At 38.5% G+C, this 123,881-nt stretch overlaps 3 protein-coding genes across 5 annotated transcripts in view; 1 reads left to right on the plus strand and 2 right to left on the minus strand.

Annotated features, from left to right (window-relative positions):
• LOC131929757 (acetyl-coenzyme A transporter 1) overlaps window positions 1–1,494 on the minus strand; it is a 42,104-nt gene extending 40,610 nt beyond the window's left edge. Inside the window, exon 1 of the mRNA XM_059286110.1 lies at window positions 1,258–1,494. The gene's annotated coding sequence lies outside the window, so the exon portion shown is untranslated. The remainder of the gene's footprint in view (window positions 1–1,257) is intronic.
• Window positions 1,495–17,809: 16,315 nt separating this feature from the next.
• Window positions 17,810–63,090, plus strand: LOC131929754 (sialin). Of its 3 annotated transcripts, none has more exons than XR_009383995.1 (13): window positions 17,810–18,099; window positions 27,045–27,268; window positions 27,793–27,896; window positions 40,114–40,243; window positions 42,305–42,392; window positions 43,089–43,184; window positions 43,876–44,018; window positions 45,717–45,863; window positions 49,661–49,793; window positions 50,750–50,931; window positions 51,057–51,116; window positions 62,435–62,973; window positions 63,038–63,090. XR_009383995.1 is itself a non-coding variant. In XM_059286101.1 (12 exons), the coding sequence occupies exons 1-12, from the start codon at window positions 17,997–17,999 to the stop codon at window positions 62,852–62,854; spliced, it is 1,830 nt and encodes a 609-aa protein (XP_059142084.1). In that variant the 5' UTR covers window positions 17,810–17,996; the 3' UTR covers window positions 62,855–63,030. The 3 variants fall into 3 exon arrangements, 1 of the variants encoding a protein (XP_059142084.1); XR_009383994.1 differs by having other exon boundaries at window positions 62,435–63,021; window positions 63,054–63,085; XM_059286101.1 differs by lacking the exon at window positions 63,038–63,090 and having other exon boundaries at window positions 62,435–63,030.
• Window positions 63,091–63,202: 112 nt separating this feature from the next.
• LOC131929755 (uncharacterized) lies at window positions 63,203–112,140 on the minus strand. The gene is made up of 9 exons (XM_059286103.1): window positions 112,133–112,140; window positions 97,635–97,769; window positions 96,270–96,375; window positions 95,793–95,930; window positions 90,151–90,312; window positions 89,825–89,910; window positions 87,505–87,625; window positions 86,849–86,998; window positions 63,203–63,311 (listed from the first exon to the last, which is right to left on the minus strand). The coding sequence occupies exons 2-9, from the start codon at window positions 97,727–97,729 to the stop codon at window positions 63,210–63,212; spliced, it is 960 nt and encodes a 319-aa protein (XP_059142086.1). The 5' UTR covers window positions 97,730–97,769; window positions 112,133–112,140; the 3' UTR covers window positions 63,203–63,209.
• Between the last annotated feature and the right edge of the window lie 11,741 nt (window positions 112,141–123,881).

The raw sequence follows: 123,881 nt of genomic DNA on the forward strand, positions 1-123,881 counted from the left end.
GACACCCCCCCCCCCCCCTCAGAGGCGTAGCGACCCTTCCCGGGAAAAAACTTTCAAATTTTCAATTTGCACCCCCCCTCCTCAAACTTTCGATTTCCACCTCCCCTCGTGATTTGCACCCCCCCCCCCCCCCACCTCAAACTTTCGATTTGCACCCCTGTCAAGTTTTTCTCTATATATTTTGCTATTTTTTTGCCTTGGTGTCACCCCCCTTAATGGTGTCACCCGGTGCGATCCGCACCCCCCTCGCTACGCCTCTGTTTAGGGATATTCAGTATAATAGTTAAGGCCATAGTGATTCTTGTTTTAAAATAGTGTAGGCACACTAAACAAATTATAAAGTCTATACTGTTTGATACATCGGGCCGAGACTGTTTTATGGTAAAGTTCTCCTGATTTCTAAAACGTCTAAATTACCGGCAGTCCGAGCATGCCATCGCGAAACTCATAAATAACATGAAGCTGGCTGTCACATGGTTCACTTTCTAATTATAGATACGGACCCTCTCTTGTGAGAACGCGGTCTTAACCTGTAATGTAATACGCGGACGCTCTATACACACGCACCTTCTCTTGAATGGCTGCGGTCAGAGATCCAGTAACGTAGTACCCGAACTGATTTTTTTAGGGTTTGGCATCCCATAGATTTAAATGTAAAGTTATCCTTCACGGGCTTCACCTCACCCCACCAACTGTCACCCCCCCCCCCCAGTGTTCCACCTTACTGAGCGTCCGTGATTACATTTGAGAGTTATTTCATTTGGATATCTAAGGCAAGAAAAGTAGATCTTCGTTTGTGAACGTACTGGTAAGATTTTCATAAATAAACATTAATGTAAAAAAATCAGGTTTGAAGCTGACGTTCATCGTCTCTTTAATGCGTGTCTCAAACTTATATCTGTTTTATTTTTTACTTTTCAAACAAAAAGCCTTAACAGAAACAAGCAACGTTTCAAAAGCACTTCTAAGTAAACAAATTAGTTGTTAATCAGTGTCTTAATGTTAATACGACATTGATAAACAGCTTAAAAATACCATATATATCGTTATAAATATTAATTCGCGTTGAGAAGAAAAAAAACGCCTCACTGTACATGTTTTATTTAATTATACACCAATGAAAAAATATAAGGCCCCGCGCAGATGGTTGGCCATAGGCCCCGCGTACCCCTAACGCCGGCTCTGGTCGAGCATATTTGTTTTATTAATAGTTATCTTTTATGATTAAAATGAAGTTTACTATTTTACTGTCCTTACTTGAAACAAAGTGTCCAGAACTTAATCGCATATTATTCGCCGCTGCTTCACTCACACCGCTGCGATAAATATTGGCTAAAAATTGACGGCGTCTACGTTCTGTTAACTGTCGATCTCTATCATCTTGGTTTAATATGACCCTTGGCAGTCGAAATAAAGGAATCCCTTTAGATCTGCCACTTCGAGTATCACAACCTTTCACCGCACAGATCACGATTTTGAATGTAGATCTGTACACCGAGATGGCAGATGTTTACATTCACGAACGGACGTGACGTCATATGAAAGAAATCTATACGATGAATGAAATTATATGTTATAATAATAATCATTAAAAAAGTTTTAAAAAACCCACGTTTTCTGATTGAACTAAAAAGTAGAAAATAAACGCTATACATCACAATAATGCAAGCGATCACTCTACTATAAGCGATGAAAAACGTGGGGCGCCGAAGTAAAAGTTATATTACTATTGATTAGATAATACTATTGACTTTTATTAGGGAGCTTGTAGAGAGTCAACAGTATTAGAAACTGTAAGAAAATCACGGCGCCCCACGTTTTTGATCGCTTATAGTAGAGTGATCGCTTGCATTATTGTGATGTATAGCGTTTATTTTCTACTTTTTAGTTCAATCAGAAAACGTGGGTTTTTTAAAACTTTTTTAATGATTATTATTTTCTACTTTTTAGTCTTTGTCTGTTTGTTTGCATTAAAATCTTGCTATCGATTTTATCTTTTCACTTTTTTTGGGTAAACGAAGACAACTCGTAAAAAGACAACTCGTAAAAAGACAACTCGTAAAAAACACGTTGTGTGAATACGTTACTGACTAGAACACATAGATTTGAACCCGTGTTGAGTGGGATAGCAATCGTGTGCCCAACCACTCGACCATATCGTCTCCCCCAAACTGGCCTACCTCCTGTAAGTTTTAAGTCGGTTCAAACTAAATTATCTGCCCCTAAGCCTGTCGCGTCGTGGAATCGTTCGCTTCACTGCGCGCGAGCTACGCGTCGCTGGTTTTTTTTCTAATGGCTTGCAGAGGAGAATTATATATATAGATTATATAGCGGTCTAAAATGCTCAATAAAATGTTTCCATTGATCAATTTAGTAATAATAACAATTGCATATTCTATGGTCATCCAAAAGAAAGCTTCCCTGAAAATTTCAGCGGGCTAGCTAACTGGGAAGTGCCAGAAATTTCGATCGCAAGATTTGATTGGAAAGACAAACAAACACAGAAAGACACAGAGAAAGCAAGTTAAAGAAAACGTGGGAAAAATAGCCTCAACATGCGCGGTTGAGTTGTTTAACGCCAACCTCATGTCATTCTCGACATTTAATTTATTTCTTTGTTTTGTTTTTTTATATATAGAATGTATATGGATTGAACTGGAAAAAAGCAAACACCATCCGGCAATTTTAATTTGCTTCCTTTATAGAAATCCCTGCGAAAACATGGATTGGTGGTATGATCGTTTTTGCTCTATGATAGATACCGTTTTATCTACTAACAATGAATATATCATATTGGGAGATATTAATATAAATTTATTAAAACCTCAAGGATATTGGCAAGATATTGTTGATTCTCTGAATCTAAAACAATTTGTACACACGGCTACCAGGGTCAATGATAAATCAAGTACAATAATTGACCACATCTACGCATCACCTGACTGCAACCTAATAGAGGTGTGTCCCCTCTTGTGGTGTTAGTGACCACTTCCCTGTTTAATGTACTTTTACGACAAAAAGATTATGTGTACCTTCGCGGCAACACATAACCATACATTATCGCTCTTTTAGAAAATTTAATGAAAATCTTTTTCTTTCGGATTTATTGGCTGCCCCCTTCTGCAATGTATACAATTATAATTGTCCCCATCTAGCCATTTCTGAATGGCTGCGTATTTTCTATACTATATATGACAAACATATTCCTAAAATCTCTAAAAAGGTTAAGACTACATACAAACCTTCTTGGTTTAACAACAATATCGAATCTGCAATTAATAAAAGAGACTGATGTAATAGATTGAAATAATTGTGAGGTCAAGGGAACTCACTCTTCTGTATTAGTTATATTTATAATATTGTTATCTTGAGTGATGTCCCTTGGGTACTTCCTTCCGTCCTCTCTGGTATTACGATCATGCTGTAGTTAGACCCTAAATAAATGTGTTATATACAACCACAGGCTTCTGTCGTCAATCTATTATAACTGGCGACGAAGGATAAACATCTACTAGAAAGAGCACCTACTTACGCAAAAAAGAGGTTTGCTAGAGCTTATTAGCTAATTATTTCTAGAATTATGGCGCTGTATGGCCAAATAAAAGAATTTGATGCGAATGATGAAATCATTCAAGATTACCTAGAGAGGTTAAGCTTTTACCTAGAAGCTAACGACGTGACGATAGAAGCCAAAAAGAGAGCTGTTTTGTTAACAGTCATAGGGCCTCAACAATTTAGGCTACTAAAAGACTTATGCGCACCAGCTAGTCTAACTACCAAGAGCTTTAACGAGCTGAGCAAATTGCTAACAGACCACCATGCGCCTGTACCATCAAAGTTTTTATGTAGAGCTAGATTTGACAGTAGGACTCGTCAACCAAACGAGTCAATATCAGAATATGTTGCTGCTTTACGTCATTTAAGTGAATTTTGTGAATTCGGAGAAACGCTGTCTGACAGATTATGTGAAAAGTTTGTGACAGGTGTAAACAGCCCTGATATTCAAAGAAAGTTGCTGCTCGAGTCAGATCTAAAATTGGAAAAAGCAATACAACTTGCAACTTCATACCAGCAGTCATCAGATGCGGCGAGATCTTTAGCACCTTCAGAGATCCATGCAGTAAACAGCAGGTTAGTCAATAAACATCAACCCCAACAGAGCATTCCAACTTATGCTAAACACCCTGCTCGTTCAAATCCTAGATCTAAATCTAGTAATAATTATCAAAAATGTCATCGATGCAAAGGTCCCCATGCATCTCATCGGTGCAAGTTCAAGTTAGCAACTTGTTATAAGTGCGGTAAGCAAGGTCACATTGCTAAGGCCTGCTTTGCAAAGTCTTCGTCTGTTGCTAAATCTAGCCAGTCAAGACAGTACCGCAACCAAAGGCAGCACTATGTTAACTCTCACCAAGACTACCTAACCCAACCAATGAACCACTCTACCTGTGAAAATGCTCAAACTGATTCGCAGCCGGATTTCAGCCTGTTCTCTGTTAAATCAATAAGTCATGCTCCCATCAATGTACAAGTTAATATCAACGGTAAGAGCATCAGCTTCCAACTTGACACTGGAGCATCTCTAACAGTCATAACAAAGAAAGATTTTGACGCTGTCACAGGAGGATCAGTGTCTCTACAGCCGTGTCACAAGTGTCTAACAACATACACTGGTGACAATGTTCCGGTAATAGGAGAGTGTATGGTTCATGTACGTTATAATGGTCAAAGTGTTAAACTTCCTCTTCTTGTGGTTGAAGGAAATGGACCGCCATTACTAGGTAGGAACTGGTTAAGTGATCTTAAGTTAAATTGGGAGAGTATTTGTTCATTGAAGAATGTAAAAGAATCTAGTCTTACTTCACTAGATAAAGTTATATCTGAAAATAAATGTGTTTTTGGTAATTCAGGTTTACTAAATGATAGAACAGTGAAGTTAAGCATTAAAGATACAAATCCAAGATACTGCAAAGCTAGAGTTCCACCTTATGCAATGAGGAATAAAATTGAAAATGAGCTAAGTAGATTGGAATCTAATGGCATTATAAAGAAGGTAGACTATTCCGATTGGGCGACACCCATTGTGCCAGTGTTAAAGAAGGATGGTTCTATAAGAATTTGTGGAGACTATAAAACTACACTGAATAAGCAAATAGAGCTAAATAGGTACCCTATACCTAACATTGAGGAAATTTCTTTGAATTTGGCAGGAGGAGACAAATTCACTGAATTAGACTTTAGTCATGCTTACACTCAACTAGAACTGCATCCAGATTCAAAAGTCTATACGACAATAAACACACATAAAGGACTGTACCAATATGAAAGACTATCATCTAGCCCTGGAATTTTCCAAGCTGTCATGGACAGTATTTTTAAGGATATTCCAAATGTTTGTGTGTACTTTGACAATGTGTACATAACTGGTAAGAATGACACTGAACATCTTAAAACACTTGATAAAGTATTGAAAATTGTTGGTGAAAAAGGTGAAATAGCATAATACTTTCAGATGCCAATTCAAAAATAGTTCCATTAAATCATGACAAACATTCATTGAAAGAGAATTTGGTGTTAATGATAATGTGTATCTAAGAAATTATGGGAGAAAGGAAAAATGGATACCAGGTCAAATTGTTCAATGTACAGGACCTGTGTCTTATAAAGTAAAAACAAATGATGGACTTATTGTCCGTAGACATGCAGACCAGTTAAAAATAACTTGTGCAGATAATAAGTGTGAATCTGTCAATCCCACCAAATCTGAACAGTTCACACCAACTCAGTTTGTTTCACAACCAAGTTCTGTTGATATGAGTGAACCAAGTTGTCTGGAGTCAGAAAATGTAAATTCTGGAGTTAATGATTTAAATCCTAGACCTCCTGAGATAGAGAATCCAGATGGTCAGAATATTGAGTCACCAAATCAAAAGCCACTGAGAAGGTCAAGCAGGACAATCAAGGTCCCAAATAAGTTAGACCTATGATTCTAAAGGTCAAAAGGACTTTGACATTATTGTTTTGTATTTTGATTATGTTGTAGCATATTGTGCATTGTTTGTAAGGATGTAATCTACCATAGTGTTCATGTTACAATATAATTGGTGATTTTAGGATACTATCAATTGTTCTATTGAGAGATGTGTTATTGTGTTCTAAGGGTAAAGGGATGTAATAGATTGAAATAATTGTGAGGTCAAGGGAACTCACTCTTCTGTATTAGTTATATTTATAATATTGTTATCTTGAGTGATGTCCCTTGGGTACTTCCTTCCGTCCTCTCTGGTATTACGATCATGCTGTAGTTAGACCCTAAATAAATGTGTTATATACAACCACAGGCTTCTGTCGTCAATCTATTATAACTGGCTTAAACGTTATGGAACTTCTGAGAACTTTTGTAGGCAACGAAATTATGTCAAACTGCTCGTGCGTAGGTCGAAGAAGGAGTATTTTAATAAGCTGCTGTCAGGCAAACCTAATTCCAAATCTATCTGGACTGCCATAAATCAAATAATTAGAAAAAAAAGCACATATAATACAGCTGGACATTGCCAGATATCTGCTGATGACTTTAACAATCATTTTATATCATCTGTAGCGCTCAACACAGATGCTGATTACACAATCAGTGAGGAGCTTAAAATTTTTTGTAATTCTGCTCACCGTGGTAGGACAGAGCTGATTGTTCCGCTTCTCACTGTTCACGAAGTATATGTTAGCCTAAAATCTCTTAAACCGTCTTCAACAACTTCGTTTGATGATATCTCTAATAAAGTATTGAAGATTTCAGACAATACAAGCATTGAACAGGTTAACAGTTACAAATGCCTAGGATTGGTTATAGATCACAACATCACTTGGTCCGATCATATTCATCTTCTAAGAATGTCCTTATTAAAGACAACGTTTCAATTAGCAAGGATAAAGAACTTTCTGGACTATAGGAGCAGGCTAGTTTTTTTATGAAGCTTTTATTCAATCTAGGTTGGATTATGCTTCTGTAGTGTGGAGCGGCAGCTTTATAACTAAGCAGCGTCCTCTTCTATCTTTACAAAAAAAAGGGCTATACAACTGGTTACTGGCTTGTCTAGTAGTCTGGATTCTTTTATTACAACTAAAATACTTCCATTAAATAAAAAGATAATATATACTAATGTGAGCGGCTGGAGTGTATTTTATTATTTGTAACTTAGAAGGCGAATGTATCGTTTCGTTTCATGTCGTAAATTGTTCGTATTTTTTAGTTGTGTAGTCCCGTATTATGGCGCCGCTGTCTCACTGTTTATGTCCCTGGTTATAGCTAGTTTATATATATTTCGTTTATATTGTTGTCATTGTTTATAGTAAGTGTCTTTTTATAATATTCTGTTGCATGTTTCGTCGTGTTTGGTTTGTTATCCGTGAATTAGGGACTATTTGTTTACGTGTAGCGTGTGAGGTGTGTGGAAGTCGGGTTCCGGCTTGTTCAACTCTGTCTTTTGTGTGTAAAGCTGCGGTGAAGGGAGCAGGCAGTCTCTCTGGTCATCCAGTGAAAAGAATAGCAAATTCGCACCATCCAGCCTTATTTATTTTGTGTTTGTGTTCGTCGTAGTCCTGGACGTAGTCCGAAATTGGGTGTTTTGTTTGATGTAAAAAGTTTGTTTCGTTTGGTTCTGTTTTGTGTCAGCTTATATCTATTCTTTTTTTAACTTTTGGTTCCATGCAATAAATTTTATTAACTGTAAAAGTTTTTGTTTTATTTTAGTAGCTTATTATTTAGACTAAGGTTAGGGTTTAACCACTGTGGGTTCTACCACGGTTGCACTGACCGGACAGTAGGTAGTAGATAAGCCTAGGGAAGGGTAGAGTAGATTTTAGGTATCCCCCCCTAGCAGGGCTTACAAATTGGTAGCACGAGTGGGGTCAGTGCTTTAGTCTAGTTAAATTTTTGTTTTTTTGCTAGGGCTAGGTGTAGCTTAGTTAAATTTTTTGTTTTGATAGGCCCTTTATGGAACCGTATGTGTTTAGTTTTTGTTTAGTGTAGGAATTGTTTGTAGTCTTAACACCCAATTCGGACGAGATGGCTGAGGTGGCACAAACCATCAGCATCGTTCCACCCAGGGAGATCCTCATCCGGAAGTTTCATGGGGACAGCCACGGCTATGAGGTGGAACGATTCATTGACGAGGTCCAGTCTCTCTGGAGGGCCAGAAGAGACGTCTCAGTGGAAGAGAGGAAGGACCTTCTCTGGCAGTACCTGGGGGAAGCTGTGAGAGAAGAACTGAGCTGCAGGGGAGATGACCTGCAACGTGACCCAGAGGCCTCCATCAGGCTCCTCCGAGAAGTCTATGGGGAGAAGAGGAGCGTCTCCCAGCTAATGGCGCAACTCCAAATGGTTGTGCAGGGCCAACACGAGTCGGTGAGGGCCTACTCGCACCGCCTGCACAGGGCCTTCAAGGCCCTTGTTGCCAGACAGGGCACCCTGCAAGTCCCTCAGACGAATGCTGAGTTCCTAAGGGACCAGTTTATGGAAAAGCTGAGCCAGTCCTCAGTCAGACGTCAGTTGCAAGAACTAGTTTTCAGGGACCCTAAGATCCCCTTCCTGGCCATACGGGATGCGGCCATTCGATGGTCTGGAGACGAGGACCCAGGGACAGAACCTGCCTATGTGGCAGCTCTACATGCCCGCCCCAAGGAAGAACCCACCCTGCCCAGTTCTAAGCTGGAAGACAGGGTAGACAAGCTCGCAGAGCAGCTATCGGCTCTGTTGACTCAGCTGGCACAGAACCCTCAAGTGTCATCTAGCCGAAGGGTACCCCGCCGACGTCCAGAGGCGGAAACAAGAATGTGTTACAATTGTAACCAGCAAGGTCACCTCGCCCGCAATTGTCGAAACTCAAAGAAGCAGGAGGCCGCAGTGATTCAGAGTCTTACTACTGCTGGTGGGCAGAGCCCAAGCTCCACCATTCACAAGCTGGCTGGACAGTGCCCCACCCTGACTGTGTATTTACAAGGTGTACCGGTGACGGCCGTTATAGACAGTGGTTCACAAGTCAGCACGGTCACTGAAACATTTTGTAACAGGAGCCTCAAGAACATTATCCTAAGAACAGACACACCCCTGTCCTTGAGGGCAGCAAATGGGTTGGCCATCCCATACAATGGCTATTTTATTACTGACCTGGAGATCAACAAGGAAGAAATACGCGACAAGGGGTTCCTTGTGATAAAGGATCCAGTGGGTGGCTCATCAGCCCCACCCTGTTTGTTGGGCATGAACGTTCTCCAGGACCTGACCACATTGGCCCACCTGATCAAGCCCCCAGGGGTGACACCGAAGGTATGGCGAGGGGACAAGGTCCTCCGCCCCCGCGAAAAGACTCTGGTGCCTGCCAAGAGTGTACCAACCATTCAGGCGACGGAAGGAGACCCCGGAATGAAGGACGACAAGGTGGTACAGCCATTAGACCAACCTTTTCACCCAGATCCGTCAGTGGTATCAGGCCCAACATCCTGCCTACGCGCCAGCATAACCAGTATAAAGGTGGACCAATCTGAGGAGCTAGAGGCAATGGTTCCACCTAACCCATCCTTAATTAAGGCACCGGGTGGTGGTGCTGGGGAATGCCCCCAGACAGAGTCGAGCAAGAAGGACAAGCAGGTCAAAAAGGCACCTGTAGCTGAACTGGCCATAGGCGATCTGGTCCTTCTGAGACAACCCCCACTAGGCAGACGCAAAATGGCAGACCTGGACGACCCGACAGTTTACGTTGTGGTCGAAGTACCTCCGATCACCGGCGGGTGTTACGCCATTAAAAAGAAAGATGGCCCTTCTGGCACCCGCCGGGTGGCAAGCACCCAGATTACCAGATATGTGCCTCCCCGGGCTCAACCACCCTCCCCAAGGCCGGTCAAAGTGATACCGCCGGCTACTCCAGGCTACAGCCACATAATTTATAAGGTCCAATTGCCGGGGACCAGAGCAGCCGGTAACCCCACAGTACCTGACATACCTCTGCGTAGGTCGGTCAGGGAGCGCAGAGTCCCTAGTAGGCTAGACTTGTGATTGTGCCCTGTGGGCTGATTTTTTTGACAATGTTTTTTTGTAAAATTTATGATCGTGCCCTGTGGGCTGATTTTTTTGCAAGTTCTTTTGCAAAGTTTTGTTTTTTGTAACATGTATGTTTATGCCCTGTGGGCTGATTTTCTGGCAAAGATTGTTTTTTTGTAAAATTTATGATTGTGCCCGGTGGGCTGATTTTTTTGCAAGTTCTTCCTGCAAAGTTTTTTTGTAACATTTATGATTATGCCCTGTGGGCTGTTTTTTTTCAAGTTTGTTAGCTTGCGGTGACCGCAAGCTTTAGGGGGCGTGTATGTGAGCGGCTGGAGTGTATTTTATTATTTGTAACTTAGAAGGCGAATGTATCGTTTCGTTTCATGTCGTAAATTGTTCGTATTTTTTAGTTGTGTAGTCCCGTATTATGGCGCCGCTGTCTCACTGTTTATGTCCCTGGTTATAGCTAGTTTATATATATTTCGTTTATATTGTTGTCATTGTTTATAGTAAGTGTCTTTTTATAATATTCTGTTGCATGTTTCGTCGTGTTTGGTTTGTTATCCGTGAATTAGGGACTATTTGTTTACGTGTAGCGTGTGAGGTGTGTGGAAGTCGGGTTCCGGCTTGTTCAACTCTGTCTTTTGTGTGTAAAGCTGCGGTGAAGGGAGCAGGCAGTCTCTCTGGTCATCCAGTGAAAAGAATAGCAAATTCGCACCATCCAGCCTTATTTATTTTGTGTTTGTGTTCGTCGTAGTCCTGGACGTAGTCCGAAATTGGGTGTTTTGTTTGATGTAAAAAGTTTGTTTCGTTTGGTTCTGTTTTGTGTCAGCTTATATCTATTCTTTTTTTAACTTTTGGTTCCATGCAATAAATTTTATTAACTGTAAAAGTTTTTGTTTTATTTTAGTAGCTTATTATTTAGACTAAGGTTAGGGTTTAACCACTGTGGGTTCTACCACGGTTGCACTGACCGGACAGTAGGTAGTAGATAAGCCTAGGGAAGGGTAGAGTAGATTTTAGGTATCCCCCCCTAGCAGGGCTTACACTAAATCAATTTTTTTATACAAAATATTCCACGAAACAGCCCCCTCTTACTTATCAGACCTATTTTCTTTTAACATAAAATTAAATCGTCGTCTTAATTTACCGTTCCATTATACAACTTTTTTCCAAAAATAGTTATCATTAAAAATTAAAAAAAAAAACACGTTTTCTGAGAGACCCTTTCTTGTTCTGTCTCAATCGCAAGTGCAGCATCAGTTCGTTCTTTCTGCTTAGCAAGACGAGAGACCCTTTCTTGTTCTGTCTCAATCGCACGAGCAGTATCATGACGCACTTTTGCTTTACGGGAGACACTTTGTTCTTCTGTCTCCATCGCTAAAGCAGCAGATTTTCGGTTTCGATCTTTTTCAAACTTCTTTTGATACTCACGTTCCTCCATAATTTTTGTCGTTTAGGAGGATTTTCCAATCTGTATCCTGCATTGCGCTTCTCCTGATACTTCTGGCGTGCCTTTTCCAATCGACGTTTCTTCTGTGTTACCGTTTCTTTCACCATTTTGTCCTCGCTTGCAAACCATTCGACCATCAACATTCTACTTCCGGATCAGTCAGATTTGCATAGGTTTGTACACAAACACCGCGTGACCACTACTCAGCCAATCGGTTGCGCGCTCCTTCATGATTTTTCATTTGTTTTTCAGTAAGCCAGAAGAGGGAAAGTACCGAACCTTGTTTGTATCAAATTACAATTACTAGGTTATGTCCCTTTTTTGTACAAATCAATAGGAATCTAAAATGATCAATAAAAATTTTCCATGGATCAATTTAGTAATAATAATAATTGAATATTGTATTGTCATCGGAAACAAAGCTTCCCTGAAAATTTCAGCGCGCTAGCTAACTGGGAAGTGCTCGAAATTTCGATCGCAAGATTTGATGGAAAGACAAACAAACAAACAAACAAACAAACAGACGCGAAAGCAAGTCAAAGAAAACGTGGGAACATAGCTTTGCCTACTCTGGTTCTAATTTGTGGAACAATCTTCCTAAAAAAATAAAGCTATCTAGATCTGAAAATATATTCAAATATAAACTAAAACTACAATTATTTAATGACCTCTCTAACGGACTCATTGTAACATTTCTCATTCATCTATTATATTCTTTTTTAATCTCATTTTGTATTATAACTATGTAACACTATTTCTTTATTCCACATTTTTAGTGCTATGTTACTGCTATGTGTTATTGAATTGTTTTATTTGTTTAAACGGCCAATGTTAAAAAAAAAAAAGGCCTTCGTGCCTACAATTGTAACCGTTTTTTGAATAAATTTGAATAAATTTAAATTTGAATTTTTCGCAAAGTTATGTTGACATAAAAGGAACTAAAACTCGAAAGGCATTCAATTTCACGTTTGGGTATGAATGGTGCATACTACACCAAAAATTGCGTGAGACTCTCTCCAAACGCTTGTCGTTAAAGTATTTCAAAATGTCTTGTTTCCCTTGCACTTCCAAAAACAATTCAATTCAAAAACACGATTCACAACATTTCCTTTTGACAGCCAGCGTACTGTATTGTAGAAAAGCAAAACCTTGTGATCTTTATTCATGTCATGCACAGTTCTTTAAACAGACGGGTGTTCAGGGCTCCAGATTTAATATAATTTACGACCTTTATTAGCAATGGAGTCGGAAGAGTCTTGCTGGCGAGTGCATACCGGAGAATCATGCAATGGATTCCCCTTGGTTAGGGAGCTAAATCTTTTAGTTTTTCTGAAAGCCTGATTTTGACCCAAACAGATGGCGCACCATCCGTACAAACCCCAGAGCTTTTTTCCCATGTTTATCATCCAGTTTCAAAAAACGTATTTATTTTCTCCATGATATCTTCACAAAATAGCAACTCTTCTAGCTATCATCTGAGTGAATATATTTCTCAAAGACAAGCAACTGCGAACACAAACTCCCGTCTGTTGATTTATCAATTTGAAAAGCAGGCAATGGTGAAAGCTTGATTTCATTTAAAATTTATTCTTTAACATCTACGTACAAGACTACTATAACCCACCCGTTAAATAGTATTATTAGACAAAAATATTTGTTGCATCTTTACTGCACTGGAATCCCCAAAAATTAATTTCACCACCTTCAACATGCAGGGTTTCATGAGATTTTCTCCTATTGTGTAAGGTTTTTTTTTTGTTCTGCAATTTTAAAATGCGACTTTATATGCTGTTTCCAAGGTGAAAACTTCCTGTTCGATCCAGTCTCTCACTTTTGCAACTAGCCGACGAAAAAAACTCCATATCTTTTTTTGGTGTGTCCCGAATGACTCGTCTCAAAATGACTTTTTAGTTTTAAAAGTTTCATAGACTCATGACTGAGAACAACTTTGCACAGTACGCATTGTTTTTTCTCTATTCAATTTCCAGTGATGTTGGTAAAGCCGAATTTCATAATATTCTTCTAAATTTTTAGCGCAATTTCCATTCTGGAGAATTGCGTTTATTAACTCGTCATTTCTGGGAATGGATGGATGGATGGATGAATGTGTGTCCGGGCTTTAAGTCGTATCTCCTCCTCAACGAAGCAATATCGATGAATAGTTCCAAAAGCAATTATGTTAAGCAAGTTACGAGAATGAGCATAGGCCATAAAAATTCCGGGTTTCTTTCATGTATTTCCCGGAAAAGCCAAAAAACCTCGAAAACATTCAGTTTTTGGCCCATATCTCGGCAACCACTTAGCGACTTGAAACATGTACCAATCGATTTCTGTCATAATTTAGAACAATATTGCCGAAGAAAGTTTTCAAAAATATTCTCTCGTTCGGTCACAAATTTTAAAATTACATAAACACCTACAAACCGATTGTTCTTCTAGCTTGAACGCACCCCAACATTATACGTCAGAGCTATTTTTAGATAACATAAGGAAATTGCGCACAAATGTCACTAGACTTTTTTAATTAACTTGTTTTTTTCATTGTTAGGGTTTAGTCTACCAGTTGGCGACCCCCCTCCCCCCCTCAGAAAGCACTTCGCGACTCACAGTTTGGGAACCAATGATGATGGACCGAAGGGACAGGACATTAGAGGATATAAATTACAATAACTAGTTAAAAAAAGTATTGTATGGTTCTATATTCTAATAGACACAACAGATGGATATAAATTACAATAACTAGTTAAAACAAGTATTGTATGGTTCTATAGTCTAATAAACACAACAGATGGATATAAATTACAATAACTAGTTAAAACAAGTATTGTATGGTTCTATAGTCTAATAGACACAACAGATGGATATAAATTACAATAACTAGTTAAAACAAGTATTGTATGGTTCTATGGTCTAATAGACACAACAGATGGATATAAATTACAATAACTAGTTAAAACAAGTATTGTATGGTTCTATGGTCTAATAGACACAACAGATGGATATAAATTACAATAACTAGTTAAAACAAGTATTGTATGGTTCTATAGTCTAACAGACATAGCTGATGGACCGAGGGCACAGGACGTTACATCACTTGGAATCTGCGAAGGTGCAGGAGCTAACGAAAGGAAACCAAAGTTTTCTCTCCAAACAAATTTGGTTGCTGTCCGAGCCAGAGGCGTAGCGACCCTTCCCGGCGCCCGGGGACAAACTTTCAATTTGGCGCCCCCCCCCTTCGGGAACAAATTTTCGATTTGCACCCCCCCCCCCCCACCCTTCAACTTTTCGATTTGCACCCCCCCCCCTCAAACTGCAAAAATGCAGCTAAATTTACATTTTAATTTGTTTTTACAACCCATTTTGGCGCCCCCCTCAGGTCGGCGCCCGGGGACATATGTCCCCCCCCTGCCCCCCCATAGCTACGCCTCTGGTCCGAGCCTCATCTTCCCGAGGGTTCAAACTCGAAACTTTCGGAGTAGCAACTATGTGCTTACCCGCCCAACCACTATAAGGGCATAATAAATATAAATAACTAAATTAAAAAATTTAAAAAAAACCACTATAGCAAAAAAGCTTTTAAATGCACTGAAAGTAAGAAAATAAGACTAACGACTAATTGTTTTCTTTCATAAATGCGATCGTCGCTAAAATTTGTAAAAGATCTCATGAGCGACCAAAGCTTTTATGAAAGAAAACAAATGAGTTTTATTTTCTATTTTCAGTGCATTTAAAAGCTTGTCGCTTTAAAAAAATAGTTTTTTTTTTAAATTTTTTTTTAATTTTCTACTTTTGAGTGATTCCTAATTTATGAAGTTGCCACGGCGATATCTGAAGGACGATTATCGGCCCCGTGAAGGCAGATTGCCGTGAACATATTTTATAGACGACAGCAAGGTTTTAGTTTTGTTGCCTCTCCTCAGTTTTAAATCGTTTAAAAACTTAATTATCTGCCCCTAATAGCCTTCACCAGATCGACCGGCATTACGATTATAAAAATTCTCGTGAACCACAGCTAAACACTGACTGTTATTAAATATGGTAATTGCGTCTAGTTAGCTATCAACTTCCCTTCAGTTATTGAGTATAGTAATCTATCGAGTCATTTACTTTTTTTTAAAATCTCCCCTTAGTGTAAAAATGTTACATTAATTTTAATGAATAATTAAAATTAAACATCTAATTAAATGTAAGCTCTGCTGGGTGGGGGGGGGGGGGGGATCACTAAAATCTATCTACCCTTCCCGAGGCTTAACTAACTAGTCTGTCCGGTCAGTGCAACCGTGGTAGAACCCACAGTAGTTAAACCCTAACCAGTAGCGTACGCAGGGGGGGAGCAGCCAAGTGGCGCCTTTTTGGAAACTTTATATATATATATATATATATATATATATATATATATATATATATATATATATATATATATATATATATATATATATATATATATATATAACACATGTATATAGAACGTGCTAAAAATTCGGCGCCTTTTTTTGCTCATTTCGCTCCCCCTACAACGAAAACCTGGATACGCCTCTGACCCTAACCTTAGTCTTATATAAAAGAAACACAAAAAGCTTTAACAAAAAGCGCAAACAGAAAAAAAGCGCAAACGGAAAAAAGCGCACACAGAAAAAAGCGCACACAGAAAAAAGCGCAAACAGAAAAATGCGCAACCAGAAAAAAACAGCAAGACAAACTAAACCCTAACCCTAACATCAGACTAAACTATCAGTAACCCTAACTTCATACTAAACTATCAGTAACCCTAACTCTAACATCAGACTAAGACTAAACTATCAGTAACCCTAACATCAGACTAAACTATCAGTAACCCTAACTCTAACATCAGACTAAACTATCAGTAACCCTAACATCAGACTAAACTATCAGCAACCCTAACGTCATACTAAACTATCAGTAACCTTAACTCTAACATCAGACTAAACTATCAGTAATCCTAACATCAGACTAAACTATCAATAACACTAACCCTAACATCAGACTAAACTAACAGTAACCCTAACATCAGACTAAACTATCAGTAACCCTAACTCTAACATCAGACTAAACTATCAGTAACCCTAACATCACACTAAACTATCAGCAACCCTAACGTCATACTAAACTATCAGTAACCTTAACTCTAACATCAGACTAAACTATCAGTAATCCTAACATCAGACTAAACTATCAATAACACTAACCCTAACATCAGACTAAACTAACAGTAACCCTAACATCAGACTAAACTATCAGTAACCCTAACTCTAACATCAGACTAAACTATCAGTAACCCTAACATCAGACTAAACTATCAGTAACCCTAACATCCGACTTAACTATCAGTAACCCTAACATCAGACTAAACTATCAGTAACCCTAACCCTAACATCAGACTAAACTATCAGTAACCCTAACCCTAACATCAGACTAAACTATCAGTAATCCTAACCCTAACATCAGACTAAACTATCAGTAACCCTAACCCTAACATCAGACTAAACTATCAGTAATCCTAACTCTAACATCAGACTAAACTATCAGTAACCCTAACATCAGACTAAACTACCAGTAACCCTAACATCGACTAAACTATCAGTAACCCTAACATCAGACTAAACTATCAGTAATCCTAACCCTAACATCAGACTAAACTATCAGTAACCCTAACCCTAACATCAGACTAAACTATCAGTAACCCTAACCCTAACATCAGACTAAACTATCAGTAACCCTAACCCTAACATCAGACTAAACTATCCGTAACCCTAACATCAGACTAAACTATCCGTAACCCTAACATCAGACTAAACTATCAGTAACCCTAACATCAGACTAAACTATCAGTAACCCTAACTCTAACATCAGACTAAACTATCAGTAACCCTAACCCTAACATCAGACTAAACTATCAGTAACCCTAACATCAGACTAAACTATCAGTAACCCTAACATTAGACTAAACTATCAGTAACCCTAACATCAGACTAAACTATCAGTAACCCTAACCCTAACATCAGACTAAACTATCAGTAAACATAACATCAGACAAAATTCTTGACACTAGTGTGGGCACTCATGTGAGAAGTGGTCAGAAGTTCGTGTCATTATCAGTTTTTTGTTGCTTTGTCATCACCCACACACAGAGTGTTACACACACACACACACATTTGTTACAGTGGATTCATTGGACAGGCACCAGCTGAGTGTAACAGAATCAACGTTGATTGGTTTATATTTAGAACTGGTTTATTATAGTTTGTATACAATTATTACATTTATATTATTTTAATTTTAGTACTGAATGAACATTAATTTTAACATTGTCAAGACCACTTATTTTGTCTTTCAGATGCATGTGTTAGACAAGCTTTAGTCTTATTTAAACCCTCAATCTTTTTTTCGAATATTCATTTATGGGATATTGAGAATTAAGAAGAATTTAAAAGAGTCCTAATTTATGACACCATTTTTGAAAATTTTAAATTATCCAACAATAAACGAATGGCTGACGAACGAACACATCTGATTGCTAGCGGAAGCTACCGTCATGCCAACTATAACGGGTACAGCGACGAAATCGATCTCAAGGAGGACGGAGAAAAAGGTAAGTCTAGTTTAAAAGCTTTAATAAACAAAAATAATTTATGCTTGAAGCAGAGCAGGGCCCAATGCATTTAAGGACCTTTTTCCTCTTTAAAAAAGTTAAAACTTTTACATTGGAATTAGAAGGTTTGTTTAATATAAATAATTTTTAAAAGAAAATGAAAATCCAGTTACTTTTCTATTGTAGAAATAATTAAAAGCTCCTAAAGGGCTACCAGTCCTTTCTTACTTTAAAGTAGTGGGATTCAGTGTGTGTGTGTGTGTGAGGGGGGGGGGGGGGGGTCGAACAGGACCCATCCGTAATAATATTACATGCATTGTCGCATGGTCATGCAAGCCATTGAGAGAATTAGGCTATAAATAAAACTTGAAATTACTCTTTTGTGAGATCGACATCCAGCACCCGTAAATTTACATGCATCGCTACAAACCTCAACTAACTGGGAAATTCCCTACCCCATCCCACAGACCTGCAACTCTTTCCCAACTGTCAGTCCTCCGCGAAATTCCATGTTACTAAACATGCATAATAACAACTGAGCAATTTAAAAAATTCATAAAAAACGTTTTAATAACAAGCTTTTATGTAATGATGCACTAAAAAGTAGAAAATAAATTATAGACTACTATTTAAATAACTATAAAGAAAAGCGTGGGTCACTTTAGTATCTATTGGATACCTTTACTAATGTTAAGGAAGACACCCACGCTTTTCTTTATAGTAATTTAAATAGTAGTCTATAATTTATTTTCTACTTTTTAGTGCATCATTACATAAAAGCTTGTTATTAAAACGTTTTTTATGAATTTTTTTTCAGTACTTTACATGTTTTATCTACAATAGAGTTACATGACTAAAAACCATTGCGCGCCTAATGAATATCACGTTCAGTAGGCGCGCAATGGTTTTTGAACGCAGCCATTACATGGTCGTGATGGCGCAGCTATTGATGACGCGTGTGGTGTGGTTGGCTAGACATGCCTACTAATTCGGTCCAAATTTTAATTAATTCATAAAAAATCAATTAGGCTTCCAATTAAGTCAAATTTAGTTTCAGATTGCATTGTCTTCATGTCTTGACCCACGTGCCAACTGTGAATCGTATCGGTCAAGTAGAACTGTCCGAATTTTCACTCCTGCGTTTCCGTCTAGACTGACGACAGACAGAGGAAGTGAGTTAAATAAAAGCTTGTAAAAAAAAACAAGCATGGACAGTGCATTGAATGCATTTGTCAATGTTTTTACAAGCTTTTATTTAACTCACTTCCTCTGTCTGTCCACACAATTAAAAATACACAATTGGTAACGCGTTGATGAAACCCTTACGAATTGTTTTGTTACCCTGGAATGTCGGACTAGATCTCAGCAACGCGGACGGGTACGCTAGTTAGTATAAACATTCTTCAACATTCCACAGTGATCGGGAAGGAGATGTTTGTGATGGAATTTTTAAATATCAATATTTGCTCTCTATGATGAAGTTATTTGTTATGAAACACATTTTAGGTATGCCCATTGGGTCAGTAGCTTGGCCATCCTAAGAAACGAACATACAGAAGCAGCTAAAGTAGATATCAATGAACATATTAATTATTTTTTCAAAATTAAAAGCATAAAAAACAGATCTAAATAAATCATTAGCAATTCTTTTTAAAGTGTGTCACAAGATCGGGTGTTACCCTATGTGTTTACTACTGGTGTCACACCATCGTCTCCAACAAATTTGTGTTTACTAATGGTGTCACACCATCGTCTCCAACAAATTTGTGTTTACTAATGGTGTCACACCATCGTCTCCAACAAATTTGTGTTTACTACTGGTGTCACACCATCGTCTCCAACAAATTTGTGTTTACTAATGGTGTCACACCATCGTCTCCAACAAATTTGTGTTTACTACTGGTGTCACACCATCGTCTCCAACAAATTTGTGTTTACTAATGGTGTCACACCATCGTCTCCAACAAATTTGTGTTTACTAATGGTGTCACACCATCGTCTCCAACAAATTTGTGTTTACTAATGGTGTCATACCATCGTCTCCAACAAATTTGTGTTTACTAATGGTGTCACACCATCGTCTCCAACAAATTTGTGTTTACTAATGGTGTCACACCATCGTCTCCAACAAATTTGTGTTTACTAATGGTGTCACACCATCGTCTCCAACACATTTGTGTTTACTAATGGTGTCACACCATCGTCTCCAACAAATTTGTATTGTCGGTGGGGTGTCACCCCTCCTTCGCTAATATGTTATTATTTTAGCTGGATACAACTTAGTTTTGACAGTACATTTTACAATGTTTTGTCATGGTGTCACACCTCTGCCCCCGCTTTATAAAGCTACTGTGTTTGGTTACTTAGAAAAAAACAACCAAATTAACTGTAAGCCTGTAACATTTTTACAACATAATAGTACAGTATAAATACACAGGACATAAAAAATACAAATTGTACAGAATATTTATTTAGAATCCTCCATCATAATTAGCAGTTGTTTTCTTCGTTAGACTCTATTGCAGCCTGACGGCTGACGAAGGGGCCCACTGATAATTTTTGCATAGGGACCCGAAAATCCTAGTTACGACACTGTTACAGCTTCATCAAACTTGTTTTCAATAATCTTTTTTACTTACTATGTAACTGATGTAGCCCTAACCCACATTTAAAAATATGTAGTAAATTCAGATCACAAGCTATTTGGCTAGATTTTAAAGTCAGACCACGCGCTGTGTGGCTATATTTTTGAATAAATAACTCAAAGGATCATACGCGTCAACACACGTCATCGTAATAGTTTCAGACGCTAGAACATTCACATGCATCGTCATGACACCATGACACACAATACGTCAACACACACCATGACACACATTCGTCAACATACACCATGACACACATTCGTCAACATACACCATGATACACATACGTCAACACACACCATAACACATACGTCAACATACACCATGACACACATACGTCAACACACACCAGGACACACATACGCCACCACACTATGACACACATACATCAACTAACACCATGACACACCAACGTCAACACACACCATGACACACATACGTCAACACACACCATGACAGACATACGTCAACACACACTTTGAGACGTATACGTCAACACACATCATGAGACGCATACGTCAACACACACCACGACACACATACGTCAACACACAAGCAATGATAAAGAGACTGTGTTTGTTTGTGTATACCTATCATCTATCTATCTACATACCTATTTATCTGTCTGCCTGTCTGTTCGCCTGTCTGTCTGTCTTTCTGTCTGTCTTTATGGCTGTCTGTTTTTCTGCCTGTCTGTCTGTCCGCCTACCTATCTGTCTACACACATACACACAAACACACACACGCAAGCACACAACACATTAAACGGAACTAGCGGCCGTACCCGGTGCCCTGAAGTCGTGTAACCTGTGGCTCCCGAGAGCGCCCCCCCCCCCCCCCCGCTGTACTCGTGCTACAACAATACACTTGTGGTTTGTGCAAACAAAACCTCGTCTATCCTGTCTACAAATGTCTACACTTGAAATTCTGGGCTACAGTTGAAACAGCCCTTAACTTGATCTGCTCTTCACAGCTTATCTCCAGATCTAAAATTAGTAGCCGCTTGCTGTGAAAATTAGGTATGAAAAATCTATGTAATCGTACTACATTTTTGAAAAAATCTTTTTAAAAATATGACAAGCAATAAAATTATAGTTACATTTGTAAAAATAAAAGCCATTTGGAAACCATCGATTACACTCATTATTATATTTTTGTATCGAATATAAGCCGTTGAAAAACCGTTTAGAATTATTTTATCAATTCAAGTATTTTCAAAAACTGCCCTCAACCTCTGCTTGAAGTCAACCGGAACGGCCATGGAGAGTAAAACAATAAAAGTCAGAACAATTGATTTCCGTGATAAAAAATACACAATAGTGTATGGCGTAGTATTGTATTTATATTAAATAATACAACATCCCCAATCACCACAACACACTGACTCTACTAATCTAAATTGAAATAAAAGTGTTTGATAAATTACTATCATATTAGGGGTCATCCATAAATAACGTCATGCTTTTTTTGGACTTTTCACTCCTGCGTTTCCGTCTAGACAGACAGACAGACTGTCGAGGAAGTGAGTTAAATAAAAGCTTGTAAAAATAAAAAAATAATAATAAAAAACGTTTTAATAACAAGCTTTTATGTAATGATGCACTAAAAAGTAGAAAATAAATTATAGACTACTATTTAAATAACTATAAAGAAAAGCGTGGGTCACTTTAGTATCTATTGGATACCTTTACTAATGTTAAGGAAGACACCCACGCTTTTCTTTATAGTTATTTAAATAGTAGTCTATAATTTATTTTCTACTTTTTAGTGCATCATTACATAAAAGCTTGTTATTAAAACGTTTTTTATTAATTTTTTTTTCAGTACTTTACATGTTTTATTTACAATAGAGTTACATGACTAAAAACCATTGCGCGCCTACTGAACATCACGTTCAGTAGGCGCGCAATGGTTTTTGAACGCAGCCATTACGTGATGGCGCAGCTATTGAAGGTGATGACGCGTGTGGTGTGGTTGGCTAGACATGCCTACTAATTCGGTCCAAATTTTAATTAATTCTTAAAAAATTAATTAGGCATCCAATTAAGTCAAATTTAGTTTCAGATTGCATTGTCTTCATGTCTTGACCCACGTGCCAACTGTGAATCGTTTCGGTCAAGTAGAACTGTCCGAATTTTCATTCCAGCGTTTCTATCTAGACTGACGACTGACGACTGGCGACAGACAGAGGAAGTGAGTTAAATAAAAGCTTGTAAAAATAAAAACCAACAATTTAGCTTTAAAGGTAAATTTACTATGATTTAAAAAGAAAATTTGGGGGCCCCTAAAAATTGGCTGCAGCCCTCTCAGCACCCCCCCCCCCCCCTTAATCCGCCACTGCTTATTACACAAATGTTATGAAACATTCAATTTTCTGGCAACAAAATTTTGGAACCATTTGGAACCAGCAGAGGCGTAGCGAGGGGGGCGGCGGGGGGGGGGGACATATGTCCCCGGGCGCCGACCTTAGGGGGGGGGGGCGCCAAATTGAAAGTTTGAGGGGGGGGGGTGCAAATGAAAAGTTCGAGGGGGGGTGCAAATCGAAAGTTTGAGGGGGGGGGGTGCAAATGAAAAGTTCGAGGGGGGGTGCAAATCGAAAATTTGCTCCCGAGGGGGGCGCCAAATTGAAAGTATGTCCCCGGGCGCCGGGAAGGGTCGCTACGCCTCTGGGAACCAGCTTTTCAAGTCTATTGTCGAACAAATGCGATTGTTAAATAAAGTTTTAGAGTAAAATTAAGATATTTCCAATGAACAGCGTTAAGGTTTTCGTGTATAAATCATTATGAAAATGACAAAAATAGATACAACAATTATTTACGTCACAGCTTTTGTTCATATAGAAATAATTCTGAAAGTTGGATTTCCATAAACTGAGTAGATAACAAATTCGTTTGATTATTAAATATCAAACTGTATAATACAAATTAAAACTTCAACAAACCTTTGAAATGAACACTGTAAATTTTTAAAAGCTGCATCAATTATAAATTCATTTTTTTTAAAGTAAATAATTGACAATAAAATCGTTTCATTATTATATAAAAAAAAATTCATTAAATAGTATCCTTAGCAACTGACTTAGTAAAAACAAAAAATCTATCAAAACCAATTTTTTGTGCTTTTCTTGCGTCACGCTTTGCAGTTAGTTTAGAGTATAAACTTAATGAAGGTAGTATTTAAAATACGTTTTTTAACATACAACATTGTAGGCTACTTTATCAAAACATGCACATTCTATAATTTCTACTTTTTCGTATACATAGTATAGAAGAAGTATTGTAATCGAGCACAAAAACCACATGAAATTTTTTACAGTTTTCATCTTTTTACACATCTTTACTTTATCAGACACGGAGTATAGGGGACTTATTTTATTCGGACAAAAATAATAAATCCAGATTTATCTAAACTTCGGCGTTTTACGCGTAATTGAGTCGGAAAAACTGGGTTTTGCAATTCTTCCCGAGTGTATGTGTGTATGTCAGTGAACACGATAACTTGATTGCCGTTACAGCTAGGTTGATGAAATTTCATATATAAGTATTATATCAAATATATATATATATATATATATATATATATATATATATATATATATATATATATATATATATATATAATATAAGTGTATATAACTATTATATCAAATTTGTAGATCTGTTTTAACTTTTCAGCCATTTCCGGTAAATGAGAGTGGAACTTATTCTACTTTTAGTTTTTGAAAAGCCTATAACTTGAGCACTGTTTCAGATATAGAGACACAGTGCTCTCGAGATTTATAAGTAAAAGATTTAATTATCTGCCTTATGTCAAATTGTGATTAATTTCGGTTAACTGGAAGTAGTACTTTACGCTGTTTCCGATTTCTAAAAAAAAGCACATGAATTTATAAAGTACTAATATTTCGCACTTTTATACACACAATTTCTACTTTTCACTAGTTGCGCAATTCTTTTTTTCTTCGAGATTCTATTCTATTTTAAAAAGTTTATTTAAGAATTGGTTAAAAATCATATCTACATCCCGAGAAAGTTTAGGGAGATCAATCCCTCTTTATTTCTAACATGAAAACAAACTAAAATAAACCAGAGGGTGATCTCCTCTAAACTTTCTCGAATATTCGATGGCAACTCGGGATATAGACATGATTTTTAATCAATTTTAAATACTTAAACTTTTTAAAATAGAATAAAATCTCGTAGAAAAAAAGAATTGCACACCAAGTAAACGCCAAATAAAATGTGTATAATAGTACGGAATATTATTAGTACTTTATAAATTCACATGCGTTTTTTTTTTTTTTTTTGTTGAGAAATCGGAAATAGCAAAAATTACTACTTCTGGTCAACAGAAATTACTCAAAATTTGATAGAAGGCAGAGAATCTGATCGTTTACTTACATGTGAAATTTCATTTATCTATCTGAAATAGTACTCAAGTTATAGGCTTTTGAAAAATTTAATGTAGAAAACGTTTCACTTCCGGTTATCGGAAAAGTGTTCTAATCAATTCCCCAAAGTTTCATGGCGATCGGATGAACGGTGTGAAACCGCAATCGACTTTTATTTTTATATACCGTATATTGAGAAAAAACAAATCACGCCCTACTGGGGCGCCATCCCTGCGAATTCGAAGTTTTTTCTCAACAGCTTCCCAAAGTTTCATGGCAATCGGATGAAAGGTGTACTAACACATAAAAGACAGACAGATACACAGACATACATAGAATGCTTTATATATATAGATAGATAGATGATAGACAGATGAAGAGATATCCGTCGCTAATTATAACATAATATGTAGAGACCCATCCATGAAAATAGAATAAAACCACCAAGCAATCTTCATTTGCTTTCTTTATAGAAATTCCGGCGAAAACTTGGAACGGTATGATCGTTTTTGCTCCATGATTAATTCTGTTTTATCTACTAACAATATATGGGGAGCCGAAAGACACTTACCCGAATTGGGTAACTTTAATCAGTTTACTAAAAGCTAAAGGATATTGGCAAGATATTATTTGTTCTTTGAATCTGAACGAACACCAGGGTTAAGGATAAATCAAGCACAATAATCGATTACATCTAAGCATCACGTGACTGTAACCTGACTCACATCCGTGTCTCTTCTTGTGGTTTACCGACAACTGCCCAACCACTCTACTGCTGACTGCCCAACCACTCTACTGCTGACTGCCCAACCACTCTACCACTGACTGCCCAACCACTCTACCACTGACTGCCCAACCACTCTACTGCTGACTGCCCAACCACTCTACTGCTGACTGCCCAACCACTCTACTGCTGACTGCCCAACCACTAACTGCTGACTGCCCAACCGCTGACTGCCCAACCCCTCTACTGCTGACTTCCCAACCACTCTACTGCTGACTGCCCAACCGCTGACTGCCCAACCACTCTACCGCTGACTGCCCAACCACTCTACTGCTGACTGCCCAACCGATGACTGCCCAACCACTCTACTGCTGACTGCCCAACAACTCTACCGCTGACTGCCCAACCACTCTACTGTTGACTGCCCAACCGCTGACTGCCCAACCACTCTACTGCTGACTGCCATACCACTGACTGCCCAACCACTCTACTGCTGACTGCCCAACCACTCTACTGCTGACTGCCCAACCGCTGACTGCCCAACCACTCTACTGCTGACTGCCCAACCACTCTACTACTGAATGCCCAACCACTCTACTGCTGACTGCCCAACCGCTGACTGCCCAACCAATCTACTGCTGACTGCCCAACTGCTGACTGCCCAACCACTCTACTGCTGACTGCCCAACAACTCTACCGCTGACTGCCCAACCACTCTACTGCTGACTGCCCAACCGCTGACTGCCCAACCACTCTACTGCTGACTGCCCAACCGCTGACTGCCCAACCACTCTACTGCTGACTGCCCAACCACTCTACCGCTGACTGCCCAACCACTCTACTGCTGACTGCCCAACCGCTGACTGCCCAACCACTCTACTGCTGACTTCCCAACCACTAACTGCTGACTGCCCAACCGCTGACTGCCCAACCACTCTACTGCTGACTGCCCAACCACTAACTGCTGACTGCCCAACCGCTGACTGCCCAACCACTCTACTGCTGACTGCCCAACCACTCTACTGCTGACTGCCCAACCACTCTACTGCTGACTGCCCAACCACTCTATCGCTTATTGCCCAACCACTCTACCGCTCGCTGCCCAACCACTCTACTGCTGACTGCCCAACCACTCTACTGCTGACTGCCCAACCACTCTACTTCTCGAAGAACATTTTTTCCTCAGTGTCTCTATGTGGCTCCTACCGTCTTGCTGTCATTCTGTGCTGCACATTTTCCATGACCATAACATTCGCGGCCCAGGCCAGTATGAGCTCAGCCATGGTGTGTATGATGCTAGATACCAACACTTACAATTGGACTAGCACAAATTGGACCATGACAGCCAATTCTAACACAACAAATTGGACGACTGCGCAAATCGTAGTTATGGAGGAAAGTCTCAACGATGTAAGTAGATGTTAGAACTCTTTATGAGTTCAATTTTCTGATAGTTAGAAACGCTTTATTGCTTTGCATTACATTTTGTATTTCTCATGTACGATTTACTTAATAACATTACATTTCGTATTTCTTATTTACGGTTTGATCAATAACATCAAATACCGTTTTTTTTCTCATTTGTTGTTTGATGTATAAAACATCAAATTCCGTTCCTCTCATAATATTGGATCGACGACATCAAATATTTTTTTATTTTATGACTTGATTAATAATTTCAAAATTCGTACATCCATTTAAAAATTTTTTTTCTCTCATTTAAGATTTAGCAACAAGTTAAAATTTCGTTTGTCTCATGCCTACGATTTGATCAATAAACCATCCAATTTAGTTTGTCTCATGCCTACGATTTGATCAATAAACCATCCAATTTCGTTTATCTCATGCCTACGATTTGATCAATAAAACATCAACTTTCGTTTGTCTCATGCCTACGATTTAATCAACAAAACATCCAATTTCGTCTCACCTAGCCTTGGAAGTTTAACTGGGACAAGACAAGCCAAGGCTGGGCACTCTCATCTTTCTTTGTTGGCTACTACATCTCGCAGCTGCCTTCAGGCATTGCAGCAGCAAGGTACGGGGGCTGGGGGAGACAGCAAGGTACGGGGGCTGGGGGAGGCAGCAAGGTACGGGGGCTGGGGGAGGCAGCAAGGTACGGGGGCTGGGGGTGGCAGCAAGGTACGGGGGCTGGGGGAGGCAGCAAGGTACGGGGGCTGGGGGAGGCAGCAAGGTACGGGGGCTGGGGGAGGCAGCAAGGTACGGGGGCTGGGGGAGGCAGCAAGGTACGGGGGCTGGGGGAGGCAGCAAGGTACGGTTTAATGGTTGGGGGAGGCAGCAAGGTACGGTTTGGGGGCTGGGGGAGGTAGAAAGGTACGGGGGCTGGGGGAGGTAGTAAGGTACGGTTTGGGGGCTGGGGGGGCTGAGGGAGGCAGCAAGGTCAGGTTTGGGGGCTGGGGGAGGCAGCAAGGTACGGTTTGGGGGCTGGGGGAGGTAGAAAGGTACGGGGGCTGGGGGAGGTAGTAAGGTACGGTTTGGGGGCTGGGGGGGCTGAGGGAGGCAGCAAGGTCAGGTTTGGGGGCTGGGGGAGGCAGCAAGGTACGGTTTGGGGGCTGGGGGAGGCAGCAAGGTACGGTTTAATGGTTGGGGGAGGCAGCAAGGTACGGTTTGGGGGCTGGGGGAGGTAGAAAGGTACGGGGGCTGGGGGAGGTAGTAAGGTACGGTTTGGGGGCTGGGGGGGCTGAGGGAGGCAGCAAGGTCAGGTTTGGGGGCTGGGGGAGGCAGCAAGGTACGGTTTGGGGGCTGGGGGAGGCAGCAAGGTACGGGGGCTGGGGGAGGCAGCAAGGTACGGTTTGGGGGAGGCAGCAAGGTACGGTTTGGGGGCTGGGGGGGGGGGCTGGGGGAGGCAGCAAGGTACGGTTTGGGGGCTGGGGGGGGGCTGGGGGAGGCAGCAAGGTACGGTTTGGGGGCTGGGGGAGGCAGCAAGGTACGGTTTGGGGGCTGGGGGGGGGGGCTGGGGGAGGCAGCAAGGTACGGTTTGGGGGCTGGGGGAGGTAACAAGGTACGGTTTGGGGGCTGGGGGGGGGGCTGGGGGAGGCAGCAAGGTACGGTTTGGGGGCTGGGGGGGGGCTGGGGGAGGCAGCAAGGTACGGTTTGGGGGCTGGGGGAGGCAGCAAGGTACGGTTTGGCGGCTGGGGGAGGCAGCAAGGTACGGTTTGGGGGCTGGGGAGGCAGCAAGGTACGGGGGCTGGGGGAGGCAGCAAGGTACGGTTTGGGGGCTGGGGGAGGCAGCAAGGTACGGTTTGGGGGCTGGGGGGGGGGGTTGGGGGAGGCAGCAATGTACGGTTTGGGGGCTGAGGAGGCAGCAAGGTACGGTTTGGGGGCTGGGGGAGGCAGCAAGGTACGGGGGCTGGGGGAGGCAGCAAGGTACGTGGGCTGGGGGAGGCAGCAAGGTACGGTTTGGGGGCTGGGGGGGGCTGGGGGAGGCAGCAATGTACGGTTTGGGGGCTGGGGAGGCAGCAAGGTACGGGGGCTGGGGGAGGCAGCAAGGTACGTGGGCTGGGGGAGGCAGCAAGGTACGGTTTGGGGGCTGGGGGGGGGGCTGGGGGAGGCAGCAATGTACGGTTTGGGGGCTGAGGAGGCAGCAAAGTACGGTTTGGGGGCTGGGGGAGGCAGCAAGGTACGTGGGCTGGGGGAGGCAGAAAGGTACGTGGGCTGGGGGAGGCAGCAAGGTACGGTTTGGGGGCTGGGGGGGGGGCTGGGGGAGGCAGCAATGTACGGTTTGGGGGCTGAGGAGGCAGCAAGGTACGGTTTGGGGGCTGGGGGAGGCAGCAAGGTACGTGGGCTGGGGGAGGCAGAAAGGTACGGTTTGGGGGCTGGGGGGCTGAGGGAGGCAGCAAGGTACGGGGGCTGGGGGAGGCAGCAAGGTCCGGTTTGGGGGCTGGGGGAGGCAGCAAGGTACGGTTTGGGGGCTGGGGGAGAGTATAGGAGGGGAGAAAGAGAGAAAACAAAATAATCAGACAGCTTCAAATATGTATATTTCGCTCACACATAAAAGTTTAAATGTTGCAGATTATATAGCACTTAATATAGAAGTGTAATCATTAAAAAATTTGAATACATTTAGTTATTTGAATAGGTTCATCTATAATATAATCTATAATATAAGCGGGCTGTGTCTGTCCTTCCTTCCTTCCTTCCTTCCGTCCGTCCGTCCGTCCGTCCGTCATCGCTATAGATTTTGGAACCATAAAAGTAAGCATCGCACCATGCTGTGCTTTTCAGTGCACCGCAGTGTCCTATTAAAAGTAATAGAGTAGGGTTCGTTTATATAACGGCATAGAGCTATTTTATAAATGCCACTGTGTTTACTTTTTTGCATAACGTTATGAAAATATTGAATATTCGCACATTGCTAAAACATATTAAAAAAATCAATGTCAAATATCATTTTAGTTTATATTCCTAGACAAAATGGATACATTTCCATAAAAGTAGGTCGAAAAAACTAATTAATTCAACTTTTTTTTGTGGTAATTTTTTCAAGGGAGGTAATTTAAAAATATATTTAACTCAACAATAATTTAAGTTAATCTTTTTTTTTATTACTACCGCATTGATTAGTCTATGTTAAGGTTCATAATTAAAAGAGAAAAATGTTAAGATTATTTATATTATTTTCTAATTAGTCTATGATTTCTCAAAATCACTATTTTTAGTTTTTGTTTTTTGGTGTTAACAGATGGTGAAATTTTATAATTATAGTATAGAGAATGCTGGAAAGACTCTCTCTAGGCGCGGACGCCTGGGAAAAGCGTGTTTTTCGGTGGTTATTCTAATTACATTGCCAATGTGTTTTCTTAGAACCATAAAAGTAAACACCACTTGCCGTACATTCATTTGCATCGCATTGTTTTATTGTAAGTTATGGAGTAGGATCTATTTATGTGACTTAAATTTTTAATGTTGGAAGGCTCTCTTTGGGCGCGGACGCCTAAAAAAGCGTGTTGTTTGGTGGTGATTCTAATGTTGTGGTTGTGTTGTTTTTTTTTGGTTGTGTTGTGGTTGTGTTGTGGTTGTTTTTTGGTTGTGTTGTGGTTGTTTTTTGGTTGTGTTGTGGTTGTGTTGTGGTTGTGTTGTGGTTGATTTTTGGTTGTGTTGTGGTTGTGTTGTGGTTGTGTTGTGGCTGTGTTGTGGTTGTGTTTTTGTTGTGGTTGTGTTGTGGTTGTGGTTGTGTTGTGGCTGTGTTGTGGTTGTGTTATGGCTGTGTTGTGGTTGTGTTGTGGTTGTGTTGTGGTTGTGTTGTGGTTGTGTTATGTTTGTGTTTGTGGTTGTGTTTTTTGTGTTTGTGTTGTTTTTGTTTGTTTTGTTCTGTTCCAAAGTTGGTACATTTAAAAAAGATTTACCGTGGCGGAGCACGGGATGCAGCTAGTCTATAATATAAGCGGGCTGAGCGTGTGTCAGTCCTTCCATCCTTCCTTCCTTTCTTCCTTCTGTCATCGCTATAGCTTTTGAAACCATAAAAGTAAACAACGCACCATGCTGTGCTTTACAGTGCATCGCATTGTCTTATTATAAGGATTAGAGTAGGGTTTGTTTATATAACGACATAGAGCTATTTTATAATTTCCACTGTTTGTACAATTTTGCATAACGTAAAGAGAATATTAAATACACGCACATTGCTAAAACATATTAAAAGGATCAATGTCAAATATCGTTTCCGTTAATATTCCTAGAAAAAGTGCATACATTTTAATAACATAATAACTGTAGGTTAGAAAAATCTAATTAAACTGTTTAGTAATTTTGCCAAGGGAGGTAATTTAAAAATAAATTGAACTCGCGCTAAAAATGTGAATGCAAAATCTGCAAGACGGAATAATTGTTGGAATAATATAATTAGCAAAATGTGAATGCAAATTATGCAGACGTGTAAGAGTACATTATTGTTGGAATATTATAATTAGCATTGATTGATAAAAGGCTATATTTTATTTATTTTATTCACTGAATGTACTGTTTACTAATTAAAATTTTTAATCAACTATTCTCGAATTATTATATTAAGTCATCACGTTCATTAGGTGCGTAATGGTTTTAGTCATGAAACTTTATTGTAAATTTTAAAAAGTACTGAAAAAAATGCATGAATTTATAAAGTGCAATATGGTCGGTAAAACACGGATATTCTAAATACTGCGTTTAATTTATTTTATACACTATACGTATTGTTTACTAATTATTATTTTATCTTTTGGTTTCCGGACAAGCTAGGGGTTTTATAGCAGAGGCGTAGCAAGGGGGGGGGGCATTTGTCCCCGGGCGCCGACCTTAGGGGGCGCCTAAATGGGCTGGAAATACAAATTGAAAATTTGCGGGGGGGGGGGGGAGGGGGTGCAAATCGAAAGTTTGAGGGGGCGAGGTGGAAATTGAAAGTTTGAGTTTGTCCCCGGGCGCCGAAAAGGGTCGCTACGCCTTATTCACGGAGTCAGACGCGTCCGCCGGCGCTCGGAAAGGGCACGATTTGGCGCTACGGGCTAGACTGTGAGCAATATTCCTTGATGATTGCATTTAAATTGTTTTTATGGTATGAGTGTTGTGGTTTTTTTTTCGTTTGTGATTTTTTTTTTTGCGTTCATTTGTGTTGTGTTTAGTTTTGTTCTGTTCCCAAGTTGGTACATTTAAAAAAAGATTTACCGTGGCGGAGCACGGGATGCAGCTAGTTATTATATATTTAAAGAACATATTTTATTTTCTCGCTTTCAGAGCATTATTACAAATACGCTTATTATTAAAACTTTTTACAAGCTTTCATTTAACTCTTGCATCCTGTGTCTGTCGTCATTATGTCTGTCGACATTATGTCTGTCGTCATTATGTCTGTCGACAGACTGTACATTAGTAACTCTGTCCGACCTATTAAACGCGTGTTCATTTGGTGCGCAACAGACATCCATCTGTTTAAAGAACTATGCAAAGACATGAATAAAGATCACGAGATTCTGCTTTACTACACGACATGACGCTGGCTGTCAAAAGGAAATGTGAATCGTTTTTTTGAATTGAAAGATGAAATCAAGTTGTTCTTGGAAGTGCAAGGGAAACAAAATCTTTTGATATACTTTAACGACAATAATAATACTTTCCCTGAGCTGACACAGGAGAAGAAATAAACACGTAACCCATTCTCTGATTCCCTTGATATTGCCAGCATTCCCGATGAACTGCAAAATGAATTTTTAGATTTGCGGAATGATTCCGCGTCACGTACCGTTTAATGAAAACCTCAGACAATTTTGTTGTATTATGCACCATTCAAACCCAAACGTGACATTGATTGCCTTTTGAGTTTTAGTTCCTTTTGTGTCTACATATCTTTGCGAGAATAGATTTTCAACATTTCTCCAATTAAAAACAAAACAAAGAAATAAATTAAATGTCGAGAATGACACGAGGTTGGCATTAACAAAAACTCAACAGCGAATGTCGAGGCTAAAATCCTTCCGTAATGTTGTTGACATGGAATACAAATGTGCTTTTTAGCGCAATTTCCATACTGGCAAAAATTGCGTTTAATAACTCGTCATTTCTGGATGGATGGATGTGTGTCCGCAGCCTTTAAGTCGTATCTCCTCCTCAACGAAGCAATATCGAGGACTAGTCCCAAAAGCAAATATGTTAAGAAAGTTCCAAGGATGATTGTGGGCCAAAAAAATTCCCGGAATTCCTTCCTGGATTTCACGGAAAAGCCAAAAAACCTCGAACAAATGCAGTTTTTGCTCCATATCTCGGCAACCAGACCGCTTAGCGACTTGAAACATTTACCAATCGATTCCTGCTATAATTTAGACCAATATTGCCGAAGAAAGTTTTCAAAAATATCCTTTCGTTCGGTCACAAAAAATTAATTAAGAACATTTAAACTGAGCATCTTGTAGGCCTAAGATGATTTAAACTGAACATCGTGTAGGAGTTTATATTTATAGGATGATATTTACAAAAAATTAAAAATTGTTATGGATAACATAAGGAAATTGCGCTTAAATCGTCACTAGACTTTTTATTAACTTGTTTAGATTTATTCTGAACGTTTTTAAAATGTATGAAGTAACCTGTTTTGAATTTTATATATTTGAAGTGAAAGTTTGGCTACTTTAATTACTTTATTAGCGGAATAAATGAGAATTAAAACCGAAACTAGATGGCGTGTGGGATCTACAAGGATATGGCAAGGTTTATTGTAAGGCCATAGCTCATTAACAATAGCGGATTATGGTGTTCCTCTGTCCCACTGGACTTTACATCAGCACCTGCTTAGTGATGTTATTTACTGTCATTCTGATATTGTACCCTAACCACTGGACTTTACATCAGCACCTGCTTAGTGATGTTATTTACTGTCATTCTGATATTGTACCCTAACCACTGGACTTTACATCAGCACCTGCTTAGTGATGTTATTTACCGTCATTCTGATAGTGTGCCCTAACCACTGGACTTTACACCAGCACCTGCTTAGTGATGTTATTTACTGTCATTCTGATAGTGTGCCCTAACCACTGGACTTTACATCAGCACCTGCTTAGTGATGTTATTTACCGTCATTCTGATAGTGTGCCCTAACCACTGGACTTTACACCAGCACCTGCTTAGTGATGTTATTTACTGTCATTCTGATATTGTACCCTAACCACTGGACTTTACATCAGCACCTGCTTAGTGATGTTATTTACTGTCATTCTGATAGTGTGCCCTAACCACTGGACTTTACATCAGCACCTGCTTAGTGATGTTATTTACTGTCATTCTGATAGTGTGCCCTAACCACTGGACTTTACACCAGCACCTGCTTAGTGATGTTATTTACTGTCATTCTGATAGTGTGCCCTAACCACTGGACTTTACATCAGCACCTGCTTAGTGATGTTATTTACTGTCATTCTGATAGTGTGCCCTAACCACTGGACTTTACACCAGCACCTGCTTAGTGATGTTATTTACTGTCATTCTGATAGTGTGCCCTAACCACTGGACTTTACACCAGCACCTGCTTAGTGATGTTATTTACTGTCATTCTGATATTGTACCCTAACCACTGGACTTTACACCAGCACCTGCTTAGTGATGTTATTTACTGTCATTCTGATATTGTACCCTAACCACTGGACTTTACATCAGCACCTGCTTAGTGATGTTATTTACTGTCATTCTGATATTGTACCCTAACCACTGGACTTTACACCAGCACCTGCTTAGTGATGTTATTTACTGTCATTCTGATATTGTACCCTAACCACTGGACTTTACACCAGCACCTGCTTAGTGATGTTATTTACTGTCATTCTGATATTGTACCCTAACCACTGGACTTTACACCAGCACCTGCTTAGTGATGTTATTTACTGTCATTCTGATATTGTACCCTAACCACTGGACTTTACACCAGCACCTGCTTAGTGATGTTATTTACTGTCATTCTGATATTGTACCCTAACCACTGGACTTTACACCAGCACCTGCTTAGTGATGTTATTTACTGTCATTCTGATAGTGTGCCCTAACCACTGGACTTTACACCAGCACCTGCTTAGTGATGTTATTTACTGTCATTCTGATAGTGTGCCCTAACCACTGGACTTTACATCAGCACCTGCTTAGTGATGTTATTTACTGTCATTCTGATATTGCACCCTAACCACCACTTTTTCTATGCTCTTATTTCATTCTCCACTGTCAGTAACCTAGTTCCGAGCCATACAGTATAGAGACTTCACATATAGCTATAGATCCTGATTGAATTTTTTTGACAAGGCATTTGAATTACACATTGGCTTAGAATGTTAAAACGTGTTTTATCACTGCTGATTCTGATCAGAACGTCATGGGCGGTGCCACTATCATTAAACTGGTTATTACTGCTCCTTTAACCCGTACAATTAGTTCTGCATTTGTTGTTGACTGTGTACGAGAAGGCAGCGCAAAGCTGCGAAATCCAAGACTTCGAGCTGTTGGATTCCAGTTTGCTTCCTCTAGCTTGTTTCATTATCCCATCAACCAGTCGTGTTTCGTTATACCATCAACCAGTCGTGTTTCATCAACCAGTCGTGTTTCATCAACCAGTCGTGTTTCGTTATACCATCAACCAGTCGTGTTTCATCAACCAGTCATGTTTCATTATACCATCAACCAGTCATGTTTCATTATCCCATCAACCAGTCGTGTTTCGTTATACCATCAACCAGTCGTGTTTCATTATACCATCAACCAGTCGTGTTTCATCAACCAGTCATGTTTCATTATACCATCAACCAGTCATGTTTCATTATCCCATCAACCAGTCGTGTTTCGTTATACCATCAACCAGTCGTGTTTCATTATACCATCAACCAGTCGTGTTTCATCAACCAGTCATGTTTCATTATACCATCAACCAGTCATGTTTCATTATACCATCAACCAGTCGTGTTTCGTTATACCATCAAACAGTCGTGTTTCATTATACCATCAACCAGTCGTGTTTCGTTATACCATCAACCAGTCATGTTTCAATATACCATCAACCAGTCGTGTTTCGTTATACCATCAAACAGTCGTGTTTCATTATACCATCAACCAGTCATGTTTCGTTATACCATCAAACAGTCATGTTTCGTTATACCATCAACCAGTCGTGTTTCATTATACCATCAACCAGTCGTGTTTCATCAACCAGTCATGTTTCATTATACCATCAACCAGTCGTGTTTCATCAACCAGTCATGTTTCATTATACCATCAACCAGTCGTGTTTCATTATACCATCAACCAGTCATGTTTCATTATACCATCAACCAGTCATGTTTCGTTATACCATCAACCAGTCGTGTTTCATCAACCAGTCGTGTTTCATCAACCAGTCATGTTTCATCAACCAGTCGTGTTTCGTTATACCATCAACCAGTCGTGTTTCATCAACCAGTCGTGTTTCGTTATACCATCAACCAGTCGTGTTTCATCAACCAGTCGTGTTTCGTTATACCATCAACCAGTCGTGTTTCATTATACCATCAACCAGTCATGTTTCATTATACCATCAAACAGTCATGTTTCATTATACCATCAACCAGTCGTGTTTCATTATACCAGGGGTCTCCTAACTACGGCCCGCGGGCCGGATGCGGCCCGCGAGGTCCTCTCATCCGGCCCGCGGAGATCTTTTTGTCCACGGAAAAAACGTTTGTTGGTGATAGGTGAGGAACTTTGCCCAGAAAAATCAAAGACAGGACTGGAAGAAACTGGCCCCCGAACTGAAATTTGATAGTCAATGCGGCCCTCGGACTGAAAAGTTTGGAGACCCCTGCATTATACCATCAACCAGTCGTGTTTCATTATACCATCAACCAGTCATGTTTCATTATATCATCAACCAGTCATGTTTCATTATACCATCAACCAGTCGTGTTTCATTATACCATCAACCAGTCATGTTTCATTATACCATCAACCAGTCGTGTTTCATTATACCATCAACCAGTCGTGTTTCATTATACCATCAACCAGTCATGTTTCATCAACCAGTCGTGTTTCATTATACCATCAACCAGTCATGTTTCATTATACCATCAACCAGTCGTGTTTCATTATACCATCAACCAGTCATGTTTCATTATACCATCAACCAGTCGTGTTTCATCAACCAGTCATGTTTCATTATACCATCAACCAGTCATGTTTCATTATACCATCAACCAGTCGTGTTTCATTATACCATCAACCAGTCGTGTTTCGTTATACCATCAACCAGTCGTGTTTCATCAACCAGTCGTGTTTCATCAACCAGTCATGTTTCATCAACCAGTCGTGTTTCGTTATACCATCAACCAGTCGTGTTTCATCAACCAGTCGTGTTTCGTTATACCATCAACCAGTCGTGTTTCATCAACCAGTCGTGTTTCGTTATACCATCAACCAGTCGTGTTTCATTATACCATCAACCAGTCATGTTTCATTATACCATCAAACAGTCATGTTTCATTATACCATCAACCAGTCGTGTTTCATTATACCAGGGGTCTCCTAACTACGGCCCGCGGGCCGGATGCGGCCCGCGAGGTCCTCTCATCCGGCCCGCGGAGATCTTTTTGTCCACGGAAAAAACGTTTGTTGGTGATAGGTGAGGAACTTTGCCCAGAAAAATCAAAGACAGGACTGGAAGAAACTGGCCCCCGAACTGAAATTTGATAGTCAATGCGGCCCTCGGACTGAAAAGTTTGGAGACCCCTGCATTATACCATCAACCAGTCGTGTTTCATTATACCATCAACCAGTCATGTTTCATTATATCATCAACCAGTCATGTTTCATTATACCATCAACCAGTCGTGTTTCATTATACCATCAACCAGTCATGTTTCATTATACCATCAACCAGTCGTGTTTCATTATACCATCAACCAGTCGTGTTTCATTATACCATCAACCAGTCATGTTTCATCAACCAGTCGTGTTTCATTATACCATCAACCAGTCATGTTTCATTATACCATCAACCAGTCGTGTTTCATTATACCATCAACCAGTCATGTTTCATTATACCATCAACCAGTCGTGTTTCATCAACCAGTCATGTTTCATTATACCATCAACCAGTCATGTTTCATTATACCATCAACCAGTCGTGTTTCATTATACCATCAACCAGTCGTGTTTCGTTATACCATCAACCAGTCGTGTTTCATTATACCATCAACCAGTCATGTTTCATTATACCATTAACCAGTCATGTTTCATTATACCATCAACCAGTCATGTTTCATTATACCATCAACCAGTCATGTTTCATTATACCATCAACCAGTCATGTTTCATTATACCATCAACCAGTCATGTTTCATTATACCATCAACCAGTCGTGTTTCATCAACCAGTCGTGTTTCATTATACCATCAACCAGTCGTGTTTCATCAACCAGTCATGTTTCATTATACCATCAACCAGTCGTGTTTCATTATACCATCAACCAGTCGTGTTTCATCAACCAGTCATGTTTCATTATACCATCACCAGGCATGTTTCATTATACCATCAACCAGTCATGTTTCATTATACCATCAACCAGTCGTGTTTCGTTATACCATCAACCAGTCATGTTTCATTATACCATCAACCAGTCGTTTTTCATTATACCATCAACCAGTCATGTTTCATTATACCATCAACCAGTCGTGTTTCGTTATACCATCAACCAGTCGTGTTTCGTTATACCATCAACCAGTCATGTTTCATTATACCATCAACCAGTCGTGTTTCATTATACCATCAACCAGTCATGTTTCATTATACCATCAACCAGTCGTGTTTCGTTATACCATCAACCAGTCGTGTTTCGTTATACCATCAACCAGTCGTGTTTCATCAACCAGTCATGTTTCATTATACCATCAACCAGTCATGTTTCATTATACCATCAACCAGTCGTGTTTCATTATACCATCAACCAGTCATGTTTCATTATACCATCAACCAGTCGTGTTTCATCAACCAGTCATGTTTCATTATACCATCAACCAGTCGTGTTTCGTTATACCATCAACCAGTCGTGTTTCGTTATACCATCAACCAGTCGTATTTCGTTATACAATCAACCAGTCAACGAAATATCAATGCGTACAATAAATGTTTCTGCTAAGTTAATCTTGTATGTCACTTGTATGACCTTATTCCAACAAACTTATGATCCATCTATGTACCATATCACAAAAGAAACTGTTACAAAAGGGAGAACATAAAAGGCTGGTCTAAAGAAATTAGCGCTTGCTACAAACTACCCTCTTAACTAAGATCAGGCATTTTTTTTTCTTACATTTTTAATCTTTTGTAAAAAGAAAACGCATCTTAATGAGAATTTAATTGGCGTCGGGTTAAGTTTTAATGAACGAAAATCATACACCGTAATTATGAAACTTTTCCCGGACCGTCGCACACACGCTTTTACACACACACACTCACACACACACACATTTATATATATATATATATATATATATATATATATATATATATATATATATATATATATATATATATATATATATATATATATATATATATATATATATATATACGAGGGAGCGCCAAATTGAATGTTCGCCCCGGGTGCAGGGAAGGGTCGCTACGTCTCTGTCGGGGACCCTTTTGTCAGGGTTAATATCTCTTTACTCAATTATTTTAATTGTGTAACTATTCCTCACCAATTTATTACATAAAATCCAGCATCCTTTATACAACAAAGCCCGTTTTTTCTTCCGTTTTAGGTTTGGTGCCAAACGTGTGGTTGTGATCGGGCTGATTTTTACTTCAATTTTCCAACTGCTAGCTGTTCCGGCAGCTTATTTTGATGTTGCCTGGTTGTATGCAGATCGAGTATTGGCAGGGGCAATAGATGTTAGTAAACTAGCAGCAAAATGCAGTTTAGTCTGTGCTAAAATTAAAGTAGAACCCCACTCCCACGTCATGTTGGTATTTAAACACCACCCCCACATGTTGGTACCTAGACCCCGACATGTTGGTACCTAGACCCCCACCCCCACATGTTGGTACCTAGACCCCACCCCCACATGTTGGTATCTAGACCCCACCCCCACATGTTGGTACCTAGACCCCCACCCCCACATGTTGGTACTTAGACCCCACCCCCACATGTTGGTACCTAGACCCCCACCCCCACATGTTGGTATCTAGACCCCACCCCCACATGTTGGTACCTAGACCCCCACCCCCACATGTTGGTACTTAGACCCCACCCCCACATGTTGGTACCTAGACCCCACCCCCACATGTTGGTATCTAGACCCCACCCCCACATGTTGGTACCTAGACCCCCACCCCCACATGTTGGTACTTAGACCCCACCCCCACATGTTGGTACCTAGACCCCCACCCCCACATGTTGGTACCTAGACCCCACCCCCACATGTTGGTACTTAGACCCCCACCCCCACATATTGGTACCTAGACCCCCACCCCCACATATTGGTACCTAGACCCCCACCCCCACATGTTGGTACTTAGACCCCACCCCCACATGTTGGTACCTAGACCCCCACCCCCACATGTTGGTACTTAGACCCCCACCCCCACATATTGGTACCTAGACCCCACCCCCACATGTTGGTACTTAGACCCCACCCCCACATGTTGGTACCTAGACCCCCACCCCCACATGTTGGTACTTAGACCCCACCCCCACATGTTGGTACTTAGACCCCCACCCCCACATGTTGGTACCTAGACCCCACCCCCACATGTTGGTACTTAGACCCCCACCCCCACATGTTGGTACCTAGACCCCACCCCCACATGTTGGTACCTAGACCCCCACATGTTGGTACCTAGACCCCACCCCCACATGTTGGTACCTAGACCCCACCCCCACATGTTGGTACCTAGACCCCACCCCCACATGTTGGTACCTAGACCCCACCCCCACATGTTGGTACCTAGACCCCCACATGTTGGTACCTAGACCCCACCCCCACATGTTGGTACCTAGACCCCCACCCCCACATGTTGGTATCTAGACCCCACCCCCACATGTTGGTACCTAGACTCCACCCCCACATGTTGGTACTTAGACCCCACCCCCACATGTTGGTACTTAGACCCCCACCCCCACATGTTGGTACCTAGACCCCACCCCCACATGTTGGTACCTAGACCCCACCCCCACATGTTGGTATCTAGACCCCACCCCCACATGTTGGTACCTAGACCCCCACATGTTGGTACCTAGACCCCCACATGTTGGTACCTAGACCCCACCCCCACATGTTGGTACCTAGACCCCACCCCCACATGTTGGTACCTAGACCCCACCCCCACATGTTGGTACCTAGACCCCACCCCCACATATTGGTACCTAGACCCCCACCCCCACATGTTGGTACTTAGACCCCACCCCCACATGTTGGTACCTAGACCCCCACCCCCACATGTTGGTACTTAGACCCCACCCCCACATGTTGGTACCTAGACCCCCACCCCCACATGTTGGTACTTAGACCCCCACCCCCACATATTGGTACCTAGACCCCCACCCCCACATGTTGGTACTTAGACCCCACCCCCACATGTTGGTACCTAGACCCCACCCCCACATGTTGGTACCTAGACCCCACCCCCACATATTGGTATCTAGACCCCACCCCCACATGTTGGTACCTAGACCCCACCCCCCCCCTTTTGGTATCTAGACCCCACCCCCACATGTTGGTACCTAGACCCCACCCCCACATGTTGGTACCTAGACTCCACCCCCACATGTTGGTACTTAGACCCCACCCCCACATGTTGGTACCTAGACCCCACCCCCACATATTGGTACCTAGACCCCCACCCCCGGAATATAGGTACCTAGACCCTTTTTCTCACGAGTTTGTGTCTAGAAGTTGAAAAAAAAGTAATTTTAATTTCATTGTGTTCTGTTTCCCCACGGCCTCCTGGTAGGGCCTGCTGTATGCCCCAACATTTGCTCTAGTGGGTCAGTGGACACCAAGACATGAGACGAGCTTGCTCTTTGGAATTGTTGGAATGGGTAAGTCGAGATGGCATGAACGACGTCTCATGTTACCTTGTAAGTCGAGATGGCATGAACGTCTCATGTTACCTTGTAATTCAAGATGGCATGAACGTCTCATGTTACCTTGTAAGTCGAGATGGCATGAACGTCTCATGTTACCTTGTAAGTCGAGATGGCATGAACGTCTCTGGGTAAGTCGAGATGGCATGAACGTCTCATGTGACTTTGTAAGTCGAGATGGCATGAACGTCTCTGGGTAAGTCGAGATGGCATGAACGTCTCATGTGACTTTGTAAGTCGAGATGGCATGAACGTCTCATGTGACCTTGTAAGTCGAGATGGCATGAACGTCTCATGTGACTTTTTGGTTCCTGTGTTAATGTTAGCGGTATCTGAAACAATCAAACGGTGATGGCCATGGTTCAACCTTTTTATTCAGCTGCGCATAAAATGAGTTGTAGTCAATAAAATAGAATTACTCACATTGACATTATATGTCCCTAATAACCACATTATTCAATGACTTGAGAGTTCAGTTTTAACATGTATTTTTCACGACAATTGTTAGTACCAGACAGTTTTCGATCGTTTTTCTAATCGTACTGTTTATCTCACTGTTTATCTCACTGTTTATCTCACTGTTTATCTTACTGTTTCTCTCACTGTTTATCTCACTGTTTATCTTACTGTTTCTCTTACTAATAATTTCAGGCATGGAGTTGGGTGATATGTGTGCCTATGTTGTTTCCCTTTACTCGTGTGAGATTCCCATCCAGGGTGGTTGGCCTTTTGTCTTCTACACACTCTGTAAGTAAAGTTGCTCCCATTATGTTCTCTCTCTCACTCACACTGTAAATAGTCTTGTCAAGTCAAGTACTCTATCTGGGCATATGAAGTTGAGTACACCGGTCACACTGACTTCGGCAAAAGAAGGGATAGTATGGTCAGCACTTTGCCCAGCAGCCTGTACGGCTGTGTGAGGTACCCGTCATAACGTGAGTGAGGTACCCATCATAACGTGAGTGAGGTACCCATCATAACGTGAATGAGTGAGGTACCCATCATAACGTGAGTGAGGTACCCATCATAACGTGAGTGAGTGAGGTACCCATCATAACGTGAGTGAGGTACCCATCATAACGTGAGTGAGGTACCCATCATAACGTGAGTGAGGTACCCATCATAACGTGAGTGAGGTACCCATCATAACGTGAATGAGTGAGGTACCCATCATAACGTGAGTGAGGTACCCATCATAACGTGAGTGAGTGAGGTACCCATCGTAAAATGAGTTAGGTACCTATCAGAGCTGGACGAACTCCTTTATGTATGCCTCACTTACACAATGTGTAAATATTTTTTTCTCTTAATATTTTTTTTCATTTTTGATAGTAGTGTAGTAAAAAAAAGAATCCCTACAGTAGTGTAGTAAAAAAGAATGGTTAAATACATTTTTAAATGCGCAAAATGAGCTTACATGTAATGACCTTACTTCCAGCCGGAATGGGCCTTTTGATATCTGCTTTATTCATCGTGTTTGTCACCGACTCGCCATTCGACAATGCTCTGATATCAGAAAAAGAAATTCAATTTATTGCCCAGTCAGTGCCAAGAGCCGGAAACAAATCTAAAGAAGCTTTGGTAATTATAAAATTATATTATTGATATGTATTAGCAAGGAAATCATTCTCTGCCTTTTTTCCCACGTTTTCTTTAACTTGCTTTCGCGTCTGTTTTTCCAATCAAATCTTGCGATCGAAATTTCGGGCACTTCCCAGTTAGCTAGCGCGCTGAAATTTTCAGGGAAGCTTTGTTTCCGATGACAATACAATATTCAATTGTTATTATTACTAAATTGATCCATGGAAACATTTTATTGATCATTTTAGACCGCTATATATTTCTACAAAAAAACGTGGGGAAAAGGGGACATAACCCAGTAATTGTAATTTGATGAAAACAAGGTTCGGTACTCTCCCTCTTTTGGCTTACTGAGTAGTGTTCACGTGGTGTTTGTGTACAAACAACCGGAACAGCTGGTGGCCAGTATGGGGGAGACGATATGGTCGAGTGGTTGGGCACACGATTGCTAACCCACTCGACACGGGTTCAAGGCACGTGTTTTTTTACGAGTTGTCTTCGTTTACCCCAAAAAAAAAGTGAATGCGAAAAGATAAAATCGATAGCAAGATTTTAATGCAAACAAACAGACAAAGACTAAAAAGTAGAAAATAATTATCATTAAAAAAGTTTTTAAAAACCCACGTTTTCTGATTGAACTAAAAAGTAGAAAATAAATGCTATACATCACAATAATGCAAGCGATCACTCTACTATAAGCGATGAAAAACGTGGGGCGCCGTGATTTTCTTACAGTTTCTAATACTGTTGACTCTTTACAAGCTCCCTAATAAAAGTCAATAGTATTATCTAATCAATAGTAATATATATATATAGTAACTCGGCGCCCCACGTTTTTCATCGCTTATAGTAGAGTGATCGCTTGCATTATTGTGATGTATAGCATTTATTTTCTACTTTTTAGTTCAATCAGAAAACGTGGGTTTTTTTAAACTTTTTTTAATGATAATTATTTGTCAATGTGTAAACTTTTAGTGAATGTTTCCAAACTTTATTTTGAGTCCTAGAGTGGATTATGGCTCTAAATCTCAGAACATAAACCCCGCTCTATTTGAGGTATTAGGCCTACTGTATTAGGCCTACTGTATTCTACTGCTATTAAAGAACATAAACCCCACTCTATTTGGGGTATTAGGCCTACTGTATTAGGCCTACTGTATTCTACTGCTATCTAAGAACATAAACCCCACTCTATTTGGGGTATTAGGCCTACTGTATTAGGCCTACTGTATTCTACTCCTATCTAAGAACATAAACCCGACTCTATTTGAGGTATTAGGCCTACTCGGCCTCAGTGTTTCTTCCAGACTTTTTTCTCCGGGGGGGGGGGGGGGCACTTGAAATTTTCGGGGGGCGGTAAACTTTCTTCGGGGGGGGCGGACATTGTTAAAAGTATATATTTTCTATATAAATTATATAAATTTCATTTCGTTCGGGGGGGGGGGGCGGTAAAAAATTTTCGGGGGGGGGGCTTCGCCCCCCCCCCCCCCCGAAGAGATGCCTGGAAGAAACTCTGCTCGGCCTACTGTATTCTACTGGCTTGCAGTACCCGGTCACTCACGAAGATAGCCCTAGACTAATTACTCATTTATTTTTTTAAAATTTCTTTTATGAAACTTTCAATCTAAATGTCTTTATATTTTGTTTTAAAATTTGTTTTTACTTTTTTCTTTCATAACCAATAAAAATCAATCTCAGAGCTCCATACCCGTGAAAGAAATCCTCAAGTCCATGCCAGTTTGGGCTATTGTTGTATCGCAAATCGGATCAGACTGGATGTATTATTTCATGGTCACCGTTTCACCCACCTTTTTAAAAGATGTTATCAGGTTATCAAGTTTTGAGGTAGGCTCATTTCTAATCCATCAATCAATGCATGATCATCAATAATAGTCAATACCCCTTAAATAGTAGATGTTTATAATTTATTAATTATATGGATGTATTATGTATCATTATTATTGGCCCTCAAATTTAATGAACCCTGTAACACATATCAAACTAAATGTAACCACTTGCTATGTGTGTGTATGCTATTTATAACCAGCATAGAAATTGTTAAGGTTAAAACAAACTACCATCAAGTAAAGGGATTAAAGAAACCTTACCCTAACCATCCACCTGTGGTAGTAATATATGAACTGAAGGAACTTACTGGGGCATGGCAGAAAACAAATTTATTTTATTTTCTCATACATTATGAAAACTAAAATTAAAAAAGCAGGAAATCAAAGCACACATTTTTGATGATTTTGGGTTCGAGCACCACATTAGAAAGAAAAATGTTCATTACTCCTGTGATTCCTCAGTAGAATAAATAAGCTGTTAATATTTTTACATTTTTAAGAAGAATATAAATGTTCTATCACCATAATGAAATTGATATGACAATCTTACAGGTTTATTTTCTTATTATTCAAAATTTAAAATATTTTGCTCCTGTTCATCATCATCAATTCTGTGGACCTCTTATGGAGCATAGGGATGCAACCACACCTCTCCATTGTTGGTCCTATTCAGTTCTAGGCTATTGATCCAAGATGGGCCCACAACATTTGGGCTGCTTTTGCTTTACTGTCAGCTGACTTTTTCCATGTTTGTTTTTACCCACTTACTTTACTCTTTCCTTGGTGACTGAGTCTGGTGCCAGTCTGGTGATGTTGCTAGTTTGTTACGCAAGGTGCGTCCAATCCATCCCTCTCAGCATTTCAATATTTATTTTGCCAATAGGGTTCTGCCCAGTTTTTCTCCACAGTTCGGCAGTGGTCTTTTTTTTTTCAGGCTACCTGATGTTTGATCTGGGTCGAGGGCATCTTCTATTTCTATTGGATTTAACTATCTGCTTCCCCTCACAAATGTTCCTGAATAGTCTATATTAGATTTTAATTTTAGTAGATAGGTCCTAAACTGTTAGATTTTATTTTAGTACTAGCATACCCGTCCCCACGCGTTACCGCGGGATATAAGAAAGTCTGATGAAATATATAAGAAGGGTTTCATGAATGCTTTACCAATCCTATGTTTTTAATCCTATGTGACCTTGTTTTCTAAAACTGTGTTATTTAGATGTAAACAATGCCTGCCATTGGATCATAAATATCGGGACACTTGTTTACCTACACTACCGCATTGAAAACCTTGAGTGTACATTAATCACTCACCAAAATAATGAGGTAGAACACACTTTGGTGACCTCCCATATGTCAGGGACGTAGAGGGGCGCTCTTGGGAGCCCCTGATTACACTACAGCAAAGGTGCCATAGTGCTTGCCTTGGCGCTTTAATGCTGAATATAGTAGTATCCCTTACCCGCTATGCAGGCTGAACGATTAATGGATGCCAAGTGCTAACATAGCCGCTCTGAAACTCTGGGCGCCAAATTGTGTATTGACGAAAATCGCACCCTTCCGGGCGCCGCTCATATCAAATTTTAATTAATTTGTTAACAGAAACCTTCCCGGGAGTATTCTCATAAACTCTTTTAAGTTTGATAGCACTCTGATGAAAAGTGTCGAACCGCCATTGACTTTCATTTTTTTAAAATATACCGTTATAGAGCAGAATTGCACCCTCCCGTGCGCCACCCTTGCGAAATTAAAAAATATTGTTTTACAGAAACCTCCCCTGGAGTGTTCTAATCAGCTCCCCAAAGTTTCATAGCACTCGGGTGAATGGTGTCAGACCACAATCGACTTTTTTTTATATACGTATATAGAGAAAAATCACACCCTCCCGTGGCGCCGCCCTTGCAAAATTAAAAACAGATTTTTTTTTTCAGGACCCTTCCCTCTAGTGTTCTAATCAACTCCCCAAAGTTTCATAGTGATCAGATAAATGGTGTCAAACCGCAATCGACTTTTATTTTTATATACCGTATTTAGAGAAAAAACACGTTCCCTGCCGGGTCGCCACCCGAATTTGAAAATGTTTTTTTGTGCAGAATCCTCCCCAGAAGTAATCTAAACATCTTTCCAATATTTCGTGGCGATCATGTGAACGGTGTCACTGCAATTCACTTTTATTATTTTTATATACTGTATATAGAGAAAAATCAAGCACCCTCCCGTGGCACCGCCCTTGCGAAATAAAAAAAAAGATTTTTTTGCAGAACCCTTCCTTGGAGTGTTCTAATCAACTCACCCAAGTTTGATGGCGATCAGATGAACGGAGTGAAACAGCAATGGATTTTTTTTTTATACAGCGTATATAGAAAAAAAAACTGCTCCCTTCCTGGGGCCACAGTACGAATTTACAAAAAAATGTTCGCAGAAACATCCACAGGAATATTCTCAACAACTTCCCAAAGTTTCACGCCGATCTGATGATAGGTGTGGTAATGCATAAAAGACAGACGGACACACACACACAGACATACATTGCCTTTTATATATACAAAGAATTGAAATAATGATGCAATGTCTAATATACAAAGGTCAAATATTTAAGTTCTTATAAGGACCTATATAGTTATTTCTGCTTACAGTTACATGATTCTCTAAATAATAAGACAAAAACAAACAAAAAATTTTTTTTCAATTTTGAGTCAGAAATAATTTTCAACTCCTTTGTTAATATTATTAATAATTTAATGTAATTTTTATGTTATGTGTTTTTGACAAAATTGAAATAATTATATATAAATCTGACAATGTGAAACAACTTACTAAATGCTCACTAAAAAATTGGTAAAAAACAGAATTACATTTTTTAAACTATATATAGTCCATGTCTAGAGACCAATAGTCCATGTCTAGAGACCAATAGTCCATGTCTAGAGACCAATAGTCCATGTCTAGAGACCAATAGTCCATGTCTAGAGACCAATAGTCCATGTCTAGAGACCAATAGTCCATGTCTAGAGACCAATGCTTATACATTTTATATTTGAGCACCTGGGAATCAACTAAAGAGAATAAATAAAACATATTTAAAACATATGGATAGTATACGTGCTGAGTTTCTTTAAAACATATGGATAGTCTACATGCAGAAATTCTTTAAAACATACGGTTAATCTACATGCTAAGTTTTTTTTTAAACATATGGATAGTCTACATGCAGAGTTTCTTTCAGTCTTTCTAGCATTGCCTGGTGTGTGTGGTGGGAGGGGGGGGGGCAATGTTCCCAAGCATATCCACCCCTTCCTGATGAAAAATAAAACACTTTTAGACACCCCCTCCCCCCTCCAAGAAACATATTTTAGTGAAACACCCTGGCCCAGATTTGGACATTTACACTCAGAAATTTTACACTAAAAAATCAATCAGAAGAAATATATTCTTAGAACTATACCTATTAGATTAACTTAAGAAGACATATTTAATCTGCCATCTGTGGTTGAAATTACTCTATAGGCCACACCTTTACCATCCATCAGCAATATTTTTTTTTATAACCTCACCTAATTTACCTTAATAGAAATAAAAAATTGCAAATATAATTCAAATGTAAATATTAAGAGCCATAAATGTTATTGCTAGACATGGAAACTACTTGGATCAGTGTTAGGCTAGATATCTTTAAAAAGTGTTTAAAAAACATATCTGTATTTGAAGCTGACTTATGCGCACTAACATACCACCATTGCACAGTCAAGAATATCTTCAGTAAATGAAATTTATTTTTCTATTTTAATTCCCCAGATTAATCTTCTATCTGGTTTACCATTTCTTGGCATTATTCCCACTATCTACTTATCTGGCTACCTGAGTGATAAAATAGTTGCTAAAGGCATTTTTTCAAACACAACTATAAGGAAAATCAATGATGGAGTTTGTGAGTATTAGAATTAATACTCGTAATTGTTTTTATGAGCTAAAACAGTAAACACAACTATAGTGTTAGCAATAATATTTCTTGGTGAGGATTAACTCTAATCAATAATTCTAATTTAAGCAGTTTTAATTTTAAGCAGTTAACAATTAATTAATTGAATCTAGGCCTAATTAGTTATTAATTATAAACCAAATAATATATCACTTGTTTGAGTTTTATAGAAATACCACATATCTAAAAGGTCCTATATTTTTAAAGGCTGTAGCCTAGGTCACTACCAATAACATTCTTAGGAATATTCGTAAACTGACCAATCTCACCTTAACCCTAATGCATTGTCTAACCCTAACCCTAAATGTGTAAATGTGGTGATAAGAAATGTATGAAAGGTGTGTTTGTAGAACAAAGTACTGTAAACTGTGTGTGTGTGTACACCCTTACTATTGTTGTATTGCTAGACAGTGTCAAGTTTGACTGGGTTGTGGGTGATGTGTGTTTTGTCCTACGGAGTGAAAGAGGGTAACAAGAGGGTGACTGATCGAGTGTTGTCAGCAGGAGTAAAGAGGAGTATTGTAGTAGTGTAGGTAGGCAGCAGTCAAGGGTTGTTATGAAATAATGAATAAATGTATTGACGTTGTCACTGAGAAATAGTTGATATTAAACCCATTTGATGCAACTAATGACTTGTGTCTACTAAGGTCTTGATACTAACCCTAACCCTTCACTAACCTTAAAAAAAGTTTTAAACTCAGTACTCACTAAGTAAAATTTAAAAAAAAAAGAGCAAAATAAAAACTAAGGACCAAGGAAAATGGAATAAATGATAGATCTAGTTTTAAAAATATATTCTATCATAGGTCCTATCTTTTGGAAAGACATGATGCTACAAAATATATTCTATCATAGGTCCTATCTTTGGGAAACACATGATGCTACAAAATAAATTGTTTGTTTAGGTAAACTGGTTCCAGCCGCAGCCTTAATTGCCATGGGATTTTTGCCTGAAGGATCAACTGCTGCATCTTTTGTACTCAATACTGTGGGAGCTATGGCTCTAGGATTCTGTTATGTCAGTTGGATGGCCAACCCTGTAGATCTAGCACCAGCGTATACAGGCTTCATTGTTGGCGTCTGCGAGGTCAGTACTTTCATCTTGTGACATTGATAAAATGTTTACATTATGTCTGTGGTGTCTGTTGTTTCATACAGTCTTTGTTAGAAAAAATCAAACAGTCTGTGATTGACAAATATTTTCCCTGTCAGGTAGGAGCTGTTTGGGTTGCTATAGTTGTACCAATCCTGGTTGACACCATCACAGAAGATGTAAGTATGTAGGTCTTTGTGAGATTATCTAAGTATGTAGGTCTATATGAGATTATCTAAGTATGTAGGTCTATATTAGATTATCTAAGTATGTAGGTCTATGTGAGATTATCTAAGTATGTAGGTCTATGTGAGATTATCTAAGTATGTAGGTCTATATGAGTATGAGATTATTTAAGTATGTAGGTCTATTTGAGATTATCTAAGTATGTAGGTCTATTTGAGATTATCTAAGTATGTAGGTCTATATGAGATTATCTTTAAAACTTTTGCAAGCCTTTATGTAAAACAAGTGTAGTAAACAAAAATCAGTGACTGCCGTAGCTGTGCTGGTTTTATCTAACCATAAAAAATTCACACTAATAGGCTTGAAAAGTCTATGTAATCATACTAAATTTTTAAAAATCTTTTTAAAATATGGCAAGCGATAAAATTATAATTTAATTTTTTAAAATTAAAGCTGTTTGTGGACCATAGATTACAGTCATTTTCATATTTTTGTATTAAATATGAGCTGATGAAAAGCCGTTTTGAATTATTTTATCGGTTCAAAATTTAAATAAACCGGGAGTGATCTCCCCAAAACTTTCTCGAATATTCTTATATAAAATAACAGGGTATGGGAACTCGGGCTATAGACATGATTTTTAATCCATTTTAAATACTTAAAGTTTTTAAAATAGAATAAAATCTCGTAGACAAATTAATTGCACAACAAGTGAACGCCAAATAAAAAAGCGCATAATAGTGCGCAATATTATTAGTACTTTTAAAATTTACATTAGTTTTTTGAGAAATCGGAAGTAGCGTAAATTACTACTTCCGGTCAACGGAAATTACTCAAAATTTAACAGAAGGTAGAGAATTAGATGTTTTACTTACATGTGAAATTTCATTTATCTATCTGAAATAGTACTCAAGTTATAGGCTTTTGAAAAATTCAAAGTAGAAAAAGTACCACGGAAATCGCTCAAAAGTTGATACGGATCTACGATTTTGATAAAATACTTATATATGAAATTTCATCAACCTAGCCTGAACGGTACTCAAGTAATCGTGTTTACACACGGACAGACAGACAGACAGACACACACACACACAGACACACAGACATACGGACAAGATTGCAAAATTATGTTTTTCCGTATCAGTAAGATGTAAAACGTCGAGATTTGTAAAAATCTCGATTTTTTTTTTTTGCACGATTACAAGACTTTCTCTATACTTCGTATATACGAGAAAGTAAAAAAACCAACTTCATCCGCCCAGGGGGCAACCAGAAGAGGAGCTTTACTACTTTAATCAAAATCAAATTAGCTACTAAAAATAATTTAAAACGTCAATTTAAAAACAATTGGGGATAAACTAGTCAATCAGGTGAGTCTACTAAAGCTATCAGTGGCTATGTAGATGGCTGGGTCAGTGGCTTGATTAGCTATGTAGATGGTGGGGTCAGTGGCTTTAGCTATGTAGATGGTGGGGTCAGTGGCTTGATTAGCTATGTAGATGGCTGGGTCAGTGGCTTGATTAGCTATGTAGATGGCTGGGCCAGTGGTTTGATTAGCTATGTAGATGGTGGGGTCAGTGGCTTGATTAGCTATGTAGATGGCTGGGTCAGTGGCTTGATTAGCTATGTAGATGGCTGGGTCAGCTCCAAGGTCAGTGGCTTGATTAGCTATGTAGATGGTGGGGCCAGTGGCTTTAGCTATGTAGATGGCTGGGTCAGTGGCTTGATTAGCTATGTAGATGGCTGGGTCAGTGGCTTGATTAGCTATGTAGATGGTGGGGTCAGTGGCTTTAGCTATGTAGATGGTGGGGTCAGTGGCTTTAGCTATGTAGATGGTGGGGCCAGTGGCTTTAGCTATGTAGATGGCTGGGGTCAGTGGCTTGATTAGCTATGTAGATGGTGGGGCCAGTGGCTTGATTAGCTATGTAGATGGTGGGGTCAGTGGCTTGATTAGCTATGTAGATGGTGGGGCCAGTGGCTTTAGCTATGTAGATGGCTGGGGTCAGTGGCTTGATTAGCTATGTAGATGGCTGGGTCAGTGGCTTGATTAGCTATGTAGATGGTGGGGTCAGTGGCTTGATTAGCTATGTAGATGGCTGGGCCAGTGGCTTGATTAGCTGTGTAGATGGTGGGGTCAGTGGCTTGATTAGCTATGTAGATGGCTGGGCCAGTGGCTTGATTAGCTATGTAGATGGCTGGGTCAGTGGCTTGATTAGCTATGTAGATGGTGGGGTCAGTGGCTTTAGCTATGTAGATGGCTGGGTCAGTGGCTTGATTAGCTATGTAGATGGCTGGGTCAGTGGCTTGATTAGCTATGTAGATGGCTGGGCCAGTGGCTTGATTAGCTATGTAGATGGCTGGGTCAGTGGCTTGATTAGCTATGTAGATGGCTGGGTCAGTGGCTTGATTAGCTATGTAGATGGCTGGGTCAGTGGCTTGATTAGCTATGTAGATGGTGAGGTCAGTGGCTTGATTAGCTATGTAGATGGCTGGGTCAGTGGCTTGATTAGCTATGTAGATGGTGGGGTCAGTGGCTTTAGCTATGTAGATGGTGGGGCCAGTGGCTTGATTAGCTATGTAGATGGTGGGGTCAGTGGCTTGATTAGCTATGTAGATGGTGGGGTCAGTGGCTTGATTAGCTGTGTAGATGGTGGGGTCAGTGGCTTGATTAGCTATGTAGATGGCTGGGTCAGTGGCTTGATTAGCTGGTGCCCTGTCAAAACGGCCCGGGACAAATCGGCCCCGTCAAAACGGCCCCGTTAATACGACCCCGTCAAATAAACTCCCGACAAACCGACCCCGTCAAAATAGCCCCGTCAAAAGGGCCCCGACTTATTGGCTCCCGTCAAATGGGCTCCCGTCATATTGACTTGCGACATATAGGCTCCCGACAAATGGGCTCCCGATATTTAGGCTCCCGACAAATGGACTCCCGACATATTAACCCCTGACAAATAGGCTCAGGACATATTGGCTCCCGACAAAGCGGCTCAAGACAAATGGGCTCCCGGCAAATGGGCTCACGACATTTTGGCTACCGACAAATGGGCTCCCGACATATTGGCTCCCGGCAATTGGGCTCCCGACATATTGGCTTTTGACAAAATGACTCCCGACATATTGGCTCCAGAAAAATGAATGATATGACCACTATTGGCATAAAAGTAACCATTGTGTCCTACCTCCAATACCACCATAACCTCTTTTTAATGCCCGAATGAAATTATTTTTTCATGAACCAACATTAATTCACAAACAAATCGAGCCCTTAACAGCTAAATTACACCAATTCTAAAGTTTTGATAATGTTTAATTTACAACAGAAAAGATCTGTTGCTTAAAAGCGAGCACAGAAGTGTAAATGTATGATATACATGATGTTAACATGATAACAGCATTTTGTTTTGATAACCTACAAGCACAGTGGCGTAGCGAGGTCGGGTGTCACCCCCGGGGACAAACTTTCAAGTTTTCGATTTGCACCCCCCCCCCCCCCCAAACTTTCGATGTGCACCCCCACCCCCTCAACTTTTTCTCTATATATTTTGCTATTTTTTGCCTTGGTGTCACCCCCCTAAATGGTGTCACCCGGTGCGGTCCGCACCCCGCCCCCCCCCCCTCGCTACGCCCCTGTACAAGCATATTGCAGTTAGGAAGGTACAGCGTGGACCCTTCTCCCCACACAATGAGTTGGAACAGCCTATAACCGACTCAATTATGGATGTCATAGATAGATGACCCTTAAATTAAAACATACAATATTTTATAATAGATAAACTAATATAAAAATATGGCCTGCCGAACAAGAGATGCATACGTTGTATTACATAAGAGTGTTGGATAAGCTAACTCTAAAGAATATTGATGAAGGGGTCCCACTGGCAGATGTCATATTCAATGAGACCGCTTTGCCGGGAGACTTAGTCTCTACAGAAACGGTATTGTCAGTGCAGTGGCGTAGCTAGGATTTTTGGGCCCCTATGCAAAAATTATCAGTGGGCTCCATCGTCAGCCGTTAGGCCAGTGACGTCGCTAGGTCGGGTCTCACCCGGTGCGGCACTTCGTATTGTCACCCCCCTCCCAGGAAACAAAGCATATATATATATATATATATATATATATATATATATATATATATATATATATATATATATATGTATATATATATATATATGTATATATATATATAAATAAATAAATATATATATATATATATATATATATATATATATGTGTGTGTGTGTGTGTGTGTGTGTGTGTGTGTGTGTGTGTGTGTGTTTGTGTGTGTGTGTGTCGGCCTACATAGGCCTAAAATTTATATATATACCACATACTGGTACACGTACGTGTTTAAGCTTTAATCACTGCTGACTTAATAGTAACGATGTTTATCTACAGTCTGTTTATAATACAGTTGGATGTAGCATTGTTTTCTTTATAGTTTACGTTTACGTCGTGGTGTCACACCCCCCCCCCCTCTTGATATAATTTTCGATTTGTACTTAGAAGACTATTTAACTTTAACTAATGGATCTGGAAAATGGCATTTCATTCTATAAATGTTACAATTTTTTGCCTTTGGTGTCACCCCCCCCCTAAATGGTGTCACCCGTTGCGGTCCGCACCCCCCGCCTCGCCTTCGCTACGCCTCTGCGTTAGGCTACAGAGGAGTTAAACGAAGAGATCAACTTCTACTTACGATGGATATTTTTTAATATATAAATATTCTGAAGGCAACATTTTGTATTTTATATGTCCTGATTTTGTATTTATACTATATTATTATGCTTGCCTACTACTGCTAAAAAGTTTATTTATAGGCTGATTCTCTCAATGTCTTGCACGACAAAGTGATATAGCCTGTAGTGTTATTATAACGATTGGGCTCTGTTTGACCCACACACACACACTGCCGAAACGGTGGGGGGGGGGGGCTTTTTGGAACTTTTAACCTTTTTCTTTTTTTAAATTATTTATATGTAACAAATATTAAAATTCCATTGTAAAAGTTTTAATTTTTTATGAGGGAAAAGGGCCCCTATGTGCCTTGGGGCCCCATGCCTTGCTTAAGCTAGCTTTACGGTAGCTACGCCACTGTGTCAGTGGTCCTTTTGTCTGGAGCCAAATTGACAGGAGCCTTTTTGTCGGGAGCCAAAATGACGCTAGCCTATTTGTCGGGAGTCGTAATGACGGGGGCCGTTTTGTGGAGAAACTAAATGGCGGGAGCCTATTTGTCGGGAGTCGTAATGACGGGGGCCGTTTTGTGGAAAAAACTAAATGACGGGAGACTATATGTCGGGAGCCAAAATGACGGGAGCCTATTTGTCAGGAGCCTTATTGACTGGAGCCCTTTTGTCGGGAGCCTATATAACGGGAGCCTATTTGTCGGTAGCCTAAATGACGGGAGCCTATTTGTCAGGAGCCTATATGACGGGGTCCATATGTCGCTGGCCCTTTTGACGGGGCCGATTTGACGGGGTCGTTTTGACGGGGTCGTTTTGTCGGGGTCGTTTTGACGGGGCCGTTTCGTCATTGGCCGAATTGACGCCGCACGGATTAGCTATGTAGATGGCTGGGTCAGTGGCTTGATTAGCTATGTAGATGGCTGGGTCAGTGGCTTGATTAGCTATGTAGATGGTGGGGTCAGCTCCAAGGTCAGTGGCTTGATTAGCTATGTAGATGGTAGGGCCAGTGGCTTGATTAGCTATGTAGATGGTGGGGTCAGTGGCTTGATTAGCTATGTAGATGGTGGGGTCAGTGGCTTTAGCTATGTAGATGGCTGGGTCAGTGGCTTGATTAGCTATGTAGATGGTGGGGTCAGTGGCTTTAGCTATGTAGATGGCTGGGTCAGTGGCTTGATTAGCTATGTAGATGGTGGGGTCAGTGGCTTGATTAGCTATGTAGATGGCTGGGTCAGTGGCTTGATTAGCTATGTAGATGGCTGGGTCAGTGGCTTGATTAGCTGTGTAGATGGTGGGGTCAGTGGCTTTAGCTATGTAGATGGTGGGGTCAGTGGCTTGATTAGCTATGTAGATGGTGGGGTCAGTGGCTTGATTAGCTATGTAGATGGTGGGGTCAGTGGCTTGATTAGCTATGTAGATGGCTGGGTCAGTGGCTTGATTAGCTATGTAGATGGTGGGGTCAGCTCCAAGGTCAGTGGATTGATTAGCTATGTAGATGGTGGGGCCAGTGGCTTTAGCTATGTAGATGGTGGGGTCAGTGGCTTTAGCTATGTAGATGGTGGGGCCAGTGGCTTGATTAGCTATGTAGATGGCTGGGTCAGTGGCTTGATTAGCTATGTAGATGGTGGGGTCAGTGGTTTGATTAGCTATGTAGATGGCTGGGTCAGTGGCTTTAGCTATGTAGATGGTGGGGTCAGTGGCTTGATTAGCTATGTAGATGGTGGGGTCAGTGGCTTGATTAGCTATGTACATGGCTGGGTCAGTGGCTTGATTAGCTATGTAGATGGCTGGGCCAGTGGCTTGATTAGCTATGTAGATGGTGGGGTCAGTGGCTTGATTAGCTATGTAGATGGCTGGGTCAGTGGCTTGATTAGCTATGTAGATGGTGGGGTCAGTGGCTTTAGCTATGTAGATGGCTGGGGTCAGTGGCTTTAGCTATGTAGATGGTGGGGTCAGTGGCTTTAGCTATGTAGATGGTGGGGTCAGTGGCTTGATTAGCTATGTAGATGGTGGGGTCAGTGGTTTGATTAGCTATGTAGATGGCTGGGTCAGTGGCTTGATTAGCTATGTAGATGGTGGGGTCAGTGGCTTTAGCTATGTAGATGGCTGGGGTCAGTGGCTTTAGCTATGTAGATGGTGGGGTCAGTGGCTTGATTAGCTATGTAGATGGTGGGGTCAGTGGCTTTAGCTATGTAGATGGCTGGGTCAGTGGCTTGATTAGCTATGTAGATGGTAGGGCCAGTGGCTTGATTAGCTATGTAGATGGTGGGGCCAGTGGCTTGATTAGCTATGTAGATGGTGGGGTCAGTGGCTTGATTAGCTATGTAGATGGCTGGGTCAGTGGCTTGATTAGCTATGTAGATGGTGGGGTCAGTGGCTTTAGCTATGTAGATGGTGGGGTCAGTGGCTTGATTAGCTATGTAGATGGTGGGGTCAGTGGCTTGATTAGCTGTGTAGATGGTGGGGTCAGTGGCTTGATTAGCTATGTAGATGGCTGGGTCAGTGGCTTGATTAGCTATGTAGATGGTGGGGTCAGTGGCTTGATTAGCTATGTAGATGGCTGGGTCAGTGGCTTGATTAGCTATGTAGATGGTGGGGTCAGTGGCTTGATTAGCTGTGTAGATGGTGGGGCCAGTGGCTTGATTAGCTGTGTAGATGGTGGGGCCAGTGGCTTGATTAGCTATGTAGATGGTGGGGTCAGTGGCTTGATTAGCTATGTAGATGGCTGGGTCAGTGGTTTGATTAGCTATGTAGATGGTGGGGTCAGTGGCTTGATTAGCTATGTAGATGGTGGGGTCAGTGGCTTTAGCTATGTAGATGGTGGGGTCAGTGGCTTTAGCTATGTAGATGGCTGGGTCAGTGGCTTGATTAGCTATGTAGATGGTGGGGTCAGTGGCTTTAGCTATGTAGATGGTGGGGTCAGTGGCTTGATTAGCTATGTAGATGGTGGGGTCAGTGGCTTTAGCTATGTAGATGGTGGGGTCAGTGGCTTGATTAGCTATGTAGATGGTGGGGCCAGTGGCTTTAGCTATGTAGATGGTGGGGTCAGTGGCTTGATTAGCTATGTAGATGGTGGGGTCAGTGGCTTGATTAGCTATGTAGATGGTGGGGCCAGTGGCTTGATTAGCTATGTAGATGGTGGGGCCAGTGGCTTGATTAGCTATGTAGATGGCTGGGTCAGTGGCTTGATTAGCTATGTAGATGGTGGGGTCAGTGGCTTGATTAGCTATGTAGATGGTGGGGTCAGTGGCTTGATTAGCTATGTAGATGGTGGGGCCAGTGGCTTGATTAGCTATGTAGATGGCTGGGTCAGTGGCTTGATTAGCTATGTAGATGGTGGGGTCAGTGGCTTGATTAGCTATGTAGATGGTGGGGCCAGTGGCTTGATTAGCTATGTAGATGGCTGGGTCAGCTCCAAGGTCAGTGGCTTGATTAGCTATGTAGATGGCTGGGTCAGTGGCTTGATTAGCTATGTAGATGGTGGGGCCAGTGGCTTTAGCTATGTAGATGGTGGGGTCAGTGGCTTGATTAGCTATGTAGATGGCTGGGTCAGTGGCTTGATTAGCTATGTAGATGGTGGGGTCAGTGGCTTGATTAGCTATGTAGATGGCTGGGTCAGTGGTTTGATTAGCTGTGTAGATGGTGGGGCCAGTGGTTTGATTAGCTATGTAGATGGTGGGGTCAGTGGCTTTAGCTATGTAGATGGTGGGGCCAGTGGCTTGATTAGCTATGTAGATGGTGGGGCCACTGGCTTGATTAGCTATGTAGATGGCTGGGTCAGTGGCTTTAGCTATGTAGATGGTGGGGTCAGTGGCTTTAGCTATGTAGATGGTGGGGTCAGTGGCTTGATTAGCTATGTAGATGGTGGGGCCAGTGGCTTGATTAGCTATGTAGATGGTGGGGTCAGTGGCTTGATTAGCTATGTAGATGGTAGGGCCAGTGGCTTGATTAGCTATGTAGATGGCTGGGTCAGTGGCTTGATTAGCTATGTAGATGGTAGGGCCAGTGGCTTGATTAGCTATGTAGATGGTGGGGCCAGTGGCTTGATTAGCTATGTAGATGGTGGGGTCAGTGGCTTGATTAGCTATGTAGATGGTGGGGTCAGTGGCTTTAGCTATGTAGATGGTGGGGTCAGTGGCTTGATTAGCTATGTAGATGGTAGGGCCAGTGGCTTGATTAGCTATGTAGATGGTGGGGCCAGTGGCTTGATTAGCTATGTAGATGGTGGGGTCAGTGGCTTGATTAGCTATGTAGATGGTGGGGTCAGTGGCTTGATTAGCTATGTAGATGGTGGGGTCAGTGGCTTGATTAGCTATGTAGATGGTGGGGCCAGTGGCTTGATTAGCTATGTAGATGGCTGGGTCAGTGGCTTTAGCTATGTAGATGGTGGGGTCAGTGGCTTTAGCTATGTAGATGGTGGGGTCAGTGGCTTGATTAGCTATGTAGATGGTGGGGTCAGTGGCTTTAGCTATGTAGATGGTGGGGTCAGTGGCTTGATTAGCTATGTAGATGGTAGGGCCAGTGGCTTGATTAGCTATGTAGATGGTGGGGCCAGTGGCTTGATTAGCTATGTAGATGGTGGGGTCAGTGGCTTGATTAGCTATGTAGATGGTGGGGTCAGTGGCTTTAGCTATGTAGATGGTGGGGCCAGTGGCTTGATTAGCTATGTAGATGGCTGGGTCAGTGGTTTGATTAGCTATGTAGATGGTGGGGTCAGTGGCTTGATTAGCTATGTAGATGGTGGGGTCAGTGGTTTGATTAGCTATGTAGATGGTGGGGTCAGTGGCTTGATTAGCTATGTAGATGGTGGGGTCAGTGGCTTGATTAGCTATGTAGATGGCTGGGTCAGTGGCTTGATTAGCTATGTAGATGGTGGGGTCAGTGGCTTTAGCTATGTAGATGGTGGGGTCAGTGGCTTGATTAGCTATGTAGATGGCTGGGTCAGTGGCTTGATTAGCTATGTAGATGGCTGGGTCAGTGGCTTGATTAGCTATGTAGATGGCTGGGTCAGTGGCTTTAGCTATGTAGATGGTGGGGTCAGTGGCTTGATTAGCTATGTAGATGGTGGGGTCAGTGGCTTTAGCTATGTAGATGGCTGGGTCAGTGGTTTGATTAGCTATGTAGATGGCGGGGTCAGTGGCTTGATTAGCTATGTAGATGGTGGGGTCAGTGGCTTGATTAGCTATGTAGATGGCTGGGTCAGTGGATTGATTAGCTATGTAGATGGCGGGGTCAGTGGCTTGATTAGCTATGTAGATGGTGGGGTCAGTGGCTTGATTAGCTATGTAGATGGCTGGGTCAGTGGCTTGATTAGCTATGTAGATGGTGGGGTCAGCTCCAGGAATAATTACTCCCCAGTTCTGTACTGTGGCCTAGTAGTTTGTTATTGCATCAAATTTTCATTCTGGCAAGATGTCACTTTGTGACTTGTAACAATATCCAATGAGTCAATTTGCCAACTAATATTGTCACACTTTTTTCATAATAAAATAAACCAGGAGTGATCTCCCCTAAACTTTCTTGAATATTCTAATATAACACTACGATGGCAACTAGGAATATAGACATGATTTTTGTTTACTTAAACTTTTAAAAATAGAATAAACAAAATGTGCATAATAGTGCGCAATATTATTAGTACTTTATAAATTTACATGCTTTATAAATTTATATGCGTTTTTTGAGAAATCGGAAATAGCGTAAACTAGTACTTTCGGTCAACGGAAATTACTCAAAGTTTGATTGAAGGTAGAGAATTAGAACTTTTACTTACATGTGAAACTTATTTTATCTATCTGAAATAGTACACAAGTTATAGGCTTTTGAAAAATTCAAAGTAGAAAAAGTACCACTTCCGGTTATCGGAAATCGCTAAAAAGTTGATACGAATCTACGATTTTGATAAAATACTTATATATGAAATTTCATCAACCTAGCTGTAACGGTACTCAAGTTATCGTGTTTACACACAGACAGACAGACACACACACAGACACATGGACAAGATTGTAAAATTATGTTTTTCCGTATCAGTGAGGTGTAAAACATCGAGATTTGCAAAAATCTTGATGACTGTTGTGTCAACTTACTTGCCCCTGTCATGTTAAAAGTATCCCCCAGAATTTCTATGTTTGCACTAAAAAAAAGTTATAGCCCTATTACAGATTTGATACATGTGTTGATAAAGCCCTGTGACACTGTGATACATGTGTTGATAAAGCCATGTGACACTGATACATGTGTTGATAAAGCCATGTGACACTGATACATGTGTTGATAAAGCCATGTGACACTGATACATGTATTGATAAAGCCATGTGACACTGATACATGTGTTGATAAAGCCATGTGACACTGATACATGTGTTGATAAAGCCATGTGACACTGATACATGTGTTGATAAAGCCATGTGACACTGATACATGTATTGATAAAGCCATGTGACACTGATACATGTGTTGATAAAGCCATGTGACACTGATACATGTGTTGATAAAGCCATGTGACACTGATACATGTGTTGATAAAGCTATGTGACACTGTGATACATGTGTTGATAAAGCCATGTGACACTGTGATACATGTGTTGATAAAGCCATGTGACACTTTGATTACTTTCTATCAATAGAAAAGCAGAGAGACATGGCAACTGGCCTTCTACATCAGCGCAGGTCTGCAAGTCTTCTGCTACATCTGGTATCTACTCTTTGGGTCAGGAGAGTTACAAGATTGGGCATTCAACAAGGAACAACATGACAAGCTGCTCAAAAAGGACTTACAAAACAATGTAGAAACGAGTGTGGATCTTATGGATTCACTTAGCAAAACTAAGAAATCAGCTCAGAATTTTATCTCAACTCTTTCCCTTGGTGAGTTTAAGGGTACAGCATCATATGAACAAGAGAAAGCTAATGCTAACCCTACATCATCATATGAACAAGAGAGAGCTAATGCTAACCCTACATCATCATACGAACAAGAAAAAGCTAATGCTATTAGCCCTACATTATCTTATAAACAAGATGAAGTGGACAAAATAAAGGTTTAATCTTATCGAGCAACCTTGTCAGTCTGGAGTAGTTAAAGCAAGAGATGTACATATTGTTTCTCTATTACATTTGGTGCCGTGGCAATAATAGTTTGTCAAAAGAATCTAAGTATTGTCAGGTCCTACTGTTGGCAGGTCCTACTGTTGTCAGGTCCTACTGTTGTCAGGTCCTACTGTTGTCAGGTCCTACTGTTGGCAGGTCCTACTTTTTGGTCCCATTGTTTTTGTCATGTCCCACTTTTTATTATAACTATTATTTTTGTGATTAAATTATTTTAAACGTTTTTTTTTGGAAATTTACAAATAGATAACAAATAAACTGTTGAAATAATTTCAACAACAACTGTTCAAGAGTTTATTTATTTTGCACTTTATTTACATACTCTAAAACCTTTTGAGTGATATGAGAACCTCGCCTTAAGGTCTCCACTGAAACCTTGGATATAGCAGCCTGCACCTGTAAGTAAACAAACTTCAAATGATGGAGCTTTAGGAAACAGATTAACATCAAAGGGTTAGCACAGAAACATTCTGACCAGTTTAACATCAAAGGTAAGGTTAGCACAGAAACATTCTGACCAGTTCAACATCAAAGGTAAGGTTAGCACAGAAACATTCTGACCAGTTCAACATCAAACGTAAGGTTAGCACAGAAACATTCTGACCAGTTCAACATCAAAGGTAAGGTTAGCACAGAAACATTCTGACCAGTTCAACATCAAACGTAAGGTTAGCACAGAAACATTCTGACCAGTTCAACATCAAAGGTAAGGTTAGCACAGAAACATTCTGACCAGTTCAACATCAAACATAAGGTTAGCACAGAAACATTCTGACCAGTTCAACATCAAAGGTAAGGTTAGCACAGAAACATTCTGACCAGTTCAACATCAAACGTAAGGTTAGCACAGAAACATTCTGACCAGTTCAACATCAAAGGTAAGGTTAGCACAGAAACATTCTGACCAGTTCAACATCAAACGTTAGGTTAGCACAGAAACATTCTGACCAGTTCAACATCAAAGGTAAGGTTAGCACAGAAACATTCTGACCAGTTCAACATCAAACATAAGGTTAGCACAGAAACATTCTGACCAGTTCAACATCAAAGGTAAGGTTAGCACAGAAACATTCTGACCAGTTCAACATCAAACATAAGGTTAGCACAGAAACATTCTGACCAGTTCAACATCAAAGGTAAGGTTAGCACAGAAACATTCTGACCAGTTCAACATCAAACGTAAGGTTAGCACAGAAACATTCTGACCAGTTCAACATCAAAGGGTTAGCACAGAAACATTCTGACCAGTTTAACATCAAAGGGTTAGCACAGAAACATTCTGACCAGTTCAACATCAAAGGTAAGGTTAGCAAAGAAACATTCTGACCAGTTCAACATCAAAGGTAAGGTTAGCACAGAAACATTCTGACCAGTTCAACATCAAAGGGTTAGCACAGAAACATTCTGACCAGTTCAACATCAAACGTAAGGTTAGCACAGAAACATTCTGACCAGTTCAACATCAAACATAAGGTTAGCACAGAAACATTCTGACCAGTTCAACATCAAAGGTAAGGTTAGCACAGAAACATTCTGACCAGTTCAACATCAAACGTAAGGTTAGCACAGAAACATTCTGACCAGTTCAACATCAAACGTAAGGTTAGCACAGAAACATTCTGACCAGTTTAACATCAAAGGTAAGGTTAGCACAGAAACATTCTGACCAGTTCAACATCAAAGGGTTAGCACAGAAACATTCTGACCAGTTCAACATCAAAGGTAAGGTTAACACAGAAACATTCTGACCAGTTCAACATCAAACGTAAGGTTAGCACAGAAACATTCTGACCAGTTCAACATCAAACATAAGGTTAGCACAGAAACATTCTGACCAGTTCAACATCAAACGTAAGGTTAGCACAGAAACATTCTGACCAGTTCAACATCAAACGTAAGGTTAGCACAGAAACATTCTGACCAGTTCAACATCAAACATAAGGTTAGCACAGAAACATTCTGACCAGTTCAACATCAATGGGTTAGCACAGAAACATTCTGACCAGTTCAACATCAAACGTAAGGTTAGCACAGAAACATTCTGACCAGTTCAACATCAAACATAAGGTTAGCACAGAAACATTCTGACCAGTTCAACATCAAAGGGTTAGCACAGAAACATTCTGACCAGTTCAACATCAAACGTAAGGTTAGCACAGAAACATTCTGACCAGTTCAACATCAAACATAAGGTTAGCACAGAAACATTCTGACCAGTTCAACATCAAAGGTAAGGTTAGCACAGAAACATTCTGACCAGTTCAACATCAAACGTAAGGTTAGCACAGAAACATTCTGACCAGTTCAACATCAAACGTAAGGTTAGCACAGAAACATTCTGACCAGTTTAACATCAAAGGTAAGGTTAGCACAGAAACATTCTGACCAGTTCAACATCAAAGGTAAGGTTAGCACAGAAACATTCTGACCAGTTCAACATCAAAGGTAAGGTTAGCACAGAAACATTCTGACCAGTTCAACATCAAAGGTAAGGTTAGCACAGAAACATTCTGACCAGTTTAACATCAAAGGGTTAGCACAGAAACATTCTGACCAGTTCAACATCAAAGGTAAGGTTAGCACAGAAACATTCTGACCAGTTCAACATCAAACGTAAGGTTAGCACAGAAACATTCTGACCAGTTCAACATCAAAGGTAAGGTTAGCACAGAAACATTCTGACCAGTTCAACATCAAACGTAAGGTTAGCACAGAAACATTCTGACCAGTTCAACATCAAAGGTAAGGTTAGCACAGAAACATTCTGACCAGTTCAACATCAAACATAAGGTTAGCACAGAAACATTCTGACCAGTTCAACATCAAAGGTAAGGTTAGCACAGAAACATTCTGACCAGTTCAACATCAAAGGGTTAGCACAGAAACATTCTGACCAGTTTAACATCAAAGGGTTAGCACAGAAACATTCTGACCAGTTCAACATCAAAGGTAAGGTTAGCACAGAAACATTCTGACCAGTTCAACATCAAAGGGTTAGCACAGAAACATTCTGACCAGTTTAACATCAAAGGGTTAGCACAGAAACATTCTGACCAGTTCAACATCAAAGGTAAGGTTAGCAAAGAAACATTCTGACCAGTTCAACATCAAAGGTAAGGTTAGCACAGAAACATTCTGACCAGTTCAACATCAAAGGGTTAGCACAGAAACATTCTGACCAGTTCAACATCAAACGTAAGGTTAGCACAGAAACATTCTGACCAGTTCAACATCAAACATAAGGTTAGCACAGAAACATTCTGACCAGTTCAACATCAAAGGTAAGGTTAGCACAGAAACATTCTGACCAGTTCAACATCAAACGTAAGGTTAGCACAGAAACATTCTGACCAGTTCAACATCAAACGTAAGGTTAGCACAGAAACATTCTGACCAGTTTAACATCAAAGGTAAGGTTAGCACAGAAACATTCTGACCAGTTCAACATCAAACATAAGGTTAGCACAAAAACATTCTGACCAGTTCAACATCAAAGGTAAGGTTAGCACAGAAACATTCTGACCAGTTCAACATCAAAGGGTTAGCACAGAAACATTCTGACCAGTTCAACATCAAACGTAAGGTTAGCACAGAAACATTCTGACCAGTTCAACATCAAACGTAAGGTTAGCACAGAAACATTCTGACCAGTTCAACATCAAACGTAAGGTTAGCACAGAAACATTCTGACCAGTTCAACATCAAACATAAGGTTAGCACAGAAACATTCTGACCAGTTCAACATCAAAGGTAAGGTTAGCACAGAAACATTCTGACCAGTTCAACATCAAACGTAAGGTTAGCACAGAAACATTCTGACCAGTTCAACATCAAACATAAGGTTAGCGCAGAAACATTCTGACCAGTTCAACATCAAACGTGAGGTTAGCACAGAAACATTCTGACCAGTTCAACATCAAACATAAGGTTAGCACAGAAACATTCTGACCAGTTCAACATCAAACGTAAGGTTAGCACAGAAACATTCTGACCAGTTCAACATCAAACATAAGGTTAGCACAGAAACATTCTGACCAGTTCAACATCAAACGTAAGGTTAGCACAGAAACATTCTGACCAGTTCAACATCAAACGTAAGGTTAGCACAGAAACATTCTGACCAGTTCAACATCAAACATAAGGTTAGCACAGAAACATTCTGACCAGTTCAACATCAAAGGGTTAGCACAGAAACATTCTGACCAGTTCAACATCAAACGTAAGGTTAGCACAGAAACATTCTGACCAGTTCAACATCAAACATAAGGTTAGCACAGAAACATTCTGACCAGTTCAACATCAAAGGGTTAGCACAGAAACATTCTGACCAGTTCAACATCAAACGTAAGGTTAGCACAGAAACATTCTGACCAGTTCAACATCAAACATAAGGTTAGCACAGAAACATTCTGACCAGTTCAACATCAAAGGTAAGGTTAGCACAGAAACATTCTGACCAGTTCAACATCAAACGTAAGGTTAGCACAGAAACATTCTGACCAGTTCAACATCAAACGTAAGGTTAGCACAGAAACATTCTGACCAGTTTAACATCAAAGGTAAGGTTAGCACAGAAACATTCTGACCAGTTCAACATCAAAGGTAAGGTTAGCACAGAAACATTCTGACCAGTTCAACATCAAAGGTAAGGTTAGCACAGAAACATTCTGACCAGTTCAACATCAAAGGTAAGGTTAGCACAGAAACATTCTGACCAGTTTAACATCAAAGGGTTAGCACAGAAACATTCTGACCAGTTCAACATCAAAGGTAAGGTTAGCACAGAAACATTCTGACCAGTTCAACATCAAAGGTAAGGTTAGCACAGAAACATTCTGACCAGTTCAACATCAAACGTAAGGTTAGCACAGAAACATTCTGACCAGTTCAACATCAAAGGTAAGGTTAGCACAGAAACATTCTGACCAGTTCAACATCAAAGGTAAGGTTAGCACAGAAACATTCTGACCAGTTCAACATCAAAGGTAAGGTTAGCACAGAAACATTCTGACCAGTTTAACATCAAAGGGTTAGCACAGAAACATTCTGACCAGTTCAACATCAAACATAAGGTTAGCACAGAAACATTCTGACCAGTTCAACATCAAACGTACGGTTAGCACAGAAACATTCTGACCAGTTCAACATCAAACGTAAGGTTAGCACAGAAACATTCTGACCAGTTCAACATCAAACGTAAGGTTAGCACAGAAACATTCTGACCAGTTTAACATCAAACGTAAGGTTAGCACAGAAACATTCTGACCAGTTGAACATCAAACGTAAGGTTAGCACAGAAACATTCTGACCAGTTCAACATCAAAGGTAAGGTTAGCACAGAAACATTCTGACCAGTTCAACATCAAAGGTAAGGTTAGCACAGAAACATTCTGACCAGTTCAACATCAAACGTAAGGTTAGCACAGAAACATTCTGACCAGTTCAACATCAAAGGTAAGGTTAGCACAGAAACATTCTGACCAGTTCAACATCAAAGGGTTAGCACAGAAACATTCTGACCAGTTTAACATCAAAGGGTTAGCACAGAAACATTCTGACCAGTTCAACATCAAAGGTAAGGTTAGCAAAGAAACATTCTGACCAGTTCAACATCAAAGGGTTAGCACAGAAACATTCTGACCAGTTCAACATCAAACGTAAGGTTAGCACAGAAACATTCTGACCAGTTCAACATCAAACATAAGGTTAGCACAGAAACATTCTGACCAGTTCAACATCAAAGGTAAGGTTAGCACAGAAACATTCTGACCAGTTCAACATCAAACGTAAGGTTAGCACAGAAACATTCTGACCAGTTCAACATCAAACGTAAGGTTAGCACAGAAACATTCTGACCAGTTTAACATCAAAGGTAAGGTTAGCACAGAAACATTCTGACCAGTTCAACATCAAACATAAGGTTAGCACAAAAACATTCTGACCAGTTCAACTAGCTAGGCCAATGCCGCTGCCGAGAAAATCGGACAAATCGGCTTTTCCCTACCCCCTGCATGTTTAACTCTGTTTTCTGCATGCTTTTATTGTGTTTATGTTAACATGTTATACATCATTCTGTTCGTAATTGAACAACCTTTTTAACTGTATAAGTTTGATTTCTTTATTATTTCAGACGTTGAAGAAATCGCCGATTTAATCCCATTTTTTACCCCCCGCGGCGACGTGCCGCTTAGGGGGGAGGCTTTTTCACCTTTTTAAAAGAGGGGTGTTACTTAGAGTCTATAGACTCTTTGAGTTTTCGTACTACAACAGTGAAACTTGGTAGAAGAATAGATTAAATGTTCACGTATAACGCTCAAGGTTCTTGGGGAAAATATGTTAAATACTTTTGGAGATATCGAACGGCAAAGTTGAACTAAGTTATTTGGGCTATTAATGAACCGATTTTTAATTTGAACCTTGAGCTGTATTCCTGAAATCTCGACGTTTATTAATATGTATGATATGTCATATTAGGCCCTATAATAAGGACGTCTATAGACTTTGAAGTGGACCGAAAATATAAACACGACGCGCCGACCGCTGTCCGACTGAACCGCTCGGCTGTGCTTCGAATCGCCGTGTTTTAAATATGACGCGCTACAATTTTTTTTTATAGACGTATCGAGTTTAAGTACTACAACAATCAAATTTGGCAGACGAACAGATTAAATGTAGACGTACAACGCTCAAGGTTCGTGGTCAAAATAAGTTAAATACTTCGGGAGATATCGGACCGCAAAGTTGAACTAAGTTTCCCGGTCTATTATTTGACCTATTTTACATTTGAACCTTGAGCTGTATTCCTGAAATCCCGCCGATTATTTTAATGTATGACATGTATTATAACACCTCATAATAAAGCCGTCCATACATTTTAAGACGGAACGAAAATAAAAATTAACGCGTCGGCCGCCGTCCGACTGAATCGTGATCTACACATCGTGTAGCACAGCCGAGTGTGTGGTCACGTGACGCTAGGCGGTTGATCCGATTGGATGATACTATAAACAATTTCTAAAGATAGATACGTGTGTTCCCGTGTTTGACTCGTCGGGTATTGCTATTTTATATTTAAGTAGACAGGCATGTTTCATAACTTTGTTTTAAACCATTGAAACGGCAAAAAAAAAGTCGTAATAGTATTTACTAATCGTCAAAATTAATCTTCTTTAGAAATTAATCCGGATAGCTGCGACCCGACCAAACAATGCTGACGTGATTCGCGTGTCGTAACGTTTCATTATTGTGTACATTACTTTTTCGTAAAAATGGCCTTAAAAAATAAATTAAATTTTACCCCGGGCTCTTTTTTTCGGTTGACTAAAAATTTTTAAAACCCTTAACAACGTTGAGGTTACTAGCTTGCCAAATCGACCAAAATGGGATGGGGTGGGTATGGGGAGTCACTGACCATCCTACACGGTATGTAACTATTGGAACACCGTATGTAACATCCATAGCCTCACCCCGCCCCCACTACTCCGTGACGCGACAAGCCGAGTGACGGCGCCTTTGATGTTGTATAACACCCGTACGGTACCCGAGCGGCTCGCGGTGGTTTCATACCCCACCTCCCTCCCCCTTCACTTTGTGGAGTTGATGTTACTAACCCTCGGGCATAGATCAGGAAATCTATCCAGACTTTTGTCTCTAAAATTACATAATATTATATTCGTCTGACACGTTCATCGGGTTGGCCGACTAGCCTATCTAGCCTAGTGTTTACGTAATACGGCAATAAAATTCGTTGGTCAGAAGACCTGGTTAACCACGTCTGATTGAACTAAATCTAGGCAAATGCTGATGGTGATAAACGCCTCCGGAAACTTAAAAAATGCCTAGCATCTACTACACACAGTCAAGCACTCAAACACGTGCTTTTTTCCCAATGTAATAGGCCTATGGTAGGCCTACAAAATACACAAGCTTACAACTAGCATAAACATTGAGCATATATAAATCTATGTTATAGACCTATAACTTACACTACCTTGTACAAGCTAAAAAAAAAACAATTTTCCTCCAATGTTTATGTTATTAAAATTGTAAAAATGAGCAATTTTTTTTGCGTTTAAAAATATTACAAAATTGTCATAAAGCACACTGATTCTGATAAGACACATTTGTAACTAGGCTAATTCTATAGAAGAAAGTTGTATCAATGGTATGACATTTAAAGTAACAAGAAATATAAATATAATAAGATATGCCTATATTTTTGGAATAGAGTAGGCCTGTAGGATTGCACATAGATTACATAACATATTTTAAGAAGTTACATCATCACAAATATACTGTTGTTATAGCATCCTTCTCTTTGTATTAACACTGTATTAGTTATCTTTTCTTTAAGTAGGCTATTCACTTAAGTTAACTGACAATGAGCAAAAGAGATTTTAAAATAAATACATGGTAAATTATGAGCAAAAGGTGCGAATTACATAACCTGACCTTTATAGTTTTGTAATAATGTTCGACCATTTTAAATATCACCATTAGCTTCAGCATATACAAATGTCATATTATGGTTTAAAACAGTGTTTAATTTAAAGAATGACTTCTTATCACACGGATTATCAGATGTTGTAAAAAAAAATTGAAGGGGGGTATTACATAATCCATGAAATAAGTCTGTTATGTAATCAAAAGACACTTTTTAAAATAGCATCATTGGATTCGACATACAAAAATCTACAAAATATCATAAAATGACATCAATTGGTGAAGTCTGCTTACTTTTATACCACTTTTAGTGGAAAACTCTTTAAAATTTGGTCCATACCCTCCCAGTATTTTTCCTCTTTCAGGGTCTACCCCGGTTGTCTGAAAAAACTGCTGGTTTTTAATAACTAAAAAATTCATAACTTTTTTGTTTATGGTCAGATTTTGAAAATTCAAACTGATCTGTAATCAGATTGACAGCCCCTATCTAAATATGTAATTATTATATTGTTTTACTGAAATTAAATTTTTGCATTGGCCTAGCTAGTTCAACATCAAAGGGTTAGCACAGAAACATTCTGACCAGTTCAACATCAAAGGGTTAGCACAGAAACATTCTGACCAGTTCAACATCAAACGTAAGGTTAGCACAGAAACATTCTGACCAGTTCAACATCAAACATAAGGTTAGCACAGAAACATTCTGACCAGTTCAACATCAAAGGGTTAGCACAGAAACATTCTGACCAGTTCAACATCAAACGTAAGGTTAGCACAGAAACATTCTGACCAGTTCAACATCAAACATAAGGTTAGCACAGAAACATTCTGACCAGTTCAACATCAAAGGTAAGGTTAGCACAGAAACATTCTGACCAGTTCAACATCAAACGTAAGGTTAGCACAGAAACATTCTGACCAGTTCAACATCAAACATAAGGTTAGCACAGAAACATTCTGACCAGTTCAACATCAAAGGGTTAGCACAGAAACATTCTGACCAGTTCAACATCAAACGTAAGGTTAGCACAGAAACATTCTGACCAGTTCAACATCAAAGGTAAGGTTAGCACAGAAACATTCTGACCAGTTTAACATCAAAGGTAAGGTTAGCACAGAAACATTCTGACCAGTTCAACATCAAACGTAAGGTTAGCACAGAAACATTCTGACCAGTTCAACATCAAACATAAGGTTAGCACAGAAACATTCTGACCAGTTCAACATCAAAGGGTTAGCACAGAAACATTCTGACCAGTTCAACATCAAACATAAGGTTAGCACAGAAACATTCTGACCAGTTCAACATCAAAGGTAAGGTTAGCACAGAAACATTCTGACCAGTTCAACATCAAAGGTAAGGTTAGCACAGAAACATTCTGACCAGTTCAACATCAAAGGTAAGGTTAGCACAAAAACATTCTGACCAGTTCAACATCAAAGGTAAGGTTAGCACAGAAACATTCTGACCAGTTCAACATCAAAGGTAAGGTTAGCACAGAAACATTCTGACCAGTTCAACATCAAACATAAGGTTAGCACAGAAACATTCTGACCAGTTCAACATCAAAGGTAAGGTTAGCACAGAAACATTCTGACCAGTTTAACATCAAAGGTAAGGTTAGCACAGAAACATTCTGACCAGTTCAACATCAAAGGTAAGGTTAGCACAGAAACATTCTGACCAGTTCAACATCAAAGGTAAGGTTAGCACAGAAACATTCTGACCAGTTTAACATCAAAGGTAAGGTTAGCACAGAAACATTCTGACCAGTTCAACATCAAACATAAGGTTAGCACAGAAACATTCTGACCAGTTTAACATCAAAGGGTTAGCACAGAAACATTCTGACCAGTTCAACATCAAAGGTAAGGTTAGCACAGAAACATTCTGACCAGTTTAACATCAAAGGGTTAACACAGAAACATTCTGACCAGTTCAACATCAAACGTAAGGTTAGCACAGAAACATTCTGACCAGTTCAACATCAAAGGTAAGGTTAGCACAGAAACATTCTGACCAGTTCAACATCAAAGGTAAGGTTAGCACAGAAACATTCTGACCAGTTCAACATCAAAGGTAAGGTTAGCACAGAAACATTCTGACCAGTTCAACATCAAACGTAAGGTTAGCACAGAAACATTCTGACCAGTTCAACATGAAAGGTAAGGTTAGCACAGAAACATTCTGACCAGTTCAACATCAAACGTAAGGTTAGCACAGAAACATTCTGACCAGTTCAACATCAAACGTAAGGTTAGCACAGAAACATTCTGACCAGTTCAACATCAAAGGTAAGGTTAGCACAGAAACATTCTGACCAGTTTAACATCAAAGGTAAGGTTAGCACAGAAACATTCTGACCAGTTCAACATCAAAGGTAAGGTTAGCACAGAAACATTCTGACCAGTTCAACATCAAAGGTAAGGTTAGCACAGAAACATTCTGACCAGTTCAACATCAAAGGTAAGGTTAGCACAGAAACATTCTGACCAGTTTAACATCAAACGTAAGGTTAGCACAGAAACATTCTGACCAGTTTAACATCAAAGGGTTAGCACAGAAACATTCTGACCAGTTCAACATCAAAGGTAAGGTTAGCACAGAAACATTCTGACCAGTTCAACATCAAAGGTAAGGTTAGCACAGAAACATTCTGACCAGTTTAACATCAAATGTAAGGTTAGCACAGAAACATTCTGACCAGTTTAACATCAAAGGTAAGGTTAGCACAGAAACATTCTGACCAGTTCAACATCAAAGGTAAGGTTAGCGCAGAAACATTCTGACCAGTTCAACATCAAAGGTAAGGTTAGCACAGAAACATTCTGACCAGTTTAACATCAAAGGGTTAGCACAGAAACATTCTGACCAGTTCAACATCAAAGGTAAGGTTAGCACAGAAACATTCTGACCAGTTCAACATCAAAGGTAAGGTTAGCACAGAAACATTCTGACCAGTTCAACATCAAACATAAGGTTAGCACAGAAACATTCTGACCAGTTCAACATCAAAGGTAAGGTTAGCACAGAAACATTCTGACCAGTTTAACATCAAAGGTAAGGTTAGCACAGAAACATTCTGACCAGTTCAACATCAAAGGTAAGGTTAGCACAGAAACATTCTGACCAGTTCAACATCAAAGGTAAGGTTAGCACAGAAACATTCTGACCAGTTTAACATCAAAGGTAAGGTTAGCACAGAAACATTCTGACCAGTTCAACATCAAACATAAGGTTAGCACAGAAACATTCTGACCAGTTTAACATCAAAGGGTTAGCACAGAAACATTCTGACCAGTTCAACATCAAAGGTAAGGTTAGCACAGAAACATTCTGACCAGTTTAACATCAAAGGGTTAGCACAGAAACATTCTGACCAGTTCAACATCAAACGTAAGGTTAGCACAGAAACATTCTGACCAGTTCAACATCAAAGGTAAGGTTAGCACAGAAACATTCTGACCAGTTCAACATCAAAGGTAAGGTTAGCACAGAAACATTCTGACCAGTTCAACATCAAAGGTAAGGTTAGCACAGAAACATTCTGACCAGTTCAACATCAAACGTAAGGTTAGCACAGAAACATTCTGACCAGTTCAACATCAAACGTAAGGTTAGCACAAAAACATTCTGACCAGTTCAACATCAAACGTAAGGTTAGCACAGAAACATTCTGACCAGTTCAACATCAAAGGTAAGGTTAGCACAGAAACATTCTGACCAGTTTAACATCAAAGGTAAGGTTAGCACAGAAACATTCTGACCAGTTCAACATCAAAGGTAAGGTTAGCACAGAAACATTCTGACCAGTTTAACATCAAACGTAAGGTTAGCACAGAAACATTCTGACCAGTTTAACATCAAAGGGTTAGCACAGAAACATTCTGACCAGTTCAACATCAAACATAAGGTTAGCACAGAAACATTCTGACCAGTTCAACATCAAAGGTAAGGTTAGCACAGAAACATTCTGACCAGTTTAACATCAAAGGTAAGGTTAGCACAGAAACATTCTGACCAGTTCAACATCAAAGGTAAGGTTAGCACAGAAACATTCTGACCAGTTCAACATCAAAGGTAAGGTTAGCACAGAAACATTCTGACCAGTTTAACATCAAAGGTAAGGTTAGCACAGAAACATTCTGACCAGTTCAACATCAAACATAAGGTTAGCACAGAAACATTCTGACCAGTTTAACATCAAAGGGTTAGCACAGAAACATTCTGACCAGTTCAACATCAAAGGTAAGGTTAGCACAGAAACATTCTGACCAGTTCAACATCAAAGGGTTAACACAGAAACATTCTGACCAGTTCAACATCAAAAGTAAGGTTAGCACAGAAACATTCTGACCAGTTCAACATCAAAGGTAAGGTTAGCACAGAAACATTCTGACCAGTTCAACATCAAAGGTAAGGTTAGCACAGAAACATTCTGACCAGTTCAACATCAAAGGTAAGGTTAGCACAGAAACATTCTGACCAGTTCAACATCAAACGTAAGGTTAGCACAGAAACATTCTGACCAGTTCAACATCAAAGGTAAGGTTAGCACAGAAACATTCTGACCAGTTCAACATCAAACGTAAGGTTAGCACAGAAACATTCTGACCAGTTCAACATCAAAGGTAAGGTTAGCACAGAAACATTCTGACCAGTTTAACATCAAAGGTAAGGTTAGCACAGAAACATTCTGACCAGTTCAACATCAAAGGTAAGGTTAGCACAGAAACATTCTGACCAGTTCAACATCAAAGGTAAGGTTAGCACAGAAACATTCTGACCAGTTCAACATCAAAGGTAAGGTTAGCACAGAAACATTCTGACCAGTTTAACATCAAACGTAAGGTTAGCACAGAAACATTCTGACCAGTTTAACATCAAAGGGTTAGCACAGAAACATTCTGACCAGTTCAACATCAAAGGTAAGGTTAGCACAGAAACATTCTGACGAGTTCAACATCAAAGGTAAGGTTAGCACAGAAACATTCTGACCAGTTCAACATCAAAGGTAAGGTTAGCACAGAAACATTCTGACCAGTTCAACATCAAACATAAGGTTAGCACAGAAACATTCTGACCAGTTCAACATCAAAGGTAAGGTTAGCACAGAAACATTCTGACCAGTTTAACATCAAAGGTAAGGTTAGCACAGAAACATTCTGACCAGTTCAACATCAAAGGTAAGGTTAGCACAGAAACATTCTGACCAGTTCAACATCAAAGGTAAGGTTAGCACAGAAACATTCTGACCAGTTCAACATCAAAGGTAAGGTTAGCACAGAAACATTCTGACCAGTTCAACATCAAAGGTAAGGTTAGCACAGAAACATTCTGACCAGTTCAACATCAAAGGTAAGGTTAGCACAGAAACATTCTGACCAGTTCAACATCAAAGGTAAGGTTAGCACAGAAACATTCTGACCAGTTCAACATCAAAGGTAAGGTTAGCACAGAAACATTCTGACCAGTTCAACATCAAAGGTAAGGTTAGCACAGAAACATTCTGACCAGTTTAACATCAAACATAAGGTTAGCACAGAAACATTCTGACCAGTTCAACATCAAAGGTAAGGTTAGCACAGAAACATTCTGACCAGTTCAACATCAAAGGGTTAGCACAGAAACATTCTGACCAGTTCAACATCAAACGTAAGGTTAGCACAGAAACATTCTGACCAGTTTAACATCAAAGGGTTAGCACAGAAACATTCTGACCAGTTCAACATCAAAGGTAAGGTTAGCACAGAAACATTCTGACCAGTTCAACATCAAAGGTAAGGTTAGCACAGAAACATTCTGACCAGTTTAACATCAAAGGGTTAGCACAGAAACATTCTGACCAGTTCAACATCAAAGGTAAGGTTAGCACAGAAACATTCTGACCAGTTCAACATCAAACGTAAGGTTAGCACAGAAACATTCTGACCAGTTCAACATCAAAGGTAAGGTTAGCACAGAAACATTCTGACCAGTTCAACATCAAACATAAGGTTAGCACAGAAACATTCTGACCAGTTTAACATCAAAGGGTTAGCACAGAAACATTCTGACCAGTTCAACATCAAACGTAAGGTTAGCACAGAAACATTCTGACCAGTTCAACATCAAACGTAAGGTTAGCACAGAAACATTCTGACCAGTTCAACATCAAAGGTAAGGTTAGCACAGAAACATTCTGACCAGTTCAACATCAAAGGTAAGGTTAGCACAGAAACATTCTGACCAGTTCAACATCAAACATAAGGTTAGCACAGAAACATTCTGACCAGTTTAACATCAAAGGGTTAGCACAGAAACATTCTGACCAGTTCAACATCAAACGTAAGGTTAGCACAGAAACATTCTGACCAGTTCAACATCAAACGTAAGGTTAGCACAGAAACATTCTGACCAGTTCAACATCAAACGTAAGGTTAGCACAGAAACATTCTGACCAGTTCAACATCAAACATAAGGTTAGCACAGAAACATTCTGACCAGTTCAACATCAAACATAAGGTTAGCACAGAAACATTCTGACCAGTTCAACATCAAAGGTAAGGTTAGCACAGAAACATTCTGACCAGTTCAACATCAAACGTAAGGTTAGCACAGAAACATTCTGACCAGTTCAACATCAAAGGTAAGGTTAGCACAGAAACATTCTGACCAGTTCAACATCAAACGTAAGGTTAGCACAGAAACATTCTGACCAGTTCAACATCAAAGGTAAGGTTAGCACAGAAACATTCTGACCAGTTCAACATCAAAGGTAAGGTTAGCACAGAAACATTCTGACCAGTTTAACATCAAAGGGTTAGCACAGAAACATTCTGACCAGTTCAACATCAAAGGTAAGGTTAGCACAGAAACATTCTGACCAGTTCAACATCAAAGGTAAGGTTAGCACAGAAACATTCTGACCAGTTCAACATCAAAGGTAAGGTTAGCACAGAAACATTCTGACCAGTTCAACATCAAAGGTAAGGTTAGCACAGAAACATTCTGACCAGTTCAACATCAAAGGTAAGGTTAGCACAGAAACATTCTGACCAGTTCAACATCAAAGGTAAGGTTAGCACAGAAACATTCTGACCAGTTCAACATCAAACGTAAGGTTAGCAGAGAAACATTCTGACCAGTTCAACATCAAAGGTAAGGTTAGCACAGAAACATTCTGACCAGTTTAACATCAAAGGGTTAGCACAGAAACATTCTGACCAGTTCAACATCAAAGGTAAGGTTAGCACAGAAACATTCTGACCAGTTCAACATCAAAGGTAAGGTTAGCACAGAAACATTCTGACCAGTTCAAATTTCAAAGTTAAGGTTAGCACAGAAACATTCTGACCAGTTCAACATCAAAGGTAAGGTTAGCACAGAAACATTCTGACCAGTTCAACATCAAACATAAGGTTAGCACAGAAACATTCTGACCAGTTCAACATCAAACGTAAGGTTAGCACAGAAACATTCTGACCAGTTCAACATCAAAGGTAAGGTTAGCACAGAAACATTCTGACCAGTTCAACATCAAAGGTAAGGTTAGCACAGAAACATTCTGACCAGTTCAACATCAAAGGTAAGGTTAGCACAGAAACATTCTGACCAGTTCAACATCAAAGGTAAGGTTAGCACAGAAACATTCTGACCAGTTCAACATCAAAGGTAAGGTTAGCACAGAAACATTCTGACCAGTTCAACATCAAACGTAAGGTTAGCAGAGAAACATTCTGACCAGTTCAACATCAAAGGTAAGGTTAGCACAGAAACATTCTGACCAGTTTAACATCAAAGGGTTAGCACAGAAACATTCTGACCAGTTCAACATCAAAGGTAAGGTTAGCACAGAAACATTCTGACCAGTTCAACATCAAAGGTAAGGTTAGCACAGAAACATTCTGACCAGTTCAAATTTCAAAGGTAAGGTTAGCACAGAAACATTCTGACCAGTTCAACATCAAACATAAGGTTAGCACAGAAACATTCTGACCAGTTCAACATCAAACGTAAGGTTAGCACAGAAACATTCTGACCAGTTCAACATCAAAGGTAAGGTTAGCACAGAAACATTCTGACCAGTTCAACATGAAATGTAAGGTTAGCACAGAAACATTCTGACCAGTTTAACATCAAAGGTAAGGTTAGCACAGAAACATTCTGACCAGTTCAACATCAAACGTAAGGTTAGCACAGAAACATTCTGACCAGTTTAACATCAAAGGTAAGGTTAGCACAGAAACATTCTGACCAGTTCAACATCAAACGTAAGGTTAGCACAGAAACATTCTGACCAGTTCAACATCAAAGGTAAGGTTAGCAAAGAAACATTCTGACCAGTTCAACATCAAAGGTAAGGTTAGCACAGAAACATTCTGACCAGTTCAACATCAAAGGTAAGGTTAGCACAGAAACATTCTGACCAGTTCAACATCAAAGGTAAGGTTAGCACAGAAACATTCTGACCAGTTTAACATCAAATGTAAGGTTAGCACAGAAACATTCTGACCAGTTCAACATCAAAGGTAAGGTTAGCACAGAAACATTCTGACCAGTTCAACATCAAAGGGTTAGCACAGAAACATTCTGACCAGTTCAACATCAAAGGTAAGGTTAGCACAGAAACATTCTGACCAGTTCAACATCAAAGGTAAGGTTAGCACAGAAACATTCTGACCAGTTCAACATCAAAGGTAAGGTTAGCACAGAAACATTCTGACCAGTTCAACATCAAAGGTAAGGTTAGCACAGAAACATTCTGACCAGTTCAACATCACAGGTAAGGTTAGCACAGAAACATTCTGACCAGTTGAACATCAAAGGTAAGGTTAGCACAGAAACATTCTGACCAGTTCAACATCAAACATAAGGTTAGCACAGAAACATTCTGACCAGTTCAACATCAAACGTAAGGTTAGCACAAAAACATTCTGACCAGTTCAACATCAAACGTAAGGTTAGCACAGAAACATTCTGACCAGTTTAACATCAAACGTAAGGTTAGCACAGAAACATTCTGACCAGTTCAACATCAAAGGTAAGGTTAGCACAGAAACATTCTGACCAGTTCAACATCAAACATAAGGTTAGCACAGAAACATTCTGACCAGTTCAACATCAAACATAAGGTTAGCACAGAAACATTCTAACCAGTTCAACATCAAACGTAAGGTTAGCACAGAAACATTCTGACCAGTTCAACATCAAAGGTAAGGTTAGCACAGAAACATTCTGACCAGTTCAACATCAAAGGTAAGGTTAGCACAGAAACATTCTGACCAGTTCAACATCAAAGGTAAGGTTAGCACAGAAACATTCTGACCAGTTTAACATCAAAGGTAAGGTTAGCACAGAAACATTCTGACCAGTTCAACATCAAAGGTAAGGTTAGCACAGAAACATTCTGACCAGTTCAACATCAAAGGTAAGGTTAGCACAGAAACATTCTGACCAGTTCAACATCAAACGTAAGGTTAGCACAGAAACATTCTGACCAGTTCAACATCAAACATAAGGTTAGCACAGAAACATTCTGACCAGTTGAACATCAAACGTAAGGTTAGCACAGAAACATTCTGACCAGTTCAACATCAAAGGGTTAGCACAGAAACATTCTGACCAGTTCAACATCAAAGGTAAGGTTAGCACAGAAACATTCTGACCAGTTCAACATCAAAGGTAAGGTTAGCACAGAAACATTCTGACCAGTTCAACATCAAACGTAAGGTTAGCACAGAAACATTCTGACCAGTTCAACATCAAAGGTAAGGTTAGCACAGAAACATTCTGACCAGTTCAACATCAAAGGTAAGGTTAGCACAGAAACATTCTGACCAGTTTAACATCAAAGGGTTAGCACAGAAACATTCTGACCAGTTCAACATCAAAGGTAAGGTTAGCACAGAAACATTCTGACCAGTTCAACATCAAACATAAGGTTAGCACAGAAACATTCTGACCAGTTCAACATCAAAGGTAAGGTTAGCACAGAAACATTCTGACCAGTTTAACATCAAAGGTAAGGTTAGCACAGAAACATTCTGACCAGTTCAACATCAAAGGTAAGGTTAGCACAGAAACATTCTGACCAGTTCAACATCAAAGGTAAGGTTAGCACAGAAACATTCTGACCAGTTCAACATCAAACATAAGGTTAGCACAGAAACATTCTGACCAGTTCAACATCAAAGGTAAGGTTAGCACAGAAACATTCTGACCAGTTCAACATCAAACATAAGGTTAGCACAGAAACATTCTGACCAGTTCAACATCAAAGGTAAGGTTAGCACAGAAACATTCTGACCAGTTCAACATCAAAGGTAAGGTTAGCACAGAAACATTCTGACCAGTTCAACATCAAACGTAAGGTTAGCACAGAAACATTCTGACCAGTTCAACATCAAACGTAAGGTTAGCACAGAAACATTCTGACCAGTTCAACATCAAACGTAAGGTTAGCACAGAAACATTCTGACCAGTTCAACATCAAAGGTAAGGTTAGCACAGAAACATTCTGACCAGTTCAACATCAAAGGTAAGGTTAGCACAGAAACATTCTGACCAGTTCAACATCAAAGGGTTAGCACAGAAACATTCTGACCAGTTCAACATCAAACATAAGGTTAGCACAGAAACATTCTGACCAGTTCAACATCAAAGGTAAGGTTAGCACAGAAACATTCTGACCAGTTCAACATCAAACATAAGGTTAGCACAGAAACATTCTGACCAGTTTAACATCAAACGTAAGGTTAGCACAGAAACATTCTGACCAGTTCAACATCAAAGGTAAGGTTAGCACAGAAACATTCTGACCAGTTCAACATCAAACGTAAGGTTAGCACAGAAACATTCTGACCAGTTCAACATCAAACGTAAGGTTAGCACAGAAACATTCTGACCAGTTCAACATCAAAGGTAAGGTTAGCACAGAAACATTCTGACCAGTTCAACATCAAAGGTAAGGTTAGCACAGAAACATTCTGACCAGTTCAACATCAAACATAAGGTTAGCACAGAAACATTCTGACCAGTTTAACATCAAAGGTAAGGTTAGCACAGAAACATTCTGACCAGTTCAACATCAAAGGGTTAGCACAGAAACATTCTGACCAGTTCAACATCAAACGTAAGGTTAGCACAGAAACATTCTGACCAGTTCAACATCAAACGTAAGGTTAGCACAGAAACATTCTGACCAGTTCAACATCAAAGGTAAGGTTAGCACAGAAACATTCTGACCAGTTCAACATCAAACGTAAGGTTAGCACAGAAACATTCTGACCAGTTCAACATCAAAGGTAAGGTTAGCACAGAAACATTCTGACCAGTTCAACATCAAAGGTAAGGTTAGCACAGAAACATTCTGACCAGTTCAACATCAAACATAAGGTTAGCACAGAAACATTCTGACCAGTTTAACATCAAACGTAAGGTTAGCACAGAAACATTCTGACCAGTTCAACATCAAAGGTAAGGTTAGCACAGAAACATTCTGACCAGTTCAACATCAAACGTAAGGTTAGCACAGAAACATTCTGACCAGTTCAACATCAAACGTAAGGTTAGCACAGAAACATTCTGACCAGTTCAACATCAAAGGTAAGGTTAGCACAGAAACATTCTGACCAGTTCAACATCAAAGGTAAGGTTAGCACAGAAACATTCTGACCAGTTCAACATCAAACATAAGGTTAGCACAGAAACATTCTGACCAGTTTAACATCAAAGGTAAGGTTAGCACAGAAACATTCTGACCAGTTCAACATCAAAGGTAAGGTTAGCACAGAAACATTCTGACCAGTTCAACATCAAACGTAAGGTTAGCACAGAAACATTCTGACCAGTTCAACATCAAACGTAAGGTTAGCACAGAAACATTCTGACCAGTTCAACATCAAAGGTAAGGTTAGCACAGAAACATTCTGACCAGTTCAACATCAAACGTAAGGTTAGCACAGAAACATTCTGACCAGTTCAACATCAAAGGTAAGGTTAGCACAGAAACATTCTGACCAGTTCAACATCAAAGGTAAGGTTAGCACAGAAACATTCTGACCAGTTCAACATCAAAGGTAAGGTTAGCACAGAAACATTCTGACCAGTTCAACATCAAAGGTAAGGTTAGCACAGAAACATTCTGACCAGTTTAACATCAAAGGTAAGGTTAGCACAGAAACATTCTGACCAGTTCAACATCAAAGGTAAGGTTAGCACAGAAACATTCTGACCAGTTCAACATCAAACGTAAGGTTAGCACAGAAACATTCTGACCAGTTCAACATCAAACATAAGGTTAGCACAGAAACATTCTGACCAGTTCAACATCAAACGTAAGGTTAGCACAGAAACATTCTGACCAGTTCAACATCAAAGGTAAGGTTAGCACAGAAACATTCTGACCAGTTCAACATCAAACGTAAGGTTAGCACAGAAACATTCTGACCAGTTCAACATCAAAGGTAAGGTTAGCACAGAAACATTCTGACCAGTTCAACATCAAAGGTAAGGTTAGCACAGAAACATTCTGACCAGTTTAACATCAAAGGTAAGGTTAGCACAGAAACATTCTGACCAGTTCAACATCAAAGGTAAGGTTAGCACAGAAACATTCTGACCAGTTTAACATCAAAGGGTTAGCACAGAAACATTCTGACCAGTTTAACATCAAAGGTAAGGTTAGCACAGAAACATTCTGACCAGTTCAACATCAAACATAAGGTTAGCACAGAAACATTCTGACCAGTTCAACATCAAAGGTAAGGTTAGCACAGAAACATTCTGACCAGTTTAACATCAAAGGGTTAGCACAGAAACATTCTGACCAGTTTAACATCAAAGGGTTAGCACAGAAACATTCTGACCAGTTTAACATCAAACGTAAGGTTAGCACAGAAACATTCTGACCAGTTCAACATCAAAGGTAAGGTTAGCAAAGAAACATTCTGACCAGTTCAACATCAAAGGTAAGGTTAGCACAGAAACATTCTGACCAGTTCAACATCAAAGGGTTAGCACAGAAACATTCTGACCAGTTCAACATCAAACATAAGGTTAGCACAGAAACATTCTGACCAGTTCAACATCAAAGGTAAGGTTAGCACAGAAACATTCTGACCAGTTCAACATCAAACGTAAGGTTAGCACAGAAACATTCTGACCAGTTCAACATCAAAGGTAAGGTTAGCACAGAAACATTCTGACCAGTTCAACATCAAACGTAAGGTTAGCACAGAAACATTCTGACCAGTTCAACATCAAACATAAGGTTAGCACAGAAACATTCTGACCAGTTCAACATCAAACATAAGGTTAGCACAGAAACATTCTGACCAGTTTAACATCAAAGGTAAGGTTAGCACAGAAACATTCTGACCAGTTCAACATCAAAGGTAAGGTTAGCACAGAAACATTCTGACCAGTTTAACATCAAACATAAGGTTAGCACAGAAACATTCTGACCAGTTCAACATCAAACATAAGGTTAGCACAGAAACATTCTGACCAGTTCAACATCAAACATAAGGTTAGCACAGAAACATTCTGACCAGTTCAACATCAAAGGTAAGGTTAGCACAGAAACATTCTGACCAGTTCAACATCAAAGGGTTAGCACAGAAACATTCTGACCAGTTCAACATCAAACATAAGGTTAGCACAGAAACATTCTGACCAGTTCAACATCAAACGTAAGGTTAGCACAGAAACATTCTGACCAGTTCAACATCAAAGGTAAGGTTAGCACAGAAACATTCTGACCAGTTCAACATCAAAGGGTTAGCACAGAAACATTCTGACCAGTTCAACATCAAACATAAGGTTAGCACAGAAACATTCTGACCAGTTCAACATCAAAGGTAAGGTTAGCACAGAAACATTCTGACCAGTTCAACATCAAACATAAGGTTAGCACAGAAACATTCTGACCAGTTCAACATCAAAGGTAAGGTTAGCACAGAAACATTCTGACCAGTTCAACATCAAACGTAAGGTTAGCACAGAAACATTCTGACCAGTTCAACATCAAAGGTAAGGTTAGCACAGAAACATTCTGACCAGTTCAACATCAAACATAAGGTTAGCACAGAAACATTCTGACCAGTTCAACTTCAAAGGTAAGGTTAGCACAGAAACATTCTGACCAGTTTAACATCAAACATAAGGTTAGCACAGAAACATTCTGACCAGTTCAACATCAAAGGTAAGGTTAGCACAGAAACATTCTGACCAGTTCAACATCAAAGGTAATGTTAGCACAGAAACATTCTGACCAGTTTAACATCAAACGTAAGGTTAGCACAGAAACATTCTGACCAGTTTAACATCAAACGTAAGGTTAGCACAGAAACATTCTGACCAGTTCAACATCAAAGGTAAGGTTAGCACAGAAACATTCTGACCAGTTCAACATCAAAGGTAAGGTTAGCACAGAAACATTCTGACCAGTTCAACATCAAAGGTAAGGTTAGCACAGAAACATTCTGACCAGTTCAACATCAAAGGTAAGGTTAGCACAGAAACATTCTGACCAGTTTAACATCAAAGGTAAGGTTAGCACAGAAACATTCTGACCAGTTCAACATCAAAGGTAAGGTTAGCACAGAAACATTCTGACCAGTTTAACATCAAAGGGTTAGCACAGAAACATTCTGACCAGTTCAACATCAAAGGTAAGGTTAGCACAGAAACATTCTGACCAGTTCAATATCAAACGTAAAGTTAGCACAGAAACATTCTGACCAGTTCAACATCAAAGGTAAGGTTAGCACAGAAACATTCTGACCAGTTCAACATCAAAGGTAAGGTTAGCACAGAAACATTCTGACCAGTTCAACATCAAAGGGTTAGCACAGAAACATTCTGACCAGTTCAACATCAAAGGTAAGGTTAACACAGAAACATTCTGACCAGTTCAACATCAAACGTAAGGTTAGCACAGAAACATTCTGACCAGTTCAACATCAAACGTAAGGTTAGCACAGAAACATTCTGACCAGTTCAACATCAAAGGTAAGGTTAGCACAGAAACATTCTGACCAGTTCAACATCAAAGGTAAGGTTAGCACAGAAACATTCTGACCAGTTCAACATCAAACATAAGGTTAACACAGAAACATTCTGACCAGTTCAACATCAAACGTAAGGTTAGCACAGAAACATTCTGACCAGTTCAACATCAAACGTAAGGTTAGCACAGAAACATTCTGACCAGTTCAACATCAAACGTAAGGTTAGCACAGAAACATTCTGACCAGTTTAACATCAAAGGTAAGGTTAGCACAGAAACATTCTGACCAGTTCAACATCAAAGGTAAGGTTAGCACAGAAACATTCTGACCAGTTTAACATCAAAGGTAAGGTTAGCACAGAAACATTCTGACCAGTTCAACATCAAAGGTAAGGTTAGCACAGAAACATTCTGACCAGTTCAACATCAAAGGGTTAGCACAGAAACATTCTGACCAGTTCAACATCAAAGGTAAGGTTAGCACAGAAACATTCTGACCAGTTCCATAGGGGTTAAAGTTTCCATATTGTCTGGTAAATCCGAGCGAGACAGACCTCCACCCTTGAGGATTTCTTCAAGCACTGGCAAGTAGTTGTGGACATTCATAACTTGTCCTGACACCGCCAGAGTTGGCTCCACATTCAACGCCTGGTAACAGAACATACACATTTTCTAAGAGCTGAAGAAAAGGATCAGGCTTATGGTATTGTTTAACTTTGGGTTAGGGCTGTGGTTCTGTTATAACTTTGAGTCCATCCAGCTATAAAAGATACCCAGCTCTAGTCTTACAAAGTTTTCTCAACTAATCTTATGATTATTATGTCATCCATTAGCTTGATTATGTTTGGATTAGATTAGGGGTAGGAATGGTATTGGGGTTAGGGTTAGACTAGATTTAGGAATAGTCATGGTTAAACTAGGGTTAGGAATAGTGTCATGGTTACACAAGGGTTAGGGTCTTGGTTAGATTCTGGTTACCTGATGAAACCAACCAGTTGGGATAAACAAGAGTTCCCCTGCTAGGGTTAGATTCTGGTTACCTGATGAAACCAACCAGTTGGGATAGAGTTCCCCTGCTAGGGTTAGATTCTGGTTACCTGATAAAACCAACCAGTTGGGATAGAGTTCCCCTGCTAGGGTTAGATTCTGGTTACCTGATGAAACCAACCAGTTGGGATAAACAAGAGTTCCCCTGCTAGCTGGACAACCTCCAGGTGTTTGACCTGTGTTAAAACTTCATTCGCTTCATCCTCGTTTGAGAAGAGATCTAATGCACTGAATGACAACAACATAAGAGATCTAATGCACTGAATGACAACAACATAAGAGATCTAATGCACTGAATGACAACAACATAAGAGATCTAATGCACTGAATGACAACAACATAAGAGATCTAATGCACTGAATGACAACAACATAAGAGATCTAATGCACTGAATGACAACAACATAAGAGATCTAATGCACTGAATGACAACAACATAAGAGATCTAATGCACTGAATGACAACAACATGAGAGATCTAATGCACTGAATGACAACAACATAAGAGATCTAATGCACTGAATGACAACAACATAAGAGATCTAATGCACTGAATGACAACAACATAAGAGATCTAATGCACTGAATGACAACAACATAAGAGATCTAATGCACTGAATGACAACAACATAAGAGATCTAATGCACTGAATGACAACAACATAAGAGATCTAATGCACTGAATGACAACAACATAAGAGATCTAATGCACTGAATGACAACAACATAAGAGATCTAATGCACTGAATGACAACAACATAAGAGATCTAATGCACTGAATGACAACAACATAAGAGATCTAATGCACTGAATGACAACAACATAAGAGATCTAATGCACTGAATGACAACAACATAAGAGATCTAATGCACTGAATGACAACAACATAAGAGATCTAATGCACTGAATGACAACAACATAAGAGATCTAATGCACTGTCCACAATCTCTACAACCACCCTGTCCACAACCACCCTGTCCACAATCTCTACAACCACCCTGTCCACAATCTCTACAACCACCCTGTCCACAATCTCCACAACCACCCTGTCCACAATCTCCACAACCACCCTGTCCACAATCTCTACAACCACCCTGTCCACAATCTCTACAACCACCCTGTCCACAATCTCTACAACCACCCTGTCCACAACCACCCTGTCCACAATCTCTACAACCACCCTGTCCACAATCTCTACAACCACCCTGTCCACAACCACCCTGTCCACAATCTCTACAACCACCCTGTCCACAACCACCCTGTCCACAATCTCTACAACCACCCTGTCCACAATCTCTACAACCACCCTGTCCACAATCTCTACAACCACCCTGTCCACAACCACCCTGTCCACAATCTCCACAACCACCCTGTCCACAATCTCTACAACCACCCTGTCCACAACCACCCTGTCCACAATCTCTACAACCATCCTGTCCACAATCTCTACAACCACCCGGTCCACAATCTCTACAACCACCCTGTCCACAACCACCCTGTCCACAATCTCTACAACCACCCTGTCCACAATCACCCTGTCCACAATCTCCACAACCACCCTGTCCACAATCTCTACAACCACCCTGTCCACAATCTCTACAACCACCCTGTCCACAATCTCTACAACCACCCTGTCCACAATCTCTACAACCACCCTGTCCACAACCACCCTGTCCACAATCTCTACAACCACCCTGTCCACAATCTCTACAACCACCCTGTCCACAACCACCCTGTCCACAATCTCTACAACCACCCTGTCCACAATCTCTACAACCACCCTGTCCACAATCTCTACAACCACCCTGTCCACAACCACCCTGTCCACAATCTCTACAACCACCCTGTCCACAATCTCTACAACCACCCTGTCCACAACCACCCTGTCCACAATCTCTACAACCACCCTGTCCACAATCTCTACAACCACCCTTTCCACAATCTCTACAACCACCCTGTCCACAATCTCTACAACCACCCTGTCCACAACCACCCTGTCCACAATCTCTACAACCACCCTGTCCACAACCACCCTGTCCACAATCTCCACAACCACCCTGTCCACAATCTCTACAACCACCCTGTCCACAACCACCCTGTCCACAATCTCTACAACCATCCTGTCCACAATCTCTACAACCACCCGGTCCACAATCTCTACAACCACCCTGTCCACAACCACCCTGTCCACAATCTCTACAACCACCCTGTCCACAATCTCTACAACCACCCTGTCCACAATCTCCACAACCACCCTGTCCACAATCTCTACAACCACCCTGTCCACAATCTCCACAACCACCCTGTCCACAATCTCTACAACCACCCTGTCCACAATCTCTACAACCACCCTGTCCACAATCTCTACAACCACCCTGTCAACTGAGTGATGATATTTAAATGACTTTGTTGAGCTTAAAATATATTTACCTGTTGTATTTTTTACAATCCAAAGGAAACCCACAATCCTGGTCAGGTTTGACTGATAAGTATCTATCTTGTCCAGGGAGAATGAGCTAGTAGTACAAAAATTTGAGCCAAAGAGATGGTATTGATTACCTCTTCTCTTCTATTTAGCAACAGAGACAAAACAGAGACAAAACAATAAAATTCAGCTAAAAATAACCTTCACTTTAGAGAAATTGTTCTTTATTTAAAAAAAAAAATTTTTTTAAGTAGATTTACACAGATAAATCAATGTTTATAGATTCAAAACGGTTACACACAGCTAAATTTAGCAAAAGTAAATTATATACCTTCCATTTTTTAGCTCCGCTAAGTACAGCATTTGTTCCTGTCCAGTTATAGGGGTCAATGTGCAGCGTAGAGCGAGAGAAAGCTGTTCCCCACAGCAACAAGCAGTCCCAAGGACGAATTTCTTCAGGAAAAAGGCTAAAGAAATTTTCTCTAGTGTACATCTAGGATAGAAAAATGTTTTCTACTCGCATACACTTAAACAGTAAAGGCTGTATTGCACACTGTCTACAAGGATAAATGAAGGCAGGGAATGCAAACAATCAAATAGGAATAGAGGATTATTCACAATTTGGGTAAAGTTGATCCAAAATTAGAAAATAGAGGATGATTCACAGTTTGGGTAAAGTTGATCCAAAATTAGAAAATAGAGGATGATTCACAGTTTGGGTAAAGTTGATCCAAAATTAGAAAATAGAGGATGATTCACAGTTTGGGTAAAGTTGATCCAAAATTAGAAAATAGAGGATGATTCACAGTTTGGGTAAAGTTGATCCAAAATTAGAAAATAGAGGATGATTCACAGTTTGGGTAAAGTTGATCCAAAATTAGAAAATAGAGGATGATTCACAATTTGGGTCAAGTTGATCCAAAATTAGAAAATAGAGGATGATTCACAATTTGGGTAAAGTTGATCCAAAATTAGAAAATAGAGGATGATTCACAATTTGGGTAAAGTTGATCCAAAATTAGAAAATAGAGGATGATTCACATTTTGGGATAGAGCAAGAAACAAAGAAAGGGATACAAAACTACATTTTTTAAAAATGTAATAGATGATGAAGCTAATCATTAACATACATGGATAATAGTTTCATCAAAACTAACATTAGTAACATTAACGGCAACCCTATGTAATAGATTGAAATAATTGTGAGGTCAAGGGAACTCACTCTTCTGTATTAGTTATATTTATAATATTGTTATCTTGAGTGATGTCCCTTGGGTACTTCCTTCCGTCCTCTCTGTGTGTTACCATCGTGATGAAGTTAGACCCAATAAATGTATTATATACAACCACAGGCTTCTGTCGTCAATCTATTATAACTGGCGACGAGGATGGACATCTACTAGAAAGAGCACCTACTTACGCAAAAAAGAGGTTTGCTAGAGCTTATTAGCTAATTATTTCTAGAATTATGGCGCTGTATGGCCAAATAAAAGAATTTGATGCGAATGATGAAATCATTCAAGATTACCTAGAGAGGTTAAGCTTTTACCTAGAAGCTAACAACGTGACGATAGAAGCCAAAAAGAGAGCTATTTTGTTAACAGTCATAGGGCCTCAACAATTTAGGCTACTAAAGGACTTATGCGCACCAGCTAGTCTAACTACCAAGAGCTTTAACGAGCTGAGCAAATTGCTAACAGACCACCATGCGCCTGTACCATCAAAGTTTCTATGTCGAGCTAGATTTGACAGTAGGACTCGTCAACCAAACGAGTCAATATCAGAATATGTTGCTGCTTTACGTCATTTAAGTGAATTTTGTGAATTCGGAGACACGCTGTCTGACAGATTATGTGAAAAGTTTGTGACAGGTGTAAACAGCCCTGATATTCAAAGAAAGTTGCTGCTCGAGTCAGATCTAACATTAGAAAAAGCAATACAACTCGCAACTTCAATCCAGCAGTCATCAGATGCGGCGAAATCTCTTACGCCTTCAGGGATCCATGCAGTAAACAGCAGGTTAGTCAATAAACATCAACCCCATCAGAGCATTCCAACTTATGCTAAACAGCCTGCTCGTTCAAATCCTAGATCTAAATCTAGTAATAATTATCAAAAATGTCATCGATGCAAAGGTCCCCATGCATCTCATCGGTGCAAGTTCAAGTCTGCAACTTGTTATAAGTGCAGTAAGCAAGGTCACATTGCCAAGGCCTGCTTTGCAAAGTCTTCGTCTGTTGCTAAATCTAGCCAGTCAAGACAGTACCGCAACCAAAAGCAGCACTATGTTAACTCTCACCAAGACTACCTAACCCAACCAATGAACCACTCTACCTGTGAAAATGCTCAAACTGATTCGCAGCCGGATTTCAACCTGTTCTCTGTGAAATCAATAAGTCATGCTCCCCATCAATGTACAAGTTAATATCAACGGTAAGAGCATCAGCTTCCAACTTGACACTGGAGCATCTCTAACAGTCATAACAAAGAAAGATTTTGACGCTGTCACAGGAGGATCAGTGCCTCTACAGCCATGTCACAAGTGTCTAACAACATACACTGGTGACAATGTTCCGGTAATAGGAGAGTGTATGGTTCATGTAAGTTATAATGGTCAAAGTGTTAAACTTCCTCTTCTTGTGGTTGAAGGAAATGGACCGCCATTACTAGGTAGGAACTGGTTAAGTGATCTTAAGTTAAATTGGGAGAGTATTTGTTCATTGAAGAATGTAAAAGAATCTAGTCTTACTTCACTAGATAAAGTTATATCTGAAAATAAATGTGTTTTTGGTAACTCAGGTTTACTAAATGATAGAACAGTGAAGTTAAGCATTAAAGATACAAATCCAAGATACTGCAAAGCTAGAGTTCCACCTTATGCAATGAGGAATAAAATTGAAAATGAGCTAAGTAGATTGGAATCTAATGGCATCATAAAGAAGGTAGACTATTCTGATTGGGCAACGCCCATTGTGCCAGTGTTAAAGAAGGATGGTTCTATAAGAATTTGTGGAGATTATAAAACCACACTGAATAAGCAAATAGAGCTAAATAGGTACCCTATACCTAACATTGAGGAAATTTCTTTGAATTTGGCAGGAGGAGACAAATTCACTGAATTAGACTTTAGTCATGCTTACACTCAACTAGAACTGCATCCAGATTCAAAAGTCTATACGACAATAAACACACATAAAGGACTCTACCAATATGAAAGACTATGTTTTGGCATATCATCTAGCCCTGGAATTTTCCAAGCTGTCATGGACAGTATTTTTAAGGATATTCCAAATGTTTGTGTGTACTTTGACAATGTGTACATAACTGGTAAGAATGACACTGAACATCTTAAAACACTTGATAAAGTCTTGAAAATTGTTGGTGAAAAAGGTTTAAAGATAAACAAAGATAAATGTCAATTCATGCTGACAGAAATCAGTTTTCTTGGTTATATATTAAGCAAGCAAGGCATCAGACCTCAACCTGAGAAAACAAAAGCCATTAAAGAAGCACCCAAACCTGAAAATACCCAACAACTAAGAGCTTTTTTGGGCTTGATAAATTACTATGCAAAGTTCATAGGGAATCTGTCTGGTAAACTATCACCACTGTACAAGCTGCTACAGAAAAATGCAACTTGGCACTGGGGTAAACAACAAGAAGCTGCTTTTAATACAGCAAAAGAGGCTTTGTCTGCTGACACCTTACTAACTCACTATGACCCAGGGAAAAGACTTTTATTAACATGTGATGCTTCACCAGATGGTGTAGGAGCAGTCTTGTCCCACATGGATGAGAAGGGTGACAGACCCATTGCTTTTGCCAGTAGATCTTTGAACCAGGCTGAGAAAAATTATTCTCAGTTAGATAGGGAAGGCTTAGGCATCATTTTTGGTGTTAAGAAATTTCATAAGTTTCTGTTTGGTAGGAAGTTCACCATCTTTACAGATCATAAACCATTGCTAGGTTTATTTGGAGAAAACAAAACCCTACCTGAGCATGCCTCACCAAGAATTCAAAGATGGGCTATCACACTAACTGCATACAATTATGAATTGAAATACAAACCTGGATCTGAGAATAGTGCAGATGGCCTTAGTAGATTACCTTTAAAAAACCAAAGCCTGAGCTATGTACCAGAAGATGTATTTGTTCTCTTCACTATCATGGATAACTCCAATATAAATGTGAATGATATTAAAAGAGAAACACAAAAAGATGAGTGCTTAATAAAAGTATATGAGTACTGTAAAAATGGTTGGCCTGAAGAGTCAGTGAATGAGGACTTAAAGCCATATAAAATAAGAAAAACAGAGTTAAGTCTAGAAGATGGATGTATACTATGGGGGTCAAGAGTAATTATCCCCAAAATGTTACAAAAAGAAGTTTTAAGAACTTTACATGATACTCATCTTGGTTCTTCCAAAATGAAGAGTCTAGCAAGATCATGGTTCTGGTGGCCACATATGGATGCTGATATTGAAAAATATGTAAAACTTTGTTCAAGCTGTGCACAACATTCAAATCAACCAGCTACAGCACCTTTGCAAAACTGGGACTGGCCAATCGAACCATGGAAACGTATACATATAGATTTCGCAGGACCTTTCATGAACAAAATGTTCTTAATTGTTATTGATTCACATTCTAAATGGTTAGAAGTTAAAATCATGAACACAATCACTGCAAATGATACCATTATAGAACTGAAGGAAATATTTTCAACTCATGGATTACCAGATCAAATTGTTTCAGATAATGGGCCTAGTTTCACAGCTCATGAGTTTAAACTGTTTTGTGTGGCAAATGGTATTGAGCATATAACCACATCCCCCTATCATCCTGCTGGGAATGGTTTGGCTGAAAGAGCGGTAGGCATATTCAAAACCGCTATGGTAAAAATGAATACCGGTAACAAGTTTTCTCTTAGAGAAAGAGTAAACAGGTTCTTAACCAAATACCGCACAACTCCTCATATAACAACAGGTGTTGCACCATGTGAATTGCTATGTGGTAGGAAAATTAAAACTCATCTTGACCTACTGCATCCAACTGTTCAAAGGTCTGTTTCCCAACATCAACATACACAAAAAGTAAATCATGACAAATCATCCATTGAAAGAGAATTTGCAGTTAATGATAATGTGTATCTAAGAAATTATGGGAGAAAGGAAAAATGGATACCAGGTCAAATTGTTCAATGTACAGGACCTGTGTCTTATAAAGTAAAAACAAATGATGGACTTATTGTCCGTAGACATGCAGACCAGTTAAAAATAACTTGTGCAGATAATAAGTGTGAATCTGTCAATCCCACCAAATCTGAACAGTTCACACCAACTCAGTTTGTTCCACAACCAAGTTCTGTTGATATGAGTGAACCAAGTTGTCTGGAGTCAGAAAATGTAAATTCTGGAGTTAATGATTTAAATCCTAGACCTCCTGAGATAGAGAATCCAAATGGTCAGAATATTGAGTCACCAAATCAAAGGCCACTGAGAAGGTCAAACAGGACAATCAAAGTCCCAAATAAGTTAGACCTATGATTTTAAAGGTCAAAAGGACTTTGACATTATTGTTTTGTATTTTGATTATGTTGTAGCATATTGTGCATTGTTTGTAAGGATGTAATCTATCATAGTGTTCATGTTACAATATAATTGGTGATTTTAGGATACTATCAATTGTTCTATTGAGAGATGTGTTATTGTGTTCTAAGGGTAAAGGGATGTAATAGATTGAAATAATTGTGAGGTCAAGGGAACTCACTCTTCTGTATTAGTTATATTTATAATATTGTTATCTTGAGTGATGTCCCTTGGGTACTTCCTTCCGTCCTCTCTGTGTGTTACCATCGTGATGAAGTTAGACCCAATAAATGTATTATATACAACCACAGGCTTCTGTCGTCAATCTATTATACCCTACATAAAAAGTACACCCACCCAACCCAACCCAACCCTGCATGCTTACCATGGTCAGAAGTTGAGAGCTGAGTTCAGGGTGTTGGAGCAAAAACAGCTCATCTTGAAGGTAGGACCAAAATGTTTGGTTGGCTTGGTCAAGTTGCTGGAGGAAAGCTGAAAGTTTGCTTACACTGCCACTCTTGCCCTGTGGGAACAACAGCACGTTTTCCTAACTTTTAGATTTGGAGATTTGATAAGGTCAATAAACAGATTTGATAAGGTAAAAAAACAGATTTGATAAGGTCAAAAAGATTTGATAAGGTAAAAAAACAGATCTGATAAGGTAAAAAAGATTTGATAAGGTAAAAAAACAGATTTGATAAGGTCAAAAAGATTTGATAAGGTAAAAAAACAGATTTGATAAGGTAAAAAAGATTTGATAAGGTCAAAAATAGATTTCATAAAGTAAAACAGATTTGATAAGGTTAGAAAATTAGACAGGTTAGACATCATGATAAGGTAATTAACTTATTTTGTTACTTACATTAATAGAGACAAAAACTTGAGAGTCTGGGTAATTTTCTATAAAATATTTTTTGGTCCACCGATACGCTGGCCAATTAGGGATAATATCTGTTACAATGACTGGCCTATTGAAAGATAAATTAGAAATTAGTGACAGATTGACAAAACAGAAAGGATAAGTTCAAGATTTCACCAGGGTTAGGAATACTTAATTATGCACAATCCAAGTAAACAGACCTTTACTCTGTTTTATTGGCTTACTTAACTGTTTTCCACATCAACTGTGTGACACCAACATAAAAACCATTAAGTGTGTGACAGTGACTGATAACAAGTGCACCCCGACCTTTCCTAACTTGGGGGGGGGGTGTCTTTTCTTTTGCCAAAGCCAATGTGAACAATGATACAAATAAACCGGGAGTGATCTCCCCTAAACTTTCTCGAATATTCTTATATAAAACAACAGGGGATGGGAACTCGGGCTATAGACATGATTTTTAATCCATTTTAAATACTTAAAGTTTTAAAAATAGAATAAAATCTCGTAGACAAAAGAATTGCACACCAAGTGAACGCCAAATAAAAAAGTGCATAATAGTGCGCAATATTATTAGTACTTTAAAAATTTGCATTAGTTTTTTGAGAAATCGGAAGTAGCGAAAGTTACTACTTCCGGTCAACGGAAATTACTCAAAATTTAACAGAAGGTAGAGAATTAGATCTTTTACTTACATGTGAAATTTCATTTATCTATCTGAAATAGTACTCAAGTTATAGGCTTTTGAAAAATTCAAAGTAGAAAAAGTACCACTTCCGGTTATCGGAAATCGCTAAAAAGTTGATACGGATCTACGATTTTGATAAAATACTTATATATGAAATTTCATCAACCTAGCTGTAACGGTACTCAAGTAATCGTGTTTACACACAGACACACACACAGACAGATTTGAAAAGCCCAGTTTTTCATACTGGATTACGCATAAAACCTCTTAATTTTGATAAATCTGGATTGATAATTTTTGCCCGATTAAAATAAGTCCTCTATACTTTGGATGTGATGAAGGACTGAGGTGTAATACGGTGAAAATTGTTAAAATTTCAAGTGATTTTTGTGCACGATTACAATACTTTCTCTATACTTCGTATATACGAGAAAGTAAAAAAGGGGTTGCAAAGTTATTAGTTTTCCCCGGGCGCTGGAATGCATCTCTATGCCTTTGAATAAAACCTACTTTTAATGTTACCATTTTTGTTACCATTTTTTAATGTCCCCATTTTTTTTAGTGTCACTGTTTTCTAATAGTACAATTTTTAATGTCACCAGTTAAAAGTTGTAGATCTATAGGCCACACAAAGTAACATAATTAAAACTAACAAATACCATTTTCCATCATAAACATCTAAAAACTCTTGTAGAGATAGATTGCTTCTTTTATCAACAGCATTTGTTTGAAATGGATAACTATACTCTTTCATGTTTTGTAAACGCTTTTCTAACACTCTCTCATAATTATGTCTGTAGATGACAAGCAAATCATTATGGTTTTTAAATTTGCCAATCCTGGAACTGAAATCATTTGAATATATAAGAGCCAGCAGAGCTACTAGCACTGCTGGGCCAATCATATATAAGATGCTAGTATACAAGAAGCCCAGAACATTTGCCATTTTCATCATTTATTGTTTTCATTTCCCTGCCAACATCTCCTCAAGACGTGGATGACCACTGAGTGAGCCACAGGAGTGATAGCTTGCTATAGGTAACACATCTGTGGAGATTCATTAAAATATAAGGACAACAGAAAAAATTTACTCTAACATTGGGCAACAAAATTAATCACCTCTAACATTGGGCAACAAAATTAATCACCTCTAACACTGGGCAACAAAATTAATTACCCCTAACACTGGATAGCATAATTAATTAACCCAAACCTTTACTCGGATTTTGTAAACATAGACTGACATAGTGTACACAAATGAAGAGAAATAAAAATATAGGTAATAATAAGAACTAGGCCTAATGAAGTCAACAAATCGATAAGAATCAACAATAAATCATGTCAACTTTGGAAGCATCATTTGAGTAAGGAGGTTTTAGACAATAATAATAGAAAAAAGAGAAATGAAAATATAGGTAATAATAAGAACTAGGCCTAATGAAGTCAACAAATCGATAAGAATCAACAATAAATCATGTCAACTTTGGAAGCATCATTTGAGTAAGGAGGTTTTAGACAATAATAATAGAAAAAAGAGAAATGAAAATATAGGTAATAATAAGAACTAGGCCTAATGAAGTCAACAAATCGATAAGAATCAACAATAAATCATGTCAACTTTGGAAGCATCATTTGAGTAAGGAGATTTTAGACAATAATAATAGAAAGAAGTTAATCAAGTCAATCAAGTTCTCTGAACTGAAATATGCTTGCATACATACATATATATATATATATATATATATATATATATATATATATATATATATATATATATATATATATATATATATATATATATATATATATATATATATATATATATATATGGTAATCTATCGTTTTAGATACATAAAGAAAGGTGACTCATTATATATGAGTAATTATTTCACAATTTTAGGAGGATTTATGTTTTGAAGATACATTTTTTAAACAGGGTTCCCACAATTTTTTTACCAGAAAATTCCCTGCTATTCTAAGAAATGCCCTGCTATTTCAAGAAACTCCATACTATTTTTCATATAAATAAGTTTCATTCATGTATATATTTTTGAACAATTGTATTAAAACTTTCCCATAATATTTAAAGATGGCCTAATTTACAGATGGCCGCTGTTTATATAGCAAATCTTGGTTGCAAACACTGCTATTTAAAGTTAATTTCTGGCCTATAGTGACATATTTAGCCATTGCTTTAGGTTTACTATTCAGTTATCTATGATATTTGACATAAATATATATCACAATATACATTGGGAACACTTTTACTTTAGAGGAAACACAAGCAAAGTAAAAACTTTCACAGTCAAACAAAAAACGAAATGTGACATCACATGGAACATATAGTAGGAAATATTTAAAGCCGGAAGATTACACACAGTAATATGACGTCATTGATTCTTGAGTAAACATAGAATTAAAAAGCCATTGCCGAAAAATACACAATAATAATGTCATCGATACTCGATAATAAAAACACTGACATTACCACCTATAAGTGAGTTGCGTGCATAAATAAATGGTTTTTAAAAACGTGACGTTTATTCCAATCCATAATCAGAGCACTTAATTAATCTTTTCTAGATCTATGCCATATATTCTGTGGACGTCTTGTTATTAAATTAATAAAATTTTGCTTATTTATGGCTTACTTTACAAAATTTATCAGATATTTATTAATTAAATAACAAATCACAATCAGGGGCCAAATCAGTACAAAATAAATATCCTGGAATGCACTTTATAATGGTGTTTCATCTTTCCAAAAGAAATAATTATTAGACTAGAGTAGTTCCCCCTACCAAATTTTTATTCCCATGTAGATCTCTATATTGTGTTGATTTTTGTTGTAAAATTTAATTGACTAAAACTTTTGTTTTCTTTAATCTATCTATCTATCTATATATATATATATATATAAAGCAATGTATGTGTGTGTGTCCTTTATGCATTACTACACCTCTCATCACATCGCCGTGAAACTTTGGGAAGTTGTTGAGAATATTCCTGGGAAGGTTTCTACGAAAAAAAAATTTTCAAATTCGTCGGGGTGGCGCCCCGACAGGGCGCAATTTGTTTTTTTCTATATACGGTATATAAAAATTTAAGTCAATTTTGGTTTGGCATCGTTCATCTGATAGCCATGAGACTTTGGGGAGTTCATTATACCACTCTAGGGAATGGTTCTGTAAAAAAATATTTTTAATTTCGCAAGGGCGGCGCTACGGGAGGGTGCGATTTTTCTCTATATACGGTATATAAAAATAAAAGTCGATTTTGGTTTGACACCATGTACCTGATCGCCATCAAACTTTGGGGAGTTGATTAGAACAATTTAGGGAAGGGTTCTGTAAAAAAATCCTTTTTTAATTTCTCAAGGGCGGCGCCACGGGAGGATGCGATTTTTCTCTATATACGACTTATAAAAATAAAAGTCTATTTCGGTATCACACCGTTCATCCGTGTACCATAAAACTTTGGGGAGATGATTAGATGATTAGGGTTCTGCAAAAAAAAAAATTTTTTTAATATTGCAAGGGCGGCGTCCCCGGGGGGGGGGGGGGGGGGGGGGGGAGCGATTTTTTCTCTATACACGATATATAAAAAATAAAACTCGGATGCGGTTCATCGGAGTGCCATGAAACTTTAGAGAGTAGATGAGAATACTCCCGAGAATATTTCTGCGAAAATGAAAACTAAAGTTTCTTATGGGCGGCGCCATGTAGGGTACAATTTTCGTCAATACACGGCTTGGCACCCAGAGTTTTAGAGCGACTATGTTGGCACTTGGCATCCGTTAATCGAGCGTCCTGCATAGCGAGTAAGGGGTACTACTATATTCAGCGGTAAAACATCAACAGGCTTCTAAAAAATAACTTTGTAACGCGAGGAAATCCTGAACAGTTTCGTCACGTTGCGAAAGATGAAAAAATAACTTTTTGAATATGAGGAGCCTACTGTAGAGTTTCGTTACCTTGCGAATGAAGCAATAAGCATCTATTATTAGACGATCCAGTCAGAAATTGAGATCGAGCATCTAATAATAGACCATTAGTAACGCTAGCATATTGCATCAGTCGCACTGATATTTAAAACACGTCTAAAAAATTTTTTACGTGTTAAAGAAAAAAATTCTGTTCATTTGTGTCACTTTAGCGAATGACAAAATCTGCATCATTATTAACAGGATGCTATTGGCATGCTGGGTTATCCTATGAGTACGATGGCGCCTGTTAGTTTTAAGGAGCCAGGGGCAGTACGTGGCGCTTATGCGGTAGTGTGATCGGGGGGGGGGGGGGGGCTCATGAGAGCGCCCCTCTACGTCCCTGACATATGAGTGGTCACCGAAGTGTGTTCTACCTCATTATTTCGGTGGATGATTAATGTACACTCAAGGTTTTCATGCGGTAGTGTAGGAAAACCCGTGTCCCGATAATTATTATCCAAGCGCAAGCATTGTTTACATTTAAATAACACAGTTTTAGAAAAGAAGGACACGCGTTTAACAACATATGATTGGTAATTAATTGGTGATATCCTTCTAATATATTTCGTCAGACTTTCTTCTATCCCCGCGGCAATGCGCGGGGGTCGGGTACGCTAGTATTTATATAAAAAAGCACTTTATGAAATGTAATTGTGTAGGCCCTAATTAAGGTGAGAGATATGACAATGATCCCTCCCCCCCCCCCCCCCCCACATTGATGCCCTGGTGAATTTAGAACATTATAAAATATAAATCTCTAAAAAAAAATTTAAAAAAAGAAAAGAAAAAGTATGGTTGTGGGGAAACATAATGATGTCACACTTGTCTTTAGGGGGGGGGGGGGGGGGAATTATAAAAATGATTGTTATAATGATTGCCATGTTATTAGTTAATAAATGTTACAGTTTAATTCTATTTTGTACAATTTTAATTTTTTTTGGAAAAAATGTAGATTGCTGACGGTACTTATAAGTGCCAATATACATTTGGGCCATTAAAAATTAGCCAAACTAAACTTTCTTAACTTAAAACACAATTTAATTCAGAAATTAATTCCGTCAATAAAGGGAAACTAAACAAGACAATAAGTGAGATATATATTATTACATGGGGCGTCAAAGCGGCCAGTGATAAAACGGCCCCAACATATGGACCCCGTCACATAGGCTCCTGACAAATAGGCTCCCGACAAAAGGGCTCCAGTCAATATGGCTCACAACAAATAGTCTCCTGTCATTTAGGCTACCATTATTTAGTTTCTTGACAAAATAGACCCCGTCATAACGAATCCCAACAATTAGGCTGCTGGCATTTAGTTTCTCCACAAAATAGCCCCCCGTCATTACGACTACCGACAAATAGACTCCCGTCATTTTGGCTCACAACAAATAGGTTCCTGTCAATTTAGCTCCCGACAAAAGGACCACTGACAATACGGTTTCCGTAGAGACTAAGTCTCTCGGCAAAATGGTCTCATTGCCATTGGGTCCCTTTCATCGATATTCTATAGAGTATGCATCTCTTGTTTGACAGGCCTTATTTTTATAATAGTTTATCTATTATAAGAAATAGTATGTTTTAATTTAAGGGTCATCTATCTATGACTTCCATAAATGAGTCGGTTATAGGCTGTTCCAACTCAGTGTGTGGGGGAGAAGGGTCCACGCGGTACATTCCTACCTGCAGTATGCTTGTAGGTAATCAAAACAAAATGCTGTTATCATGTAAACATCATGTATATCATACATTTACACTTCTGTTGTAAATAAAAAATTTCAAAATTTTAGAATCGGTGGAATTTAGCTGTTAAGGGCTCGATTTGTTTGTGAATTGATGTTGGTTCATGAAAAACAATTTCATTCAGGCATTTAAAAGAAGTTAGGGTAGGACAAAATTGTCACTTTTATAAATGCCAATAGTGGTTATACGTATACGTCATTATACAATTCATTTGTCGGTAGCCAATATGTCGGATTTATGTTTAGAAAAATACAAAAAAATGTTTCCTTGTTTCATTTATGTACCTGTTTTTAAACAATTGAATTAAAACTTTTCAGTAATAAATGAAGACTAGCGATGTTTCCAACAGAAACAGATGCAACCATGATGATGCTCAATGGACACGAGCGAGAAAACTCTCAAAGGTATTTGAGAGGTGTATAAATTAGTTTAAAAATCATGCACAGCGTAGTTACAATTAATATGGTTATAAAATCCTGTCTATCTGGTTTTTTTCGGACTTTACTAAAGATTGGATGTATTTGATGTTTATAATATTTTCGGTAACTAAATAAAAATTTAAAAAAAAGGAAACACAATTTGGTTTTCACGTGTAATGGCGACATAAACAATGGCATCCTGCTATTGGATAGGCCGTCATTGATTTTATTGTACACATTGTAAGCTAAAAATAGAAAACTAGGTCATGGGGTTTTTAATTTGCATTGTTATTTAAAAACTTGATCTGCAAAGTTTTGTAAACAAATAGTTATCGATCACTAAGTTACTGTACAGCCAATCAATATTTGTCTTACGAAAGTGAAACATCCGGTTATAACTTAGGCTTGATGAAAATAAATAGAAATGTAGCCTTAAACTCAACAAATTATTTTCAAGTTCTCTGGATTTGCAACTTTTATAGCATTTATTGTAAAAATATAAAATTTCTAAATTAATTTTAGGCTTAAGTTTTTATTTTTTATTTTTTTTTACGGTCTAAATCTTAAAAAGCACGTTTTTATTCCATGTCAACAACATTGGGGACGGAATCTCGTCAACTCGCTCGCCTCCATTACTATTACTATAGCAGCCATCTTGTTTATTTTTTTTATATTGTAAACTTATTTATAGCGCAAGATTCAGGGGAAGCCACTCTTACTAATACATACAGATGGCAGCTTTATATAGGCCTAGCGAATCCTGCTCGCAAACACTGCTGTTTAAAGATAATTTCATATTAATTTCTTGCCTATATTAGTATATATTGATATATTTAGTATTATTTAGGCATTGATATATATTTTTTATATAGGTTTATTATTAAATATTATTCATTTAGATTATCTATAAATATTAAATAATGTATAATATTTGACACAAATATAGTCTATAGGCCTATCTCAAGTGAATATACTATATAGTATATACGTCTATTAAACTATTACCTAAAGCCTTGACAATGAGGCAACTTTTTTGTACATTACTAGCCGCGGGAGATTTTACGTACCTGAAACGATAGCTAAGGCCAGGCCTAAGGTTTTACAGTGTCCGTAAAACCTTAGTTTAGCCGCCTAGAGTCGTAAATTCAACTAAATTCGAACGAAGCTGCTAGTAATGTGCGGTGGAGGTAACTAATGAATATTTTTTTCATTTGGCCATATTTATGTCATATTTTACATAATGTAACAGATAATTGAATAACAAATCACAATCCAAGACCAAACCAGTCATAAATATCCTGGAATAAACTTTAAACTACCCCGTTCGAGACAACAATGAGTAAATACAAGCAGCGGCCATGTTTCAAAAACAATAATAGAGTAGTTTCCCTTGAAAAATTGTCTATTCGCATGTCTTTTGTGTTGATTTTGTAGTTTAATATGATAGTTTTGTATTGTTTTAATATATGCCTGTATAGTTATTTTTATTTATTTTCAATATAGTTGACATATAGTTGATATAGTTGACATGAATGACTAATAGACCTTTTCAGACTTAATAGTGTGCATCCAAGACCACAACAATTGTTGGGAGGTTGAACTTTTGAACACTTTATTTGCAGTAATCAAATCAATATTAGATCGCTCATAAATGACGCCGCTCTTAAGATAGTAATGACAGCGTGCATATTAAGCTCCAAAAGAAGCTTGGTGAAAACAGGATGGCCGTCCGATTTTAAAGCTGCTCTGCGCTTTATAAAAGGCACAATAAATGATAAGATGACACTTATATTAAAGTAAATTATAGTTCTGAATCTTGATACATATATTCGGAAATTAAGAGCCAGACAGTCAACATGATATTTCAATTTAAGTCCAAGAAAATAAATTTCCTCAAACGATGGAACATTACTAAATTTGCGCGCAGTTTAGCGAAATTGAATTTAAGTATTTACGTCATCTTACAAAGCGCGATAGCCTACTGGTGCTCTAACGCGGCCCATGGCCGAATTCCTAAAGCCCCGCATTAGACGCGGCTTATTCGTCGGCAGGCATTTGGTGGCAAGCCTTTTTGACGGGGATAATGTGTTGAGGCCGTTTTGCCAAATGTGTTAAACTAACAGGCTTGCAACATTTGTGATGATTCGTTTTGAGCAAGGTATACGTATATTAATGCTTATTTATCGGTGCGCGGACCTTTGACCACAGGTGCTTTGACCATAGGGGGTTTGACCATAGGGGGTTTGACCACAGCGGAGCTTTGACCATAGGGGCTTTGACCATAGGGAGTTTGACCACAGCGGGCCTTTGACCATGGCGGTGCTTTGACCATAGGTGGCTTGATCATAGGGGGTTTGACCAAATGTGTTTTCTCAGCAGAGGGTCTTTGATCACAGGTGGTCTCTCAACGGGTGTTTGATCACAAGCACTGTGTCCGGCTTTGATCATAGGTGTGATACAATTAACACGATTTTATACATGTTTTCTGAGAGTACGTTAGTAGAAATTAACATGTATTTAAAAAAGCCAAGAACTATATTTTAGTCTCCACATAAAGGCTGGTGCTAGGCCTCATAGATTTATTTTAAATATAAATGGATCACAAATAATGCAACATATAACAAGTTTCACAAATAAATAATATAGAAATACTTGAAAATACATAGCATATATAAAGGATAAAAAATGATACAAAACTTGCCAACAATATAGTCAAAGATGTAATACATAAAATGGTTAACTAAATGACAGATGTGCTATAAGACGCAAATATGTCAGTACATCTGTTTGACGATATTATTACATCATGTCGAAATTTAAAATATAATTTAGCAACTTTTAAAATAAATCCTTACCATATATGGACAGCATTTTACAAAGATCAAAGACCCTATGTGGACAAAACACCTATGATCAAAGCCGGACACAGCGCTTGTGATCAAACACCAGTTGATAGACCACCTGTGATCAAAGACCCTCTGCTGAGAAAACACCTGTGGTCAAAGGTCCTAGGACCTATTTATCGTTATTTTGATTGAACAAAGCATTATAGAGGTTCTCCATCAACCACCTAGGTATTTTTCCCCGTTCACCTCCTTTCATGATACAGACACGTCATAATTTGCGGAGCCGCCTGAGTTGACGTCACAAATCTTCACTCACTCCCGTAGCAAATCATATGTGACATCATTTATGGACAACCCCATATCACTCACTTGGGTACTTGATATTGACAATTTGACAACAAAGGATAACCAAAATGTGTCTGGCAGGTGGAGACTTAAGATCGACCATAATGACAACACGCATTTAAGGGGTGTACTGGCTCATTGTTTTAGATGATGTTTTACGAGGGAAGCTAGTGGATAATACATTTTGTCTCTCTGTATTTATGTATACATGATGACAAACATTTAATGTTGTCAAAATTATGGTTAGAGATCTTAGATAAGGCAGAGTGAAGCGTAATTTTTTACATTATGACTTGTTGTGACATTGACAACAAAAATATGACGGAGGTTGGGGTTTAATTAAGGTAAAGAGAAGTAAAAAAAATGTCATAAGTTACGATAGAATTACTAATTGATGAAAAGAAAAACCTGAAATGAAAATAGTGAACATTCAAACAATAAGAAAAAACTCAAACTATATATAGTAATATTAAGATGAAATAAACATTAGTAAAAAATAACGTGATTTAATACATGGATACAAGTTGCATCTCACAATGCTTCTAGAATTAATAAAGTTGTTTGTTAGGAAATTAAGTTTTTAAAGGGCAGAATTAAAAAAAAAAATACTTTGTAATACGGGCTATACAACAAGACAATCATATTTAAATACATTTTCATACGTATAGAAATGAAAGGGAAGCTACTCTAAATAACATTTTTGGCCTAATTTACGACGCTAAACTGAGACTAAACTCTAAGTCTAAGGTTTATAATATTACTGCTCTCGATCTAGTAATCTATCGTCTTTTTAGGTAGGCCTACATAAAATCGTCCGAGACTAGTAATGTGAAAAACAGGTGACTCCATAACTTTTAATTTTTTAGGATTTATTTTTTGAAATTTACAAAAATGTTTAAAAGTTTAATTTTTAGGCCAGATCTGACTAATCTCCAGATCTACCCGTTTTTAAACAATTGCATAAAAACTTTTCAGTGATAAATGAAGACTAGCAATTTTAATTTTTGTATCAGATGCAACCATGCTCATTTACTTTAGTAGCAGCCATCTTGTTTAAGATTTTATTTGTTGTAAAATTAGACTATAGTGGAAGATTCAGGGGAAGCAAATCTTGCTAGCAAACACGCCTGATTATAATTTCTGGCCTAGATCTCTAGAGTCTATATTCGGTAAAATCTTAGTTTAGCGTCGTAAATTCCAACGTAGCTAGTAATGTGCGATGAAGGTAACTAATGAATATTTCTTTCATTTGGCCATATTTATGTCATATTTTACATAATATAACAGATAATTGAATAACAAATCACAATCTAAGACCAAACCAGTCATAAATATCCTGGAATAAACTTCAAACTACCCCGTTCGAGACAACAATGAGTAAACACAAGCAGCGGCCATGTTTCAAAAACAATAATAGACTAGTTTCCCTTGAAAAATTGTCTATTCGCATGTCTTTTGTGTTGATTTTGTGGTTTAATATGCTTGTTTTGTATTGTTTTAATATATGCCTGGGGGTCGTCCATAAATGACGTCACACTCGTAGGGGGAGTGGGGTCCGTAATTTTGTGACGGTGTGTGGTGAGGGGGAGGGGTTCAGATGGTGCGACGTCACACTTTTGCATTATAAAAAAGCAATGTTAGAAAACGAATTTTAGACCTTATTTTGCGTTTTAGAAAACTGTTTTAATACATTGTAGTAACAATTGATTAAAATACTCTATTTTGACAGAGTTCAGACAAGATTTTGGAAAAATATAGCTGTTTTTAAAAAAATTCAACTGCAATTTTGAGGGAGGTTGTAGGCTGAGGTGTGACGTCATTTTAGGGGGGGGGGGGTCTGGCTTTTGGTGACGACGTGTGACGGAGGGGAGGGGGGGGGGAGGTAAAAATCGTCAAAAAAGCGTGACGTAATTTATGGATGACCCCCTGTATAGTAATTTTACTTTTATTTTTTTCAATATAGTTGACATGAATGACTAATAGACCTTTTCAGACTTAATAGTGTGCATCCAAGACCACAACAATTGTTGGGAGGTCGAACTTTTGAACACTTTATTTGCAGTAATCAAATCAATATTAGATCGCTCATAAATGACGTCGCTCTTAAGATAGTAATGACAGCGTGCATGATTACAGAACAAAATATGAACATATTGTTTCAGATAGAAATTGTGATTTGTGGTGGGGAGAGGTTGAGTAGAACTCAGCGATGTGATTTTGGAGACGGGTCAGGTTTTTTCTCTCGTGAAAACAGGGGATGATTGTGGGAGAAAGACCAGCTGTAGAAGTATGACGCGTCATTCATTGGTGATCCATTTTCTCAGTGGGGACGATAGAACTATTAAGAAGGGTCAAGAAATGTAAAAAGCTTGCTGAGTCGCATTTCTTGAACCCCACCTTTTTCATTCCCCCACTTAGTACATCGTCACCGAGTTAGCGCTCGCACGTGACGTCATGTACCGGTACCGCCGACCGTTAGGCTAATTTTATATTTAAAAAAAAACAACAAGCACTGCCTCTTTGACGATTATGCGACGTTTAATTTGATTACATAAGTTGGTGTTCATTAAACAGCCCCTAACACACCTATCACTCGTCCATTTAAACGTACGTAGTTATTCCTGCAAGCTTGCTGCCTATTAAGCTCTCACCGTATAGAACTAGACTACCCATATTAAGCTCCAAAAGAAGCTTGGTGAAAACAGGATGGCCGTCCGATTTTGAAGCTGCTCTGCGCTTTATAAAAAGCACAATAAACGATAAGATGACACTTATATTAAAGTAAATTATAGTTCTGAATCTTGATACATTAAAAGTGATATTCGGAAATTAAGAGCCAGACAGTCAACATGATATTTCAATTTAAGTCCAAGAAAATAAATTTCCTCAAACGATGGAACATTACTAAATTTTCGCGCAGTTTAGCGAAATTGAATTTAAGTATTTACGTCATCTTACAAAGCGCGATAGCCTACTGGTGCTCTAACGCGGCCCATGCTAATGGCCGTATTCCTAACGCCCCGCATTAGACGCGGCTTATTCGTCGGCAGGCATTTGGTGGCAAGCCTTTTTGACGGGGATAATGTGTTAAGTTAAGGCCGTTTTGCCAAATGTTTTGCCAAAACAGCAGGCTTGCAACATTTGTGATGATTCGTTTTAAGCAAGGTATACGTATACTAATGCTTATTTATCGTTATTTTGATTGAACAAAGCATTATAGAGGTTCTCCATCAACCACCTAGGTATTTTTCCCCGTTCACCTCCTTTCGTGAGACCGACACATCATAAATTGCGGAGCCGCCTGAGTTGACGTCACAAATCTTCACTCACTCCCGTAGCAAATCATATGTGATATCATTTATGGACAACCCCATACCACTCACTTGGGTACTTGATATTGACATTTTGACAACAAAGGATAACCAAAATGTGTCTGGCGGGTGGAGACTTGCGATCGACCATAATGACAACACGCACTTAAGGGGTGGAGTGGCTGATTATTTTAGGTGATGTTTTACGAGGGAAGCTGGTGGATAATACATTTTGTCTCTCTGTATATATAAATGATGACAAACATTTATTGTTGTCAAAATTAAGGCTAGAGATCTTAGATAAGGCAGAGCGAAGCGTAATTTTTTACATTGGGGTCATCCATAAATGACGTCACGATTTTTTTGACGATTTTTCCCTCCTCCCCCATTTCTCCGTCACACGTCGTCACAAAAAGCCAGCTCCCCCCCCCCCTAAAATGACGTCACACCTCAACCTACAACCCCCCCCCCCCCCCGCCCCTCAAATGTGCAGTTGAATTTTTTCAAAACATCGATATTTTTCCAAAATCTTGTCTAAACTATTACAATTTATAAACAGTTATCTAAAACGCGAAATAACGTCTAAAATTCGTTTTCTAACATTGCTTTTTTATAATGCAAAAATGTGACGTCGCAACATCTGAACCACCCCCCCTCCCCCTCATCACACAGTCACAAAATTACGGACCCCCCCCCCCCTCCCCCTACGAGTGTGACGTCATTTATGGATGACCCCTTATGACTTGTTGTGACATTGACAACAAAAATATGACGGAGGTTGGGGTTTAATTAAGGTAAAGAGAAGTAAAAAGAATGTCATAAGTTACGATAGAATCACTAATTGATGAAAAGAAAAACCTGAAATGAAAATAGTGAACATTCAAACAATAAGAAAAAACTCAAACTATATAGTAATAGTAAGATCAAATAAACATTAGTAAAAAAAAACGTGATTTAAAACATGGATACAAGTTGCATCTCACAATGCTTCTAGAATTAATAAAATTATTTGTTAGGAGATTCAGTTTTTAAAGAGCAGAATTTAAAAAAAAAAATGCTTTGTTATACGGACTATACAACAAGACAATCATATTTAAATACATTTTCATACGAATAGAAATGAAAGGGAAGCTACTCTAAATAACATTTTCTTAAGATGGCTGCTGTTTTTAATAGCAAATTTACTATCTCGAACAGGGTTGATAAAAATTAATTTCAGGATATTTAAATTGATTTAACCATAAATGGTGATCTATTATTCAATTATTTATAATATTTTATCAAAATATACGAAAATATACTCATATTTAATGACATATTCATTATTGCACTCTCTCCTACATTACTAGTTTTGGCCGAATTTACGACGCTAAACTAAGATTTTACCCTATATTCTATATTGGTATATTTAGCCATTGATTTTGATTTATTAATAATAATTCATCTATAATATTTTTACATAAATATACCACATAATACTTTTTTCCGTTCACCGTTTTGAAATTTTTTGAAAATTAATTTATTAAAGCCTTAACAATGAGGCAACTTTTTCACACATTACTAGCCTCTGCCGATTTTACACACCTAAAACAGTAGATAACCTAATAAATTGATTAACCTACCTGTTACATTTGTAAAATATTCAAAAATATACTTAAATAAACCGGGAGTGATCTCCCCTAAACTTTCTTGAATATTCTTTTATAACTTGGAATATAGACATGATTTTTAATTACTTTAACTTTTAAAAATAGAATAGAATCTCATAGTATTTTATAAATTTACATGCGTTTTTTGAGAAATCGGAAATAGCGTAAATTAGTACTTCCGTTTAACGGAAATTACTCAAAATTTGACAGATGGTAGAGAATTAGATCTTTTACTTACATGTGAAATTTCATTTACTCAAGTTATAGGCTTTTGAAAAATTCAAAGTAGAAAAAGTACCACTTCCGGTTATCGGAAATCGCTCAAAAGTTGATCAGGATCTACGATTTTGATAAAATACTTATGTATGAAATTTCATCAACCTAGCTGTAACGGTACTCAAGTTATCGTGTTTACACACAGACAGACAGACACACAGACATACGGCATGGACAAGATTGCAAAATTATGTTTTTCCGTATCAGTGAGGTGTAAAACGTCGAGATTTTTTTTGCACGATTACAAGACTTTCTCTATACTTCGTATGTACGAGAAAGTAAAAAATATAGTAGTAGAGTAAATACTAATCTAGATTTAATAGAATCTAGATGTAATAGCAGATCTAGATTCTAGTGCAGGCCGATTGTCTATGCTAAACTCTAAACTAAAACGATTGAGATCGTTTTAGAATCTAGATTTTAGATTGCCCTAGCTAAAGTGTCTCTAGATCCTAGATGGAAATTAAATCTAAAGACAAGCCAGAAACGGAACGGATAAATATTTTTAATTAATTTTTAATCCTGTCAAAGACAAGCAAGGAGAGGAACAGACAAAATGTTTTTCATATAAGATATAGATATCTACTCTTTTCGAACAAATGGCTTTGGAAAACAAAGCCATTTTTGTCACAAGATAGATAGAGATCTAGATCTAAATCAATTGAGTTTTCAAAACGGTGAACGGAAAAAAGTCACAAAAAAAAGTCACAATGGAAAAATTTTACCAGAACAAAAGGCACAGAAAAAAAACGTCACAATATTATTCTAAGAAATATTTTGATTTAATTGTTGATAATTGTAAAATTTGGGTGTTTATTAATGTGCGTGGTAATTTCTTCGGTAGCATATTTATAAATTTTAAAAGCATTATGGTTTATAACAATAATATGTTAAAATATAGTAAGAGAATGAACATAACAACCTCAGCTTTTGTTACATATTTAAATACACTTTTGAAAAGTATTATAAAATAAGTTTAGGCTCATCTTTGTGTTTGCATATGTTTTTTCCGTAGGCCTAATCTTGGTCGGCATCTCCTCAGCCGGCTTTGTCCATCCATATTGTGTTTTGTTTATATTTTCCGTCAATTACAGCCTTTGTACCTTGTCGGATTTCTCTTTTGATCCTAGGCTTTGTTATGTAAAGAGCGTGATGAATGTGGGCAGTAAAGGTGGTTGATCTATTGTTGCATTGAGTTAAGGGCAGCTAGTCACATTAACTACGTCTTTATGCAATATCACGCTGATTTAAAGTTAGTATTTAACTAACACTTTTGAAACCTAGAAGGTTCGAACATTATATTAAATTCTATTAAATATTATATGTAAAACAGAATTACCATTAAATCCTACAAACTTTATACTAAAAATCTTTTATTTGTGTTATAAATATGTATACAACCCACGCATATATTTCTAACATGTTTACATTACATTTAATCAATTGTAAGTTGATTTGCATAATTCATATCAGTATCAACAAATTCCATGCAAATATACATTTTTGACTTTTTTCCTGTGACTTTTTTCTGTTTTTTTTTCCTGTGACTTTTTTCCTGTGACTTTTTTCTGTGTTTTTTTCCTGTTTTTTTTTTCCTGTGACTTTTTTTCCTACAACCTTCAAACAATCCAGTACAATTACATGGTGACCAGAGACTTAGGGCTGTGTGAGTAGGATAGCTAAGCTATCACATAATCACGTTTTTCAATCAATCAATTGCAAAAATGTACACAAGTGTGATGTAGTGGGGTTCAACAAGCTTTAAGAAGTTGCTGCATTGTATTTGTAGTAAGTTAACAATTGGTCTATCTATTTTAGATATATTATTCTTGGATCATGGATGGTATGTCGTTAGAAAATTTGTCAGGTTGAGGATTGACAAGAAACCTTAAATATTAAATTTTAAATGCATTTTATTTTCATGTAAGACATGCTGTACATGCTGTAAATTATAATTGTTAACTTAAAATTCCATAAGCCAGCATAAATATTAGGAAAGTGACATGGTATTATCTGTGTCTTTTTACTATTTTAAATTTAGCAATGCTCATTTTAAATTATTATATTACGTATGTTAGATATGCTTGAGACTTAAGAATTACTTATATGAATTTTTCTAACGTGGTTAATGAGGTGGATTGTAATGACTGACGAGAAGCCGCGTTGGTTGTTAACAGCCTTTATTATGTACAGACGCCATGATGCAAAGAGAGAGGAAATGGCGAGAGAGAACTATTTATAGATAACAACATGTAAGGGACATCACTCAAGATAACAATATAAATATAATACTAATACAGAGAGTGAGTTCCCTTGACCTCACAATTAACTCAATCTATTACATCCCTTTACCCTTAGAACACAATAACACATCTCTCAATAGAACAATTGATAGTATCCTAAAATCACCAATTATATTGTAACATGAACACTATGGTAGATTACATCCTTACAAACAATGCACAATATGCTACAACATAATCAAAATACAAAACAATAATGTCAAAGTCCTTTTGACCTTTAGAATCATAGGTCTAACTTATTTGGGACTTTGATTGTCCTGCTTGACCTTCTCAAAGGCTTTTGATTTGGTGACTCAAGATTCTGACCATCTGGATTCTCTATCTCAGGAGGTCTAGGATTTAAATCATTAACTCCAGAATTTACATTTTCTGACTCCAGACAACTTGGTTCACTCATATCAACAGAACTTGGTTGTGGAACAAACTGAGTTGGTGTGAACTGTTCAGATTTGGTGGGATTGACAGATTCACACTTATTATCCGCACAAGTTATTTTTAACTTTATAAGACACAGGTCCTGTACATTGAACAATTTGACCTGGTATCCATTTTTCCTTTCTCCCATAATTTCTTAGATACACATTCTCATTAACACCAAATTCTCTTTCAATGAATGTTTGTCATGATTTAATGGAACTATTTTTGAATTGGCATCTGAAAGTATTATGCTGTTATTCAGATCCTTGACTGACATAGATTTCTTTGATTGATCAATTTTCTCAGGTAATCTGATAGTGCCTTTTTTTGTAACCAAAAATACTGTTTAAAAGTAATATCCTGGACCATATCACTTTGCAACTGTGATCCAGTATTTGAAGTGGGTGTATTAAATGGCAAAAATCTTTTTTCTTTTCTTTTGATGTTACCCTTTTAGTTTCTGTAAGTGCTAATGGTGTTAGCAAAGTTGTTTGATGATCACATTCCTTCTTACTAATGTATTCTCTTTAAAACATTTGAAATTGCCATATCACCATAATCATTTATTAAGTTACAAATACTTTGTTTAGGCAACTCTGACTGATAATGGACTGTATCTTCTCCATCTTTTATATTATCTTCACAAAGGTTTTTATTTCTTATTTAATATGGCCTTAAGTCATCATTCACAGACTCTTCAGGCCAACCATTCTTACAGTACTCATATACTTTTATTAAGCACTCATCTTTTTGTGTTTCTCTTTTAATATCATTCACATTTATATTGGAGTTATCCATGATAGTGAAGAGAACAAATACATCTTCTGGTACATAGCTAAGGCTTTGGTTTTTTTAAGGTAATCTACTAAGACTATCTGCACTATTCTCAGATCCAGGTTTGTATTTCAATTCATAATTGTATGCAGTTAATGTGATAGCCCATCTTTGAATTCTTGGAGAGGCATGCTCAGGTAGGGTTTTGTTTTCTCCAAATAAACCTAGCAATGGTTTATGATCTGTAAAGATGGTGAACTTCCTACCAAACAGAAACTTATGAAATTTCTTAACACCAAAAATGATGCCTAAGCCTTCCCTATCTAACTGAGAATAATTTTTCTCAGCCTGGTTCAAAGATCTACTGGCAAAAGCAATGGGTCTGTCACCCTTCTCATCCATGTGGGACAAGACTGCTCCTACACCATCTGGTGAAGCATCACATGTTAATATAAGTCTTTTCCCTGGGTCATAGTGAGTTAGTAAGGTGTCAGCAGACAAAGCCTCTTTTGCTGTATTAAAAGCAGTATCTTGTTGTTTACCCCAGTGCCAAGTTGCATTTTTCTGTAGCAGCTTGTACAGTGGTGATAGTTTACCAGACAGATTCCCTATGAACTTTGCATAGTAATTTATCAAGCCCAAAAAAGCTCTTAGTTGTTGGGTATTTTCAGGTTTGGGTGCTTCTTTAATGGCTTTTGTTTTCTCAGGTTGAGGTCTGATGCCTTGCTTGCTTAATATATAACCAAGAAAACTAATTTCTGTCAGCATGAATTGACATTTATCTTTGTTTATCTTTAAACCTTTTTCACCAACAATTTTCAATACTTTATCAAGTGTTTTAAGATGTTCAGTATCATTCTTACCAGTTATGTACTCATTGTCAAAGTACACACAAACATTTGGAATATCCTTAAAAATACTGTCCATGACAGCTTGGAAAATTCCAGGGCTAGATGATATGCCAAAACATAGTCTTTCATATTGGTAGAGTCCTTTATGTGTGTTTATTGTCGTATAGACTTTTGAATCTGGATGCAGTTCTAGTTGAGTGTAAGCATGACTAAAGTCTAATTCAGTGAATTTGTCTCCTCCTGCCAAATTCAAAGAGATTTCCTCAATGTTAGGTATAGGGTACCTATTTAGCTCTATTTGCTTATTCAGTGTAGTTTTATAATCTCCACAAATTCTTACAGAACCATCCTTCTTTAACACTGGCACAATGGGCATTGCCCAATCGGAATAGTCTACCTTCTTTATGATGCCATTAGATTCCAATCTACTTAGCTCATTTTCAATTTTATTCCTCATTGCATAAGGTGGAACTCTAGCTTTGCAGTATCTTGGATTTGTGTCTTTAATGCTTAACTTCACTGTTCTATCATTTAGTAATCCTGGATTACTAAAAACACTTTTATTTTCAGATATAACTTTATCTAGTGAAGTAAGACTAGATTCTTTTACATTCTTCAATGAACAAATACTCTCCCAATTTAACTTAAGATCACTTAACCAGTTCCTACCTAGTAATGGCGGTCCATTTCCTTCAACCACAAGAAGAGGAAGTTTAACACTTTGACCATTATAATTTACATGAACCATACACTCTCCTATTACCGGAACATTGTCACCAGTGTATGTTGTTAGACACTTGTGACACGGCTGTAGAGACACTGATCCTCCTGTGACAGCGTCAAAATCTTTCTTTGTGATGACTGTTAGTGATGCTCCAGTGTCAAGTTGGAAGCTGATGCTCTTACCGTTGATATAAACTGGTACATTGATGGGAGCATGACTTATTGATTTCACAGAGAACAGGTTGAAATCCGGCTGCGAATCAGTTTGAGCATTTTCACAGGTAGAGTGGTTCATTGGTTGGGTTAGGTAGTCTTGGTGAGAGTTAACATAGTGCTGCCTTTGGTTGCGGTACTGTCTTGACTGGCTAGATTTAGCAACAGACGAAGACTTTGCAAAGCAGGCCTTGGCAATGTGACCTTGCTTACTGCACTTATAACAAGTTGCAGACTTGAACTTGCACCGATGAGATGCATGGGGACCTTTGCATCGATGACATTTTTGATAATTATTACTAGATTTAGATCTAGGATTTGAACGAGCAGGCTGTTTAGCATAAGTTGGAATGCTCTGATGGGGTTGATGTTTATTGACTAACCTGCTGTTTACTGCATGGATCTCTGAAGGTCCTAGAGATTTCGCCGCATCTGATGACTGCTGGTATGAAGTTGCAAGTTGTATTGCTTTTTCCAATTTTAGATCTGACTCGAGCAGCAACTTTCTTTGAATATCCGGGCTGTTTACACCTGTCACAAAATTTTCACATAATCTGTCAGACAGCGTTTCTCCAAATTCACAGAATCTACTTAAATGATGTAAAGCAGCAACATATTCTGATATTGACTCGTTTGGTTGACGAGTCCTACTGTCAAATCTAGCTCGACATAGAAACTTTGATGGGGTAGGCGCATGGTGGTCTGTTAGCAATTTGCTCAGCTCGTTAAAGCTCTTGGTATCTGGACTAGCTGGTGCGCATAAGTCCTTTAGTAGCCTGAATTGTTGAGGCCCTATGACTGTTAACAAAACAGCTCTCTTTTTGGCTTCTATCGTCACGTCGTTAGCTTCTAGGTAAAAGCTTAACCTCTCTAGGTAATCTTGAATGATTTCATCATTCGCATCAAATTCTTTTATTTGGCCATACAGCGCCATAATTCTAGAAATAATTAGCTAATAAGCTCTAGCAAACCTCTTTTTTGCGTAAGTAGGTGCTCTTTCTAGTAGATGTTTATCCTTCGTCGCCAAATGAGGTAGATTGTAATGACTGACGAGAAGCCGCGTTGGTTGTTAACAGTCTTTATTATGTACAGACGCCATGATGCAAAGAGAGAGAGGAAATGGCGAGAGAGAACTATTTATAGATAACAACATGTAAGGGACATCACTCAAGATAACAATATAAATATAATACTAATACAGAGAGTGAGTTCCCTTGACCTCACAATTAACTCAATCTATTACAGTTAATTGTAAGTCCCCTGCTTAAAATTAAATACAAGTTTCGTTGGTGTTCCAACTTACTAATACAAGTTAATTAGATTTAATGTACTCATAACACCAAACTGTCCTTTTTATTTTCTTCCTTTATATCCTCTATGTCCTCAATCTTTATTGCCTCCCCCCGTGTTAAACCCATCCATTCTATCTTCCCATCTTGTTTTCTTTCTGCTGTTTTTGTTGGCCCAGTATAGCCAGAAATACATTTGTGACAAGTTCACATACATACTAGCACTTATATATATATCTAATATATAAAGTTCAATTCTGTATGTTTGTTTGTAAAATGTTTGTAATCGAGGATTACAAAGGAATATAACAAAAAAGGAAAAAAAACGATAGTCGATGGATTCAAGTGTTAGATTATTAAAGCGTTCACGGTCTAAATTTATGAGTTAAAAAATTAACATTGAAAGTCTTTAAAAACAATTTTCATTTTATATACTTAAAATAATAATTTTCAATTATGAACATTACATAAAATTTAAAAAAAAAGTGTATCAACATTTATAAAATTTCTAAAATTGTGTCTGAATTGTATTTGCATTTTGTCCTTTAGTTCTCTTAACGTCCCTTGATTTGGAAAACACAGTTACTTCCTTTTAAAAAACCCATTAAATCGGGGGAAGAAAGAATTTACTTTTTATTACTTTGTTTTGGTGTTAGGAAAAAAAATAATTACATAATTAGCGGGGAATGATTAAGTGCAATGTCGTTGGTATTTTTAATACTGCCTTTTATTTATTCTATACACTGAACATAATGTTTACTAATATTTTTTTTTTTAAATCAATAACATTTAATAAGCCAGGTCCTACAAATCCTATATGTTTATTTCTTTCCATTTACGAATAAGCTTGGAGTATTATAATTTTGTTCACTAAATTGAAACAGGCGCCTCCGCCGGCGCCCCTGCACGGTTCTATTTGGCGCCCTGGGCTATCATGTAAGCGCTATGCTGCATAATTTCGTTTTAAACAGTGCAATAGACTATGGATAAGAAAGGTTACTATAGTCTTTACGTTAATCAAATCCGGGCATCCTCCGGCACCCCGGCAGGGTGCTATTTGGCGCCCTGGGCCTTCCCGTGTTCGCAATGGTACCTACGTTCGCGTGAGTTCAAAAGACTATGAATAAGTTGGGTACTATAGTCGTTTACTAAGTTGAATCAGGCGTTTACGCCACACATCGTCATGGTGCGATTTCGCGCCCCGGGCTAGTCTGTGGACACTTTGAGTTTATATTTGCGTTTGTATTTTCTTTGTGTTTGAGTTTGGGTTTGCGTTTGTGGTTGTGTTTGCGTTTGGATTTGGATTTGGGTTAGGGTTTGTTATTGTTTTTTTTTTCTTTGCGTTTATGTTTTTGTTTGCTTTTTTCTTTGCGTTTGTGTTTTCTTTGTGTTTGTGTTTGCGTTTGTTTTTGTGTTTTTGTTTGTGTTTGTATTTGTGTTATGTTTGCGTTTTTTTTTTGTGTGTTTTGGTTTCGTTTGGTTGTGGTTGTGGTTGGGTTTGTGTTTGCATTTGGATTTGTTTTTGTTTGCTTTTTTGTTTGCATTAGTATTTGTGTTTTCTTTGTGTTTGTGATTGGGTTTGTCTTTGCGTTTGTTTTTGTGTTTTCATTTGTGTTTCTTTTGTGTTAGTGTTATGTTTGCGTTTTTGTGTGTTTTGGTTGGTTGTGGTTAGGGTGGGCAATGCCCGGTTTATGCTGATTACTAAACACACAAGTTATGGTCCTTTACAGATACGTTCTTCAGAGATGCCAGTGCAGGGCCTGGCCGGGACGGCTAGTATATATATATATATATATATATATATATATATATATATATATATATATATATATATATATATATATATATATATATATACATATATATATATATATATATATATATATATATATATATATATACATATATATATATATATATATACATATATATATATATATATATATATATATATATATACATACATACATATATATATATATATACATACATACATATATATATATATATATATATATACATATATATATATATATATATATATATATATATATATATATATATATATATATACATACATACATACATATATATATATATATATATATATATATATATATATATATAAGTGCATGTATGTATGTGAGCTTGTCACAAATGTACTGCTAGCCTATACTGGGCCAACAATATATAGTTGATTTATATATAATATATTGATGATTTGTTTGTGTGATAGCTTTTATAAAAATTCACAAAACATAGCACAAGTATCCTTAAATTTAAAATTCAAAATATAGGCTCTATGTATTGCTCAATGAATTATACTTTTTTTGTTACCAAATCTTTTTTGCATTTTTTTTAGAAAAGCTGTTGTGACTGACGAATTTAAAAAATGGTGAAAGAATTGTTTATTATATTTCCAATATGCCAATATTGAAAATTTTTAAAACATCTTCTTTTAATAAGAGAAGCAATATATACAGTCACTTGTTAGCTAAAGAATATTGCACAAAGGCAGCTCACAAAAGAACTCACCATATTTTGGGAACCATTATCACAAAGGTAAGTTTTTTATTAGACCTACAGTGGAACCATTATCACAAAGGTAAGTTTTTTATTAGACCTACAGTGGAACCATTATCACAAAGGTAAGTTTTTTATTAGACCTACAGTGGAACCATTATCACAAAGGTAAGTTTTTTATAAGACCTACAGTGGAACCATTATCACAAAGGTAAGTTTTTTATAAGACCTACAGTTTTCTATTTCCTTAAGAGTTAATTTATAAATTAACTACAGGGCAGATAATTTATATATGTATATATAGATATGTAAGTAGTACTGGAGATATTAGTTTAAGTTATTCATTAACACTGTTCATTAGTAAAGTCTTTTGTATCTCAAAGTGATTTCCTCAATTAAAATTGTATGAAATGCCATTAATCTGTTCAGTCAAATGTGTATTGTTTGAATCCAATAGCTGGGATTGACTTCCGTCAAATTTATATTGTTTGAAAGATTGTTAAATAAGTTAGTGAAGGCCTATGAGAAAGATTGTTTTAAATAAGTTAGTGAAGGCCTATGAGAAAGATTGTTTTAAATAAGTTAGTTGAGGCCTATGAGAAAGATTGTTTTAAATAAGTTAGTGAAGGCCTATGAGAAAGATTGTTTTAAATAAGTTAGTGAAGGCCTATGAGAAAGATTGTTTTAAATAAGTTAGTAAAGGCCTATGAGAAAGATTGTTTTAAATAAGTTAGTGAAGGCCTATGAGAAAGATTGTTTTAAATAATTTAGTGAAGGCCTATGAGAAAGATTGTTTTAAATAAGTTAGTGAAGGCCTATGAGAAAAAAGGGCAATAACATAATTTGTTTAATTACTGTTCTTTTTTTTGCTTTTAAGGGAGATTATTATTTTGATAAAGTATGGGTTAAAGAATCAAAAAAGCACATTGCCTGTGATGGGTAAGTATGGAGATAAATTCATTTAATTAGATTTAGTAATTTCATAATTTTTTAGTCATTTAAGTAAAACATTATAGATAGAGGAGGAGATGTAGACAGCGGTGGGGGGGGGGGGGGGGCGTGACTATAAGGGGCACCAAAAGAGGCAGAAAAAAAAATAAAAGCTCATTTTAAGCTGCAGTTTTGCATTATACACAGTCAGTTCAGGGGTGGGGGGGGGCGGTGCGCTTCTTCTCCAACTAAAATCTGAAGGATTTACTTTGGATTGGTGAGTAGATAACTTTTAACACTTAGAAAAGAAACCAATTGTATTAAAGCGTATTGTATAAAAGTAGAGTAAGGAAAAAGTTAGTGGAGTGGGGTGCTTTTTTGGCAAAGTAAATTGGTAGGATTTACACTAGAATAATGAGTAGATAAATTGTTTAACATTAAGAATAGAAACCTATTGTACTTGCACATAAGAATCAGGGAAATTGTTCTTTCCAAAGTTTGCTGTTCACTCTTTTTTTATTGGGAAAAAGTAGGGTCATCTCAATAATCAAGTTTAAAGTGACTGAAAACTGACCTAGAGTGTTGGTGGCCTTATATAAACTATACATTTTTAAAGTGCTTGAATTAGAATGACAAAAAGTGGATATTTGGTAAGGAGATAGCTCTGCGGCACCTGGAAAGATACCAGATTCTAAAAAATGTCATATTAAGCGGTTAATAATTGAAATCCTTTACCCCTCAATTTTAATTATTAAAGGGACCTACCAGCATCAGAAATTTCAACTTTTAATTTTCCTATTCTTTGACAACATGCAAAAATAAATGAAGAAAACATTAGGATTATGACTTTCAATTTATCCAGTTTTTTTATTACATACAAAAATAAACGATAACAACATGTGGATAAAAGAAAAAATCCTTAAAAATTTATTTCACTCAGTTCTCAAGTAGGTGTTAAAGTTAAACTATCTATAATAACTGATATTTGATTAGGCCACTTGCAAAACCTGCTACGTCCAATTTTTGAAAAAGATAAGTGCTCCTTAAGCGTTCTTTTTATAGTGGCAATTTAAGTAGTATATTAATTTTGTTCAGAAAGGTATACATTAAGGCAGTCACTCTTCATATCATGTAAATGTTCCAACATCAGGTAAAATTGTATCCCCACCATCATGATCAAACTAACATCTTTTTGTACATTAAGAAAATCTTTAATTAAAAATTGTATAAATTCCCAAACACCAGCCAGCGCAAGGTATATGATGCTAAATAAGCACATAAGTCACAGCCGTTTACTAATGTTTATCTTTTATGCCAGTGCAGGGCCTGGCAGGCACTCCTAGTATTACATAAAAGCTTGTTATTAAAATGTTTTTAATGCAATTTTTGTTCAGTACTTTAAAATTTTTATTTACAATAGAGTTGCATAACTAAAACTACTGCACCAAATGAACATGATAATGCGCATATAGTAGTGTGAAAAGAGTAGTACAAGACTGCCTATTAATTTCAGAAAATTGTAATTAATTTATAAAAAATTAATAAGTAATCCAATTAAGTCAAATTTAAATTTTAATGTCAAATTGTATTGTCTTAAAGTCTTAACCCATATGCCAACTTCGAAACGAATCTGTCAGTTAAAAGTGCATGAAATTTCGCTAGCCCATTTCGATCTACGACGACAGACTGTTGACAGCCAGTACCGAAACCTAACATTTTCATGTGCGCATTCATCGAACTCTTCATTATAGCTATCATCAGCACTGACAGATTCCGATAGTATATCAAATGAGTCAGCTGTGTGTCTTGACTTCTGCCGAACTCCTGAGGCTGACTCACCGACCCCAGGTTAAGAACCACTGCTCTAAACTCTTCTGATTTTCTTCTTTTTATTTCTTTTGGCTTCCTTAGAAGCATAGGCGTAGGCAAGACTTTATAAACTAACTTGATTTTTATGAAGATCAATCCCTGCTGATCCATCATCCCCTATCTCTCTTTGTAAACAATTTTTCTTTTTGTTTGGTCTCCCCCTTTTTCTCATTCCCAATGGACTTAACAACAGCACCTACTTAGTCATGTTATTTACTGTCTTTCTGATGTGCCCTATCCACAACCTTTTGGTTGCTCTTATTTCATTCTCAGCTCTCTTTAACCACCAATCTCCCAGAACTACAGTAAAAGAGACTTCACATTTAACTGCTTTATTTTTTTCTTGACAATGGATTTGAATTCCACATTGGTTTAAAAAGAAAAAAAAGCATTTTATCTTTGCTGATTCTAATACATATATAGCCAGGAATAGGTCATAGGGA

Source organism: Physella acuta, unplaced genomic scaffold (assembly GCF_028476545.2).
Source record: "Physella acuta isolate Inbredline_101_S28 unplaced genomic scaffold, ASM2847654v3 ptg001670l, whole genome shotgun sequence".
In the NCBI taxonomy this organism is placed as follows: Eukaryota; Metazoa; Mollusca; class Gastropoda; family Physidae; genus Physella; species Physella acuta.

Bases quoted from the DNA above. Each gene is read 5' to 3' on its own strand.
- LOC131929754 (XM_059286101.1), top strand. From the start codon at position 17,997: ATGGCTGACGAACGAACACATCTGATTGCTAGCGGAAGCTACCGTCAT. The intron at 43,185-43,875 runs GTAAGTAAAGTT...CCTTACTTCCAG, and splicing joins TTTTGTCTTCTACACACTCT to CCGGAATGGGCCTTTTGATA. The intron at 49,794-50,749 runs GTGAGTATTAGA...TTGTTTGTTTAG, and splicing joins GAAAATCAATGATGGAGTTT to GTAAACTGGTTCCAGCCGCA.
- LOC131929755 (XM_059286103.1), bottom strand. From the start codon at position 97,729: ATGAAAGAGTATAGTTATCCATTTCAAACAAATGCTGTTGATAAAAGA. The intron at 95,931-96,269 runs GTAAGTAACAAA...TTGTTCCCACAG, and splicing joins AAGTTTTTGTCTCTATTAAT to GGCAAGAGTGGCAGTGTAAG. The intron at 89,911-90,150 runs GTATATAATTTA...TTGTACTACTAG, and splicing joins GCGGAGCTAAAAAATGGAAG to CTCATTCTCCCTGGACAAGA.